Source organism: Pristiophorus japonicus, chromosome 20, assembly GCF_044704955.1.
Source record: "Pristiophorus japonicus isolate sPriJap1 chromosome 20, sPriJap1.hap1, whole genome shotgun sequence".
In the NCBI taxonomy this organism is placed as follows: Eukaryota; Metazoa; Chordata; class Chondrichthyes; family Pristiophoridae; genus Pristiophorus; species Pristiophorus japonicus.
The window spans coordinates 17,170,207-17,292,102 of record NC_091996.1 but is presented as its reverse complement, the minus strand read 5'-3'; the positions used below and the strand labels follow the sequence as shown (position 1 = coordinate 17,292,102).

The following is a 121,896-nucleotide window of genomic DNA, read 5'->3' as shown; positions in this document are numbered from 1 at the left end:
GTGGAATTCTCTGCCCAAGCAGTTGAGGCTAGCTCATTGAATGTATTCAAATCACAGATAGATAGATTTTTAACCAATAAGGGAATTAAGGGTTATGGGGAGCGGGCGGGTAAGTGGAGCTGAGTCCACGGCCAGATCAGCCATGATCTTATTGAATGGCGGAGCAGGCTCGAGGGGCTAGATGGCCTACTCCTGTTCCTAATTCTTATGTTATCAGGTGAGTGGCGCAAATGAGAACTCCACGAGCGAGCCACTTGTCACAGTTGCCAAGAAAGATTATGGAAACTCGCATTGAGCACATTAGGTCACTTGCGTGGTTATGTGGGAGCTTTTGCAATTTTTGAAATGGTGTTAAATGGCACAAGTAGTGAAGATAGCAAGGATCACCTGGGCCATAGCAGGGTATTCTTGTGGTGATAAATGAACAGGAGCTCTTCAACTCATAACTAAAAGCATGTACTGATTTGAATCAAACCAACATGAAAAAGGGCAGTTCTTTAATGCACATTTCACATCAAATAGTGCAGTAAATCACATAATTTACAGCCAAATCACCAAAACATTGAAGTACATTGATTAGAATTACTTTGTCACCATTGACAGTTTGAAATTCAAACTAATTAATTAGAAACATTTCAAGTTATCAATCTGATATTGGACCAAACTTGCTGACTCACATGGATCAACTTTGAGTAGAAACTTGAATTACATAATTCATTTTTGCAATTTTACTTTTAAGATTTTTTTTTAAACACCGCAGAAACGAATTTTTGGAATAAATTCTTGACGTCACTGGTCTAAAAAATGAAAGAAATGCACTTAAGAAATTGAAATAACATGGGCAATTCTGCCTGCGAGATCCTTAGAGGAAAACTATATCGGTCTTGATTGACGTTTAATACTCCTTAAAAAGGAAACAATTGTAGCACTTAAAATAACTCCTTCCTCCCCACCACCATCTTCTATTCTTGCATGTTAATCATTCAAACTGCTCCTCACACTCAGTCAAAATTTTGTATGAACTCTCTTAAATGGCATCATTCAATTGATAGTGAAACAGAATTTCATGAGGGTCACTGAAAACATCTACTCAAAGGGCGTCTATAAAACAAGCAGTTTTAAAGCATTTAAACAACAAAGCAAAAAAAAAACCAGGTGTGTAAACTTAAGGCAGTACAGCTGTTCTAATAATCCGAGATCCCTTTTTAGTCTCCAGTAACAAGTTTTTTATTGATTATTTTCCATGGCAGTTAACAATTACAGTAAGTTTTGTGATGGTCACATTCTAAAATCAAGGCAATAGATCATCAAATCCACACACAAGCTTCATACAAATGACTAAATTGACTGCTATACTTGCATATAAAAATGCAGCTGGGATTCCAAGTCCATTTTCAAATTGTAAATAGTTCATGTTACATGTGAAAAAAAATTCAGGGGCTTTTTTCAATAAAAAAATTACTTCATTGGCTGTAAAACACTTTGGGACATCCAGTAGTTGTGAAAGATGCTATATAAATTCAAAACTTTACATATAATCTATTTTCCATGTAATTGTATGGAAAAATTATAGTAGTGCGCTTGTAATTATTCTATCAGATTTGACACTGGCAGCAAGAACATGGGGCAGCTAAATTACACAATGTGCTTTAACAGCTTAAGACCACTCTTCCCAACATTGAATCCATCAGATCATTCACAGCAGTTCTAGATCTATTTAACTATACAGTGATGTACTTTTTTTTCCCTCTTTACAGTTAAGAGTTTGAAATCTGATCTCAAGTAGTTTCCTGTTCCTTTTAAGCAGTCGTTACTTAGAATTACTAAAGCTGCTTGTCTTTAGAAGGAAGTAGCATCTCAGCAGCCAGTGACAACGATAAGATTTCTTCAGTCTATTAATATGGTTACAGCATTCATAGCAGCCACTTATTCTGGTGACCAGAACATGAACTTTAACTGCATGGATTTTTTTCCTTGTATTTATAGACCATCCTGTTCATTAAAGACTTAATAATTTGTATTTATATAGCGTCTTTAACATAGTAAAACGTCCCAAGGCGCTTCACAAGTGTTACAAACAGATAAATTTGACACCGAGCCACAGAAGAAATTAAGGCAGATGATCAAAAGCTTGTTTAAAGAGGTAGGTTTGAACAAGTGTCTTAAAGGAGGAAAGAGAGGTGGAGAGGTTTAGGGAGGGACTTCCAGAGCTTAGGGCCCAGGCAGCTGAAAGCACGGCCACCGATGGTTGAACAGTTATAATGAGGGATGTTCAAGAGGCCAGAATTTGAGGAGTGCAGACATCTTGTGGGATTGTGAGGCTGAAAAAGATTACACAGATAGGGAGGGGCAAGTCCATGGAATGATTTGTAAACAAGGATGAGAATTTTGAAATCGAGGCATTGTTTAACTGGGAGCCAATGTAGGTCGGAAAGCACAAGGGTGACCTTGACTTGATGCGGGTTAGTATAACTTGCATTTATATAGCGCCTTTCACTGCCACTGGACATCTCAAAGCACTTTACAGCCAATGAAGTACTTTTGGAATGTAGTCACTGTTGTAATGTAGGAAACACGGCAACCAAATTGCGCACAGCAAGCTCCCACAAACAGCAATGTGATAATGACCAGATAATCTGTTTTTGTTATGTTGATTGAGGGATAAAGGCCAGGGCACCTGGGAGAACTCCCCAATCTCCTCTTCGAAATAGTGCCATGGAATCTTTTACATCCACCTGATGGAACAGATGGGGTCTCGGTTTAACGTCTCATCCAAAAGACGGCACCTTCAACAGCGTAGCACTCCCTCAGTACTGCACTGGCGTAATCAACCTGGATTTTTGTTCTCAGTCCCTGGACTTGAACTCTCAACCTTCTGACTCAGAGGTGAAGAGTGCTACCTACTGAGCCACAGCTGACATGATACTATTTTCAATCATTAGGATGTCTTGGCGCCCTATCTCAAGGCTGTTTTATAGCTGGCTACTAAGATATGAATAGAAAACTCTGCCAGAGTCTCCTATTTTTCCCTCTGTGAGAAAGCACATGGGCCTTCTCATAGCAGCACGATGAAGACTATGACCACACTGGACTGTAAGGAATCAGAAATGGGAGTTTGCAACCTGTTACTGATTGGAGAGAACCATTTCTACTGTGTCAGTAACTGGAATACAGTCTGAATCAAAGAATCCTGTTAAAATATAACAAAATCAAAAGCAATGGGCAATGTAATAGCCAAAAAAATAGAGCATGCCATTCTGTCAGCAAAGTCTCGCAGCGCCCAAATCACAATGTAATCTTGCAGCACGCTCTTGTCTTTAAGTACATGCAAACATATGCCCTGCAATATAAAGCACTAAAATATATAATACAGCAATGATTTTCATTTAATTAAATTTTTAAAAAATAGATCATGGTGCTATGCAACACTACCAGTGAAAAATCCAGTAGGTAATTCACTTCAGACCTCCAGCAGTGCTGCTCTGTAACAAGCCACTAGATGATGCACAAGAGCAACCCCATGATGACTCACCGTCTGATTGTCCCTTCCTCCCCATTGCCGAGTTCTCCTCTCCCCCATGGCACTGCTGAAATTGAAAATGCACCATGGAGCAGAACCACGAATACAGGTCAGTGTCCAACCACTGACATAGCATGTTAGGCAAACATGACTGACTACTCTGCTGATAATGTTGACCATGTTATGGTGAGATATTTATTTCCACCCAATTGTCTTGGGCTTTTAATCTATTTTTTCGTCTCACCCAGATCATATGGATCCAGGTGGGTAGGGTGTGCCTTTATCAGGATGCACAAGGCATCATAACTATATGGGACAGGCTGGATGGACCAGTTGGTCTTTACCTGTTCATTTTCATATGACACTGGGCACATGACCACTCTGCAATACATCTGGCAGGGAACCTCTTGGAGTTAGTCCCCTTAGCTCAGGAATGGATAGGTCGGAACTGGAAGAAATGTTTTAAAATTTATAATACTATCCTTTCTACAGGTGTGTCTGATAAAATCTGCATGGATAAAAGAACAGATCTGTTCTCACTTTAGAAATGCATCGACCTAACTGACCCTTGCCCGAGTCCCTATTTGTGGTGACAGGGGAAGATTGTTCAATTCCATGTGGCCTGCCCCCAGGCATTGTCCTAGCTGGCTGCCATCATCCTATCCCTAGTTCCACAGACCCTAATCAGTGAAATCCCAAAGACCACCATCGACGTAGCCTGTGCCCACAGATGACAACCAGACCGTGGGGACGTTGTGGATTCTCCTATTCTCCCCCCTTCCCCCGTACACTAAACTCATCCAGCAGTGAGCCAAGTTCTGCCTTACATCAAAGATGCTATCTGGCTGTCACTTTTAACTATTACTCCCCTGCCTGAGACTTCTGCTTTACAAGTCACAAATATAGTTGGTAGTGTTTATTAATGTTTCTTCACAAATTGTACTGGGTAGGTGTCTCACAGATTTTGAATTTTTTTTTTAAATTGCTGTTAATGCCGTTTTCTTTTGGTTACCTTCAAAATAAAATCGAAGTGAGAGTCCATCAGAAGAGCCACAGTGCACTGAAGCGTCCAACTGTCCCCTGCATTGACATACAATTGCTGTTGCATCACCAGAGCTCATAAGAGTATAAGAATTAGGAGCAGGAGTAGGCCACACAGCCCCTCGAGCTTGCTCCACCATTCAATAAGATCATGGCTGATCTTCTACCTCAACTCCACTTTCCCACATTATTTCCATATCCCTTGATTGCTCTAGAGTCCAAAAATCAGTCGATCTGTCTTAAATATACTCAACGTCTGAGCCTCCACAATTCTCTGGGGTGGAGAATTTCAAAGATTCACAATCCTCTGAGTGAAGAAATTCCTCCTTATCTCAGTCCTAAATGGCCGACCCCTTATCCTGAGAATATGCCCTCCAGCCAGGGGAAACCTACCCTGTCAATCCCCCTCAGAATATTGTATGTTTCAATGAGGTCACCCCTCATTCTTCTAAACTACAGAGAATATCGGCCCAATCTACTCAACCTATGATGCATTTCCCACGAGGAAAGGAAGAAAGAAAAATCAGAGGTGAAGTGATCTTGGATATTCCCGGGCATCTACTCTCAGCCGATCTCAAAGCAGCAGTGGTGAAGGGAGTGTGTCACTCTACCAGCTTACTTTCCAGTTTTTTTTTTTAAGATCCATAAAAATTAAGACTTTTTAAAAAAATAATTCATGTGCAAAAATTTAAATAAGACACTATTAGGCCTGAAAAGCCCGACGTTCACTTCACACGTAAAACATACCAGAAAACTCCATCTTCTGGGATCCATTCCTATGACTCGCATCTACCTTCTGGTGAAATGAACGTCAAGATTCCACTTGACCCAGCCAATGTCGTCACTTCTGCCCTTTGTATTAACTCTTTTACAAAACAGGTACTTGGTGTTTGGACACAGTCTAGTGCAACAGATACTGTCCCAGATCTAGTAAATATCCCCCCCCTCCATCCTTATAGGGGCACAAAGCAAGACCTGATTAAAAAAAGCAACGCTTTTGCACAGCTTTTACTCAGACAAGGACTGGTCAAGCAATTTCAGACACCCGCCCACCAGGTGGAGGCTACCCGTGATCAGGATCTGTATGGTAGAAGCTTCCTTCAGTGTTGTTGCCCCCGCCAGATGTCGATTGAGTGGGTTGGCCAATGAAGACTGGAGGTCAGGGTCACGACCTTGCGTTATCCACTGCAGGCCATTGTTGATGCAAGGGAAGACGAGCGCACGAGTAGCCAGCTGCTCACACTCCAGTTCATGTAACTGTATCATCTCCCCATCCAAATCACCCTTAACTAATGGGGCCGAGCTCTCCAGCGTACCACCTGGAAGGCTCCATAAATTGTCACGCTTCAGCTCCGTCAGCTGGCACCAGGCACGGTGGTTGTCAAGGCAACGTTTCAACATGTTCTCCAATGAGACCGTGTAATTTTTCTGATCTGAAAAAACACAATCTTGCGTGTCAAATCTAGAGCAACACATTTTCTTCCTCTTGCAAATCTTTTGTGTTCATCTATACGAAAGATGCTAGAGTTGGGGAATAAGGCACATCGAATACTGCTAGTGTAACAGGTCAGCTGCAGAGTGCTGTCGGGTTCCACAAGCAGCAATGAGATGAATTGACTAGTTAAATGTTATTTTGGTGGCTTAGATGGGGGGGGGGGGGGGGGGTGGCATTCCCTGCTCTTTAAATGGGGTCATAGGAACTTTACTGTCCACCCGAGGCATTTGAGAAGACAGGATTTCAGTTTAACGTCTCCTCCAACAATGCAACACTGTTTCATAACATGCTCGAATCGAGTAGAATCTAAGCCCACAACCTGCTGACTCGCGAGTTCAGAGTGCGATCCACTGAGCCAAACTGATGGGTTGTACCAGTTACTAGAAATTCACACTAGGATTTAAAAATACGTTACCCAAGCCAATGAGACTTGATCTTGTTCAACTTCTTAGCAGCTCAAAATAAACCCGTGGAATTAAAGCTTTTTTGGCCTTTCCTTGCTAGTCTTTACGATACTGGAGTCAGCAATAAAATGACTTCTGCCAGCATCGCCAACATCAGTGGAGACCAAGAGCATGTTTAGTGGGGCCCAGACAGAACATGTTTGAAAACCACTTCTCTGCATTGTCCCAGTCCCAACAATGTGCCGCAACACTAGCTTCAGAACAGCAGCCCATACCGCACCAGTTAAACAGTTCATCACTTCGCCACACCAGTCATTCTGTGCCTTCTGAGTGAGATTGCAAATTTACACAGTATTACATAGTATTTACAGCACAAATAGGCCATTCCGCCCAACAGGTGTTTATGCTCCACATGAACTTCATTCCAAACCCTCTTCATCTCCAACTCACCCCATCAGCATATCCTTCTATTCCTTTCTCCCTTGTGTTTAGCTAGCTCCCCCTTAACTGCATCTATGCTTTTATATTTCTATTACTAATCCTGAATTTTACAGCCCCTTGCTAGTGACTCACCAGACAGTGAAAATCTTTCACTTTTTAATGGGTGGGTGTGGGGGTGGGGGGGGGGGGTGGAAGAATTGCGGTCGGAGGCTTGCTTCAGAGGAATGCCTCTGACCCGAAAAAAATCTACAAAGGTACGTGGTCCCGGAGGAACGTAGGATTCCGCTCAGAGGCCTAGACTCGCTGGGCAGTGCATGGGAAGATGTCTGCCACGTACGTACAAGCTAGAGTCACGTGGCTCTGGACCAGCAATCACTATGCAGTATTCTCATTGATAAAACCCCCCCTAAAACACCGAAACACAGCATAATAAATAAATAAAACCTCATATTTAAAATTACTTGAAATTAAATGTAATTAAATGTTTTAGAAAAAAATCTACATTGGTGGGAATTTTATTTGTGTGTGTTTTAATAGGATTAAAAGTTAATTTACCTTAATGGACAGGGTTTTTAATATAAAAATATGAGTGTTTAAATTTAATTTTTATATATTTTTTTTTTAAAAGTGTTATGCTGGTAAAAGTAAGCTATACGCCTGCTTTTACCAGGCGTAAAAGTTGGAAGGACATTCGTTGGACAAATAGCCCAATCTCTCCCGTGCGGATGTCCTTCTCCTGGGGATGAGTAGGAATCCGTCCACACTTCGTACAGACCCGGCGAGGCCAGAATTTTCGGCGCATTATTTCACAACCTCACGCCAAGTTTGGACACTTCTTTTAGATCCCCCCTGCGGCATAACCTTTTCTGCTGCAGTGAACACTCCTAATGTTTCAAGTTTCTCCTCATAAACAGCGATTGAAAAAAATTTACCCACCAGCTGAAATTATACCAGGGGTCAGGGGGACAAATGCTATTTATCGATCAGCTATCACTGCAATTGATTTGTTCTTAGAGCCAGATGGATGACGATCTGTTCTACCCTACGTAAACTTGAGGTCATTTAAAACTCGCCTGTCCGTGTCCTAACTCGCACCAAATGCCGCTCGCCCATCACTCCCTGTGCTCGCTGACCTACATTGGCTCCTGGTTAAGCAACGCCTCGATTTCAAAATTCCCATCCTTGTTTACAAATCCCTCCATGGCCTCGCCCCTCCCTATCTTGTAAACCCCTCCAGCCCCACAACCCAAGATATCTGCGCTCCTCCAATTCTGCCCTCTTGAGAATGCCTGATTATAATCGTTCCACCATTGGTAGCCGTGCCTCCTGCTGTTGAGACCCCAAGCTCTGGAACTCCCTGCCTAAACACCTCTCTACGTCTCTTTCCTCCTGAAAACCTAACTCTTTGGCCAAGCTTTTGGTCACCTGCCCCAATTTCTCCTTATGTGGCTTGGTGTCAAATTTTTCATCTTATATACGCCTGTGAAGCGCCCTGGGACGTTTTACTACGTTAAGCGCTATATAAATACAAGTTGTTGTTGTGGTTGTTTAAGAGGCGAGCCAGCTATCTTCAGGTGCCAATGCGCTGGTCTAACACCTTGCACGGATTCTCCACGACAGTTTCCAAATACTGTAAGGGAGTGATGTTTCACCAGGAACTGGGACTTTCTTGGTCTGTATGAGTCAATACGTCCCCACTGAGATGTCAAAGGAGCCCTTAAAAGTTCCACTTATTACAGCCCGCATTTTAAGAAAAATGATTTCCGAGAACTGCACTTACCAGCATTCAGGTTCTGTGCCACCTCCAAGAGATTGGGGCAGAAAACAGCGAAATCAAACTGACAAGGCTGAAAGAAACCACAAATCAGGTTGTTTTATTAGCAGCAGCAAGGCTCCCATTGTTTCTCCTCCCTGTCTCAGCATGCCTGCACCAAGCACCAACCCTGGCCAAAAGGGAGATCTACCTCACGGTGACCTCCTCCAACTTTTCTTTTAATCTATGAGAGTAGCCGCTGACGTCTCTCAGATTTACCATCCGCACTTTGCTCGAGTAGCTGAAATCAGGAATTCAGAATTGTGTCAGCTGTGACTCAGTGGGTAGCACCCTCGCCTCAGAGTCAGAAAGTTGTGGGTTCAAGTCCCATTCCAGGGACTCGAGCACAAAAAAAATAAAATCCAGGCTGACACTCCAGTGCAGTGCTGAGGGAGCTGCACTGTCGGAGGTGCCTTCTTTAACAAAGGAGGGAGAGAGAAAACAGGGAATTATAGACCGGTCAGCCTGACATCAGTAGTGGGTAAAATAATGGAATCAATTATTAAGGATGTCATAGCAGCGCATTTGGAAAGAGGTGACATGATAGGTCCAAGTCAGCATGGATTTGTGAAAGGGAAATCATGCTTGACAAATCTTCTGGAATTTTTTGAGGATAGAGTGGACAAGAGAGAACCAGTTGATGTGGTATATTTGGACTTTCAGAAGGCTTTCGACAAGGTCCCACACAAGAGATTAATGTGCAAAGTTAAAGCACATGGGATTGGGGGTAGTGTGCTGACATGGATTGAGAACTGGTTGGCAGACAAGAAGCAAAGAGTAGGAGTAAATGGGTACTTTTCAGAATGGCAGGCAGTGACTAGTGGGGTACCGCAAGGTTCTGTGCTGGGGGCCCAGTTGTTTACATTGTTACATTAATGATTTGGACAAGGGGATTAAATGTAGTATCTCCAAATTTGCGGATGACACGAAGTTGGGTGGCAGTGTGAGCTGCGAGGAGGATGCTATGAGGCTGCAGAGTGACTTGGATAGGTTAGGTGAGTGGGCAAATGCATGGCAGATGAAGTATAATGTGGATAAATGTGAGGTTATCCACTTTGATGGTAAAAACAGAGAGACAGACTATTATCTGAATGGTGACAGATTAGGAAAAGGAGGTGTGCAATGAGACCTGGGTGTCATGGTAAATCAGTCATTGAAGGTTGGCATGCAGGTACGGCAGGCGGTTAAGAAAGCAAATGGCATGTTGGCCTTCATAGCGAGGGGATTTGAGTACAGGGGCAGGGAGGTGTTGCTACAGTTGTACAGGGCCTTGGTGAGGCCACACCTGGAGTATTGTGTACAGTTTTGGTCTCCTAACTTGAGGAAGGACATTCTTGCTATTGAGGGAGTGCAGCGAAGGTTCACCAGACTGATTCCCGGGATGGCGGGACTGACATATCAAGAAAGACTGGATCAACTGGGCTTGTATTCACTGGAGTTCAGAAGAATGAGAGGGGATCTCATAGAAACGTTTAAAATTCTGACCGGTTTAGACAGGTTAGATGCAGGAAGAATGTTCCCAATGTTGGGGAAGTCCAGAACCAGGGGTCACAGTCTAAGGATAAGGGGTAAGCCATTTAGGACCGAGATGAGGAGAAACTTCTTCACCCAGAGGGTGGTGAACCTGTGGAATTCTCTACCACAGAAAGTTATTGAGGCTAATTCACTAAATATATTCAAAAAGGAGTTAGATGTAGTCCTTACTACTAGGGGGATCAAGGGGTATGGCGAGAAAGCAGGAATGGGGTACTGAAGTTGCATGTTCAGCCATGAACTCATTGAATGGCGGTGCAGGCTCGAAGGGCCGAATGGCCTACTCCAGCACCTATTTTCTATGTTTCTATGTCTTTTGGATGAGACATTAAACCGAGGCCCTGTCTGCTCTCTCAGGTGGATGTAAAAGATCCCATGGCCACTATTTCAAAGAAGAGCAGGGGAGTTATCCCCGGTGTCCTGGCCAGTATTTATCCCTCAATCAACATAACAAAAAAAACATTATCTGCTCATTATCACATTGCTGTTTGTGGGAGCGTGTTTGTTCGCAAGTTGGTTGCGGAATTTCCTACACTTCAAAAAATACTTCATTGGCTGTAAAGCACTTTGAGACGTTCGGTGGTTGTGAAAGGCGCTATATAAATCCAAGTCTTTCTTTACTGCCGGGCGGGGGGGAAAAGAGAAAAAAAGGTTACATTAAAGGCGTAGCCATTTCTTGCACTTTTACTATCCTTTGTAACTAACGCACTCTTGCGCAAAACTCAATCCTTTTTTTCCCCACTCCCTCCTTCTTCGTTTCATGTACCTGTGCTCAAGGGGCATAATTTTACCCAGACTATTGAGAAAAAGCATGTCATGTCAACTCAGACGCCATAAACAGGTGCTGAGCATTCTGTCCTAGCAGCAGTACTTTTGTATTACAAGATGCTGACAGGGTTAGGATACAGCATTTGCCCACACCACAAGCTTCTCTACTAAAAGAAACGGGACAGATTAAATGGAAACACGGAAACTTCACAGAAGGAAAGGACTAATGGAACTCAAAACTCAACATTAATACTGGTCTGGTTTTCACTCACTGTACAATCTCGAACACAAGGGGCATCCCACAGCAGAAACTGCTGATTATTATATACAGAAAGCAATTTATACACTGCACTGTGATTTATAACTTCAATAATCCAGCCGGAGGGTGATCTCGACTTAAAAGAACAAGAGAACGTGGACGCAATGCAATGAAAGGTTAGGAAGCGGGAGGGAAGCAGAAGGATTTGTGTGCGCGTAAAAGACTTGATTTATATAGCCCTTTCACGACCACCGGATGTCTAAAAATGCTTTAGAGCCAATTAAGTACTTTTTGAAGTGTAGTCACTGTTGTAATGTGGGAAACACCTCAGCCAATTTACGCCCAGCAAGCACCCACAAACAGCAAGCTGACAATCCGTTTTTGTTATGTTGATTGAGGGATAAATATTGGCCAGGACACCGAGGATAACTCCCCTGCTCTTCTTCGAAATAGTGCCGTGGGATCTTTTACGTCCACTTGAGAGGGCAGATGGGGCCTCGGTTTAACGTCTCATCCGAAAGAGATGGGAAACAGTAACTTCTTGTTCAGACCCAGCGAGCAGCCACACACACACAGAAATATCAGGAAAGTAAAGGGTTTGGTTTCCCAATCAGCTGCAGCACCGGGAGAGGAAGCCAGAGGCTTCACTGGAAAGTAGGGAACAAAAAGGAAACACAGGAAATCTGAACTGACTGATTGATAGTAAACTGCTTAGGAGGAGCTCAGAGAAAACCATGAGCCCGTCTTGATACGGATAGTGCAGGGCACCATATAAATGTGCGGGGGAGGTGAAGGAGATAGAAACTGGCAGCAGAATCGCGAGGCGCCATGGGATTTGATTTATGCTCCACGAGTGGGCTAACTCGACAAGTTAAGAATGCCGGTTCTAGATGGCACCATGGGACGATTTTTTTTCATATCCTGCGGATTCTTCATCACCTTTCCTGTCGGACAAGTAAATAAAATTACAGGAACTGATATTTAAATGTGATTCGTATTTCCCAGCAGAGGCTGGTCTGCCGACGTCAATGCACTCAGCCGTCGTGTGTCATCAATGATGTTGTGAATGTTTAAAAATGTATAGAGACATTGAAGTTGAGAACGTGGGAATTGTATAGGGACAGTATAAGCTAACAAACAATTCATGGAGGAATAGCCATGACATCTCAGACTCGAGACTGCGAAATGTTACAACACTAACACATATTGAAACAAAACCCACAGCTTGCAGAAAAACCTCAAGGTCTTATTAAATCATGTTATTAACCTGAAACATTGACAGAAGGTCTTTGTTTAAAATCGGACCATGCTTGGGTCGGCTTATGAGTGAACGAAGGGAAGGAGGGATCAAGAGATGGGCTGAGCTGGGATGTCACTCTAGCCCTATCTTGTTATCTTTTGCCGAAAATGTATAACCATCGTGCCTTGACAATGTAACGTCACTTATCCGTAGGGAGTGTGTACGCTCTATCGAGAGAGTATATCTTCTGTCTGATAAGTCTTGCCGGCCAGTAAAATAAAGACTGCTTTGTTTAAAGCACAATAGGTATTCGACTCAGTAATTTTACTGAACCAGATTGAGGAAAAGAATCTACATTTACATTTGGTGTCAGAAGTGGGACCTCAACGGACGACTGCCGAAAACTTGCGAATTAAGAGCCAGACTAGCCTTGGACGAGACGAGGGGAAAGTGGCCACTGGAGTGAGTATGATTTCAATACTGCTCCAGTTTCCCCCGATTTCAAAAGTCTGAGGAAAGTTTAGCCACTCACTGGTTCTCGGGTAGTGTCTGAACGAGATCCAGGACAATCTGGTGAATACCTTTCAAACTTAGAATAGGGATAGAGATAGGGAAATTGCACGATGACGCAAACCAAGCGGCGACTTGGAAAGATAGGTTATAGTTAGAGCTAGATAGGGATAGATGATCAATCATGGATCCAAAAATTAATACGAAAGAAAAGAGACTCTTGTGAACGTCTGTTTAAATGAGAAATGCTTCTGTGATTTTTACTGTAAAAAAAAAAGCCGGGGAGTTGTGGTTTGTTTTATCTCCACCTACTTTTTCAAACAGAATGAACGTTTTTTTTAACCCTTCGTAGTGTTGTCCTGTATATGGGAAGTTTAAGAGTGTGAACCTTATTGAATTACGTATATTCGGATGATAAGTTACGGAGCCAGGAAATGCACAAAGGATAGGTTTGTTGAGTTAAAAAAAAAGAAAAAATTACATGGTCCCGGTGGTTAAAAAAAAAGAAAACATTCAGAGAAGGCACAGCAAAACAACTGAGATGGATTCAAAAGGATTCAAAAAAAAAATATTATATTAAATAACACGACCTTGAGGCTGGAACAATTGAGATAACGAAAAGCAGTCCACAGCCTACGTGCCAGACTTTTCTCTAGTTATGGAGAAAAAAAAAAGTAACGTACTAAATAGGTGCTAAAAAAAAAATGTTCTGAGATTTTAAATTATGAGAAAAATTCCACTGCAGTCTAAAAGAAAAAAATCACTCCTGTCCAGTTGGCAGAAAAACTCCATTAAATTAGGGCTTTCATTGACTGATTGGATTTAAACTGCGCAGTGACGCGAAAGGATAGGGAAATTTGGAGACTAAAAGAAATTAAATTTAGAAAATTAGGCTCACAGGAAATTAAATAAGGCTTATGGGGAATTAAATAGAGGATAGGTGTTCAAGTCAGGTGTGACGTCGACCTCGTATATCACTTGGCCCGTCTAGACACTGATTGAATTTAAATCACGCAGCAACTCGAAAGGTAGGGCCGACGCGGACACGCAGCGGCGCGAACGCGCAGCGACGCAAGACGTGCGGCGGCGCAAGCGTGCGGCCGAGTAAAGGAGGGCTGACGCAGACGCGCAGCAGCGTGGAACGTGAACGCGTAGTGACGTGGGACGTGCGGCGGCGCGAGCGCGAGGCCGAGTGAACGTGGGCCGACGCGAACCGCGAAGTAATATCAAAGTCAGTGCTGATTTTAGTAAGTCTGTTGGTTTCAAGTATTTCGAATCGCGCGGCGACGCGAGCCGCGGGGCGACGCGGCTTTGTGTTAGTTTAGTTAAGTTCGTTTATTTCAAGTGTTTCGAATCGTGCGGCGACGCGAGCCGTGGGGCGACGCGGCTTTGTGTTAGTTTTAGTAAAGTCTGTTTGTTTTAAGTTTGTTCAAATCGCACGACGACGTGAACGCGTAACGACACGGTAATACGAGGGACAGCGTGAAAATGGGTAATCAGTTGGATAAAACAACGGATGCGGATAGTCCGCTACAAAAGTTATGTGAGGAATTCCCTGAAAGAGCTGAAGACTTTAGAAAATTATCAGGAGCCCTGAACAAATTATTAGGAGATGACCAGTGGCCTCTAGGTGGCACATAGAAGCGTAGAGGTAGCAAAAAAGCACAGTGATTGTCAAAAATTAAAAGATGCATCACTTCTGTCAAGTTGGCAAATAAATGCTATTAAATTGGGACTCTCATTGACAGAGGGAACACGTTAAAACTGTAGACGTCTTTAAAAAAAAAGAATGTGCGCACGAGAAACTTACTAAGAGATCCTCTGGGACCTCTGAGAAAGGTATTGACCGACTACGTAGTAAAATGGCTGGCTTTGTGTTAACCGAGGCTGATGATGAAATTGATGAGTGGTCACTGACTCAGCGCCCAACGGCTCCTCCCGCACCCCCTGGCCCCTTGCTCCAGTCCTCTTCCCAACACCCTCCACCTTACACTCCGGCGAAAGGAGTTAAAAATAACCCCATACCACCAAAGCAACAAACCCAAACTGACTCCTCATCCTCTGATAGCGATTCGGATCCCCAGTTCACAAGCAATATAGCCGAAAGGACCAGATCTCACACTCGAAAGGGCAGAACTATATCTCGATATCACAGACAGTCCCGTAAATCTTCTAGTCAATCTACCAGTCCAAGTTGTGAAAGACATAGCAAACACCCCCGCCGATCGAGACGCAGAACTGTCAAGCAGTCAGACAGCTCCGAAACATCCTCCGACCTAGGAATGATTTCCAAGATCCCAAAATCCTGACACCAATTCCCTGTCAGACCAATGCCAAACCCTGATGCACAACAAGCTGCAGACCACCCCACTATAGATGTCTATGTGATCTTCGAACAACTATTTGATTGCTCACGCTATCCGGACAAATGGAAAGGGCAGTTAGATATTATTGGCAGGAAAAGAAAGGGGAGGGGGGAGGTGCGCCCCCAACCCGGGTCAAGAGTGAATACGTGACTAGAAAGGAAGAGCCATCTCGGGAGGAAGGATCAATAGAACCGCAGTGTTGCATACAGGATTGGATGGATAAGCAAGGATACGGTTATACTAAACAACCAAATGGCCCGAGCCCTGCTAATAAACCTCCCTATTGTCCCCGGCATGGTATGGGAAGAGGCCGGGACTGGGTAAGAGGAACTGACTGTTTTAATTGTGGGCAGGAAGGACATTGGAATAAAAATTGCCCCTACCGTCAGCATGGAAAAGGAAGAGGAAGAGGAGGGGGGCAAGGGGGGAAGAGGAGGATCTTACACTAACTCTCCCAGAACAACCCCTTTGGTCAATTGTCCCCCGATTGACTACGCAGCTTGATTGTGCAGGGATCCTACCCGGACGACGAACCAATGATATTGTTAAAAATTCTTGAATGAGTGGCAACCCTTTTTGATAGATATGGGAGCCTTCATGTCTTCTGTACAATCAAAGCTTAAACTCCCTGCCTCTACTGAAACACAGGAACTTTCAGGATTCCTGGGACAAATCTCGACATTCCCAGTGTCAGAACCGGTTAAAATGGGTTACCAGGAAGAATCGGTGGAACATCGAATTGTTATCACAACCAATCTGGACTGTAACTTGATGGCTAGAGACCTCCTCTGCAAATTCCAGTTGCATTTGGAGTGTGGAGATGATGGGATTATTGTAAAACAAGGAACCCTTATGCGGCAGTATTATACCACTAGAACCCCTCAATGGTGGTCTCTGGACCTGCCGCAGGCACCCTATCACGTGACCCTAGCATACGATCCCAGTGGAAAGAATCAGGACCTGCAGAACTTTATCAGGATCACGAAGGGGAAGTGAAGGAAATTCTATTAAGGGCTAGTGACTGAACCGGAAGGGAAGGCAGATTTTGTGGAAATGGACAGCCCCCAACGGTGGCACCACATATTACTCGTGAAGTATTACCTCCCCACCACGCTAAAGATTTGGGAGTTATGGTGCGCCAGGCTATAGACGAGGCTGATCCTACCAGCCGGGATGTGCAAATTCCACGGGGACCCCGAGAAGGTCTCAACGACTCTGCAGCATCATACTGGCTCTGACATACCTGACTATGTGGATCCTCATGTGTGGGCAGAGGACCCCTCCCAAGTGGGTTATCACAGGCAATACCGAGTATCCACCGAGCTTTGGAGGCTAGCCGAGTCAAACCAATTTGCCAGTTTCCAGTCCCTAGCACGGCTAAACAAATGCGACAGTGTTTGGGGATGATCAATTACTGCAGATCCTGGATCCCTAATGTTGCCCTGATGACTAAGCACCTCACCCCGTATACAAATAGAAACCGTAGACGTCCAAGCCTTTAAGGAACTAAAGACAGCCCTGCTGCAAGCTCCGGCTTTGGGCCGGCCCCTCTATGACCGGCCCTTTCAACTGTATTGTACAATTCTGAAAGACTGTGGTACCGGTGTCTTAACACATCTCACTCCGTAGCTGCCCTCCTGGGCCAACTGCAGACTCAACACCTTACCATGGCCAGGCAAAGCAGATAGGAGATCTACTTACTAAACAATCCTAAGCTGACCTTTCGGCACTGTACTGCAATTAATCCGGCCTGTTTTCTTACTGAGCCACCCCAAGATGAGGAAGAACCCAGTCATGATTGTTTATCTTTAATTTAAGAGGCCACATCAGTCAGGGAAGATTTTGTTGATGTACCAATTGAAGATCCAGACTGTATTATGTATGTTGACGGAATTAATCCAGAGGTACACGAATCTCAGGATACGCCATAGTAAACCAGGAGAATCAGGTCTTGGAATCTGCCGCTTTTGAAACTGCCTATTCTGCTCAACAAGCTGAACTATTCGCCCTCACCCGAGTCTGTATCTTGGCCAAAGACCTCAAAGTCAATATCTATACCGACTCTAGGTATGCCTTTGGGGTGGCCCATGATTTCGGACAATTATGGAAAAATAGGGGATTCCTAACCTCACAGGGGAATGAGATATCTCATAAACAGCTAGTATCTGATTTGTTGCAAGCCCTCATGTTCCCCAAACGCATTGCCATTGTCAAATGTACCGCCCACACCACCGGAAATTCTCTGGTTGATATAGGGAATCGTTGTGCTGACCAAGAGGCCAAACAGGCCTCTCGTGACCAACAGATGGTAGTGCCCAAAATTATGAGTCAGACTAAAAATCCTGCAAAGGATAAGTTAGCCTCGGAAAAACCAATGCCAACCATCCAAGATGTTATAAAAGCACAGGAGGATGCTCCTGAAAAAGATAAACTGTTGTGGAAATATTATGCATGTACTTATGACAATGTTTCTAAACTCTGGACCACTCCCGCGGAACAGACTTGCATGTCTGACGAGTTGGCTCTATGGGTTATTGAATGTATGCATTTTGCTACTCATTGTGGAGCAAGGACCACGAGTGACACACTTTTGGCTACTTGGTGGCACCCTAGACTCCAGGCGCTCACCCAGAACATCAGTAGTCGTTGCCTGGTTTGCCAGCAACATAATCCAGGGAAGGGAGTCCCCTGTGATTGGGGTAAAACGCCCCTACCTGAAGGTCCCTTTGAGACATTTCAGTTGGACTACATTGAGTTGCAAAAAGTTCAGTGTTACAAATATGTGTTAGTAATAGTAGATGTGTTTAGCAGATGGATTGAAGCCTACCCTACCCTGGACAATAAGGCTCAAACTGTTGTTAAGGTGTTAATGAGGGAAATTGTTCCTAGATATGGTATCTCAACTCGACTGATGACCACCTATGTTCTTTCTCTGACTCAGGCTCTGCGACTAGTTCACAACCAGGTTCAAGATGCTCACCTCGACCTCCCAGTTTTACCCGAATTGTCCCTCGTGGCACCAGGGAAGTATGGATTCGGAAGGGATTAGAGCCACAATGGGAGGGGCCTTTTCAGGTGTTACTCACTACCCCCACTGCAGCCAAGGTTGAGGGGGAAAGTGCCTGGGTTCACCTGCACCACTGCAAGCTCACCACCCTCTAACGAACCTATTTTACTGGTTATTCTAACTCCTGTTTCTGTTCCAGACTTCCTCTTCTCCATAGCTGAACATCCTAATTGGAACGTGGACCAGTTTGAACTTTTACCCGTAGTGATAGACAGCCAGCTACACCGACGGTGACCTGAGAAGAGAGACGGGAAAACTGAACTCTTTTAATCAGCAAAATAATTGGACTATTTATCTGAATCCTGAGCCATAAGATGAAACTGTCTGTATGCCACAGTCTGTATAATAGTGTTGATATATGACAGTTTCGGCGCATGGAAGGGGAGACAGAGACGAGAGCTACATGTCTTATGTTTATGCGCAAAATGGGAACTTTTCTAGATGTTGGGTGTGTTCACATTCCCTATACATTTTACTCCTAGAATGATCCTAAGTGTTATCATGGAATGATAAAAGGGGGGAGTGTGAATGTATAAAAATGTATAGAGACATTGAAGTTGAGAACGTGGGAATTGTATAGGGACAGTATAAGCTAACAAACAATTCATGGAGGAATAGCCATGACATCTCAGACTCGAGACTGCGAAATGTTACAACACTAACACATATTGAAAAAAAACCTCAAGGTCTTATTAAATCATGTTATTAACCTGAAACATTGACAGAAGGTCTTTGTTTAAAATCAGACCATGCTTGGGTCGGCTTATGAGTGGACGAAGGGAAGGAGGGATCAAAAGAGATGGGCTGAGCTGGGATGTCACTCTAGCCCTATCTTGTTATCTTTTGCCGAAAATGTATAACCATCGTGCCTTGACAATGTAACGTCACTTATCCGTAGGGAGTGTGTACGCTCTATCGAGAGAGTATATCTTCTGTCTGATAAGTCTTGCCGGCCGGTAAAATAAAGACTGCTTTGTTTAAAGCACAATAGGTATTCGACTCAGTAATTTTACTGAACCAGATTGAGGAAAAGAATCTACATTTACAATGTCAGCACCATGAGACACAAAAATGATACCCTAGAGATTGAGAGAGAGAGAGAGAGAGAGAGAGAGTGTGTTTCAGGAGGTGAATAACCCAGCTCTGCCCGAATATACTAGGCAGAGGCAGCAAGAACAAAATGAGTCTTCTCTGGGGTGTTGGGTTTTGTTGCTTTTCCCAGACAATAACAACAACATAATAGGACCAGGAGTAAGCCATATGGCCCTTCGATAAGATCATTCAATAAGATAATGGCTGATCCTCTACCTCAAATCCACCTTCCCGCCCGATCTCCACAAAAAACTATCTCAGCCTTGAATATACTCAACAATTCAGCACCCACAGGCCTCTGGGGTAGAGAATTCCACAGATTCACAGCCCTCAGTGAATGGTGCGGTTGCTGGATGGGTAAATGGTGCATGTGATTGCATCGGAGCTGAGTGGATGGGGACTTTGGTCACTGGACGATCTTGTCGTATCCTTTTTGTATGTACTTGCGCAATTACATCACCAACAATGTGGGCTTCTGTTGGCTGGTTAAACCAAATTAAATTAGAGAACCCCAACCTCAGAACAGCACTACCCACTACATCATCATCATAGGCGGTCCCTCGAACGAGGATGACTTGCTTCCACACCAAAAAGGGATGAGTTCACTGATGTTTCAATGGAGGACCCGATGTTCCAGTCCTGAACTCCAGGGGTGGAAGATGCCTGTGCGTGGATTTTTTTTTAAACGTGTGGTGACCGTTGCACATCAGCCAGCACATGGGCTTGACACAGCTGGGTCTTTATCTAGTGGCAAGGGTAAACCAGGACGACTGGAGACCTGCTCTGCTGCACGGACCTAGTGCGCACACATATCGCAGTGTGGACTAGGCTCGTGCTGCCCCATGGCCCTCAGCTCTTCTGGGCCCCGCACCCTCATTTGCCGCACCTCTGCCACGATCTCTCCCCAGGATCAATCCTCTTACTCTCCTGTGTTCCCTGGCCATTGCATGTACATTCTTTTGGAAGCATGGCATCCAAAGATTTCGAAACCTGAACGAAGGGGTCCTCTCTGAAGGTAATTCGCAGGGAGGAGTAAAGAAAATCCTATTTGTTTTGCCATTGCAAGTTATTTTTCACTCTGCCCACTTCTTCCGTAATCCACACGCCTCACAGCATACATGACCCGTGCTTCTACCGGTGTGACTGAGATTGATTCTTGGGATGAGAGGGTTGCCCTGTGAGAAAGAGATTGAGTAGAATGGGCCTATATTCTCTGGAGTTTAGCAGAATGAGGGGTGATCTTATTGAAACGTATAACATTCCAAGAGGGCTTGACAGGGTAGACTCAGAGACTGTTTCCCCTGGCTGGAGAGTCTAGAACTGGGGGTCATCGTTTCAAGATTAAGGGGACAGCTATTTAAGACTGAGGTGAGGAGAAATTTCTTCACTCAAGAGGTGTGAATCTTTGGAATTCTCTATCCCAGACGACTGTGGATGCTGGGGCATCGAGTATATTCAAGGCTGAGATAGACAGATTATTGGACTCGAGGGGAATCCAGGGATATGGGGATCGGGCAGAAAAGTGGGGTTGAGGTACAATGGCGGAGCAGGCTTGAGGGCCTACTCCTGCTACAATTTCTTATGTTCTTACTTTGTAACTGGCCGGTAGGAGCCGAGGCTGACCTCTAAACTCTTGGGTGCGGACAAGTGGCTTCCTATTTCTAACACTTTAGTCCTCCAACTCAGAGCAACCAGAGCAACCACCGTTCAGTCCATTCTTACCACGAGCAGTTTGAGGAGTGCGGCCACATCGCGCTCTCCGGTCATGTTGAACAGCAGCACTTGTACCACTGGTCCTCTGCCAGAAGAAAAGAACAGCACAATAACCAGAAACCGAGATATCAATTTCACATCCGCAGTTTCAGCTCCCTCACCTGCTGGGGTTGGGGCAGTGCATTCCATTCCTTCCTCACCCCCCCCCCCCGCCCCCTAGCCCCAGCACCACCCCACCTTCCCCATCACCACCCCTCCTCCACACCTTCCCCAGCACCACTGCCCCCCCCACCTTCCGCACCCCCCACCTTCCCCAGTGCCCCCCCCCACCCACCTTCCCCAGTACCCCCCCACCCACCTTCCCCAGTAACCCCCCCCACCCACCTTCTCCAGTAACCCCCCCACCCACCTTCCCCAGTAGCCCCCCCCCCATCTACCTTCCCAACACACACCCCACTTTCCCTAACACCCCCCCCCACCCAACTTCCCCAGCATTTCCCCCCCCCCCCCCCCAACCTTCCCCAGCACACCTCCCCCACCCCCTTCCCGAGTGTCTGTAGAGTTTTCCATTCCTCCCCCTGCCCCTGGTAGTGTGTTCCATTCCTCCATGCCCCAGACTGGAATAAAGTTCTGCAGGTGCCAGCTGCTGGTAGCCCACTCACCAATTGCCTTTCTTGACTGATGAGCGTACATCTTTCAACAACGTCTTAAACAGTGCAAACTCTGCCATCAAAATAACACCGACAGGAAATATCTTGGCTGGAGTGGGTTAGCAGGCCAAACCCAATCCTGTCGGATAATATTCCCGGGAAGTGGTAGAGTCTGTGCAGAGCACTGGCCTGACAACCTGGGGCACTTGGTAAAATTCTGATCACCATACTACTGTGCTCGCTGACCTACATTGGCTCCCGGTTAAGTAACACCTCGATTTCAAAATTCTCATCCTTATTTTCAAATCCCTCCATGGCCTCGCCCCTCCCTATCTCTGTAATCTCCTCCAGCCCCACAATCCTCCCAAGATGTCTGCGCTCCTCTAATTCTGCCCTCTTGAGCATCCCTGATTATAATCACTCAACAATTGGTGGCCGTGCCTTCTGTTGCCTGGGCCCCAAAACCTCTCCGCCTCCCTGCCTAAACCTCCCCGCCTCTCTTTCCTCCTTCAAGACGCTCCTTAAAACCGACCTTTTTGACCAAGCTTTTGGTCACCTGCGCTAATTTCTACTTATGCGGCTCAGTGTTAAATTTTTAAAGCGCCTTGGGATGTTTCACTACATTAAAAGGTGCTATATAAATACAAGTTGTTGTTGTTGTAGTAAGGACATCTTGGCTTTGGAGAGGGTACAACAAAGCACACACACACACACACACACACACACACACAGGGTGGTGATTGTTCATGGGATGTGGGTGCTGCTGGCAAGGCAGCATTTATTGAATTTTTATCACCTCAAAGGCTGCCAGAACTGCGATTTGCTCACTCAGCACGGAGCAGCATCAGTCCTGAGACCTGCCCGTCTGTGTGGCTCAGTAAATGCCAGGCATTGCATTCAGTCACTGAGCTGTCTGTGTGGGGGAACCCTGTTGTGATGTAAATAACTTGCAGATGTAGTATGTCCGGGCACGGTATTATAGTACAGCCCTGAGCGGCTGCTCGTGCCGATCACATTAAACGTGGCACTGTTGCAGGTACTCACTCCACAGCTTTTGCCTCCTTAAACGACTGCTCCCGATACCACTTGACACAGGCCTGGAAACAAAAGCAGAGTTTGGTCATTTATTCATTCATTGACAGGATGTGGGCGTCGCCAGCAAGGCCGGCAATTATTGCCCATCCATAACTGCCCTCGAGAAGATGGTTGTGAGCCATCTTCTAAAATACAACGGAGTGGCTCACAACCAGCTTGAGGGGGCAGTGGGTCTGGAGTCACATATAGACCAGACCGGGTAATGACGGCAGATCTCCTTCCCGAAAGGATATTCGTGAACCCAATGGGTTTTTACGACAATCCGGGAGCTTCATGGACACCATTACTAGATTTTTATTCCAAATTTATTTAATTGCTTTTAAATTCCCCAGCTGCCGTGGTGGGATCTGAACTCGCGCCTCTGGATCATTAGGCCAGGCCTCTGGATTACTGGTCCGGTACTGTAACCGATAATGCTCACACACCAAGAACAGACCTGTACAGGAGCACAACTTCTCCTGCAACTTTATCCCTCTTTGCAAGTGGTCTCCCTCCCTTTCAAAACCGCTGTCATTGCCCCCCTCCTCCCAATGTCCTTGCAAACCACCACCCCCAAATACAACCTCTCTTTCCTCTCCAAACTCCTTGAACATGTTACCGCCTCCAAAATCTCTGTCCATCTTTCCTACAACACCCGATTTGAATCTTTCAATCAGGTTTCTGCCCCTGAGAAAACAGCCCTAACCAAAGACAACAAACATTCCCTGGGACTGTGATGTATTATCCAACCTCATCTTCTCTGCAGCCTTTGACATGGTCGACCACACCATGCTCATCCAACACCTCTCCTCTGTTGTCCAATGTGGGACTATGCTTACTAGCTTCCACCTTTAGCTATCCAATTGTAGCCAGATCATCTCAAGCAATGACTTGTCTTCCTGCTCCAGCACCATTATCTCCAGAGTCCCTGCCCCTCTCCATAGCCCCTTCCCTTTTCTTCATCGAAATGCAGCCTCTTGCAACACCATCCCCAGCTTCCACATGCATGCCTTCGACACCCAGCTCTACCCCTCCACCGCCTTTGTGTTGTTCAAACTCCATACTCTTGGCAGCATTTCCATCCCCCTCTGCAGCCCCTGTCTCGGGCTGAAGCAGACTGTTCACAATCTCAGTATCGCCTTTGACCCCAAGCTGAGCTTCCGACCCCATATCATCTCCACCACAAAGACCAGCTTTGGGCAACCTCACCCTTTAGGAGGTAACCTCAATCCTGATATTCGAGCGCCTTCAGCTGAGATAAGCATGACCCAAGGAAACCAAATGCTACAGTGTTTTTTCCTGTTCCTACAAATCAGCTCCTTGCAAATACGTTGCCTCAGTAGCGCTGGTTAAAGAGACTCCGCGAACTGCCATCACCGAACATCAGCAAGCAAAGCTGGAAGAGAGTGACTTGAGGTTAGCCCGAGCAAACTGTGGTGTCATCTCCTCACATACGGAACGGTTACAGGTTGTAACTCAGATTTTCCATTCTTATACAAGGAGTAAGGACCCCCACCCCACAAACATAAGAAAATAACAAATACGAGCAGGAGCAGGCCATCCGGCCCCTCAATATCATGGCTGATCTTCTACCTCAACTCCACTTTCCTGCACTGCCCCCATATCCCTTGATTCCTTGAATATTCAAAAATCTATCATCTCAGTCTTGAATATACTCAACGACTGAGCCTCCACAGCCCTGTGGGGTAGAGAATTCCAAAGATTCACAACTCTCTGAGTGAAGAAATTTCTCCTCATCTCGGTCCTAAATGGCCGACCCCTTATCCTGAGAATGTGACCCCTGGTTCTAGACTCCTCAGCCACAGGAAATATCCTCCCTGCATCTACCCTGTCAAATCCTGCAAGAATTTTGTATGTTTCAATGAGATCATCTCATTCTTTTAAACTCTAAACATACTGACAACCCTGCTTCTAAATAGACACATCAATGTCTGGAGCCCTCCAGCTCCATCAAATCGCTGTCACAATATGGCCATTTGCATCATTGTGCACCTTGATGCCCTAGCTGTCTCTGGTCTTCCACTCAGACCCTGTTCAGCTCCAGAATGTTGGGGGATGCATTGTGAATTCATCCCCAGGAATGGAAAGCAAGGGTTAGGAGCTACCTTTCCACTACAGAGTGATTGGTGCCAACGAACCAGAAACTGTGCAGAAGCATTCAGCGGGTAACTGTCAGGTCCCAAAATGTAAAAACGTTCAGCACGACAGACGGAGGATCCGAGAAGTGCTCCGGTGTCCCCGCTATCCCACTCCCTTCCCAGCGTCCCCGCTATCCCGCTCCCTTCCCAGCGTCCCCGCTATCCCGCTCCCTTCCCAGCGTCCCCGCTATCCCGCTCCCTTCCCAGCGTCCCCGCTATCCCGCTCCCTTCCCAGCGTCCCCGCTATCCCGCTCCTAACGAACCTGCTCGGTGGCGATCCGGCAGCGTGCATGCGCAGATCACTTCCGGTTCGTTGGCAGCAGTCGCGTCCTCCCCATTAAGCTACACGGCCGTGCAACGGTCTAGAGGTCCCACGCAGGCCGCTTGCCGGCTTTTACACTGGAGAAACCGCGCAATGTGCGAACATTTCAATGGGCCGCGCAGCCTCTTAAAGGGACCGCGCACCCAAAAGAAATAACTGGGAACATTTAGGAAGGAGGACTATTCCAGCTTCCATACAGCAAGAGAAAGGGCCCTGTTCCAACACAACTGTTGGCTCTGTAGTTTATCTCCTGCTCTTGAAGGAGTTTGTGGCTTCCATTTGGCAATTGCCCACAACAACACGATTGAAATCAGGAGCAGTGTGTGCAATCGGATTTGCGTGCTGCAGCGGTTCAGAGAGCACTTGTACAAAGGCATTGGTTAGGATTGCGGCCCTTGACAAAATGTCAACGACACCGTGACAGACTCAAAGTAGCACCCACAGCACCAATGAAGAGGCCGGACCCCCAGGTCATGCCAACACACCTTTATACTACCAATTGTGTGAGCGCCATCGAGGTAATACGTCACAGGTCCTCGCTTCAGAATCTGCGATCGGCCTAGCCATTCTGTATTGCGTAATCCTAGGGAAAGAGGAGCGAAAACACAACAAATTAATTCTTCACTTAAAGTCCCTGACCAGCTTTCACACGAACATGAGAAATAGGAGCAGGAGTCGGCCATTTAGCCCCTCGAGCCTACTCCACCATTTAATAAGATCATGGCTGATCTGATCTTGGGCTCAGCTGCACTTCCCCGCCCGCTCCCCATAATCCTTCACTCCCTTATAGCTCAAAAATCTGTTTACCTATATATTCAATGACCCAGCCTCCACAGCTCTCTGAGGCAGATAATTCCATAGAGAAGAAATTGCTCCTCATCTCAGTTCTAAATGGACAACCCCTTATTCTTAAACTTTCAGGGGAAAACACAGGTGGTACAGCAGAAATGCTCACTAACCCAAACCATGCCAGGGACATCGGAACAGCCAATCACTCAAATCTGCATCGGAAAGTCTCACAGGGCACCCGGGGACAAACTATTCAATGTTGGCTCACCTGTACCTAGCACTGCAGGAACTGTAGTGTGCTGGTATCTGCTGGTTGTGTCCATGAATCTGTAGATTTCTGAATTACTGACAACATAGAAAATAGGTGCAGGAGTAGGCCATCCGGCCCTTCGAGTCTGCACCACCATTCAATATGATCATGGCTGATCATGCAACTTCAGTACCCCATTCCTGCTTTCTCTTCATACCCCTTGATCCCTTTAGCCGTTCTAACTTCCTTTTGGATATATCTAACGAACTGGCCCCAACACAACTTTCTGTGGTAGAGAATTCCACAGGTTCACAATTCTCTGAGTGAAGAAGTTTCTCCTCATCTCGGGTCTTAAATGGCTTACCCTTATCCTTAGACTGTGACCCCTGGTTCTGGACGTCCCCAACATCGGGAACATTCTTCCTGCATCTAACCTGTCCAATCCCATCAGAATTTTATATGTTTCTATGAGGTTCCCTCTCATTCTTCTAAATTCCAGTGAATATAAGCCTAGTCGATCCAATCTTTTTCATATGTCAGTCCTGCCATCCCGGGAATCAGTCTGGTGAATCTTCGCTGCACTCTCTCAATAGCAAGAATGTCCTTCCTCAGATTAGGAGACCAAAACGGTACACAATATTCAAGGTGTGACCTCACCAAGGCCCTGTACAACTGTAATAAGACCTCCCTGCTCCTATACTCAAATCCTCTCGCTATGAAGGCCAACATGCCTTCTTCACCACTTGTTGTACCTGCATGCCAACTTTCATGACTGATGTACCATGACACCCAGGTCTCGTTGCACCTCCCCTTTTCCTAATCTGTCACCATTCAGATAATATTCTGCCTTCCTGTTTTTGCCACCAAAGTGGATAACCTCACATTTATCCACGTTATACTGCATCTTGATCATTCTTTGCCCATAGCTAGACAAAAGACAAGGAGGGGTTCAGCGTGTTGGTCTCTCGCTCTCCCTCATCGGTAGCTCAGTGGAAAATACACCACAGTGTGTACCAGCCCAGACAAGAGGGTCTCAAGTTCGATCCTCGGTCTCAATTGGCTGATCGCGATATGCGGTGGCCACGGGAATGCCAGAACTGGCTTCCATTCCCCGGGGGCTCCAATGTGGTGGGGGAATTTGAGTCACAGAGACAACGAAGTGCCTGGCTTTGATTCTCGTGATGACTGCTGCGGAGGCACTATAAATTGGTCCCTGGGCTGGGTGGGGCGGAGGGAAATCAGTCAGGGCTCCCGTCAAGTCCTGCTGGAAATTACATGTGTGGGAACATTGGATAAGGACTGGGGTCGGTTCTGCTGTGATGCTCACTGTCTTGGACGATATATTTTTGACCAGTTATCTGAATCTAGCCAATGCCCGTGGAACCCGAACTAGAGATAAAGTCGATACCTTCAAAAGAGGAGAAGAAATAATTTTTATAAAGAGGACAACCCTAGACTCACTCCAGTACCTGCAGCTTTGGGCTATGTTCAGTCAGAATAAGGCGGAGTGCAGTCTAAAACCTAATGTAGTGTCCATGGGAGTCAATTCAACCTCCGCGCCCCCCTCCAATAAAACAGCAGCCATGCACAATGCACAATATTCGATTTACATAATTTCAATTTTGAAGCTCTACTCGTTATTTTTTTTTTTATTAGTTTGATACCCAGTAACAACTTAACAAAACAAGACTTTGCACATAGGACACAGCTCTAGTGAGGCCTGGTCATCGGAATGAATTCCGAGCGACCTTCAGCACCGTTTCAGGTAAAGGCTTCCGGTTAGAGCATATTTTTCTTCACATTTCTCCAGTGAAAATACCAAGCAAAGAAAAGCATCATCCTCTCAATGTACCGCTCAGTCTGCCCTGCCCTGCCCTTCCCTCCCCTCAATGAGAAGCTATTTCCAATAGGAACATAGGAACAGGAGTAGGCCATTCAGCCCCTCGAGCCTGTTCCACCATTCAGTGAGATCATTGCTGATCTGCCATCCAACTCCTTTGGCCCATATCCCTTAATAACTTCGCTTAACAAAAAGCTATCAATCTCCAATTTAAAATTAACAATTGATCTAGTATCAATTGCCATTTACAGAAGAGAGTTCCAAATTTCTACCACCCTTTGTGTCAGAAGTGTTTGCTAATTTCACTCCTGAAAAGGTCTGGCTCTAATTTTTAAAACTATGCCCACAGTTCTAGACTCCCCAACCAGCAGAAATAGTTTCTCTATATCTACCCCATCTACTCCCCTTGAAAACTTCGATCAGATCACCCCTTAAGCCTTCTAAATTCTACGGAATACAACCCTAATCTGTATAATATCTCCTCATATCATTACCCTTGAAGTCCGGGTATCATTCTGGTAAACCTATGCTGCACTCCCTCCAAGGCCAATATATCCTTTCTACGGTGTGGGGCCCAGAACTGCTCACAGTGCTCCAGGTGTGGTCTGACCAGGGTTTTGTACAGCTGCAGCATAACTTCAACCCCCTTGTACTGTAGATATAAAGGCCAGCATTCCATTAGCCTTTTTGATTATTTTCCGTACCGATTTGACGACATTTTAAAAGAAAGACTTAGCGCCTTTCACGACTCTGATTTAAATGATCTATGTACCTGAATCCCCAAGTCCACTGTTTTCACCATTTAGAAAGTACCCTTTAGGTCCAAAGTGGATGACCTCACATTTGCTTACATTGAAATCCATTTGCCAGTTTTGCCCAGTTAAAACATCACTCCCTCATCCAAAGAGCTGGCGCAAACTCAATGGGCTGAATGACCTCCTTCTGTGCTGTACTATTCTATGATCAATAAAGGAAAGTGTTTTCTACTTTGCTGCAAAGGCCATGTGTTATGTAGTGAATTTACTATTGAAATCCACCAGAGGGCAGCACCTGCACACATTTCTATTTCTGCAGCCACACGAGATCTGGCCAATTCACAACCCAAGGTCGATATCAAACGGTACAGCAGTGTGGTCAGGATACTGGATTATCAATCTAATCGGTCATGAGTTCACACTCCCATGGTAACTGAAATCAATAGATTTTTTTGTTATTAAGGCAAGGCTATTAAGGGTTGCAGAATCACGGTTGTAGATGGAATTGGGATACAGGCTCGAGGGGCTGAATGGCTTCCTCCTGTTCCTATTCCACCAACACTGTCCACAGAAAACGCATCTTAGTTTCATGAACATTCCACATCTGAATGAACCAGAGCTTGTGATTTTGCTAAAAACACCTCATTCTTTCCCATTACGGATGGGTTGGTTAACAGATTCCCCAAAATTCCACTGTACTAATCTGACCAGGAAGCACGTTTGGTGGTGTGAAAAAGGAATGCCTGAGATTTTAGGGTCAGTTGGCTTCTCTCTGACCCCCTTCGATGTGGATGGGTGGGGGGGGGGGGGTTCTGCTTTACAGAGGCATGCGTGATGTGGATAAGGGGGCAGTGTAACGACAGAGGGAAGACCCTTCCGCTTATACTGAGAAACACCAACAAAATCAATGAATGCTGACAAACTCAAAACTTGTGTCTCTATGCCTGCAAATTCCCATTCCCTATTGCAACCAGGAACAGTGAGGCCCACTCATCATAACCAGCAGCCTGGGCATTCAGCCTGAGTGAAGCCGGGCGCTGAAATTTGTGCCAGTGTCCCCAGGAAAGAAAGACTTGCATTTATATAGCGCCTTTCACGACCACTGGACGTCTCAAAGCACTTTGCAGCCAATGAAGTACTTTTCGAGTGCAGTCCCTGTTGTAATGTGGGAAATGTGCAGCCAACGTGCGCACAGCAAGCTCCCACAAACAGCAATGTGATAATGACCAGATAATCTGTTTTTGTTGTGTTGATTGGGGGATAAATATTGGCCCAGGACAGCGGGGATAAGTTCCCTGCTCTTCTTCAAAATAGTGCCATGGGATCTTTTACGTCCGCCTGAGAGGGTAGACAGGGTCTCGGTTTAACGTCTCATCCGAAAGGAAGCAGATGAAACAGAAAAATCAGCCAGGATTCCAGGGTATCGAGTGAACGCCGCCCCCACCCCCCGGAAAGTGCACACAGAATCAGACTCAGCTAAGAGGCACCCCCACCCCCCCCACCATGCTTACACAGCCAGGCCGACAAGTCTCACAGGAGGAATGAGCAGGGGGCAGCCAGCACCCCCATATTCCACAGCACGAGTCGGCAAAGGAGAGATACTCCTTAAGATGGCCTGTGGAGAGAAAGCACTGGCACAGCCCCGAGGGTCTGAATGTGCTGTAGCATATCATTTGATGAAACTGAGGAAGTTTGTGAGCAATGGATCCCATGGTCACAGAGCGATTGGCCCAAGGCACTTGACGGCGGTTACCTTCGAGCATAGCAGTGGTCGGGCTGAACGCGGGGCTGACAGGCAGCGGCTGCCTTGTGTGCTGCTCAGCAAAGTCCAGCGTTTCCTGCAGCAGAGGAAAATCTGCAAGAGACAAAAAAAAAAAATCGGAGATGCTCCAAATCCATCGCGCTCGATTATAACAGGCAAACAGGAACCTCTGAAACACATCACCTGGAAACCCAACCCCCCTCCAGAAAATAACATGGAAATCTGTGAAGCCATCTCAGGCAAGTAAGAGTCAAATGGCAATTTTCCCGATTCCACATAATTGTCATGCAGCCCAGGTGCTGGTCAGGGCTCCAAAGGTGCAATTCTGAATCCAGCCACTAGAAGGCATCTCTTGCAGAATCTCAACTTACCTCAACAAGCACAGCGGAGATCAGTAACACAGAGTGGGTCACGGGGTGCAAGACAGCATCTTAGAATTTGAGGGTTTCCTACCCTACCTGCACCCCCGCCCCCTCCCCCCCCCGCCCTCTCGTTTTGTTAGTAAGACAGATCTGATGTGGCACTGATTGTACAGCCTTCAACAGCTCAGCAGACACTGGATTATCATTGTAATGTATGTACCTGTGAGTATACTCACAGGTTTATAGAGTTGTTGATGAAAGGTTCTTTCAGCCTGACTGCCTGCCTCTCTTCCGTGGTTACATCCGAGCCAGGGTGTACCTGGAGATGGAGCACGTGGTGTCCACCGGTACGCTCGCGGCTTCCGCGAGAGGTGGGCGCCGGAGGGACTAGCGTGCATCATCACCCCCGGCAACCAAATTTTAAATGTCTAAAGTTTAATTTGTTTATTGTGCCGGTTTTTAGTATCCCCCCCTCCCCCCCCTTTTAAGGGGGGACTTGTATAATGTGTGTTTTTAGTGCCCTCATAAAAAACAAAAATCAAGGGGGCAATTGTTTGAAAGTGTCCCCCCGGTCCCCCCCTTTCATCAGGGGCACTTGATTTAATGTTTTATTTTGTTCACAACAAAACAGTTGTAGAGCTGTTGAGTTGGGAGTGACTTAGCCAGTCACGTGATGTTCACAAGACTCAATAAAACCCCTGCCAGTTGGGTTCAGGGGATCCACAATGAGGCAGGTGGTTGTAAGCCTGGTGGATGAACTGGTAATGTGTAGTGTGATTGTTAAACCTTTTGCTAATAAACCAACTAGTTCTTACTAGCAATGTGTTGCTATGAATTCTTAAGCGAAGAACCCATGAAGCAAATACGTTACAATCATCTCCTAGAACATTAGTGTAACATAGCCAAACTGGAAGCAATACGGTGGAGGAAGATTTCCTGGAATGCATAAGGGATGGTTTTCTAGACCAATATGTCGAGGAACCAACTAGGGGGGAGGCCATCTTAGACTGGGTGTTGTGTAATGAGAGAGGATTAATTAGCAATCTCATTGTGCGAGGCCCCTTGGGGAAGAGTGACCATAATATGGTGGAATTCTGCATTAGGATGGAGAATGAAACAGTTAATTCAGAGACCATGGTCCAGAACTTAAAGAAGGGTAACTTTGAAGGTATGAGGCATGAATTGGCTAAGATAGATTGGCTAATGATACTTAAGGGGTTGACTGTGGATGGGCAATGGCAGACATTTAGAGAACGCATGGATGAATTACAACAATTGTACATTCCTGTCTGGCGTAAAAATAAAAAAGGGAAGGTGGCTCAACCGTGGCTATCTAGGGAAATCAGGGATAGTATTAAAGCCAAGGAAGTGGCATACAAATTGGCCAGAAATAGCAGCGAACCTGGGGACTGGGAGAAATTTAGAACTCAGCAGAGGAGGACAAAGGGTTTGATTAGGGTAGGGAAAATGGAGTACGAGAAGAAGCTTGCAGGGAACATTAAGGCGGATTGCAAAAGTTTCTATAGGTATGTAAAGAGAAAGAGATTAGTAAAGACAAACGTAGGTCCCCTGCAGTCAGAATCAGGGGAAGTCATAACGGGGAACAAAGAAATGGCAGACCAATTGAACAAGTACTTTGGTTCAGTATTCACTAAGGAGGACACAAACAACCTTCCGGATATAAAAGTGGTCAGAGGGTCTATTAAGGAGGAGGAACTGAGGGAAATCTTTATTAGTCGGGAAATTGTGTTGGGGAAATTGATGGGATTGAAGGCCGATAAATCCCCAGGGCCTGATGGACTGCATCCCAGAGTACTTAAGGAGGTGGCCTTGGAAATAGCGGATGCATTGACAGTCATTTTCCAACATTCCATTGACTCTGGATCAGTTCCTATCGAGTGGAGGGTAGCCAATGTAACCCCACTTTTTAAAAAAGGAGGGAGAGAGAAAGCAGGGAATTATAGACCGGTCAGCCTGACCTCAGTAGTGGGTAAAATGATGGAATCAATTATTAAGGATGTCATAGCAGCGCATTTGGAAAATGGTGACATGATAGGTCCAAGTCAGCATGGATTTGTGAAAGGGAGATCATGCTTGACAAATCTTCTGGAATTTTTTGAGGATGTTTCCAATAAAGTGGACAAAGGAGTACCAGTTGATGTGGTATATTTGGACTTTCAGAAGGCTTTCGACAAGGTCCCACACAGGAGATTAATGTGCAAAGTTAAAGCACATGGGATTGGGGGTAGTGTGCTGACGTGGATTGAGAACTGGTTGTCAGACAGGAAGCAAAGAGTAGGAGTAAATGGGTACTTTTCGGAATGGCAGGCAGTGACTAGTGGGGTACCGCAGGGTTCTGTGCTGGGGCCCCAGCTGTTTACATTGTACATTAATGATTTAGACGAGGGGATTAAATGTAGTATCTCCAAATTTGCGGATGACACCAAGTTGGGTGGCAGTGTGAGCTGCGAGGAGGATGCTATGAGGCTACAGAGTGACTTGGATAGGTTAGGTGAGTGGGCAAATGCGTGGCAGATGAAGTATAATGTGGATAAATGTGAGGTTATCCACTTTGGTAGTCAAAACAGAGAGACAGACTATTATCTGAATGGTGACAGATTAGGAAAAGGGAAGGTGCAACGAGACCTGGGTGTCATGGTACATCAGTCATTGAAGGTTGGCATGCAGGTACAGCAGGCGGTTAAGAAAGCAAATGGCATGTTGGCCTTCATAGCGAGGGGATTTGAGTACAGGGGCAGGGAGGTGTTGCTACAGTTGTACAGGGCCTTGGTGAGGCCACACCTGGAGTATTGTGTACAGTTTTGGTCTCCTAACTTGAGGAAGGACATACTTGCTATTGAGGGAGTGCAGCGAAGATTCACCAGACTGATTCCCGGGATGGTGGGACTGACCTATCAAGAAAGACTGGATCAACTGGGCTTGTATTCACTGGAGTTCAGAAGAGTGAGAGGGGACCTCATAGAAACGTTTAAAATTCTGACGGGTTTGGACAGGTTGGATGCAGGAAGAATGTTCCCAATGTTGGGGAAGTCCAGAACCAGGGGTCACAGTCTAAGGATAAGGGGTAAGCCATTTAGGACCGAGATAAGGAGAAACTTCTTCACCCAGAGAGTGGTGAACCTGTGGAATTCTCTACCACAGGAAGTAGTTGAGGCCAATTCACTAAATATATTCAAAAGGGAGTTAGATGAAGTCCTTACTACTCGGGGGATCAAGGGGTATGGCGTGAAAGCAGGAAGTGGGTACTGAAGTTTCATGTTCAGCCATGAACTCGTTGAATGGCGGTGCAGGCTAGAAGGGCTGAATGGCCTGCTCCTGCACCTATTTTCTATGTTTCTATGTTTCTATGGCCACTCAGGCTGAGGGGTCTGACAGAGGTCTTTAAAATTATAAAAAGGGTTTGATAGGGTAGACTTAGAGAAGATAGGGGCTATACTAACACTAGCGACACAGGTTAACAAGGCCATGAAAAAAAAGGGTTTATTTCTTGAGGGATAAAATTTAAAAGTAGTGAAGTTATGCTAACTTGCATCAAACCTTGGTCAGGCCATACTTAGAGTATTGTGTGCAATTCTGGTCACCATATTATAAAAAGGATATAGCGGCACTGGAGAGGGTGCAGAGAAGATTTACAAGGATGATACCAGAAATGCAAGGTATATCCATCAGGAAAGGATGAGCAGGCTGGGTCTCTTTTCGCTTGAACAAAGGCGGCTGAGGGGTGACCTAATTGAGGTCTTTAAAATTATGAAAGGTTTTTATATACAGAGAAAGTGTTTGCACTTGTGGGGAAGAGCAAAACTAGAGGCCATCAATACAAGATAGTTACCAAGAAATCAAATAGGGAATTCAGAAGAAATGTCTTTTCCCAGAGTGGTGAGAATGTAGAACTCACTACCGTATAGTATAGTATATATGCATTTAAGGGGAGGCGAGATAAGCATATAAGAGAGAAGGGAATAGAAGGGTATGTTGATAGATGAAGTAGAGTGGGAGGAGGCTTGTGTGGAGCACAAACCCCAAGGTGTGTGGGTGTGTGGAGCACAAACCCTTGTGTGGAGCATAAACACTGCCTAAGAAACCCCAATATGGACCAGTTGGGGCCGAATGGCCTGTTTCTGTGCTGTACATTCTATGTTCTATGTAACTGTGCATGTTACTCTCAACATGGCTGCCACAGAACTACTTGCAGCCTGCTCACTTCGAGTGATATTTCTGTGCAGCCAAATAACCACGCAGTAGACAGTGTATTCATGTTCACCATAAACATAGTGCTACATGCAATGTCCGACAGGAATGAACCATGCTGGATTGGACAGCCTATAAACTGAAGCCTAAAAACAGTGTTTCGTTATTGATGTCAAACAGGATTGAACCAGGCTAAAAAGGTGCAGTGTAACACTATACCTGTACTGTGCTAACTAGTATTATTTTTCCGACACTACATCCCAAGATACAGTGTGATACAGGTCAGACATTTCCGCTTAAAACAAGCTGCTCTGTCCCCACATTTCAGCTACAACTCTAGTAACACGTCAAATTTATTTTGTATTTCCCCTCCCACCACCCCATTTCCTCTCAGGCACTGACTCACAATGGAGTACCGTCCCACAGGTGCAGACACCCCACCGATAGCACCCACCCCCAATAAAGTGGCAATTCTTCACCCACTGTCTGTATTCACAAGATAAATTGATTGTCGGGCAGGGGCAACACAGCCAAGGCCAGCGATGCCCTCCCCCAACATCCACACACGGCAGCTTCCAGTTGTAGCCCCCCCCCGCCACCACCGAGATGAGCTAACTCAACGCAGACTTCAAATGAAACCTTGAACTTTCTAGGTCGTCCGGTTCAATATCACAAAGGGATGCCTTATTTCCCAACTGCGCTGGGGGGGTGGGGGGAGAAAGAGAGCAGCAGTTTAATTAGTTATACCGCTGCCAGAACCTTCATGGTTAGATTGTGATGCTCGTGACTGCAAAATATGGGAGGAACTGGATAATCATTAACCCGGGGCAGTGACGGGCAGCTTCAGCTCTGACTGGACTGTGTCAGGGTCAGTACCTGCTCCAACCACTCCACCACCCCCGAACCCGGCCTCCACTGTTTAAATAAAGACAAGCATTCTACAAAAACAGACAGAAATAAACACAAGGTGGTTAATCATAACCCCCTGTAACTGAGACTGTCTGGCACAGTCTATTGCAATACTTGTGCCATGCCTCCCCCCTCCACCCCACCCCTCACCCCACTCACCTCTGAGTTCAGACACAGCCCGGAGTGGTGGGATTAAAAGTCTCCCCTCTCCACTGGGTTGCAAGGGCCCTATGTTTGGGGCAGTCTTCATCCAGTCCATCGAGGCACAAAACTGCCCTAATTTTGGATTAAATTGCCAATCAGATTCAGAGAGTACCAGAAGGCTACTGTGGTAACTGGAAATGTCACAGCGAGCAGCAGAGCCACTGGAGCTGTAACGATAATGGGATACTGCACCCAAAGTGTACAATACCTGCTCTAGGCCTTCTGGACTCTGCAGCAACATTCCCCTTTAAGCCGCTTGGCCATCGGCTTTTAAATAGAAGAAGCCGTACATGTGCGGAGTCCCACACCCAAAAATAAAGGGAACATTGCTCGGCACCCAACGAGTACTATACCTGTTGTAAGCCTATGGATGCTGGCTAACAAACGGTTAACAAAAAGTTCCAACCAGCTCGAACGTCCTTCACCTTGAGCTCAAAATTAAGCAAAAAAAAAGTAGAGTATATATTCTTGTAATTGGAAAGCGCGGGGCGTCGAGAGTGCTACAGGGTGGGGCACACGGGCTTGCACCCACAGTGAGATCCGGTATCACTGTGGCCAAGCACTTCGCCAGTGGGAGGCCAAACACAAGCAAGACTCGCGGGCGCCACCTGGTGGCACAAGAGGGCACCAACGGGTGGATCATCCCGACAGTCACAGGCTCGATCACAATGAGACCGAGATTGGGGCTAGAGAAACAAAAGATACTAAACCCAAAAGAAAGATCCCAGGACACTCAATTCCAAAAACCCTCATTCTAGTGTCAGCCGTGGCTCAGTGGTTAGCACTCGTGCCTCTGAGCCAGAAGGCTGTGGGTTCAAGTCCCACTCCAGAGACTTGAGCACAAAAAATTATATAGGCTGACGCTCCAGTGCAGTGCTAAGGGAGTGCTGCACTGTCGGAGGTGCCGTCTTAACTGAGGCCCGTCTGCTCTCTCAAGTGAACGTAAAAGATCCCACGGTCACAATTTCGAAGAGCAGGGGAGTTATCCCCGGTGTCCTGGGGCCAATATTTATCCCTCAGTCAACATAACAAAAAGATTATCTGGTCATTATCACATTGCTGTGTGTGGGAGCTTGCTGTGCGCAAATTGGCTGCCGAGTTTCCTACATTACAACAGTGGCTACACTCCAAAAGTACTTCATTGGCTGTAAAGCGCTTTGAGACGTCCAGTGGTCGTAAAAGGTGCTATATAAATCCAAGTCTTTCTTGTTCTAAAGCCACATGTATTTTCCCAGGTCCATGACTAAGGGAGCACCAAAACCGGATGCGGATTCACACCTGGGTGACGATGATGCTGGAGCCAGGTCTGGCACAGCTGCAGCGCCAGAGAGGCGTTGGATTTCTGATGGTCTCCCGCCAATCCCAAACTCGGCATCCCCCCCTCGGACTGGAAATCTTCCAAATCCGGACAGAGCTTCAGGGAACACTGGGGAAGGAAGCACAAGGAAGGAGCTCATTATTAAGCCTGGCTGCTATAATTCATATCTCTGAAAATCCATTCCCATAATCGGGACCCTCGCCACAACAGCAGATCCCCGTGGGCGGAGGTGAAAGTTGCTGCCCGGAAACATGGGAAGTATCACAGCGTCCGAGAAACGGCTCACTATGGAGGCACCGCTGGTGAGTTCAGGTTGTAATCGAGGCACAGAGACCAGTAGAACCATTATGACTGGCCTCAGCTAGTGAGTCAGAGAGAAGAATGGCATCAGCAACCTTGATTAGGGAAAGGGGAGGGTGAAGGGAGGGAGAGAGAATTCCCATTTTCCCCAGGGGTGGACGGGAGAGAGGATTCCCAATTCTCCTGGGGGAGGAGAGAGAGAGAGGATTCCCAATTCTCCTGGGGGAGGAGAGAGAGAGAGAGGATTCTCAATTCTCCTGGACTCTGTGACTGTTGTGGGGGAATGTGCGCAACAGAGCGCCAGACAAGTGCAGGATCAGACAAGGCAGCGATGCCCCCGCCATGGTTAAGTAGCCGGCCCAGACTCGCTGCCCGTGCCCACCGTATATCAAATGATAAAGCAGAATGGAGCACTGCCAGTCCCCTAGCAAGAGGCGGCGAAGTGGCTCCTTTATTTAAAATCTGCACAGGGATAAATCTTTGATGCATCCTGAGGGATATGTACCCTCCTCACTGCAGGTCGTGACACTCACAGGTCCCGGCGGAGGGAGGTTTCATCCGAAGGGAATGCTCGGGCCCCACTGAAAATGGGCCACTCCCGTAGTACCACTCACCCCGATTTCTTTTGCTCTCTCCACAAGGACGGCCATCGGTCCATTGGGCTGTGAAACTGTGAACGCAGGAACACCTGGCTAGAAAACAGAAGGAAAACTCATCAGTTTACCGGACAATCGGAGGCCGGCGTTACAGAGCGAAGGCAAGGGAGGGTGGGTGGGGGCGTGGAAGGAGAGAGAAGGATGGGAGAGATAGAAAAGAACAAATGTGCATGAATTTAGCACATTATTCTGAGGACATCCCAAAATGCTTCATGTCCAATGAATTGCTTCCTTTTGAAGTGAAGACAGATACAACAACTTGTGTTTATATAGCGTCTTTAATGTAATGAAACGTCCCAAGGTGCTTCACAGGAGTATTATGAGACAAAAAAATTTGACACCGAGCCACATAAGGAGAAATTAGCGCAGGTGACCAAAAGCTTGGTCAAAGAGGTATGTTTCAAGGAGCGTCTTGAAGGAGGGGAGAGAGGTCAAGAGGCGGACAGGTGAGGCAGGAAATTCCAGAGCTTGGGGCCGAAGCAATAGAAGGTACGGCCACCAATGGTTGAGCAATTACAATCAGAGATGCTCGAGAGGGCAGAATTAGAGAAACACAGACATCTCGGGGGGTGGAGGAGATTACAGAGAGAGGGAGAGTGCGAGACCATGCAGGGATTTGAAAATAAGGATGAGAATTTTGAAATCGAGGTGTTGCTTAGCTGGAAGCCAATGTAGGTCAGCGAGCACAGGGGTGGTGGGTGAGCGGGACTTGGTGCAAGTCAAGACACGGGCAGCCTGGTTTATGTAGGGTAGAATGTGGGAGGCCAGCAGGAGTCAAAAAAAGCCAAATTTCCCATAACCCAAATACCCCTAATTTAAAAATGGAGATTTTAAGCTCACATTGCTCAATACGAGGAGATATTTTCAGCTTCTGTCGGGTGCCCACCCTAGAGCTCACAGCTGGGCGGTTGAACAGCAGATTCTCTCTCAGGCAGTACTGGAGGATTAGCGTGTCAGGCAGCTGCAAGACTCACCACCCATGTACTCCGAGCTCAGGCCAGGCAGCAGTCTCCACTTACCTTGAAGATTCCTCCTTTCTGCCACGCAATTTTCTCCATGGTGTCTCCTAGGATACTGACGTGATCGATCCCCAGTGATGAAACACCACACACAACGGGACGCCTAAACAGGTCAAGCAAACAGGTAATCAGAATCTACTGCCTCGGGGTTCATCTAAATAAAGAGCAGGCAGTGCTAAACATAGTGAAATCAAGTATGTAGGTCTGTAATGGAGGGTCAGAGAGAGCAAGGGAGAGAGATGAACAGAGCGAGAGGGAGCGCGAGAGACGGGCAGAGGGAGCGAGAGAGAGAGAGAGAGAGAGAGAGAGAGAGAGAGAGAGGGGCAGAAGGAGAGAGAGAGAGAGAGAGAGAGAGAGAGAGAGGCAGAAGAGAGAGAGAGAGAGAGAGAGAGAGAGAGAGAGAGAGAGAAAGAGAGACGGGCAGAAGGAGAGAGAGAGAGAGAGAGAGAGAGAGAGAGAGACGGGCAGAAGGAGAGAGAGAGAGAGAGAGAGAGAGAGAGAGAGAGAGAGAGAGAGACGGGCAGAGAGGAGAGAGAGAGAGAGAGAGAGAGAGAGAGAGAGAGAGAGAGAGAGAGAGAGAGAGAGAGAGAGACAGAAGGAGAGAGAGAGAGAGAGAGAGAGAGAGAGAGAGAGAGAGAGAGGGGCAGAAGGAGAGAGAGAGAGAGGGGCAGAAGAGAGAGAGAGAGAGGGGCAGAAGGAGAGAGAGAGAGACGGGCAGAAGGAGAGAGAGAGAGACGGGCAGAAGGAGAGAGAGAGAGAGAGAGAGAGAGAGAGAGAGAGAGAGAGAGAGAGAGAGAGAGAGAGAGAGAGAGAGACGGACAGAGGGAGAGGGAGAGGGAGAGAGAGAGAGAGAGAGAGAGAGAGAGACGGACAGGGAGGGAGAGAGTGAGGTAGAGAGACAGACAGGTAAACAGACATCCCCAACCAAATTGAGATCTATTACCTGATTATGTTGGTACAATCGTAAGCTCCACCAATCCCGACCTCTATTATTGCCAGGTCAACCTGAGGGGAACATAAAAGCGTGAAACTCAGATTGATTAATATTTTGTCAATTTATAGAAAACTGTACCCATCAGCATTATCAAATAAAATATTAACAGCTCTGCTGATTTATGGATACTAGCCGCCGCCCTTGCGCCCACCGAAACACTGCTTCTTCACACCAGAGCAGGGCCAACCCACTGCCAGGCCCCAGTCAATGGAGCTCTAATCAGCAGTGCATCGAGGTGTCCGTCCATCTTGCAGGCCATTGACAGACAGTGTCTGACAATCCCGCAGGACTGGGCAACGGGTCACTCACTGGCGAGAGCAGTGTTCGCCCTCCGGACTAAAAACGAAGGTGCAGCGAACCGGGTTACCTTTTCGTGGAGGAAGATGTGGAAGGCGAGGATGGTGAGAAAGCGGAAGTAAGCGGGCATTGTCCCGGAGTTAGCGTCCTGGGTACGGCATCGAGACAAGAGAGAAAAACAAAGACGGATTAGGGGCGATTCTAGAATCATTTCACGCCCGGCCTATCACCTCCCCAAAGCGCTATATTGTAAAAGTCACACACTCCTGGGCACAAGCAGCTTCATCTCAGCACTGCCTCACAACTCTAATTAAATGCTCAAAGAGGGACAGTCTACACAAACTACAGTCTGCAGCTCAAATGGGTAATTCACAGGCCCAACTGCACGTCACACAAGGGACTGTGCGGGGAGTGTAGTGCACATCACACAAGGGACCGTGCGGGGAGTGTAGTGCACAACACACAAAGGGCCGTGCGGGGAGTGTAGTGCACATCACACAAGGGGCCGTGTGGGGAGTGTAGTGCACAACACACAAGGGACCGTGCGGGGAGTGTAGTGCACATCACACAAGGGGCCGTGCGGGGAGTGTAGTGCACAACACACAAAGGACCGTGCGGGGAGTGTAGTGCACATCACACAAGGGGCCGTGTGGGGAGTGTAGTGCACATCACACAAGGGACTGTGCGGGGAGTGTAGTGCACAACACACAAAGGGCCGTGTGGGGAGTGTAGTGCACATCACACAAGGGACTGTGCATAAACTGGAGGGAAGGTCACCACTGCCTTCCACAATTGATTCCCACAACTGGAACTGAAACACAATCAAATGTTGTTTCTGAAATGCCTTGGGATGTTTAACTAATTTAAAGGTGCCGTATAAATGCAAGTTGTACTGGGTCACTGCACCCACGAGGACAAAGCCCTTCTGCGCCACAGGAGGTTTTTGTCCTCCGAGCTCACCTTAGGACACCTGCGGTACAGTGTGACAGGTGTACCGCCCCAGTCGAACTCCCCACCTGCCACTACCCCATCTACCGGCTTAAGCATCCATTCCCTCCACCACCAGCGCACCGTGGCTGCAGAGTGCACCATCTACAGGATGCACTACAGTAAGTCTCCATGGCTTCTTCGGCAGCACCTCCCAAACCCACAATCTCCATCACCTAGAAGGGCGGCAGGCACACAGGAACACCTTCACTTCCAAGTCACACACCATCCTGACTTGGAAATATATCGGCTGTTCCTTCATCGTCACTGGGTCAAAATCCTGGAACTCCCTACCCAACCGCACTGTGGGAGCACCTTCACCACACAGACTGCAGCGGTTCAAGGCAACTCACTACCACCTTCTCGAGGGCAGTTAGAGATGGGTAATAAATGCCGGCCTTGCAGTGGCGCCCATATCCCGCGAATGTATAAAAAAGAGAGAAACCCAGAGTGTCTCTCTTCAGCTGCAACGTATAATCATCACAACACCCTAATACAGGCCAAGAGACATCCTTCAGCAATAGAGAAATTTTATGTAACAGAAATTATGCATTTGTGCAGATACCCTAAAGAATCAAAAAGCAAGTGGAAAAATACACAGACTGAAAACAGTGACAAAGCCCAGAAGGCACACACCCAGCTTACCTTAGTTTCAACCAATCGGTTGTACACCTGCCAAAAATACTTTGTAAAAAGGACTTTGCTGATTGGTTTGCCATTGATCCGGATTCTCTCCCTTACTTGCACCAGGTGTGGGGAGCTGTTTAAAAGAGAAGATGGTTAGGACACAGCAGCTGTAAACAGGCAGACAGAGCCAGCAAGCAAACAACAGATGAAAAGAGCACATGAGAGAGAGAGAGAGAGAGATAGCGAAAGCATGGCAGTGAACATGCATCACGGGAAGGATTGGAGTGAGTAACAGAAATAGGATGGGGGGGGGGCGAGGGAGCGAATGGGGGGGGTGGGTGGAGAGCGCGCGCGTGCGGTGGGGGGGGGGGAGGGGGAGAAGAGAGGGGGGGGAGGTGAGAAGATAGCGCGGGGGGGGAGGGGAGGAGAGAGCGCGGGGGGGGAGGGGAGAAGAGAGCGCGGGGGAGGGGGGAGGGGAGAAGGCGAAAGTTAGAGCGAGAGCAGAGCGAGAACGAGAACGGAGCGAGGAGAACGAGAAAAATTGAATGTGAAATTAAAGAGAGTGAGAGAAATAGAATGAGAGAGAAATAGAAGAGAGAATGAGATAGAAATAATAAGAAAAGGGAGAGAGAGAGAGAAAGAGAGAAAAAGAAAAGGAAAGAATGAAAACAAGAGGGGAATAGTAAGTGAATGAGTTTTTTTTCTAAACATAGATAGAAATCAATTACTGCCTCGTGACTCTCTCTCTAAATAGAACAGTATTAAGTACCAGTGACCCCTGACACAAAGCTTTGACAGTGCAATTCCACCATCCATGACAAAGTGGAAAGAATCCATTTTAGTAACCAACTAGAGCCACGAGTAACACAATCGTCTAGTTGTCCAGAAATAAGCTCTCACAACAAGCTTGGCAAACCAGAACTCTCCCCCCCCCTCCCCCCCCCCCCCCCCCCTTGACTGGGGACAATTTAGGGGAAGCTTCTGCCTTGCTTCATAATCAGTCCACAAGAGGATTAACTTCTCCGGTATTAGCCTCGAGCATCCCAGACACAGCTCAGGCCAGATGCAGAGTAATGCTGCTTCCACACTGACCCCCAGGAATGTGACTTATCAGTCATAGAAACACCATCAACCTTTACCCTTTGCTTCCTGCCTCCGAGCCAATTTTGGATCCAACTTGCCACTTTGCCCTGGATCCCAGGGGCTTTTACTTTCATGACCAGTCTGCCATGTGGGACCTTATCAAAAGCTTTGCTAAAATCCATATACACTACATCAAATGCACTATCCTCATCGCCCCTCGTGGTTACCTCCTCAAAAAATTCAATCAAGTTAGTCAGACACGACCTTCCCTTAACAAATGCACACTGACTGTCTTCCTAAATGAAAATTTATCCTGTCCCTCAGAATTTTCTCAAATAATTTTCCCACCACCGAGATTAGACTGACTGGCCTGTAATTATTCGGTCTATCCTTTTCTCTCTTTTTAAACAAAGGTACCACGTTAGCAGTCCTCCAGCATCACATCTGTAGCCAGAGAGGATTGAAAAATGATGGTCAGAGCCTCTGCTACTTCCTCTTTTACTTCTCATAACAGCCTGGGATACATTTCATCCAGGCCTGGGGATTTATCCACTTTCAAAGCTGCTAAACCCCTTAATACTTCCTCTCCCACTATATTTATTTCCTCTAATATTTCACACTCCTCCTCCCTAATTGCAATGTCTGCACCGTCCCTCTCTTGTGAAAACAGACGCAATGTATTCATTAAGAACCATACCCACGTCTTCCGCTTCCAACACAGATTACCTTTTCTAATAAGTCTGTGTACTTCAACTTTTTTGCTACAAGAGTTTAGTAGTCACTCTAAATGTTAGGTACTCTCAGCTGCTTCCTCCAGGAGAACACACATTATGGGCTGATACACGAAAGGTCCTTTTCAAAGACATTATTCCTAAGTAGCATTTCTCAATGTCCAGCTGCCTGGCTGTCAGTCGATACAATTTGGCCGGCTGAGGGATGTCTTCGAACCCTACTGCAAGCGCAGCTTTACCAGAGTGGGAAAACATCATTCTGAATCTGTGAGCAGCTGACCACCTAACGTAGTTACGAGCAATACATTTTTAACGGGTTTGGTTACGTTATATCGTCAAAGGAGTTTTTGATTGGTATTTAAGACAACAGGAGCAGGAGCAGGCCATTCAGCCCCTTGAGCCTGTCCTGCTATTCAATTAGATCATGACTGATCCATACCTCAACTCCATTTCCCCGCCTTTGTTCCATATCCCTTGTACACCCTTTCCCAACTCTAATGTATTTGATTCATGGGTTCTTTGCTTAAGAATTGATAGCATCACATTGCTATTAAGAACTAGTTGGTTTATTAACAAAGGTTTAACAATCACACTGCACATTACCAGTTCATCCACTTGGCTCACAACTGCATCTCTCATCGTGGATGACCTAGACCCAACTGGCTGGGGTTTTATTGAGTCTTGAGTATCACGTGACTGTCTAAGCCATTCTCCCAATGCAACAGCTCATAGATACATATACTACACCAACAAATATTATCTCTCTCAGTCTGGAAAATTTCAATTAACCCAGCATCTATGTCCAGATCACCTCCTCCCAGTTGGCCTCCAGTCTTTAGCCAACGACAACAGGCAGACCAAAGACTGTGATAGCACAAAAAGAAACACTAGTAGTAGCAGGACATTTGGAAAAGCAAAATTCGGTCAGGCAGAGCGAGCATGGATTTATGAAGGGGAAGTCATGTTTGACAAATTTGCTGGAATTCTTTGAGGATGTAACGAACAGGGTGGATAAAGGGGAACCAGTGGATGTGGTATATTTGGACTTCCAGAAGGCATTTGACAAGGTGCCACATAAAAGGTTATTGCACAAGATAAAAGTTCACGGGGTTGGGGTTAATATATTAGCATGGATAGAGGATTGGCTAACAAACAGAAAAGAGAGTCGGGATAAATGGTTCATTCTCGGGTTGGCAATCAGTAACTAGTGGGGTGCCGCAGGGATCAGTGCTGGGTCCCCAACTATTTACAATCTATATTAATGACTTGGAAGAAGGGACCGAGTGTAACATAGCCAAGTTTGCTGGCGATACAAAGATGGGAGGAAAAGCAATGTGTGAGGTGGACACACAAAATCTGCAAAAGGACATAGACAGGCTAAGTGTGTGAGCAAAAATTTGGCAGATGGAGCATAATGTTGGAAAGTGTGAGGTCATGCACTTTAGCAGAAAAAAAATCAAAGAGCACGTTATTATTTAAATGGAGAAAGATTGCAAAGTGCTGCAGTGCAGCGGGACCTGGGGGTACGTGCATGAAACACAAAAGGTTAGTATGCAGGTACAGCAAGTGATCAGGAAGGCCAATGGAATCTTGGCCTTTATTGCAAAGGGGATGGAGTATAAAAGCAGGGAAGTTTTGCTACACTTATACAGGATATTGGTGAGGCCACATCTGGAATACTGCGTGCAGTTTTGGTTTCCATATTTACGAAAGGATATATTTGCTTTGAAGGCATTTCAGAAAAGGTTCACTCGGTTGATTCCAGAGATGAGAGGGTTGACCTATGAGTAAAGGTTAAGTAGGTTGGACCTCTACTCATTGGAATTCAGAAGATTGACACGTGATCTTATCGAAACGTATAAGATTATGAGGGGGGAGCTTGACAAGGTGGATGCAGAGAGAATGTTTCCACTGATGGGGGAGACTAGAACTAGGGGGCATAATCTTAGGATAAGGGGCTGCCCATTTAAAACTGAGACAAGGAGAAATTTATTTTCTCAGAGGGTTGTAAATCTGTGGAATTCGCTGCCTCAGAGAGCTGTGGAGGCTGGGACATTGAATAAATTTAAGACAGAAATAGACAGTTTCTTAAACGATAAGGGAATAAGGGATTACGGGGAGCGGGCAGGGAAGTGGACTAGAGTCCATGATCGGATCAGCCATGATCGTATAAAATGGCAGAGCAGGCTCGAGGGGCCGTATGGCCTACTCCTGCTCCTATTTCTTATGTTCTTAAGGTTATGGGGACTATGTATTGAGTCAGTTCGACGTAGAGCACGAGAAGCATTTTTGTTGTCTTCAATATTCCAAGCAGGAATAATAACATTTTTAATTTCTACGTGAAAGGGTGCTATATAAATGCATGTTATCATAAATCTACTGTTTACTGTTCAATTACACCTTTACCGTTCAGTAAATCAGACAGTAGTTTGTAGTCTTAAGCCACAACCTGTTTATTCTCCCACTTTGTGCAGAAGTGACATGGTATCGCGAGATATATCCAACAGCGGGCGTACAAAGGGTTCTGTGTTCAACCCTGAGTCATAGGGAGCAGGTGCTTATTTGTAACACTGAAGACAATGAAATGATCTCATGTAAAAGCCCCCCAAAAAATACCTCTCCCCGTCACCCAGAGGTTATTGGTATTTAAACACATGGAGACATACGAGTTCAGAAGGACTCTCATCTTACCTGTAGAACCCGGTCTTTAATCCATAATTGCGTAATATCTTTTCACAAAACGCACACGTGGAACCCTAAAATAAGCAAAAGAAAACTCAGGTTGCCATTCCAAGGATAGACATCAACAACAGAACGAGAGAAACAAAGAAAAAAAAATGCCCGGAACATATTTAGACTTCCGGAGAAGGGCTGGCCTGCAGGAGAATAATATATTAAATCCTGAGCACAAACCCCTACAGTGGAAGAGAACCCAGATTTCTGTCATCATAGTCCTTACGTCAGCTGTGGCTCAGTGGGTAGCACACTAGCCTCTGAGTCAGAAGATTGTGGGTTCAAATCCCACTCCAGGGACTTGAGCAAAAAAAAAATCTAGGCTGACACTCCAGTGCTGTGCTGAGGGAGTGCTGCACTGTTGGAGGTGCCGTCTTTCGGATGAGACATTAAACTGAGGTCCCATCTACTCTCTCAAGTGGACGTAAAAGATCCCATGGTATTATTTCGAACAAAAGCAGGGGAATTATCCCTGGTGTCCTGGCATCCCTCAATCAACATTAAAAAAAAAATCAGATTATCTGGTCATTATCACATTGCTGTTTGTGGGAGCTTGCTGTACGCAAAAAGGCTGCCGCGTTTCCCACATTACAACAGTGACTACACTTCAAAAGTACTTCATTGGCTGTAAAGCGCTTTGAGGTGTCTGGTGGCCGTGAAAGACACTATATAAATGCAAGTCTTTCTTTTATTAAAGATTTAAGCAGCGTTTCAGAACTTTATTAAATGAGCATTTTACCTTACCAGGGATAGATGCAAATAAAGACCTCCTTGCTGTTTGTGGGACTTTGCTGTGCACAAATTGGCTGCTGCGCTTGCCTACAAAACAGTGACAGAACTCCAGAAAGTAATTTGTTGGCTGTGAAGTGCTTTGGGACATCATGAAGCCCTGAAAGATGTGATATAAATGCAAGTTCCCTCTGAGTAATAATCCTCAGAAATTGACAGAACGCAACAATTGTAGAGAGGCTCCTGACACCGAGCGCTTCACACAGCTGATCAACGCTAGTTTCGCTGAAGAATTCATAGAACTATCCCGCCCGTTGCCTCCTGTCCTCACATACATTGTCCCAACATTTCTTTTGTCACATGGGAGTGGGCCATCTATTACAGCAGTAAACAAAAAGGGATTTTCATTCATTTCATTTTTCGATCCCAGCTCCCCCTCAGTTTTTTTTTTCGTTCCTGGGATGTGGGCATTACCGGCAAGGCCAGCATTTATTGCCCAACCCCAATTGCCTTTGAGAAGATGGTGGTGAGCTGCCTTCTTAAACCGCTGCAGTCCGAGTGGTGAAGGTACTCCCACAGTGCTGTTAGGAAGGGAGTTCCAGGATATTGATCCAGCGACGAAGAAGGAAGGACGAAATACTTCCAAGTCAGGATGCTGTGTGACTTGGAGGGGAGCGTGGAGGTGGTGGTGCCCATGCACCTGCTGCCCTTGTCCTTCTAGGTGGTAGAAGTCGCAGGTTTGGGAGGTGTTGCCGAAGCCTTGGCGAGTCGCTGCAGTGCATCTTGTACACACTGCAGCCATGTCACCCATCATTCCTCAGTTGAGACACAGGGAAGCAAACTTCCAAACTTTTGCCAACCCCATTCTTTGCAAGACCATCAGGAGTGAGTGGCCAAGAGCAATCCCCCCACCCACCCAACCTCCAATGAGTCCTGAGGCTCTGCATGCTTCCCCCTTCACCAGGGTACATAGTAGCATAGCGGTTATGTTACAGGACTAGTAATCCAGAGGCCTGGACTAATGATCTGGATCCATGAGTTCAAATCCATGGCAGTGGTGGAATTTAAATTCAGTTAACTAAATAATCTGGAATTAAAAACCTAGTATCACATCGTAAAAACCCATCCAGTTGACTAATGTTCTTCAGGGAAGGAAATCTGCCGTCCTTACCCGTCTGGTCTATACGTGACTCCAGACCCCCAGCAATGTGGTTGACTTTTAACTACCCACTGAAATGGTGTAGCGAGCCACTCAGTTGTATCAAACAGCTAGGAAAAACAATAAGTCATACGGACTGCAGTGGTTCAAGAAGGCAGCTCACCACCACCTTCTCATGGGCAATAAATGCTGGCCTTGCCCACATCCCATGAATTAATAACAAAAATCAGGAAGCTTACATGGGCGAGAAATCGAGGTGACATCCCTCAGCCTGGAGCCCCAGCACATTAAGCCTTGCACTGCAGGTCTAAAACCCTCAGAATTTCCGTGTGTTCCAGGCTGTATCCCGTGTTAAAGAAAACAGACCACAAATCGCAAGGTACACAGAAATATTTCCGGCTGTCCCTGTCCTTTTTAAACCCATTTACTATCAGTTAGGGACTGACCTTGCCCTTTGTCCCGGTCACGTGGATGATGGCGAGCTGGTCCAGCTCCTCGATCTACCAGCAACAAAAGAAAAGACACAGAGTTATTGGTACAACGCAGCTTCTAACAAGAGAGCACCAATCACGTCAATCGTGGAACTATTCTGGTGAGGATCTGTTAGATTGGGATACATGCCATCTTTCATTTCCCCATCCCTCTCTTCCCCATCGCTCTCCCCCGCTCCTCCTCCTCCTCCTTCTCCTTCTCTGAAGGTGCTGACTCCGCAAGGTTCAGTCGTACAGGTCCCATTGCCCTGGGGTACGGCACCTAAATGGCCATTCTTCATGTAGAAGTCTGGAGACTGAATGCCCCACAGGTTATTCAGCCAAACAATGCCGACACCTGCACACTTACCAGTGGGTATAAGAACATAAGTAACAGGAGTCAGCCATTTGGCCCCTCGAGCCTGCTCCGCCATTCAATAAGATCATGGCTGATCTGATCTTGGCCTCAACTCCACTTTCCTGCCCGCTCCCCACAACCCTTGCCTCCCTTATCGTTAAAAAAAATCTGGCTACCTCCATCTTAAATATATTCAATGACCCAGCCGCCACAGATCTCTGGGGTAGAGAATTCAAAGGATTCACGACCCACCGAGAAGAAATTCCTCCTTATTCCGTTTTAAATTGGCGACCCTTATTCTGAAACTATGCCCCCTAGTTCTAGATTCTCCCATGAGGGGAAATATGGGAGAATCTAGAGTAGGAACAGGAGTAGGCCCCTCGAGCCTACTCCTGTCATTTAATAAGATCATGGCTGATCTGATCATGGACTCCGCTCCACTTCCCTGCCCGCTCTCATTAACCCTTTACTTCCTTATCGCTCAAAAATCTGTCTATCTCTGCCTTAAATATATTCAATGACCCAGCCTCCACAGCTCTCTAGGGCAGAGAATTTCATAGATTTACAACCCTCAGAAGAAATTTCTCCTCATCTCAGTTTTAAATGGGCAACCCCTTATTCTGAGACTATGTCCCCTAGTTTTAGTTTCCTCTATGAGTGGAAATATTCTCTCTGCATTCAGCTTGTCGAGCCCCCTCGTTATTTTATATGTATCGATAAGATCACCTCTTTCTTCTGAACTCCAATGTGCATAGGCCCAAGCTACTCAACAGCAGGGAGGTGTTACTACAATGGTACAGGGCCTTGGTGAGGCCACACCTGGAGTATTGTGTACAGTTTTGGTCTCCTAACTTGAGGAAGGACATTCTTGCTATTGAGGGAGTGCAGCGAAGGTTCACCAGACTGATTCCGGATGGCGGGACTGACATATCAAGAAAGACTGGATCAACTGGGCTTGTATTCACTGGAGTTCAGAAGAATGAGAGGGGATCTCATAGAAACGTTTAAAATTCTGACCGGTTTAGACAGGTTAGATGCAGGAAGAATGTTCCCAATGTTGGGGAAGTCCAGAACCAGGGGTCACAGTCGAAGGATAAGGGGTAAGCCATTTAGGACCGAGATGAGGAGAAACTTCTTCACCCAGAGAGTGGTGAACCTGTGGAATTCTCTACCACAGAAAGTAGTTGAGGTCAATTCACTAAATATATTCAAAGAGAAGTTGGATGTAGTCCTTACTACTAGGGGGATCAAGGGGTATGGCGAGAAAGCAGGAATGGGGTACTGAAGTTGCGTGTTCAGCCATGAACTCATTGAATGGTGGTGCAGGCTCGAAGGGCCGAATGGCCTACTCCTGCACCTATTTTCTATGTTTCTCTGGTTTTTTTTTGAACCTATCTTCATAAGTCAACCCCCTCATCTCCGGAATCAATCTCGTGAACCTTCTCTGAACAGCCTCCAATGCAAGTATATCCTTCCTTAAATACGGAGACCAAAACTGTACGCAGTACTCCAGGTTTGGCCTCACCAATGCCCTGTACAGTTGTAGCAGGACTTCTCTGCTTTAATACACTCTCCTCCTTGCAATAAAGGCCAACATTCCATTTGCCTTCCTGATTACATGCTGTACCTGCATACTAACCTTTTGTGTTTCATGCACAAGGACCCCCAGGTCACACTGTATTGCAACACTTTGCAATTTTTCACCATTTCAATTATAATTTGCTTTTCTATTTTTTCTGCCAAAGTGGATAACCTCACATCTTACCACATTATACTCCATCTACCAAATTTTTGCCCATTCACTTAGCCTGTCTATATCCCTTTGCAGATTCTTTGTGTCCTCCTCACAATTTGCTTTCCCACCCATCTTTGTATTATCAGCAAACTTGGCTACATTACTCCTGGTCCCTTCATCCAAGTCATTAATATAGATTGTAAATAGTTGAGGACCCAGTACCGATACCTGCGGCAGCCCACTAGTTCCTGTTTGCCAAATGGAAAATGACCCATTTATCCCTACTCTCTGTTTTGTTAGTTAGCCAATCCGCTAGCCATGTTAATATATTACCCCCAACTCTGTGAACTTTTATCTTGTGCAGTAACCTTTTATGGGGCACCTTATCGAATGCCTTCTGGAAATCCAAATAACACATCCACTGGTCCTCCTTATCCACCCTGCTCGTTACATCCTCAAAGAACTCCAGCAAATTTGTCAAGCATGATTTCCCTTTCATAAAACCATGCTGACTCTGCTTGATTGAATTATGCTTTTCCAAATGTCCCGCTATTGCTTCTTTAATAATGGACTCCAGCATTTTCCCAATGACAGATGTTAGGCTAACCGGTCTATAGTTTCCTGCTTTTTGTCTGCCTCCTTTTTTAAAATAAGGGCGTTACATTTGCGGTTTTCCAATCCACTGGGACCGCCCCCAGAATCCAAGGAATTTTGGTAGATTACAGCCAATGCATCCACTATCTCTGCAGCCACTTCTTTTAGGACCCTACGATGTAAGCCATCAGGTCCAGGGGACTTGTCCACCATTAGTCCCATTATTTTAACGAGTACTACTTCATTAGTGATAGTGATTGTATTAAGTTCCTCCCTCCCTATAGCCCCTTCATTATCCACTATTGGGATGTTTTTAGTGTCTTCAACCGTGAAGACTGATACAAAATATTTGTTCAACATCTCTGCCATTTCCCTGTTCTCCACTATTAATTCCCCAGTTTCATCCTCTGGGGGACCAACATTTACTTTAGCCACTCTTTTCCTTTTTATGTACCTGTAGAAAATCTTACTGTTTTTATATTTCGTGCTAGTTTAGTTTCATAATCTATCTTCCCTCTCTATTATTTTTTTAGTTGTTCTTTGCTGGCTTTTAAAAGTTTCCCAATCCTCTGGCCTCCCACTAGTCTTGGCCACATTGTATGCCCTTGGTTTCAATTTGATGCCATCCCTTATTTCCTTAGTTAGCCACGGATGGTTATCCCTTCTTAGTCTTTCCTTCTCATTGGGATATATTTTTGTTGCGAGTTATGAAATATCTTCTTAAATGTCTGCCACTGCTCATCAATTTTAATCTATTTTCCCAGTCCACTTTAGCCAACTCTGCCCTCATACCTTTGTAGTCTCCTTTATTTAAGCTTAGGACACTGGTTTGAGAACCAACTTTCTCACCCTCCAAATGAATTTGAAATTCAAGCATGTCCTGGTCACTTATTCCTAGAGGATCCTTTACTACGAGATCATTTATTAATCCTGTCTCATTACACAGTACCAGATCCAAGATAAGCCTGGTCCCACAATGTACTGTTAAAGGAAACTATCCCGGATACACTATGAACTCATCCTCAAGGCTAGCCTGGCCAATTTGTTTTGTCCAATCAATATGAAGGTTAAAATCACCCATGATTATTGCCGTTCCTTTATTACAAGCCTCCATTATTTCTTGATTTATACTCCGTCCAACAGTGTAGCAACTGTTAGGGGGCCTATAGACCATGCCCACCAGTGACTTTTTCCCCTTATTATTCCTTATCTCCACCCAAACTGATTCAACATCTTGATCTTCTGAGCCAATATAATTTCCCACTAAAGCACTGATCTCATCCTTTAGTAACAGTGCTACCCCACCTCCTTTTCCTTTCTGTCTGTCTGTCCTTCCAAATTGTCAAATATCCCTGAATAATTAGTTCCCAGCCCTGGTCACCTTGCAACCATGTCTCTGTAATGGCGGTCAGATCATACTCCCTGCATCTACCCAGTCAAGCCCCCTCAGAATCTTATATGTTTCAATAAGATCTCCTCCCATTCTTCTAAACTCCAATGAGCATAGGCCCAACCTGCTCAACCTTTCTTCGTAAGTCAACCCCTTCATCTCAGGAATCAACTTAATGAACCCTCTCTGAACTGCCTCCAATGCAAGTATATCCCTCCATAAATAAGGGGACCAAAACTGCACGCAGTACTCCAGGTGTGATCTCACGAATGCCCTGTACAGTTGTAGCAGGATTTCCTTACTTTTATACTCCATCCCCCTTGCAATAAAGGCCATCATTCCATTTGCCTTTCTAATTACTGCTGTACCTGCATACTAACTTTTTATGTTTCACTTAAAGAGGACACCCAGATCCCTCGGTACCGCAGCATTTTGTAATCTCTCTCCATTTAAATAATAATTAGCTTTTTTATTTTTCCTACCAAAGTGGATAACCTCACATTTTCCCCACATAACTAAACGGCGCTCAGAAGTAGAAAACCCTGGTAGATTTAACCCACTCTAGCCACCCAGACACTGAGGCCGACTGTAGTGTCCCCCTCGCCCCAGCCGAGGTCAGCTGGCCCCTTCCTTCGCCCATCACATCTCTAGCTCCCAGGTCACTGCCTTCAAGAAGCACGCAAGATCGGCTAGGGTGTATCCACCTGGCAAATTCCTCCCCCCCCACCCCGTCCCCACCCACAGGGCGACGGGTTGACCAGACGCCTGGATTGGAAATCAACCATTTGGGTGGGTGTTTGGTGAGGTGTCTCGACCTGAATATATTTTGTGAAGAGCGAGCCCAGTTGTTACGACAGCGAGCAGCTGAGCCACTCGGATCAAAGTGCTCCTGGTTTGACCCCTGTTCTGTGCCGAGTTCACGGATCTCAGTGCAAGCTGCCGGCGAGGATGGCCCCGTCTCTGGGCCAAGGAGAATAAATATCAGCCCCGGGATACCTGCTCCTCGTCATCATCCAATGACCACTGCTGCAGAGGACACTCGTAGATGTGGCAAGAGGTCAGGAACGTGCTGCTAATAGCAGTCACTTAAATTGTAAGGTTATGGAGAAAGAGTGGGTGAGTGGGACTAATTGGATAGCTCTTTCATAGAGCCGACACAGGCACGATGGGCCGGATGGTGGCCTCCTGTGATGTATGATTCTATGAATCTCCCCACTCAATCGGCGAAAGCTTGAAGCCCTTACCATCATGCCAGCTTGATACACAAAGGATTTCATTGCTTCCAGAGTGCCCTCCATCCAACCGCGCTCCCGCTCCCGCCGGATCTGCTCCAGGGTGCTGGCATTAGTCTGCAGAGTGTTGAGAGCCTGGACTGCATCCTGGAATCAAACACAAAGAGCATGGGTCAACTAAACATTAAAAAAAAAATCAAATCGGTCTCACCGCTTCTTAATAGTACAGAAAGGCCAGTCAGCCCATCATCTTCCGTGGCTTGGAAATAAAGCGACTTCGCAAGAGGGTTGCCCAGGCCCCAGCGTGCCCTCTGGAAAGGCAAGATGGAGAGGGCACACACTGCCTGCCTGCCCTCCCACTCTCCATTACTGACATCACTTGACGCCGTTCCACTCAAAAGGAAATGGTCAGCAGCAGTGACACGGACTAAGGGGAGACACCGACAGCCAGAACTGCCACAGTTCTCTCATTCCACACACCCAGCCAACATATATCCGAAGTCTGGAACTTTCATACCAAGTCCCAGCCATACAGTTACAGATTTTGCCGTTGCAGACTTTGGCTGAGCATTACAGCGCTGGCGGTGATCGGTCCGTCACTGGAGCTGCTGTTCGGCGCATTACCGGGAGCAAGCTGAAGTGATCAACAAAGAGCCTCATCAAGCTCAAAAGGTGTAATTAAAACGGCCACTGTTGCAAATACACAGCAGGTTTGTGGGGGGGGGGGGGGGGGGCACCAGTTAAAAGCAAGAGACAGGTTAACACTTTGGATGCGTGCCTTTTTTTCTAAATGTTAAAAATGGCTGACTTGCAATTTGCCCCAAGTATGTTCAGTGATAACACAAGATCACACATTACACATTGCAGAGACTAGGGAGGGGCTTCATAGCTGCAATGTGATACCAAAGGGAGTATATATGCTCATGATGCTATAATTCAAACCCCACGATTAGATTTCAGTCTGTACACTGATATGACCTTACTATACAGTATAAATGCACACGAGGCTCATACTTGAGAAGGTCACTCTGTGGGTGGAGCTTCCCCTTTTATACCTGAAAGTCCAGGTTAGGAGTGCCTCCCACAAGTTCGCCCCTTGTGGTCAATGTTCTCAAGGTGTACAAACTTAGGTCAGATTATACATGGGTTACAATGATAGTTGAATACATGACATCACCTTCCCCGCAAAGTCTTATTGGGATCACAGGTTAAGTCTCTCTGGTGGTTTACGCTCCTCCTTGTAGAGCGCCTGAGTTGGGGTTCCGGTTGTTGGGCGCTGGTCTGAGTGTCTGCTCTTTGCGGTGCCTCAGGCCTGTCCGGACTGCCCACAGTGACTGGGCTCTCCTCCACTTGGTTCCGGTGTTCGGTCACCTGTGGTAGAGTAAACGCTATGTCGTGTTCTTCCTCTGCTTCTTCTATGGGGTTGCTGAACCTCCTTTTAGTTTGATCCACGTGTTTGCGGCAGATTTGTCCATTGGTAAGTTTAACTACCAAAACCCTATTCCCCTCTTTGGCAATCAGTGCCTGCAAGCCATTTGGGCCCTGCAGTGTAATTCAGGACAAAAACAGGGTCATTGACATCAATGCCCTCGCATTCCTGTCACGGTAGTCACATTGTGACTGACGCCTGCTCTCAACAATTTCTTTCATAGTAGGGTGTATAAGGGATAACCTGGTTTTGAGCGTCCTTTTCATTAGCAGCTCTGCGGGTGGAATCCTTGTGAGCGAGTGTGGTCGGGATCTATTGATCAACAGGAGGCATGATAAGCGGCTTTGTAGGGAACCCCCTTGGATTCTGAGCATCCCCTGTTTGATTATCTGCACTGCTCGTTCTGCCTGGCCATTTGAGGCCGGCTTGAACGGTGCCGTTCTGACATGGTTGATTCCATTGCCTGCCATGAAGTCCTGGAATTCAGTGCTTGTGAAGCACGGGCCATTGTCGCTGACCAAGACATCCGGTAGACCATGGGCGGCGAACATTGCCCATAGACTTTCTACCGTGGCAGAGGATGTGCTTGAATTTAAAATGGCACACACAATCCATTTGGAGTAGGCGTCTACTACAACCAAATACATTTTTCCCATGAAAGGACCTGCGTAGTCCACATGGATGCGTGACCATGGCTTGGCGGGCCAGGGGCTAAGGGGGGCTTCGCTGGGTGCGTTGCTCAGCTGAGCACACGTGTTGCACCTGCGAACACAAAGTTCTAGGTCTGCATCTATCCCTGGCCACCAATTGCCTTCATCATGACAATACCCGGGTGCTCATTGTGAAGTTCTCTGATAAACACCTCTCTGCTCATCTGGGGCATGACTACTCGGTTTCCCCACAGTAGGCAATCGGCCTGAATCGAGAGTTCATCCTTGCGCCTATGGAACGGTTTAAATTCCTCAGGGCGTGCCCCGTATGTGGCTGCTCAGTCCCCATTCAGGACACATTTCTTAACTAAAGACAGTAGCAGGTCTTTATTTGCCCAGACTTTGATCTGACGGGCTGTCACAGGTGAGCCTTCGCTTTCGAAAGCTTCTACAGCTATGACCATCTCAGCATCATGCTCAGTTGCCCCCTCAGTGGTGGCTAGTGGGAGCCTGCTGTGTGCGTCGACGCAGTTTTCAGTGCACGGTCTGTGCTGAATTGTATAGTCATAGGCAGCTAACGTTGAGTGCCCACCTCTGTATCCGGGCCGATGCAGTCGCATTTATGGCCTTATTGACGGCCAAAAGGGACATTAGGGGTTTGTGATCTATCTCCAGCTGAAATTTCCTGCCAAACAGGTACTGGTGCATTTTTTTTTTTTAAACTGCATATACACATGCTAGTAGTTCCTTTTCTACCATCCCGTAGCCCCTTTCTGCCTGGGACAGACTTCTGGAGGCATAAGCTACCGGCTGTAACTGACCATTGCCATTCACATGCTGCAACACATACCCGACCCCATAGGACGACACATCGCACGTTAAAACAAGTTTCTTACACGGGTCATATAACATTAAATTTGTTGGAGCATAACAAATTGCGTGCTCTATCAAAAGCCCTTTCCTGGCTGTCCCCCCACCCAGACCCAATCGCGACCTTTGCTTAGGAGCACGTGTAGCGGCTCTAACAGCGTGCTCAATTGGGAAGAAAGTTACCAAAATAGTTCAGGAGCCCCAGGAACGAACGCAGCTCCGGCGTGTTACGGGGTTTGGGTGCTCTCTGGATCGCTTCCGTTTTGGACACAGTAGGTCTGATCCCATCTGCTGCTACCTTCCTCCCCAGGGATTCTACCTCTGGAGCTAAGAAGACGCACTTCGCCTTTTTCAGTCGCAGCCCTACCCGGTCCAGTCTGCGTAGCACCTCCTCCAGGTTGTGGAGGTGTTCTTCAGTATCACGACCCATGAGGAGGATGTCGCCTTGAAAAACCACCGTCCTTGGAATCGACTTGAGGCGACGTTCCATATTTCGCTGAAAGATCGCGACGGCCGAACGAATCCCGAACGGACATCTGTTGTACTCAAACAACTCCTTGTGTGTCGTGATGGTGGTCAGCTTCTTCGACTCACTCGCCAGCTCCTGGGTCATGTAAGCTGAGGTCAGGTCCAATTTTGAAAAAAGTTTGCCACCGGATAGCGTCGCAAAGAGGTCCTCTGCTCTCGGTAGCGGGTACTGGTCTTGGAGTGACACCCGACTGATGGTGGCCTTGTAATCGCCACATATCCTGACCGACCCATCCGCCTTGAGCACCGGCACGATCAGGCTCGCCCAGTTACTGAATTCGACTTGCGAGATGATGCCTTCCCTCAGCAGGCGGTCCAATTCACATTCTATCTTTTCCCACATCACGTACGGAACCACTCTGGCCTTGTGGTGTACTGACCTGGCGTCCGAGTTTATGTGAATCACTACCTTGGCCCCCATGAAAGTGCCAATGTCGGTTTGAAATAATGAATCAAATTTGTCCAGGACCTGTGAGCATGATACCCGCTCCACAGAAGAAATTGCATTGGCATCGCCCCATTTCCAGTTCATGACAGCAAGCCAACTCCTCCCCAGTAGTGCGGGACCGTCCTCCGGGACAATCCAGAGTGGCAACCTGTTCTCCGAATCTTTGTGGGTCACATCTACCATGGCGCTGCCTAGCACCGGAATGATCTCCTTTGTATATGTCCGTAGCTGTGCGTCAATTAGCAATAATTTTGGCCTCCTGGCCTTGGACACCCACAATCTTTCGAACTGTTTGATACTAATCAGGGACTCCCTGGTCGTTTGCCGCATTTGAGCCAAGATTTGTGTCATACATCATTCTGGTCTCTTCCTCCCGAGATAATTGTCTGGGCTATCAGAGCCGTCGCTTCCATGGTCAAGTTTTTGGTCTCAATCAGTTTCCTGAAAACCCCAGCATGCCCGATGCCCTCAATAAAAAAGTCTCGCAGCATCTCCGCTCTGCATGCATCTGTGAACTTACATAGACTCGCCAGTCGCCGAAGATCTGCCACGAAGTCTGGAACGCTTTGCCCTTCTAGCTGCCGGTGCGTGTAAAACCGGTGTCTCGCCATGTGCATGCTGCTCGCCGGTTTAAGGTGTTCCCCGATCATATTACTGAGCTATTTGAACGTCTTGTCCGCCGGCTTCTCTGGCACTAGAAGGTCCTTCATCAGGGAGTACGTTCCGGATCCACAAACCCTCAGCAGATGAGCCCTGCGTTTGTCGGCCGAATCCTGTCCCAATCATTCCTTAGTGACAAAACTTTGCTGTAGTCTCTCAATAAAGTCGTCCCAATCATCATCAACACAGTACCTCTCTTTTGTGCTGCTAGTGGCCATGCTCGCGTGGTTTAAATCCCTGTTTCTCGTCGCCAATGATATGTCCTTACTAATACAGTACAAATGCACACGAGGCCCTTACTTGAGATAAGGGCACTCTGTGACCAGTTACCTTTATTACCAAGGCCTCAAGTGATGAAGGTGGGTGGAGCTTCCCCTTTTATACCTGAAAGTCCAGATTAGGAGTGTCTCCCACAAGTTCGCCCCTTGTGGTCAATGTTCTCAAGGTTTACAACTTAGGTCAGCTTATACATGAGTTACAATGATAGTTGAATACATGACATACACTTCTACTCCCTTTACAGCTTTGATGTTAACACATACAGATCAGGTAGGTGCTAGGTTTGACTGTTGGTCTGTGCTAAATTAACTGATCTTAACCTGGGACGGGAGAAATCACAACTGGTTGGGGAGGGGGGGGGGGGGGGGGGGGGGGTAGTGGCTGGAAGTAGGAGAAATCAGCCAACTATCCCACTCCTGGCTACCATCCAATGATCCGTGCTGTGAACTGTGAACGTCAGATGAGGGGACCACAAGGCAGCCAGCAACTATGTAACAAAGTCCGTCAGCACGTTCTGCAACAATAAACAATTCAGATACACAAATGTAACTGAAGTTTATTACCTCCTGACACCTGGTCCGAGCCAACGTGCTTTATTTATGCAGATTCTTAAGTGATCCTCGCACTCCACTCATTCTATCATTAACTTTGGAATCTGCATCTGGTTTAACCTGACTGGGGACCTTGGATGGTGTTCTGCTGAAGGGGTACTCGCTCTGCTGCTCTTGCATACTAAACTCCAACGAGTGCAGTCACCAAGTATTACATCGAGCTTATAGTACAGGAACGGGTCATTCCGTCCAACAGGTCCATGCCGGTGTTTATGCTCCACACGAGCCTTCTCCCGCCCTTCTTCATCGAACCCATCAACATATCCTGCTGTTCCTTTCTCCCTCGTGCTTATCTAGCTTCCCGTTAAATTCATCTATACTATTCGCCCCAACTACTCCTTGTGGTAACGAGCTCCACATTCTCACCACCCTCTGGGTAAATTCCTTGTACACGACTCACTGAACGTTAACATGCAGGTACAGCAAGCAATTAAGAAAGCAAATAGTATATTTGCGTTTATTACAAGAGTTGAGTACAAGAGTAATGACGTCTTACTACAACTATATAGGGTCCTGGTGAGTCCGCACCTGGAGTATTGTGTACAGTTTTGGTCTCCTTACCCAAGGAAGGATATACTTGCCATAGAGGGAGTGCAACAAAGGTTCACCAGGCTGATTCCTGGGATGGGAGGATTGTCCTTTGAGGAGAGATTGAGTAGATTCTCTAGAGTTTAGAAGACTGAGAGGGATCTCATTGAAACATACAAAATTCTTACAGGGCTTGACAGGGTAGATGCAGGGAGGATGTTTCCCCTGGCTGGGAAGTCTAGAACCAGGGGTCACAGTTTCAGAATAAGGGGTCGGCCATTTAGGACTGAGATGTGGAGAAACTTCTTCACTCAGAGGATGGTGAATCTTTAGAATTCTCTACCCCAGAGGGCTGTGGATGCTCAGTCTACTTCAAGTCAGAGATAGATAGGTTTTTATATATTAAGGGAATCAAGGGATAGTGCAGGAAAGTGGAATTGAGGTAGAAGATCAGCCATGGCCTGCTCCTAATTGTTATGTTAGAGAAGTTTCTCCTGAATTCCCTATTAGATTTATTAGTGGCTATCTTATATTTACGGTCCAGAGTTCTGGTCTCCTCCACAAGTGGAAACAATGACCAATTTGCGGTCAACTGCAAAGCAAAGGCACTCGCTGCTGGCTGCGAAGAAAGCTGCCCAGAGATCACGTGAGCTCTGCGGGAAAAGTTTGCCTTTTTCGACGTGCAATTGATTTCAGCGTTCTGTAGTGGGGATTCCTAACGCGATCTGCAGTGATGCCAACAGTCTAAGCAGCCAATCACGTTGCAGAATTCTCAGACGGGAAACCAGGAAATGAGAAGCGGCTTTTATCTGGACTTTAAAAAAAAAAATGAGAGTGCGAAATAATTTTTTTAAATCATAATGGAGAAAATTGACACTCCATAAATATATTTTCAGGGCCAGAACATTTGTTTACTAGTCAATTGTTAAAACCCCAATTACATCAATTCCAACAAGGCTTAACATTTTACGGGATATTTAACAGCAATATTAGTGTGCAAAAGCCTAAGTTTTCGTCAGTTTCACTGACTGTCAGCTATGGGGGGGGGGGGGGGGTTCCACAACGCAGCCAGCCAGTGTCAGAGCAGCAAATGACTTATCACTTCAGGAATTTTGCATTTAGATGTGCATGCATTAAATCCTGAAGTCGTGGTCAGTTTAGAATCATAGAAATTTACAGCGCAGGAGGACATCTCGGCCCATCGTGTCCGCGCCGGCCGACAAAGAGCCGCACAGCCCTTGATCAGCAGCCCTAAAGGTTACATATAAACCTATGAACAATGACGGAAGGGCAAAGATAAAAACCCAGGCCAATTTAGGGAGAAAAAAATCTGGGAAAATTCCGCTCCGACCCATCCAGGCGATCGAAACTAGTCTGGGAGATCACCTTGGCCGTATTCTATTCCCTAGTTTCAGAGGGGTAATAACTGCGCACGCTGACAGTTCGCCATCATTACCCACTGCAAAATCCAGGCCATCTTCGCCACTTCTACCCTTTCACAATCTTAAACACCTCTATCAGGTCATCCCCTAGTCTTCCTTTTTCCAGAGGAAGGAGCCCCAGCCTGTTCAATCATTCCTGATGGTTATAACTCCTCCGTTCGGGTATCATTCTAGTCAATCTTTTTTGTACCTTCGCCAGTGCCTTTATATCATTTTTGTAATTATGGGGACCAGAACTGTTCACAGTACTCCGTGTGGTCTAACCGAGTTCCTATACATGTTTAGCATAACTTCTCTGCTTTTCAATTCTATCCTTCTAGAAATAAACCCTAGTGCTTGTTTGCTGCAGTGCAGTGCTGAGGGAGTGCTGCACTGTCAGAGGTGCCGTCTATCAGATGAGACGTTAAACCGAGGCCCCGTCTGCTCTCACAGGTGCACGTAAAAGATCCCATGGCACTATTTCGAAGAAGAGATGGGGAATTATCCCCGGTGTCCTGGCCAATATTTATCCCTCAATCATCACTAAAAACAGATTATCTGGTCATTATCACATTGCTGTTTGTGGGAGCTTGCTGTGCGCAAATTGGCTGCCGCGTTTCCCACATTACAACAGTGACTACACTCCAAAAGTACTTCATTAGCTGTAAAGCGCTTTGAGACGTCCGGTGGTCGTGAAAGGCGCTATAGAAATGTTTTCTCTTTTGTCATTTTTGGAATATGAAGACCAGAACAGTACTCCTAGTGTGGTCTAACCGAGGTCCTATACATGTTTAACATAACTTCTCTTCTTTTCAATCCTATCCTTCTAGATATGAACCCCAGTGCTTTGTTTGCTTCATGCAATTCATCAGCCCCCTGCCCCTGATTTTTCCATACTCACAAGTTTGTGTACTCCAGCCAATAGCCAATGCAGCTCTTGGCCAGCCACCGGGAGACCTCCATCAGCAGTTTGGTAACCACTCCCCTTCACTCGCCCAACCAACACAACCCAGTTCAAGGACTCAGATATGGGAATTTAATCTACATCATCCCCTGCCTACTGTCTTTCCTTAAGAACTCAATAAATTGAAAGCAAGGAACCCCTCCCAATCAAGCAGTGACTTACTGGGTAACTGCAATACCCAGAGTGGTAAGGAGCGATAGAGACCAGGTCCCAGGATCAACACACTGCCTGCATGGGGTTCGCTGATCTCAGTTAGAGTGCCACAATTTGCCTCAATATCCGCAGGCCAGGAAGGGGGCTCAAACATGTTATCCACCAGGCACCCTGCTCCAGAAAAGCACCGGTTCAAAGTCCAAATATATTGGCATTGCAGGATGGTAGACTTGCTGCCCCCAAATATAAATCACGCAGTCTAGTCACACACATGACAGATAGCCTCAGGATGTGGGTGTCGTGGGCAAGGCCAGCATTTATTGGCCATTCCCGATTGCCCTCGGGGAGATGGTGGCGAGCCATCTTCTTGAAACAACTGAGTGGCTTGCTGGGCCATTTCAGAGGGCAGGTAAAAGTCAACCACAAGTACCAGGTGCTACTGTCTCAAGAAATTTACAGCACGGAAGGAGGCTATATCGGCCGATTGTCGGCTGGCGCAGACACAAAGAGCTATTCAGCCTAATCCCACTTTCTAGCTCTTGGTCCGTAACCCTGTAGGTTATGGCATTTCAAATGCACATCCAAGTACTTTTAAAATGTGGTGTTTCTGCCTCTACCACCCTTTCAGGCACTGAATTCCAGACCCCCATCATCCTCTGGGTGAAGAAATTCCCCCACAAATCCCCTCCAAACCTCCCATCAATTACTTTAAATCTATGCTCTCTGGTTGTTGACCCCTCTGCGACGGGAAATAGATCCTTCCTATCCACTCTATCTAGGCCCCTCAATTTTATACACCTCAATAAGGTCTCCCATCAGCCTCCTCCATCTCCTATTGAACTGTACCTCAGCAACTTCAGAACAGGAGGTGGGAAGAGAAAAACACCGACAGATGCTGGGTTGAGAGTGCCTTGAAACATTGAAGTAGGTTTCCATACCAGGTAGAAAGCAGATTCCATCCCATCGGTCCAACCCGGATTCAAATCCAGGTCACAGAGGGAAAAATGAAAATGCACTGAACCATCCGGTTCCCTGTCTCAGATTTTAATGGGAGCAATGATCATGGAGGTCTATTACTCTCATCTATGAATCTGGGGACTGGGGCCCTGGCACAAGATTTCCCAGGGCCTCTGGTCATTTGAAAAATGAAATACAAATCCGGAGCAGGAATCTCCGTTTCTCCATTTTAAATATATTTGTTCAGAGGATCTGGACAACACAGGCAAGGCAGCATTTTATCACCCTGTATTTCCCCTATCCTTTCACCCACCACTCGGGGGTATACCTTTATCCGCTTGGGTCTGGAATTCTCTCCCTAAATCCCTATGCCTCTCCACCTCAAAACATATGCACCTGTAAGTAAGAGGTTTCTGTAGTGTAGCGGTTATCACATTCACCTCACATGCGAAATGTCCCCGGTTCGATCCAGGGTGGAAACTTTATAGTGCCCCCCCCACCCTTTAGCCAGGGGGCACTTGTATAATTTGTGTTTTAGTGCCCTCAAAAAAAAGAAAAAAAAAACAAAGGGGCACTTGAAAAGTTTTTGGAGTGTGCCCCCCCCCTTTAAATCAGGGGGGCACTTGATTACTGATGCAACTAAAATAGTTGTAGAGCTGTTGAGTTGGGAGTGATTTAGCCAGTCACGTGATGTTCACAAGACTCAATAAAACCCCAGCCAATTGGGTTCGGGGGGTCCACGATGAGGCAGGTGGTTGAGAGACTGGTGGATGAACTGGTAATGTGCAGTGCGATTGTTATTAAACCAACTAGTTCTTAATAGCAATGTGTTGCTATGAGCCCATGAAGCAAATACATTACACCAACCTCTTTGATCAAGCTTTTCATTACCCCTCCTAATCTTTCCTTCTTTGGTTTGGCATCCATTTTGCCTTGCACCATGGGACATTTCTCTACAAATGCGAATTGTCGCTTTTGTTATGAGTACGGTGTACCTATGCTATTACTGTGAATAGAAATCACAAAGGCCACATAGAACAGTCCAATAAAATACTATTCCCCAGCCTCAGAAAGGAAGTCAGGAAATCTTGGCATTCGTTTCCCCCTCCCTCTCTCGCGTGTAGCAGCTTTTAGAAATCTGATATGTTTGCTATCCACTCCTGGCGCCCTACCAATAGTTGGGCAACATGGTGCAAAGGTCCACCTGCTCCAGGGAAGGAAATGAGGCAAAATAATTAAAGCAACACTGAAGGAGGGGCATGTCTGTCACTGCCTCAGCCATGGTGGGTGATCAAAACAAAGAAGACTTGCGTTTATATAGCCCCGTTCACGACCTCAGGACATCCCATATTGCATTACAACAACAACGTATTTATATAGTGCCTTTAACGTAGTAAAATGTCCCAAAGCTTTTCACGTAATAAGACAAAAATTGTGACCAAATCACATAAGGAGAATTTAGGGCAGATGACCAAAAGCTTGCTCAAAGAGGTAGATTTTAAGGAGTGTTTTAAAGGAGGAAAGAGCAGTAGAGAGGGACAGAGGTTTGGGTAGGGAGTTCCGGAGCTTGGGGCCTAGATAGGCCTTGGGGCTATCAAGGGAAATCAGGGATAGTATTAAAGCCAAGGAAGTGGCATACAAATTGGCCAGAAATAGCAGCGAACCCGGGGACTGGGAGAAATTTAGAACTCAGCAGAGGAGGACAAAGGGTTTGATTAGGGCAGGGAAAATGGAGTACGAGAAGAAGCTTGCAGGGAACATTAAGACGGATTGCAAAAGTTTCTATAGATATGTAAAGAGAAAGGTTAATAAAGACAAACGTAGGTTCCCTGCAGTCAGAATCAGGGGAAGTCATAACGGGGAACAAAGAAATGGCGGACCAATTGAACAAGTACTTTGGTTCGGTATTCACTAAGGAGGACACAAACAACATTCCGGATATAAAAGGGGTCAGATGGTCTAGTAAGGAGGAGGAACTGAGGGAAATCCTTATTAGTCGGGAAATTGTGTTGGGGAAATTGATGGGATTGAAGACTGATAAATCCCCAGGGCCTGATGGACTACATCCCAGAGTACTTAAGGAGGTGGCCTTGGAAATAGCGGATGCATTGACAGTCATTTTCCAACATTCCATTGACTCTGGATCAGTTCCTATGGAGTGGAGGGTAGCCAATGTAACCCCACTTTTTAAAAAAGGAGGGAGAGAGAAAACAGGGAATTATAGACCGGTCAGCCTAACATCGGTAGTGGGTAAAATGATGGAATCAATTATTAAGGATGTCATAGCAGTGCATTTGGAAAGAGGTGACATGATAGGTCCAAGTCAGCATGGATTTGTGAAAGGGAAATCATGCTTGACAAATCTTCTGGAATTTTTTGAGGATGTTTCCAGTAGAGTGGACAAGGGAGAACCAGTTGATGTGGTATATTTGGACTTTCAGAAGGCTTTCGACAAGGTCCCACACAAGAGATTAATGTGCAAAGTTAAAGCACATTGGATTGGGGGTAGTGTGCTGACATGGATTGAGAACTGGTTGTCAGACAGGAAGCAAAGAGTAGGAGTAAATGGGGACTTTTCAGAATGGCAGGCAGTGACTAGTGGGGTACCGCAAAGTTCTGTGCTGGGGCCCCAGCTGTTTACACTGTACATTAATGATTTAGACGAGGGGATTAAATGTAGTATCTCCAAATTTGCGGATGACACGAAGTTGGGTGGCAGTGTGAGCTGCGAGGAGGATGCTATGAGGCTGCAGAGCGACTTGGATAGGTTAGGTGAGTGGGCAAATGCATGGCAGATGAAGTATAATGTGGATAAATGTGAGGTTATCCACTTTGGTGGTAAAAACAGAGAGACAGACTATTATCTGAATGGTGACAGATTAGGAAAAGAGGAGGTGCAACGAGACCTGGGTGTCATGGTACATCAGTCATTGAAGGTTGGCATGCAAGTACAGCAGGCGGTTAAGAAAGCAAATGGCATGTTGGCCTTCACAGCGAGGGGATTTGAGTACAGGGGCAGGGAGGTGTTGCTACAGTTGTACAGGGCCTTGGTGAGGCCACACCTGGAGTATTGTGTACAGTTTTGGTCTCCTAACCTGAGGAAGGACATTCTTGCTATTGAAGGAGTGCAGCGAAGGTTCACCAGACTGATTCCCGGGATGGCGGGACTGACCTATCAAGAAAGACTGGATCAACTGGGCTTGTATTCACTGGAGTTCAGAAGAATGAGAGGGGACCTCATAGAAACGTTTAAAATTCTGATGGGTTTAGACAGGTTAGATGCAGGAAGAATGTTCCCAATGTTGGGGAAGTCCAGAACAAGGGGACACGGTCTAAGGATAAGGGGTAAGCCATTTAGGACCGAGATGAGGAGAAACTTCTTCACCCAGAGAGTGGTGAACCTGTGGAATTCTCTACCACAGAAGGTTGTTGAGGCCAATTCACTAAATATATTCAAAAAGGAGTTAGATGAAGTCCTTACTACTAGGGGGATCAAGGGGTATGGCGAGAAAGCAGGAATGGGGTACTGAAGTTGCATGTTCAGCCATGAACTCATTGAATGGCGGTGCAGGCTCGAAGTTGTAATGTTAGGTTACAACTACTAATTGGAACTTTTATTTATACAGCGCCGAGTAAAACGTCCCAAGGCGCTTCACAACACGTTAGGTATTGGCCACTGAGGGAAGGAGAGAAAAAGCGTGAGAAGTGTAAAAAGAAGTTAAAACAGCTGGGGTCTGTGTTAATACTACGCTAAAGGCGCTGTATAAATACAAGTTGTTAATGTACTGCACTGAGAGAGAGGTGGAGGCAGACTCAACGCTTCCAAAAAAAAGGGGGAATTGGAGAAGTACCTGAAGGGAGAGAGGGAGACATTAGCAGGGGGAAAGCGCGGGAGAGTGGGACTCTTGCAGAAAGCCCGTTCTCTGACTTCCCTACCGCCACCCCGGGTCTCTCCCCCCTACCGCCACCAACGCCCGGCGCCTCACCTGATAGTCCATCCTGGGGAGATACAGGGCCGCTTTGGTCGGAGCCGTGCTGTAGCTCAGCCTCCAAGCACCTGGCAGCCGCCGCCTTGGGCCCGCCCCTTCGCCTCGCTGACCTGCGAGCCCGCGCCACCCGACCATCAGCCGTTGCCCGGTGAGCGCGCGGCACAGCCGAGCCATCATTGCACCACAGCCGCCCTCGCAACCAACTCTCACCTCTGCCCTCCTGGCACGCAAGCTCTCGCTCCCCTTGCGGGCGCCGCCATCTTTGATACTGGCACACACACACACGCCAAAAAAAAAGCTTCACGCTCCCCCCTTGGATTCACACCGCCTGTTTTAAATGTACCCATATTTCACAACCACGCTGCAACTTACGCGCGAAAGCTTGTTGCTGCCCGCATCTTGTAGAGCAATGTAAACTTGTGTGCATAAGAATCGACTGTGTATTGACCAGAGACTCTTCGGCGCTCCCTCGGAGTCGAGGATGACTTGCTTCCACATTAAAAATGAGTTCTCAGGTGACTGATGAGTCCGAGTGCGGGACCCCACAGTCACTGTCGCAGGTGGGGCAGACGGTGGTTGAGGGGAAGTTGGTTGAAGTGCCGGTTTGTTGAAGTGCTTGGGTTGTCATGGGCTCCTTCCGCCGTTTGTGCTTGGTCTCCGTTTGCTCCCGGCGAAGAGACTCAAAGTGTTCAGGGCCTTCCCCGGATTATTCTCTTCCACTTTGAGCGATTTTACGCCAGGGATTCCCACATGTCGGTGGGGATATTGACTTCTTCAAGGAGGCCTTGGAGGGTATCCTTGAAGCGTTTCCTCTGCCCACTTGCGGCTTGTTTGCCGTGTTGGAGCTCCGAGAAGAGCGCTTGTTTTGGGAGTCTCATATCGGGCGTGCAGACGATGTGGCCCGTCCAACGGAGCTGATCAAGCGTTGGCAATGTTTCGATGCTGAGGATGTTGGCCTGAGCCTATCCTGCTAATGGATTTGCAGGATCTTGCGGAGACAGCGATCGTGGTACTTCTACAGTGCTTTGATGTGCCTGCTGTATATAGTCCATGTCTCACAAGCATTTGGAGGGCAGGTATCACCACTGCTCTGTAGACTTATGTATGGAGAAAGAATCAGGCTGAACACTGTGACCTTAGTCTGTTATGCAGGTCTCCAGAGTGCCTCTCCAACCTGTGAAGCCTCCTTAAATATCTGTGCTCCCAAGGGATTATGGGATTCCTTGGGACTCCAGGGGATGAGCTGTACAGAGTAAATACAAGTTTACATATATAACAACACTACCCTCCACCCACCCCCCCCCCAACCAAAGTCAAAAGTGTAACTACAATGTGAGTCGATCTGGGGCCCTTCTTGCCCTGGTTGATCGTCTCGGTGTGAAAGCTGGTAATGTTGAATCATTTGTTGGGCCCTCGCTGGGCTGCTGTGCAGCTGGCCTTGCTGGGCTGCCTGGTGTGTTGGGCCCTGCTGGGCTGCTGTGGATGATGGGTTCTGCTTCGTGGTCAACTGTGGTGCCGGTTGCCACTGGTGTGTATGTTGGAGGAATCAAAAAAGTTAGGGTCCAAGGTGGGTTGCTCAGGATAGTCCGTGAATCTGAGTTTGATTTGGTCCAAGTGTTTCTGGTGAATGAGTCCATTTGAAAGTTTGACCCGAAACACCCTGCTCCCCTCTTTGGCCACGACAGTGCCGGGAAACCACCTGGGACTTTGTCCATAGTTCAACACAAATACAGGATCATTAATCTCAATTTCGCGTGACACATTTGCGCTATCATGATATGTATTCTGTTGAAGCTGCCTGCTCTCTACCTGTTCATGTAGATCAGGGTGAACTAACGAGAGCCTTGTCTTAAGTGCTCTTTTCATGAGCAGTTCAGCAGGTGGGATCCCAGTGAGCGAGTGGGGTCTCGTGCGGTAGCTAAGCAGGACTCGGGATAGGCGAGTCTGCAGTGAGCCCTCAGTTACCCTCTTCAAGCCTTGCTTGATGGTTTGCACTGCTCTCTCTGCTTGACCATTGGACGCTGGTTTAAACGGGGCAGATGTGACATGTTTGATCCCGTTACGGGTCATGAATTCTTTGAACTCAGCACTGGTAAAACATGGCCCGTTGTCACTCACCAGGACATCGGATAAGCCGTGAGTGGCAAACATGGCCCGCAGGCTTTCTGTAGTGGCAGTGGACGTGCTAGCCGACATTATCTCACATTCAATCCACTTGGAATACGCGTCTACAACCACAAGGAACATTTTACCCAAGAACGGGCCTGCATAGTCGACGTGTATCCTAGACCACGGTTTGGAGGGCCAAGACCATAAACTTAGCGGCGCCTCCCAGGGTACATTGCTTAACTGCAAGCATGTATTACAACTGTGAACGCAGGACTCTAAGTCCGCATCGATACCGGGCCACCACACGTGGGATCTGGCTATCGCTTTCATCATTACGATGCCTGGGTGGGTACTGTGGAGGTCATTGATGAAGGTGTCTCTGCCCTTCTTGGGGACCACTACTTGATTGCCCCACAGAAGGCAGTCTGCTTGTATAGACATTTCATCTTTGCACCGCTGCAATGACTTTATCTCTTCTGACATTTCCACTGGGACACTGGACCAGCTCCCGTGAAGCACACAGCTTTTGCCTAGAGATAGTCTGCAGGTTCTGCAGATGTTCGACTGTGTTCCGACCTGTGACCAAGTTGTCATCCTGGAAGACCACGGTGTGGGGGACCGACTTCAGTAAGCTTTCCATGTTTCTCTGGAATATCGCCGCCGCTGATCGGATTCCAAACGGGCATCTGTTATAAACAAAAAGACCTTTGTGCGTGTTGATGCAGGTGAGGGCCTTCGATGATTCCTCCAGTTCCTGCGTCATGTAGGCTGAAGTCAGATCCAGCTTTGTGAAAATCTTTCCTCCCACCAGCGTTGCAAAGAGGTCGTCGGCCTTTGGTAGTGGGTATTGGTCCTTCAGGGAGAAACGATTGATAGTTACTTTGTAATCGCCACAGATTCTGACGGTGCCATTTCCCTTGAGGACTGGGATAATAGGACTGGCCCACTCATTGAACTCGATCGTTGAAATGACGCCCTTTCTTTGCAGCCAGTCTAGCTCGATCTCTACCCTTTCATCATGTACGGTACTGCTCTCGCCTTGTGATGGATGGGTCGCGCCCCCGGAATTAGGTGGATCTGCACTTTTGCTCCTTGGAATTTCCCGATGCTTGGTTCGAACAGTGAAGGAAATTTGTTTAAGACCTGGGCGCACAAAGTGTCGTCAGCGGGCGATAGCGCTCGGACGTCGTCCCAGTTCCAGCGTATCTTTCCCAGCCAGCTCCTGCCGAGCAGCGTGGGTCCATCGCCCGGTACCACCCAGAGTGGTAGCTTGTGCACTGCTCCATCGTAGGAGACCTTTACGGTAGCACTGCTGATTACATGAATCAATTCTTTTGTGTAAGTTCTTACACAAGACTGGCCTTGAGGCATTGTTGCACCACAATCTTTCGAAAGTCTTTTTGCCCATGATGAACTGGCTCGCGCCTATGTCCAGCTCCATTGACACCGGGAGTCCATTTAGTTCAACATTCAGCATTATCGGTGGACAATTCGTGGTGAATGTGTGCATCCCATGTACCTCTGCCTCCTCGGTCTGAGGCTCTGGTTCATTGTGATCCTTCGTGGATCTGTGCTCCTCTGCAACATGGTGGCTTGCAGGTTTTACAGGATTTGCAACTCGCCTGCACAGTCGTTGGAGGTGTCCCATTGTTTCACAACCCTTGTAAACGTACCCTTTGAATCGGCATGAATGGAAACGATGATCATCCCCGCAGCGCCAACAAGGTGTTAATGGCCTTGCATTCATCAGCCTTGATGGTGGTCTCTGAGACATCTGCGGACGTGCAGTTGCAGGTATGTGTGACCTGCCCTGTACGTTACGATTCGAAAACAACATCACTTTGTTCACAGTACTTGTAGCAGCACTTGTATGCTGAGAGATTTGCTTCATATTGTCACTGGTGGCAATGAACGCCTGGGCTATCGCTATGGCCTTACTCAAGGTTGGGGTCACTACAGTCAAAAGTTTGTGAAATATGGTTTCGTCGCCAATGCCAAGTATGAAAAAGTCTCTGAGCATGTGCTCCAAATGTCCTTCAAATTCGCAATGTACTGCAAGGTGTCTTAGCTCGGCGACATAACTCACCACTTCCTGACCTTCAGACCTTTTGTAGGTGTAGAACCGGTACCTCGCCATCAGAACGCTTTCCTTCAGTTTCAAATGTTCTCGGACCAGTGTGCATAAATCATCGTACGATTTCTCCGTGGGTTTCGCTGGAGTCAGCAGATTCTTCAAGAGGCCATACGTTGGTGCCCCACAGATAGTGAAGAGGATCGCCCTTCGTTTAGCAGCGCTCTCTTCCCCATCTAGCTCGTTGGCCACGAAGTATTGGTCGAGTCGCTCCACAAAACTTTCCCAATCATCTCCCTCCGAGAATTTCTCCAGGATGCCCACTGTTCTCTGCATCTTTGGGTTCGTTATCTATATCTCGTCGCCAGTTATTATGTATGGAGAAAGAGTCAGGCCGAACACTGTGAATTCAAAGTAAAGTGTGACCTTAGTCTTTTATTGCAGGTCTCCAGAGTGCCTCTCCAACCTATGAGGCCTCTTTAAATACCTGTGCTCCCAAGGGATTATGGGATCCCTTGGGACTCCAGGGGATGAGCCCTCTGGTGGCTGTACAGAGTATATACAAGTTTACATATATAACATAGACCATGAGCTTTATGTCGGTTTTAAGGTTCCAGTTTTCAAGTACTCTCTTCCTTAGGTGACCAAAGGCTGTGCTGACACACTGAAGGCGGTGTTGGTCCTTGTCATCGACATCTGCCCTTGTTGACAGTAGGCTCCTAAGGTATGGAAAATGGTCCGCGTTGTCCAAGGCCTCATTGTGAATTTTGACCAAAGACTACCATTTAAGGTACTGCCAGTTCCAGTTTAATAAGGAGCAAACAGTATATATAAAAAAGCTTTTCTGTTAAAATAAGACTTGCATTTATATAGCGCCTTTCTCGACCACTGGACGTCTCAAAGTGCTTTACAGCCAATGAAATACTTTTGGCGTGTAGTCACTGTTGTAACATGGGAAACGCGGCAACCAACTTGCGCACAACAAAATCCTACAAACAGCAATGTGATAGTGACCAGATAATCTGTTTTTTGTTATGTTGATTGAGGGATAAATATTGGCTAGGGCACCGGGGATAACTCGCCTCGTTTTCTTTGAAATAGTGCCATGGGATCTTTTATGTCCACCTGAGAGGGCATCCATCCACCTGAACATCTCATCTGAAAGACAGCACATCCAGCAGTGCTGCACTCGCACGCTTATGGCGGCGGGGCGGTAAATTTAGTGCTGGGAAATGGTTTATGTCTCGGGCCACAACATTCACCAGCTGTGCCCTGAGTGTGGGGCAGAGCGCTGAGGGACGCGTTCCACACCTCTCTTAGGGTGCTAGGCCGGCTGAGCAGGTGAAGATCCCGAGCTAAACAGCTGGCCTCAGAGCGCCCTGAGAGAGGCTTCCCTGGAAAAAAAATAAATCGCCGCAAAAAACGTTCCTAATATAAAGATAAGTCATCATCAGGACCCAGGTCGTCGTTTGGAGCGTGGGCAGGAGCATCGGCGGGGCCCTGGTACAGCAGAGGAGCGGGAAAGTCGTGGCGGACTTGCAACGAGTGATCGGGGCGGAAGAGTGATGAGGGATCGTGGCTGAGATTTGATGGGTGATCGTGACGGAGGTTCGGTGAATGTTTGGTGTGGAGGTGCGGCGGGAGATCGTGGAGGAGGTGCGGCGTGTGTTTTTGTGGCGGAGCAGCGGTGAGGGATCGTGGCGGAGGTGCGGTCAATGTTTGTGGTGGAGGAGCAGGGAGAGATCGTGACAGAGGTGCGGCGAATGCGGGTACGGGGCCCAGAAGAGCTGAGGGCCCAGGGGCAGCACGGGCCAGCCCACACTGCGATATGTGTGCGCACTAGGTCCATACAGCAGAGCAGGTCTCCAGTCACCTTGGGTAAGCCTTGCCAATGGATAAAGGCCGAGCTCTGTCGAGCCCATGTGGTGGCTGATGTGCAACGGTCACCACACGTTAAAAAAATCCACGTACAGGCATCTTCCACCCCCTCAATTGGAGTTCAGGACTGGAACTTGGGGTCCTTCATTGAAACATCTGTGAACTTGTGGAAGCAAGTCATCCTCGTTCGAGGGACCGCCTCTGATGACTCCCTCAACACTGCACTGCACTGGAGTGTCAGCCTTCCAGGGACTTGAACCCACAACCTTTGAACTCAGAGGCGAGAGTGCGACCCACTGAGCCAGAGATTAGTTGGAGAAGAGAGAAATGTACAAGGATGAGCGCATGCCCTTGTTCAAAGCTGCTGAAAAAACTCTGCTTGTAAATTGGTTACGCTCTGAAGAATTTATACTCCGCTTTTCGATTTTATTTGAATATTAAAGTAGAAAAATAAAGAGATTATAACCATCACTCTGAATTCATTACAATGGAAGTTTGTATAAAACAACAATGATGGGCCTTCTTCTTGAACCCCCACAGTGTAACAGTTTGTTACGACTGAGTGGCTTACTGGGCCACTTCAGAGGGCAGCAAAGAGTTCACCATGTTGGTGTGGGACTGGAGTCACATACTGGACAGCTTGGGTAATGATGGCAGGTTTCTTTCTCGAAAGGTCATTGGTGAACCAGTTCAGTTGGGTAACATAGTACCAGTTGCAGGCAAGAGAAGACCTTCGCCCATCGAGCCCACCTATCCAATGTATTCCCCTGGTGCATTTCTCATAACCCTGAATCCCATTTGTTGATAAGAACCTGTCTAGTTCCTTCTTGAAACCCATTCAGGTTTCTTGTTCCATTATCTGTGCTTTTAAAATCGTCTAGCCATTTGATTGAGGTGCCTGCCATGGCTCAGTGGTAGCAAGTAATCTAGGCTGACCCTCCAGTGCAGTACTGAGGGAGTGCTGCACTGTCGCAGGTGCCATCTTTCAGATGAGATGCCCTCTCAGATGGACGTAAACGATCCCTTGGCAACATTTCAAAAAAGAGTAGGGGCGTTAATCCTAGTGTCCTGGACCAATATTTATCCCTTAACCAAAATCACTAAAACAGCTAATCTAGTCATTATCACGTTGCTGTTTGTGGGAGCTTGTTGTGTGCAAATTAACTGCTGCGTTTCCTGAATTACACCAGCGATTACACGTTGAGAAATTGCTCCATTGGCTGTAATGTGCTTTGGGATGTCCTGATGTTATGAAGGGTCTATCAATGCAAGTTCTTCATGCACCACTGAGAAATTGGAGGGCATAAATCACAATTACGTTGTGCTGTGAGTTATCTTGTATCGACATTGGAAAGTTGATCTTTGGTAAATTGAGCACCTACCTTGCAGTTAATCCTTTATCCCTCAACATTGTCCTTGTAATGACCAAACCCTAAACTATTCACCCTTTGTGATGGCATTAGGAACATAGGAACAGGAGTAGGCCATTCAGCCCCTCGAGTCTGCTCTGCCATTCAATGAGATCATGGGTGATCTGTGATCTAACTCCATAGACCTGCCTTTGGCCCATATCTCTTAATGCCTTTGGTTAGCAGACAGCTATCAATCCCTGATTTAAAATGAACAATTAATCGAGCATCAATTGCCGTTTGTGGAAGAGAGTACCAAACTTCTACCACCCTTTGTGTGTAGAAGTGTTTCCTAATTTCACTCCTGAAAGGCCTGGCTCTAATTTTTAGACTATACACCCTAGTCATAGAATTCCCAACCAATGGAAATCGTTTCTATCCACCCTAACTGTTCCCCTTAATATCCTGAAAACTTCGATCAGATCACCCCTTAACCTTCTAAATTCTAGGAAATACAACCCTAATTTGTGTACTCTCTCCTCATAACTTAACCCTTGAAGTCCAGCTATCATTCTGGTAAACCTATGCTACACTCCCTCCAAAGCCAATATATCCTTCCTAAGGTGTGCAGCCCAGAACTGCTCACAGTACTCCAGGTGTGGTCTAACCAAGATTTTGTACAGCTGCAGCATAACTTCTACCTATTGGATCTCACAGTGCAATATCCTCACTTTAAAAAAAATGTCAATTTGTTTGTGTGTATATAGGTGACATGTGTGAGTATGTTTGCCTGTTGAGCACCATAGCTCACATTTCCACAGCCTTGCCCTTACAGGGAAAAAAGCGGAGCAGGCTCGAGGGGCTGTATGGCCTGCTCCTGCTCCTAATTCTTATGAAAGACGATGGGGAAATAAAACCAAGTAATTTAATCTTGGGAGCAGGAAAATAAACAACAAAAGAGAATAAACCTCCGGATTATCATCCAGGGTCAATTGTCACCTTGAAGAAGGAGCTGGCTTGACATCTGTTGAGAAGATGGATTGAAGGTTATAGTTAGCAGCTGTCTAGTGGAGGTGGGATGTTATTTGTGCCCATTGCTTCTTAGTATTACTATTTGGCATCTCATTCTACTCCCTGAAGTGCCTTGGGGCATTAACGATGTGAAGTGTGTTATAAATGCACGTTATCTTGCAAGAATCCTGTAGCTAAACCGGGAAGCTGGATCTCCATTCTGATTGAAAATTAGTTAATTAAACATCTGGGTAGCGAAGGGTTAACACTGTGCTGATTGGTTGTGACCTCTGACACTTGCCATTGAAAGAAGATCCAATTGTTTCTTGGCAAACCATGTGGTACTGAGGGTTTGGGAGCTAAGTATTTCCAAAATAAACCTATTATATGCCAAGTTAAATTACTGTGCTATTAATGTGCAGCCTTTCTGTTTGTTAAACTGTTATTTAGCCCCACTTGTGCCTCAGTAGTTAGTGATTATTCAGCAGGGGTCACATTCTGCACGTGTGTGTTTTGGTGCCACCCATAATTATCAATGCGTACTATTCTTATTTTATTCTGTCACACAACTCAGATTACCATCTCTGGTTGGATGTATTCCTGGAGATTTCATCACGTGACCTCCTGCCTCCAACCACCTTCTTCCCCGTCTTCAATATTTTTATGTATAATCGAAATTGTTTAAAGAAAATGGAAAAAAACCCCACAATTTTCTTTAATGGTTTTTCTCCCGATTTTCTTATAACAGCATCCAGGGGATTAAATTCCTGGAGACACTAGGACATCCTGGAGAGTTGGAAACCCAACACACGACTCTGGCTCTCAGTACATGGTTGGGTAAAGATGCCAGTCTTGTCTTGTCTTGTTTCCCCCACTCAATTCTTCACCCCAATCCCTCCCCACTAGTATTTTTTTTGTACCAATTCACAACTTTGTTATTCAGTCGGACATTGGAGGGGTTCTGTGATGTGGCCTGGGACATTGCAAGAGCCACTGGTGCATTAATGACTGAATAAGCCAAATCCAGTTTTTACTGATGGAGAATTTGAGGATTTAGGAACTTTGGGGATCACATGACAGAATTCCTTTCACTTATAATTCCATGCACTGTAACTTTCAGAAGGGAATTGGGTAACTTGAAAAGGAAAAATTTGTAGGGCTATGAGGAAAGAGGAGAGTGGGACTGACTGACTAATTGGATAGCTCATTCAAAGAGCCGGCACAGGCACGATGGGCGGAATGGCCTCTTTCTGTGCTATGTGATTCTATGACTTGTCACTCTGGAACAAACGTGTGCAACATGTGAGGGTGGGGTCACTACAGTTCTTTAAAGGGGAACATGATAAGTTCCTGAGAGGACATTGCCAGTTACAGGGAGTTAGTGGTTAGTTTAGATTGTGATGTGATGAGAACAACAGTGATTTCCTGGAGCCTCAGGGAGTCGGAGAGCAATTGGCCAGAGGCTTTCCTGAGCTGGGATGGCAGCATGCGAGGTCATACTGTCCGGAGGTCGGGACGGGCGAGTTCCTGAGGTCTGTCCCAACCTCCGGACCTCGCTCGTCTTGCCCTCCGCTCCTCGCCGGTCCCAACCTCCGGCCCTCGCCGGTCCCTCCCTCTGCTCCTCGTCCATCCTGCCCTCCGCTCCTTGCAAAAAATAAATTAAAAAAAGCCCGACTTCATGGGACAGTCAGGGGAGCAGTTTGGAGCGCGAGGCTGTGGGAAGGAGGAAGGAAGGACAGTATGTTTGAGTTTGTGTGTGTGTATTGGCACATGCAGCGGAACCTGGTCTCCAGTCGTCTTGGATCCCCTCGCCACTGGACCCAGACCTTGCTCCGTCAAGCCCGTGTGGTGGCTAGTGTGCAACGGCCACCCTACGTTAAAATAATTCACGCACTGGCATCTTCCACCATTTAAAATGAGTTCATCAGTCACCTGAGTACTCATTTTTAGTGTGGAAGCAAGTCATCCTCGACCTCGAGGGACTGCCTATGATGATAATGATTATATACTGTCTACTGGATGGAGTGAGCTTGATGGACCCGATAGCCTTTATCTACTGATATTTGTGTGTGCAGACTGGGGATTGACTCTGGGTCCTGCTTGGTGTGTGTCGTAGAGTGTTCACCCAGTCAGTAGCTGAGCCCAGCCCGGGGCAATCCCCATTCTGCAATCCCCCATCGGAGAGATCATCTCTTCCCCTTTCTGTTCCTTGCCAAGATCCGTGCACAAATCAGGAAACACAAAGTAAAAGTTTGTTCATTTTAAGTCCACCTTTATTTCCAGATTTTATAACGATATGAAATTTCATAACATTTGCTAACAATATATAGACTCCCCAACCCACCCAAGACCATGTGATCTCCTGGGAGAGGAGAAAAACCAGACATAAAAACCCAGGCCAATTTGGGAAAAAAATATCTAGGAAATTCCTTTCCGACCCCCCCCTTCGGCGATCGAAACTAGTCCAGGAGATCATCCTGGCCCTGATAAGTCCGTGCGTTCTAAGACAACTGCTTTTCTACTTCCACTCCGCTGACGTCAACTGAACACAGTCCTCGGAGCCTGGTCTCCAGCCATCTCCAGTCTAGCTCTGTACAAGCAGCCATGACCCAAACATTCAGTGATGACTTGTAACTGGTCAGTGGGTTGTCTGTCTTCAGTGTTAGGGGGTGGAGAGAGAGAAATTCGGGCATGGTGTGGGGGGTTGGGGGTGGGGGGGGGAAAGAGAGAGAGATTTGGGGGAGGATGGAGAGAGAGGCTGGAGTGGGGGGCAGGAGAGAGAGACTTGGGGGGGAGGGGTGAAAAGAGAGACACTCCGGGGGGGGGGGGGGTGGGAGGGAGGGTGGAGAGAGACACTCAAGTGGGGGGGGGCTAAAAAGAGAGGCGGGGGGGTGGGGAGAACAGCCGGGGGGGGCAGGGGTGTAAGAGAAGGGCTACATTTGTGAGAACCCCCCCCCCCAGTGTTTGGACTCATTGGAAAGGAAATTTAATTTGGAACTATCTACCAGAAAGTTTGAAATCCTAAAGTGCTTATGGAAGAAACTATGAACTTTAATCGAATTTGTATTTTACAAAGCAGATTGAACCTGTGTGGGCAGGGTTAAGGAACTATCTCTCAAAGAAACCAGTTTGATTATTGAAACTGCCTGGGGCATTGAGACTAAAGTAAATTGTCTGGAAAATGGATACTTGAAAACTCTTCTCCACAAGAGACATTAACATTGCAACAATTAACTCAGAAATGCAAGCTATCAACCTGAACCTGGAAAGCCATTTTCAGCCTATGCGTAAAAACAAAAGGCCCACTCTAGCCTGCATGCAAAAACCAAGCACAAAAGAACATTGCAATTACCAAGCTAATATTTTCATCATTATCGGTGGCGTCTTGGTATATGTGTATATGTGCTCCACATGAACTCGCTGAACTTCAGCTTCCAGCGATTTCCCCCAGTATTCATTTGGCCTTGTAGGGCTTACATCGGGCCCGTCCTCCTCGTACATCAACCTGGCTGCAGGCTTCCTGCACATACGCACCAAGTGACCGCTGACGTTGCAGTTTCTGCAGATATATTGCTGATACCTGCAAGCTCTGGCTGGGTGTTTGCCTCCACACCTCCAGCATGAACTGGAGGCCCCGTTGTTGGAAACAAAAGGTCCATTACCAGTCGATCGTCTCTGTCTCTGTAACTGTCCTTAAGCACACCATTAACAGGTGTTGATGGCCCCATTACTGGCCGCATTGTCCATTGCGATGGCATGAATCGCCGTTCAGCTAGCCATCGTCTCTGTTGAATTTCCCCTCGGGCATGTCCGATTGCCCTTGTCTGCTGAGAGAACTGTGTGCCGCATTAACAATGTTGATTCCCTGGTCGTTTGCCGCGTTTGAGCCAAGATTTTTGTCATACATCATTCTGGTCTCTTCCTCCCCTGAGATAAATGTCTGGGCTATCAGAGCCGCCGCTTCCAAGGTCAAGTCTTTGGTCTCAATCAGTTTCCTGAAAACCCTAGCGTGCCCGATGCCCTCAATAAAAAAGTCTCGCAGCATCTCCGCTCTGCATGCATCTGGGAACGTACATCGCCTCGCAAGTCACCGGAGATCCGCTTTGCCCTTCTCGCCGTCGGTGTGCATAAAACCGGTGTCTCGCCATATGCATGCTGCTCGCCGGTTTAAGGTGTTCCCCGATCAACTTACTGAGCTCTTCGAACGTCTTGTCCGCCGGCTTCTCTGGTCCATCATCAGGGAGTACGTTCTGGATCCACAAATCGTCAGGAGACGAGCCCTGCGTTTGTCGGCCGAATCCTGTCCCCACCATTCCTTAGTGACAAAACTTTGCTGTCGTCTCTCAATAAAGTCGTCCCAATCATCACCAACACAGTACCTCTCTTCTGTGCTGCTAGTGGCCATGCTCGCATGGTTTAAATGCACACGAGGCCCATACTTGAGAGAAGGTCACTCTGTGACCAGTTACCTTTATTTCCAAGACCTCAAGTGATGAAGGTGGGTGGAGCTTCCCCTTTTATAACTGAAAGTCCAGGTTAGGAGTGTCTCCCACAAGTTCACCCCCTTGTGGTCAATGTTGTCAGGATGGGGTGTTGGGGGGGGGGGGGGGGGAGAGACACAATGCGGGAGGGTGGGGCATGGGGGTGCGAGAGAGACAGACCCAGGGGGAGGGGGTGGAGGGGATGGAGAGAGAGATGCCGGGTTTGGGGGGGGGGGTGAAGATAGCCCGGGGGGGGCAGAGAGAGAAACTCGGGCCGTGGTGGTGGTGGTGGTGGTGGTGGGGGGGGGGGGGGGTGGGAGCGGGGGGAAGCTGTGGAGAGGGAGGCCGGGGAAGGGGGGAGAGAGAGGCCGGGGGAGGTGGGGGAGAGAGAGAGATTAAAAAGCAGGACCTCAAAGGTAGTAATCTCCGGATTACTCCCAGTGCCACGAGCTCGAGAGTACAGAAATAGGAGGATAGAGCAGATGAATACATGGCGGGAGAGATGGTGCAAGTGGGAGGGCTTTAGTTTCCTGAGGCATTGGGACCGCTTCTGGGGGAGGTGGGACCTGTACAAGCCGGACGGGTTGCACCTCAACAGAGCCGGGAACAATATCCTCGCGGGGGCTGGGGGGTTGCTAGTGCTGTTGGGGAGGGTTTAAACTAGCCTGGCAGGGGGGGATGGGATCCTGAAAATAGATTCAGTAGGGAGGGGGGTAAAGCTGGAATTAGAAAGCAAAAATATAGAAAGTGAGTTTGAAGGAAAGAGGAAACAAGCAGGGAAAAAAAGGGTTAAAAAAACAAACTTAAAGACACTTTGTCTAAATGCACGTAGCATTTGTAACAAAATAGATGAGTTGACGGCACAAATTGAGACAAACAGGTATGATCTGATAGCCATTACAGAGACATGGTTGCAAAGTGACCAGGACTGGGAATGAAATATTCAGGGGTATTTGACAATCCGGAAGGACAGACAGAACGGAAAAGGAGGTGGGGTAGCTCTATTGATAAAGGATGCAATCACTGTAATAGTAAGAAATGATATTGGCTCAAATGATAAGGGTGTTGAAACAGTTTGGGTGGAGATAAGGAACAATAAGGGGAAAAAGTCACTGGTGGGCGTAGTCTATAGGCCCCCTAACAGTAGCAACTCTGTTGGTCGGAGCATAAACCAGGAAATAGTGGGGGCGTGTAAAAAGAGAACAGCAATAATCATGGGTGATTTTAACCTCCATATTGATTGGACAAATCAAATTGGTCAGGGTAGCCTTGAGGAGGAGTTCCTTGAGCAGAATGTAACGGAACCAACCAGGGGGCAGGCTATCTTAGATCTGATCCTGTGTAATGAGACAGGATTAATAAACAATCTCCTAGTAAAGGATCCCCTCGGAATGAGTGACCATAGCATGGTTGAATTTCAAATTCAAATTCAGATGGAGGGTGAGCAAGTTGGATCTCTAACCAGCGTACTAAGCTTAAATAAAGGAGACTATGAAGGTATGAGGGCAGAGTTGGCTAAAGTGGACTGGGAAAATAGATTAAAGTGTAGGACGGTTGATGAACATTTAAGGAGGTATTTCACAATTCTCAAGAAAAATATATTCCAGTGAGGAGGAAAGGGTGTAAGATAGCCATCCGTGGCTGACTAAAGAAATAAAGGACAGTATCCAATTAAAAACAAGGACATACAAAGTGGACAAAACTAGTGGGAGGATAGAAGATTGGGAAGCTTTTAAAAGCCAGCAAAGAATGACTAAAAAAATGATTAAGAAAGGGAAGATAGACTATGAAAGTAAGCTAACACGAAATATAAAAACAGATAGTGAGAGTTTCTATAGGTATATAAAAAGGAAAAGCGTGGCTAAAGTAAATGTTGGTCCCTTAGAGGACGAGACCGGAGAATTAGTAATGGGGAACATGGAGATGGCAGAATCTCTGAACAAATATTTTGTATCAGTCTTTATGGTAGAGGACACTAACAATATTCCAACAGTGGATAGTCAAGGGGCTATAGGGGGGGAGGAACTTAACACAATCACAATTACCAAGGAGGTGGTACTCAGTAAGATAATGAGACTGAAGGTGGATAAATCCCCTGGTAGACTTTCTGCTTGGTGGCTAAGGCCGACAAAAATGGGCCTTGTTCCAGCGATGCAAGATGTATCACCGATTTTCCACTCGGCCTTACCCCAGCGATGTCAAATGGGCGATGTGATTTCTCGACAATCTCACGATTGCCCAAAGAAAACGGAAGTGAATGAAAAAAAAAGCTTCCCTAGCAACGTATTACTGCGCATGTGCAGGTTGATTTTTTTTCTTCAGGTTGATGCTCTTTCCCGCGTTTTAAGAGGTCAAGGGTCTTCACATATGCTCAGAAGCTCTGTGTGGGTCTGGGAGAGAAAGAGAGAGAGAGAGAGAGAGGAGAAAGGAAGCAGGTATTTTGACAAAGCCTTAATTCATATCAATTTAAAGAATGGAGGGATCTGTAGAAAGGTGAAGGGTCAAGCCCTTCAGCGAGGAAGCCAATGAGGCCCTAGTTAACAGTGTTAGCGTGAGGTGGGAGGATCTGACACAGGGTGGGCATGGGAAACCTCCACCCCGTGTATATCGGAGAATTTGGACAGAGATTGCCGACGTGGTCACATCGGCATCTAATGAAGCGCGGACCCCGGACCAGTGCCGCAAAAGATGGAACAGTCTACTGGAGGCTGCAAGAGTAAGTTGAAATTTATATTTGAAATCATCCATATTTATTATTTAATGACGTATGGAAATTCTAATTAGAATCTGCAATGTTATCTCGTAATCTTGAAGCATAACTAAATAACTAAATTAGGATTAAAGTATGATTACATTTATGCACCGCAACATAAATTTGAATGTTACAGTATGAAATATCTATGCAATATAGTGCAAACTTGTAATTGAACTTATAAATCTGTCAATTAAATGTTTATTGCCAAATCCATTTGTTTATGCCGTGCAATGTTACCTTATCTATTACAGAAGAAGATATCCATCAACGGGAGCAACGCAGGACGGGTGGGGGCTGTGCCATGCTGCAGTCACTCACTGCCTATGAAGAGCTTGCAGTGGCCTTGGTGGTGCCAGAAAGCCATTCGGTCACAACCCGTGGTGTGGCCGAACCCACCCTAGAGTCACGTGAGTAACGAGAACTGTGCATTGTGCAATGTGTGAATCAATAGTAAATATTTGTTACGCGGGTAATCCTATGCAATGATACTTTAATTTGATATATAATTGAGTTATACTATTGAGATGTACTATTGATCTTCAAATGAGGTCATGTTAGGCCTGGTGAGCGATTGTTTTGAGTTCTTGAATAATTGAGATGAATTGATTTGAATTGTTAAACGTTGTTTATAACGTGCATTCGTCTTTCAAAGGTCAACAAGTATTACTGGAGTCAGCGGACACGTCCACTGAACATTCAGGAACCTCCCAGGAGGAAGAGCCAGAGGAGGAGCCAGTGCAGACTCCTGCTGCTGCTGTGCGTGAGCAGGAGGAGGAGGAGGAGGAGGAGAAAGAACAGGAGATTTTTTTTGTGGGAGATGGGTGGGGGAACAACCTGCGGCCATCTCTTTTGAGACAGATGAGGCACCGGGACCAAGCGGTGTGCAGGTGGTGACGGCAAGGCGCGTGACATTGCAGACGCTGACCCCACGGCGGTCCGGTCAGCGTGATATGCACTCGCCTGCCACGGAGGACCAGACAGAGAGCTTACTATCCCTGTGCAGAGAGACGGTCGTGATCGGTCGCGACCTTATCCAGGGGTTCGCGGGTTTCTCAGCCAATTGGAGCCAGTTCTCCACAACCTGGAGCGAGTTCTGCTCGCGCTGCTCCAGCTGGTCTTCTGAGCAGTCACAGACAGCTCGGGAGACGTTGGAGGCGATCAGGGAGCAGACAGCCGCAACAAATGCCCTACGGCATGCGTTGCTGGCTGGACACAGTGCTGCACCCCAAGGTGTCGTGTCCACTCGCAGCGAGATGTAGAATTTACCAATATTTCGTAAAGATTCCTTGTACCTTTCCCCTGCAGAGGAGAAGAATCCCTTCTTGGACTTTTAAAATGAGTTTAAAGGGCAGACGAGGCCTGCAGGGGATAAAAGGGGATGCATTCATGGAGACCCCCCCCACCCCCGAGTGTTTGGACTCATAGGAAAATGAATTTAATTTGGAACTCGATGAACATTTTGGTATCCTATGAAAAACTCTGAGATACCTAAGAGCTTTACAAGTTTAAGATCTCTAAAGGAGCATGTTGGACGAGACTGCCAGAACAGAGGGTGGGATTTCACTCAGGAATTGGGTATTGGAGCTAATTCAATTTGTCTGGGAGAATGGGTCAATCGATAACTAACAAGAACTGTGAGGCATAAAAATTCGCTCCCTAGGACATAAACGCATCAAGAGCTATCAGGCTAATCACCGGAGACCATTACTGGTATGCATGTGCAAATAGACCTATAGAAATCAACGGCCCAAGAGTTTAAACACTGTTTCAACAATGCCAACTGGTGATTTTCCACATTAACACATCATAATCAAATTACTGTTGAACGAGCCTGACAAATTCTGACAAAGAAGAGAGCTCAAAACTAATGAGCATCTCCCTTGAAACAAAGAGCTGGGCCAGATTTGGCAGGAGATAAGGAAGCCTTTTTGGGGTATATCTATTCCCAGTTTTACAAGGGAAAAAGAAACAAGCAGCTGGAGGTGGGGAGTGAAGAAATGGAGTAGTGGAGAAAACAAGAAATCATCAAGGACCGACCGAGCACGCCGACAGCAAGAGGCCCACGAAACGGAAGGTTGTCAGCAACCAAATTGACAACCCGGGCCAACACAACCAGTGAAACGACCAACCGAAACCAACTCAGCAAAAACTGAAGAATCGACATTTATTTGCACTCTACAATCGACTTCTGAACGACCAACGGGTGAGAAATTACCAAAAAGGACTAACTAAAACTATTCCTAACCAAAGAAAGTGGGTACTTACCCCATACATTCAAAACGCGACTTACCGCATCAGCGGACTCACCCCAACTGAAGACTACGCAGTCCGAAGTCCTCTCCTCTGTCCGGGGTATGGCTCGCCTAGAAGGCCAAGTGCAGTGAACCCTGAAACCGTGATTCACCGGCAACTGTCAAAAGGGATTGGTGAGCATAGCCCCTGAACCCCCAGAGCTATAACTTAGTTAGTATGGGGAATTGGGAGGGGGAGGCTGGGATAACTTGTGTAAATGTATCTGCATTCTCCTCTTTACCCCATTTAGAGTTTAAGCTGTATTCTTTTCCCCACAGGCTGTATGATGACAATTTATTCAATGTGTTGTACCCCTCAGCATGTATTGGTATCACTATTCTGTGTGTGTTATTAAAGGTGTGCCTTTTACTTTCTTTTAAACACAATAAAGCCATACCTGCTTCCTACCTTGAAACCGATTGTTTGTCCAAGTCTGTCACAGTCCCTTCATAATTCCATCCAGAGTCTAGAACCAAGGGTATGGGAGCAATTCGAAACCGCTCATATAAGGTCAGAAGGGAAAGCTGACCCTCCCCGAAAACCACCCCTTACATAATGGCGACCACGAAGGGACTCTGGGGCAAGGGACGTGATAAGAGAGAGACTGGTTTCAGGAAACGAAGCAAAATGGAAGAGGGGATTTCCTCGTATGTGTTTAAGAGGGTAAATGTGGCTAAGGAGTGAGTACTCGATATTATATGCTGAGCGTCCAGAAGATGCTGCAGCTCAATGGACCGAGAGCAAGGACCATAAAAGGTCGATAGAGAAGGCCATTTGGCTAGTTTGCTTTCAGCGACAGATCCGGCTTCTAGATGAGGAGAATGAGAAATTAAAGGAAGTATTGAGGCAGGCAGAAGAGAGGTCCAGCGCAAGGGCCACAGTCGGGGAAAGGCTGTGGACAGAGGTGGGACAGTTAAAGGAAAGTAGAGAGCTCACTAAAGAATGGCACAAAACCCAACTGGACCTTTTACAATGTCAGATTATCGAAGCCAAGAATAGCAAACGGGCGTTGCGGGAAGAGAATTCCTGCCTCGCCAAGCAAGTTAAAGAGTACGGGGAGAGGGTGAGAGACATTCAGGTAGCCTATAAGGTAGCCAGTACCAGGGAATTTGAGGCAGGAGACCACGGCCCCTGCCAGCAGCAGATCCAAAGCTTGAACCTTGCTCTATCCTGGGTTAAAGGCATGGTGTGCCTGACAAACCCGAGTTTAGCCCAGGAACACCTGGTAGAACAAGGAGAAACCCCTCAGTCACCGCCTGCAGCTCCCAGGAACGGCCCGGAGCAGCAGGGGTGTCAGCCAGAGTGCGGGGCAGGCAAGGATTGCGAACTACCAACACCGGCGGCCCCGAGTTTTAACTCGGCTTGGCAGCAGGGGGAAGCGGGTGAGCCAATACAAGGAGGGCCGGAACCAGGGCCAATGCACCCGGTCCGGCAGCAGAAGTTTGGCCCGCCTGGCACCAATGGGGCAGCAGGACCCCTAGAAAGCAACTTCGTAATCCCCCACGACACCCAAAAACTGAGGGCTATGATAGGCCACCTAAGTAAGCTCACCCAACAGGGAGATCCCTCGGTACACTTCCTGGAAGTGGAACACGCAGGGGATATTAACGGGTTTGATGATTCGGAGCAGGCTAAGCTGCTGCTCTTCTCGCTAGACACCAAGCTGTGCCATTCCCTCTCTGCAGACAGCAGAAAGGAACGAAACACGTACGCTGCGGTTAAGGAGGAGGTTCTAGAGGCCATGGCTATGAACGACGGGAGTCCTTTCCCCTGAGTGGAGAAGACAGTGCAGCTCTATGGGGAGACTCCACAGGCTTTCGCCAACAGGTTGTGGCTGGTATACAAAAAGGCCTGTAGTGGGGTTCTTGACCGGGCCCACCTGGCCCCTAACAAGCTGTCTCACTGGCTCCGCAGCCTGGTGGCAAACAGTTTACCTGCAGTAAAGGCAAAAGCCGAGGCCTGGTTCGATCCAGGAAATCCCAGAACCACCGAGGAGACAGTGGTCAGACAGTTGACCCTGGCTTACCGGAACGGTAGAGGAACAGAGGAGCCCTCCTCTAAAGGGAAGGTCCATGAGATTAAACCCAGCCAAGGCAAGAGAGAGTGGCATCAGGAAAGTGGGAACCCTCCCCACAAAGGGGGCGTGTTTTGGGTGTGGAAAAAGTGGGCACTGTAGGAACCCCTGGAAAGAGACTAAGGGAAAGGCCCCTCCAGCCCCAGCCCGTAAGGCCGGGGCAGGAACACCCGACTCATATGAGACACTCGTAGCCGCCCTACAGACACTTATAAACGGACAGGGAGCAGTAGCTACTGCAACCGGTACAGTAGCCGGTACGGTAAAACCCTCTGCTCCAACCCACCCAGATGCATGACTAGAGCCAGCGCAGCCTGTGTACCTGTGTTCCCTAGATGCCTGGAAGAGACCGTGCGTTACGATGGAGGTGGAGAAAGTGAAAGGGACGGACCTGCTAGATACTGGTGCTTCCAGCACCCTTGTATATGCAGATAACCCAGCTACCTCATCTCTATCGAACGGGGTCCCGTACAGTCTAGTGGGGTTCACAGGCAATGAGCAAACTGGTTCGTTTTCTATCCCACTCACCATTCAGTTAGGGACACTCAAAACCAAATGGAAGTGTGTCCTGATGAAATGGGAGCAGAAGGGAAAAGGGATCCTGGGGGCTGATTTTATCATTAGCCACCAGATCCCAGTGGATCTCAGGAACCACTGTCTAGGGGGAGCCATAGGGACAGACAGGGAAGGTGAGCTGGCAGTGATCCCAGAAAAAGGGGCCAAGGGAACGTTGTGTACCGCGAAGCCAAAGGAGGGTTACGACTTGGAATTACTGGTCAGTAACACCTAAGTGGAGTACCAGGCATATGTACGGGCACACCTTGCAGCCTTCGCCACCACAAACATGACTGTGGTAAGGTAGAAGGGGACCCCGTGACCCGACCACAAAAGCAATATAACTTCCCCAGGGAGGCAGAGGCAGACCTGACAACGGCGCTGGGATCACTGGCAGAGCAAGGGGTGTTAAGACCGATAGCTACCCATGTGAACTCTCCACTGTGGCTGGTTAAGAATCCGGACAATTCATGGAGGGCCACCGTGGACTATCGAGTACTAAATAAGAATATCCCTGCCTGTGCACCCACTGTAGCAGCCGTAGCGGACCTCATAGGGAGTATTCCAGCATCCGCGACCACTTTCACGGTGCTGGACATTTCAAATGGGTTCTGGTCCATTCCTTTAAAACGGGAGGACCATTACAAGTTCGCCTTTACCTTTAAGGGCCAACAATACATGTGGAACTGTCTTCCCCAAGGCTTCCACAACAGCCCCAGCATTTTCCACCAACGCATGGTGAACTGTTTAAAGGGCTTTAGCAGACCCCAGCAGTTGGTGCAGTATGTGGATTGTTATGTATGTAACCTTCATGTAACAACACTGCAATACTGTATAAACTTGAGAAATGCACACATTGACCACAGGGTCTGAACTTGTGGGAGACACTCCTCACCTGGTCATCCAGGTATATAAAGGCAGGTCCCACGCAGGGTCATCACTTCTTGGTCCTGTGAATAAAGGTGCAGGTCACAGAGTGACCTTGTCCATAGAATGTGCCTCGTTGGATTTGTGGTATTGTGTAAGGACTTTACAGTGGCGACGAAAAACGGGAATCAACGACCCACGAGAATGGCCACCAGTAGCACAGAGGAACGGTACTGTGTTGGTGAGGACTGGACGATTTCATTGAGAGGCTTCAGCAGAGCTTTGTCACGAAGGACTGGCTGGGAGATGCAGTGGCCAACAAGCGAAGGGCCCATCTGCTGACCAGCTGTGGATCTAAGACTTACGCGCTCATGAAAGACCTGCTAGCACCCGAGAAGCCGGCGGACAAAACCCTTGAAGAGCTCAGCAAACTAATCAGTGAGCACCTCAAACCGGCGAGCAGCATACACATGGTCCGACACAGATTTTATACCCACCGACGTCGGGAAGGACAGAGCATACCGGACTTTGTTGCGGACCTCCGGTGCTTGGCCAGCCTCTAAGTTCACAGACACCTGCAGGGGGGAGATGCTAAGGGATTTCTTTATTAAGGGCATCGGTCATGCTGGGATTTTCAGAAAGTTAATCGAGACCAAGGATTTGACCTTGGAAGCGGCGGCGTTGCTGGCTCAGACTTTTATGGTGGGGGAGGAGGAAACCAAGATAATATACGCGCGCAACCCTGACTCCAACGTGGCGATGGATCAGGGGGTCAATATCATAAACGCGACTCAGAGCCCAGCAGGCAGGCAAGGGCAGTTCGACACACCCCAGGCAGCAATAGACCCCAGAACAGGTTTTCAACAGAGACAATGGCAGGCTGAACAGACATTTACGCCATCCCAGTGGACAATGCGTTCTGGGATGGGGCCATTGACACCCACTAACAGGGTGCTCAAAAGCAGCCAAAGGGACAATCAGCGAGGAATGCCTGGTAACAGCTCTTTTGTTCACAACAGTGGGAATCTCAGTTCATGCTGCAGGTGTGGGGGCAGACATGCTGCCAGGACTTGCAGGCTTCAACAGTTCGCCTGCAGAAATTGTAACCTCACTGGCCAGTTAGCCAGAATGTGCAGGAAACCTGCGACCAGGCTAATTTACGAGGCGGATGGACCAGATGAGGGGTCTGCGAGGCAGGATAACGTGTGGGACAAATCAATGGACGATGAAGTTCAGCGGGTTCATGTGGCAAACATTCACAGCTCATATACCAAAAAGCCACCTATGATGATGAAGGTCCTGGCATCCCGGTACGAATGGAGCTGGACACAGGGGCCAGCCAGTCACTCATGAGCGTTCAACAATTTGAAAAGCTATGGCCACTCAAAGCCAGCAGACCCAAACTAGAACGCATTGAGACTCAATTACGGACGTACACCAAAGAAATCATTCCAGTGCTAGGCATTGCAACGTTAGCTGTCACACACAATGGATCGGTGAACCGGCTGCCGCTCTGGATTGTCCCGGGCAATAGTCCCGCACTGTTGGGGAGCAGCTGGTTAGTTGTGATGAACTGGAAATGGGGGGGATGTACATGCAGTGTCCTCTGTGGAGCGAAGTTCATGCTCACAGGTCCTACAGCAATTTGAATCGCTATTCCAACCTGGCGTCGGGACGATCACATGTACCAAAGTAGTGATTTGCATCACCCCAGATGCCAGACCAGTGCACCACAAAGCCAGAGCTGTGCCGTATATGATGCGGGAGAAAATTGAAAGCAAATTGGACCATTTGCTGAGAGAGGGCATCATCTCGCCCGTTGAATTCAGCGACTGGGCGAGCCCCATTGTTCCTGTCCTAAAAGCGGATGGCTCCGGTCAGGATTTGTGGCGACTACAAGGCTACTATCAACAGGCTGTCCCTACAAGACCAATACCCGCTTCCGAGAGCGGAGGATCTTTTCGTCACGCTGGCAGGTGGCAAGCTGTTCACCAAGTTGGACCTCACTTCAGCATACATGACCCAAGAACTGGCCGACGAATCCAAACTACTGACTGTTATGTAATGATGTGTGTATCGTCCCAGTACCTTAAATGTAATGTAAGTACTATGCCACACCACAGAGGGCGCTGCGGTGGGAAACCCTGGTAGCACCTGTAACAAGGACTATATAAGGCTGACCACCACACCTGGGAGGCACTCTGGAGCTGAACAATAAAGGACGAAGGTCACAGCAGTTAGATTTACACCAGACCGTGTGGAGTCAGTGATTTGTGTGCTACATACACCACATTGGCAACGAGGAAGCGGACGAACTCCACGCAACCATGGCTACTCTGGGCTCGCTAAAGGATTTTACCGTGGGCAATGATTGGGAGGCCTTTACGGAAAGGCTCGAGTACTACTTCAAAGCAAACGACCTGACGGAGGACACGGACGCAATGAGAGAAGCGTAAGGCGATATTGCTCTCCAGTTGTGGAGATGAGGTTTACTGTCTCATCAGGGATTTGCTGGCACCTGGGAGTGCCAGGGACAAGTCATACGAGGAGCTGACTGAACTCATTCGTGACCAGTTGAAACCGAAGGAGAGCATCCTCACGGCCAGATACAAATTTTACCATCACTGCAGTCCACAGGATAGTGCCCACCACGGACAAAACTGCAGAACGTGGCTCTGCCCGGGGCAGAGAGCATGGACCTCGGGATCCTGGAACTCAGAGTCCGCCGAGGGGGGCCAATCAAGCAGCACCATGCTGGCGCTGTGGAGGAAGCCATGGGGCTCACCAGTGCAGGTTTGCGGAGTATACGTGCAATACCTGCCACGTTAAAGGCCACCTTCAGCGTATGTGTAAAATAAATCTGACTCACCATGTGGCTGAGGAGATGGGGGATGATCCACTGTTCAGCGAGGAGCAGGTAGATGAGGTGCTTGGACTGTATATGTGTACCGACGATTCGCCCCCAGTGATAAGTGAAGTAAAAATCAACGGAGTCCCTGTGAGTATGGAAGTGGACACGGGCTCGGGTCCGTCGTTGATGAGTCGGAGAACTTTTGATAAACTGTGGATTAACCCAGCTGCACGACCCAAGCTGGTCCCGGTCACGGCGAAGCTGCGTACCTACACCAGGGAACTAATACCTGTTCTTGGCAGAGCGATGGTGCAGGTATCCCACGGGGACGAGACGCACGGTTTACCTTTGTGGGTCGTTGCAGGCGATGGGCCGACACTCCTCGGCCGGAGGTGGATGGGGACGGTCCGTGGGAGCTGGGAAGACTTCATTCCTCCACAGGATGCTGCTCCCCGGGGTGCTGCCGTGCCCCGGGTCCCCAGAGAGCAGCGCCGATCGAGCTGGAGCTGCAGCCTTAATCCCCACAGGCAAGTCCCAGGCCCGGACCTCACACAGAGACCCTGCAGCCTTAATCCCCGCAGGCAAGTCCCAGGCCCGGACCTCACACAGAGACCCTGCAGCCCCAGCCCCCACAGGCAAGCAGCCCTGCACAGAGGGGCCTAGTGGGGAGTGGGGGTTGAGTCAGCGGGGCGCTGCGGGCGGGGTGCTGAGGGATCCAGGGGCCGGCGGTTCGGAAGAGCCCCGCAGAGGAAGAGGCTGTTGGGCGGGCCCCGCCGAGGAGCTGGTAGCGTCGGTTGGCGGCCATGGCAGCCGCAGGGGAGGCCGCTACGGAGGCCGCGGAGGATGCGGCAAGTGCAGCCGCTGGAGAGGCCACGACGGCCGCAGGAGAGGCGGCAAGTCAGGTGGCAGCGGAGGGGAGCGGAGGCTGCGACGGCGGAGGGCATGCGGAGCGGCGGAGAAGATGACAGCGGCATCGTGTCGGAGCTGCAGAGCATCAAAGATGGCAGCACCCAAGGAGAAGCCTTGTGGAATCCTCCTGCATCAAAGATGGCGCCTTAAAGAGGAAATGCACCTGGGAGTCTTAAAAGGGCCTTACAAAGAGGTGGTCCCCACAAAGGACTTCTGTTTGGCAGAGCGAGTCTAAAATGAGCTATGTTAATGTGAGATAGTGAATTTATAATAAGAATGACCTTTTTTATGCTGAATGGCCACTGTATTTGTGTAAAATAATGGATGAAGTACAATTAATGATAACGGCTAACAAGGAAATCAAGGTTCCGCTACCAGTCAATAACCATTTAATGTACCAGATAATATGTACCATACTAACGCACTGTCTATGCCCACCTGCCTTCCGTTGGACAAGTGTGATGTTATGTAATGATGTGTGTATCGTTGTCCTGCGTCCAGGTGGGGGGGGGGGGGGGGAGGTGATGTTATGTAATGATGTGTGTATCGTCCCAGTACCTTAAATGTAATGTAAGTACTATGCCACACCACAGAGGGCGCTGCGGTGGGAAACCCTGGTAGCACCTGTAACAAGGACTATATAAGGCTGACCACTACACCTGGGAGGCACTCTGGAGCTGAACAATAAAGGACGAAGGTCACAGCAGTTAAACTTACACCAGACCGTGTGGAGTCAGTGATTTGTGTGCTACATACACCACACTGACCACAATCACCACGCACAAGGGACTGTTTGTTTACAACAGGTGCCCGTTTGGCATTCGATCAGCGGCTGCGATCTTTCAAAGAAACATGGAAAGCCTGCTCAAATCCACCGCCAGTGAACAAGCAACAAGAACATTCAGCAGCATGCACAGTCCCTGCGGTCAGCCCAGACAGGCCGGAATCACCACAGGGGACAGGCACGCAAGCCAAGGCTCAACAGCCGGAGCCAGAGCCCCAACTGCGGTGCTCCACGAGGGAGCGCAGACCACCCGAAAGACTTAACCTGTGATCCCAATAAGATGTTGGGGGGGGGGGGAGGTGATGTCATGTATGTAACCTTCATGTAACAACACTGCAATACTGTATATACTTGAGAAATGCACACATTGACCACAGGGGCTGAACTTGTGGGAGACACTCCTCACCTGGTCATCCAGGTATATAAAGGGAGGTCCCACGCAGGGTCATCACTTCTTGGTCCTGTGAATCAAGGTGCAGGTCACAGAGTGACCTTGTCCATAGAATGTGCCTCGTGTGGATTTGTAGTATTGTGTAAGGACTTTACATGGATGACCTGCTCCTGTTTATCGATCAGGGGGAGGAGCATGGTCCACTGCTGGCCGAGCTGCTGGAGCTGCTAAAAGGAGGGTTTGAAGTAAACCCCAAGAAGGCATAGATCGGCCAGAGGGAAGTCAAATTCCTGGGGCTGACTGTGCGCGCTGGGGAAAGGGCCATAGACAAGGCTAGAAGGGAGGCAGTACAGGAGTTACCAGCCCCCAACACAGTGACAGGGGTAAGATCCTTTCTAGGACTCACCGGGTACTGCAGAGACTTCATTGAGGATTATGCAGCCACCGCAGCCCCTCTGCTCAGGCTCCTACACAAGGGTATAGAGTAGGACTGGGATAAGGGTTGCGAGGCAGCATTTAATCAGCTTAAGAAGGACTTGCAGACCACGCCAGCCTTAGGAGCAATAGATGTAGGAAAGGAGTTTTTCCTGGAGGTGGCAGCCAGCGGGGTCAGTTTAAGCTCAGTGCTGCTTCAAGAGTGGCACGGCCAGCTGAGACCGGTGGTTTACTCCTCCAGGATCGTCACAGATGTGGAGAAGAGGTACTCCAACTGTGAGAGACACCTCCTAACCACACATTGGGCAGTGAAAAGGGACAGCTAAGATTCTAGTGAGGGAAGTGTTCTGCCGGTGGGGACTCCCACAGTATGTGGAGTCAGACTAGGGGAGCCATTTCACCGGGCAGGTAATGCAAGCAACCCTTAAGGTGCTCAGCATTGAGGGGAAATGGCACGTTGCCCACAACCCACAATCATCGGGTTTTGTGGAGCGTTTAAACCGCACCATTAAAGAAAGGCTGTGGAAGGAGATGGGAGACTCACCCCAAAAATGGGTGGAGGTCTAACCGTTGGTCCTAATGGGGATCCAAGCCAGCCAAAGAGCACGGGGTATTCCCCATACGAGCTCATGACTGGCCGTATCATGCGGACCCCCCCCATGTCCTAGCCCCGGTGCTCACAGAAGGTCAGCTCAGAGAGGTGAACCGGGACCGGTTTGTCAGGAACCTGTTTGAACACCTCAAACAGATTCACTGGCAGGCTGCTAGTAACATGGGCAGACAGCATCAGAGTAACCGATTGCTGCTAGAACCCAGCAAACACTACGAATTGGAGATAGGGGACCAGGTCATGGTGAGGAACTATGTTCGGGTAGGGGTTTTTGAAGCATTATATATGGGGCCATACAGCATTGTCGACAAGGCAAGCCCGATGGTCTATGCCATAAAGCTGCCCCGCCGTACTAAGTGGTTCCACATCAACCAGTGCAAGCTATACAACCCAGGGTCAGCCAAGCACAGAGGGCAGCCGGGAGGGGTGAACTGTCCTCAGGACGGGGACTCTCCGTTGGCCACCCCCGACAGTGGAGGGCCCACAGGGAATGTGGCAGGCTCAGAAACCGTGCCTATAGGGGCGGTGAACTGCACTACTGGAGGGGCTATCCCACCCATCGTTTGAGATTCGGATGCACCCCCAGTAACCAAAGCCCTGAGAAGGACCCTCCGTACACCACGGCCAAAGATACCGTGCTCACTGGCATCTGAGCCTCAGCAATTCTACCCGAGGAGAAGGGCAGCCCGACAGGAAAGGCCGAAGGTCAGAAGTACAAAGGTCGCTCAAGAGTAGGGACCCCCAGCCAGCCGCCTCCAGCGGTGAGGGTCTTACAGGAGCAGTAGCAACAAGCTGTCCCAGAGACAAGGGTCTCCAGCTCACCGGCTGCGGGGAAACCCTAGCATCCAGGCAGCTATCAGGCCGCACAAGGCATGGGCCTGACAGGGATTAACCAGGCCACCCGGAGATGGGTGGCGGTTGTACATAGCTCTAATTTTTAGTTTAAGGCAGCTGACTGCACCGTTTTACATTTTAAATTTAGTTTAGAATTAAGGTTAATGTTGCAGTAATGTTTAGGTGATTGTTTTGAGTTTGTCTTGTGTGTCAGCCAGCGTGAGAACAGTTCTCAAGGGCAGGATCCAGACATTACCAGGTGATGGACAAACCTCAGGAGACCAATTGATGTTGTTTAATTTTAATCTATGTTCTTCCTTCTGTAATGTGGTTGCACGTTACCTACATGCTAGTGAATATAATGTAATTGAAATGATATGTAACTGTGCTGAAATGCAATTGTAGTGATTGAACCCCCTCCAAGCTGGGAGGGTGTAAATGTAAAAAGTTTGTACCTGTAAAGGGAAAAGTGTGTATCTATGGTGATGTTGCATAAGTGTAATGCATATTTTGGGTATTAGTTTAGTTAATTTACGGGGAAGGTTATCTCTTGGGAGTCAGGAATTTTGCTCACCTGGAAATGAAATCATAAGTGGTATAGTATCACAGGGGGGACTGTAGAATTTACCAATATTTCGCAAAGATTCCTTGTACCTTTCCCCTGCAGAGGAGAAAAATCCCTTCTTGGACTTTTAAAATGAGTTTAAAGGGCAGAAGAGGCCAGCAAAGGAAAAAAGGGGATGCATTCATGGACCCCGCCCCCCCCCCCAGTGTTTGGACTCATAGGAAAGGGAATTTAATTTGGAACTCGATGAACATTTTGGTATCCTAGGAAAAACTCTGAGATACCTAAGAGCTTTACAAGTTTAAGATCTCTAAAGGAGCATATTGGACGAGACTGCCAGAACAGAGGGTGGGATTTCACTCAGGAATTGGGTATTGGAGCTAATTCAATTTGTCTGGGAGAATGGGTCAATCGATAACTAACAAGAACTGTGAGGCATAAAAATTCGCTCCCTAGGACATAAACGCATCAAGAGCTATCAGGCTAATCACCGGAGACCATTACAGGTATGCATGTGCAAATAGACCTATAGAAATCACGGGCCCAGCCCAACGGCCCAAGAGTTTAAACACTGCTTCAACAATGCCAACCAGTGATTTTCCACATTAACACATCATAATCAAATTACTGTTGAACGAGCCTGACACATTCTGACAAAGAAGAGAGCTCAAAACTAATGAGAATCTCCTTTGAAACAAAGAGCTGGGCCAGATTTGGCAGGGGATAAGGAAGCCTTTTTAGGGTATATATATTCCCAGTTTTACAAGGGAAAAAGAAACAAACAGCTGGAGGTGGGGAATGAAGAAATGGAGTTGTGGAGAAAACAAGAAATCATCAAGGACCGACCGAGCACACTGACAGCAAGAGGCCCACGAAAAGGAAGGGTGTCAGCAACCAAATTGATAACCCGGGCCACCACAACCAGTGAAACGACCAACCGAAACCAACTCAGCAAAAACCGAAGAATCGACATTTATTTACACTCTACAATCTACTTCTGAATGACCAATGGGTGAGAAATTACCAAAAAGGACTAACTAAAACTATTCCTAACCAAAGAAAGTGGGTACTTACCCCATACATCCAAACGCGACTTCCCGCATCAGCGGACTCACCCCAACTGAAGACTACTCTCCTCCGTCCGGTGTATGGCTCGCCTAGAAGGCCAAGTGCAGTGAACCCCGAAACCATGATTCACCGGCAACTGTCAAAAGGGATTGGTGAGCATAGCCCCTGAACCCCGAGAGTTATAACTTAGTTAATTAGGGGAATTGGGAGGGGGAGGCTGGGATAACTTGTGTAAATGTATCTGCATTCTCCTCTTTACCCCATTTAGAGTTTAAGCTGTATTCTTTTCCCCACAGGCTGTACGATGACAATTTATTCAATGTGTTGTACCCCTCAGCGTGTATTGGTATCAATATTCTGTGTGTTTTATTAAAGGTGTGCCTTTTACTTTCTTTTAAACACAATAAAGCCATACCTGCTTCCTACCTTGAAACCGATTGTCTGTCCAAGTCTGTCACAGTCCCTTCATAATTCCATCCAGTCTAGAACCAAGGGTGTGGGAGCGATTCAAAACCGCTCATATAAGGTCAGAAAGGAAAACCACCCCTTACAGAGACCCCAAAGCACACAAGCGAGTACGGAGGACACAGTTCCTCCTGACTCAGAAGTAGAGCCTGAGGCTTCTGCTTCCGCTCCGTTACCTCCACCACGGCAGGAAGTCTTGCGGTCCCACTCTGCACGACGTCTTGGTGTCGGTCTGCGTAGACCAAAACAGGCGGGTGGGGTGCGAACACGGGGTGGAACACGATCTGGAGGGAAACGTGGCCACAGGTAGGGAGGAGGGAGTGCTTTTCAATAGTTCCGTTGTTCCGTGAATGTTCACTTGTTATTATCATTTCATTATTCTCTTGTTATTGTTACTAAATTGGGCACTTGATAGCAATACTTAAATGTTCACTTGTTATCATTACTTAACTGTTCACTTGTCATTCTTACTGAAATGGTCACTTGTTATCGTTACTGAAATGGCCACTTGTTATTAATACTTAAATGTCCAATTTCTTCTTCTTACGTTTTGGGGATTTTGAGGGAAGGGTGGGTTGGTGCGGGGGTTGGGGGGTTGGAGGGAGGGTGTTGTTCATTAGTTCTTAAAAAAAAATTTGTTTCTTAATTTAAAAAAAAGTTTCTCTACAACTTTTGTACCTTCTCTCTTAGTTACATAAGTTTTACAATGTACAGTTTTTCATGCATATTTGTTTGTTTATTCTGTTTCCCCCACGGAAATGAAACTTTTGATTAACCGTAACTGTAATTGAACGTTTGTATATCAACAATAATAGTTCATGCGAAGCGTTCATTAATGAGCTGCTGACGCAAAAGCTTAGCGGCCGTGTAACTGCCACTGGCTACTGGTCTTTGGGAGAGGTGTGGTGGTACTGGTGCTAGATCGCCATGCTGATTAAGCTCCCCTATGTCCTCGCCCGCATCCTCTCTCGCCTGTTCCTCCTCTTCATCCTCGCCGGTTGCCTCTTCTGTCTCATCTCCTTCTGGAGGTGAACCTGCAGCATGATCTGGCATTATTTGTCCTCTCTTTATAGCTAGGTTATGCAGCATGCAACACACCACAATAAACTCTGCTACCCGATCAGGGTGGTACTGGAGGCTGCCTCCGGAATGATCCAGGCATCTGAAGCGCTGCTTTAGGACTCCAATTGTCTTTTCAACGATGTTGCGAGTCGCTATGTGACTTTCATTATACTGTTTCTGTGCTTCAGTGACAGGATTACGCAGAGGGGTCATGAGCCAACTGGCAAGGCCATATCCTTTAGCCCTCAGCATCTAACTGTGACCTTCTGGCTGATTGGCAAACAGGTCAGGGGTAGCACTTTCACGTAAGATGTGCGCATCATGAATGCTGCCAGGAAATGTGGCATTTACTGTCATAATTGTTTGATTGTGGTCGACAACAAGCTGCACATTTAGGGAGTGGAATCCCTTTCTGTTATGAAACACCTCCGCGTTCTTTAAGGGTGCTATCAGGGCAATGTGCGTGCAGTCTATTGCTCCCTGCACGTTGAGGAAGTCTGCTATTCTCGAGAAACCCAAAGCCCTCTCGGTCGTGCCTCCCTGGTCATTGGGAAGCAGTGTGTAGTGTGCTGAGAGATATGGCAAATGTCGCCAGCTGAAGCCTGAAAAGATCCCGATGCATAGAAGGCTAGGGCAGCAGTAATCTTCACCTCAACGGACAGTGCGGTTCTGATAGTGCTGGAAGGCTGCAGATCACCCTTGACGAGTTGACATATCTCATCGATGACCTCCTTCCGGAATCGCAGCCTCCTAAGACAAGCATTTTCAAACAAGTTCAGGTAGGATCGCTTTTCCAAGTACCTTCGTTGGCTGTAAGGTCTCCTCCTCTGTCTTTGTCTCTGTCTACGCATTTCTCTGCTACCTCTTCGATTGATCCTTTCAGAAACCAGTGTGTGAGCGGTTGCAGTTAAAGGCAGGGAAACATGGGCTCCATCACTATCGATAACTACTTTCACTAATTTTAATAATCTCTCTACTCTATACTCTCTAATCACTGTAGTCTGCCCTCTCTAAGCTGTATACCAGTCAATTTGATAGGCCCCAACAATATCATTACATCTTCACTATTTAAAAGCTATTTCACAAAATAATCCCAATACATGAGATCTGTTTAGCATAAATAAGTTGATAATACCTATATATTCTCTGTCCCAAATTTCTGAGTACAATTTTACTCTCTAAATGACTCACAACTAATTCTCCACCCTTCCTCCAAAATTCAAAATGGCGTCTGATATGTCCTTACTATACAGTATAAATGCACACGAGGCCCATACTTGAAAGAACGTCACTCTGTGACCAGTTACCTTTATTACCAAGACCTCAAGTGATGAACGTGGGTGGAGCTTCCTCTTTTATACCTGAAAGTCCAGGTTAGGAGTGTCTCCCACAAGTTCACCCCATTGTGGTCAATGTTCTCAAGGTGTACAACTTAGGTCAGCTTATACATGGGTTACAATGATAGCTGAATACATGACATCACCTCCCCCCCTAAAGTCTTATTGGGATCACAGGTTAAGTCTCTCTGGTGGTTTACGCTCCCTTGTAGAGCGCTTGAGTTGGGGCTCCGATTGTTGGGCGCTGGCCTGAGTGTCTGCTGTTTGCGGTGCCTCAGGCCTGTCCGGACTGCCCACAGTGACTGGGCTCTCCTCCACTTGGTTCCAGTGTTCAGTCACCTGTGGTGGAGTAAACTCTACGTCGTGTTCTTCCTCTGCTTCTTCTATGGGGTTGCTGAACCTCCTTTTTGTTTGATCCACGTGTTTGCGGCAGATTTGTCCATTGGTAAGTTTAACTACCAAAGCCCTATTCCCCTCTTTGGCAATCACAGTGCCTGCAAGCCATTTGGGCCCTGCAGCGTAATTAAGGACAAAAACAGGGTCATTGACATCAATACATCGCGCCCCCGCATTCCTGTCATGGTAGTCACATTGTGACTGACGCCTGCTCTCAACAATTTCTTTCATAGTAGGGTGTATAAGGAATAACCTGGTTTTGAGCGTCCTTTTCATTAGCGGCTCTGCGGGTGGAACCTTGTGAGCGAGTGTGGTCGGGATCTATTGGCCAACAGGAGGCATGATAAGCGGCTTTGTAGGGAACCCCCTTGGATTCTGAGCATCCCCTGTTTGATTATCTGCACTGCTCGTTCCGCCTGGCCGTTTGAGGCCGGCTTGAACGGTGCCGTTCTGACATGGTTGATTCCATTGCCTCCATGAAGTCCTGGAATTCAGTGCTTGTGAAGCATGGGCCATTGTCGCTGACCAAGACATCCGGTAGACCATGTGCGGCGAACATTGCCCGTAGACTTTCTACCATGGCAGAGGATGTGCTTGAATTTAAAATGGCACACTCAATCCATTTGGAGTAGGCATCTACTACAACCAAAAACATTTTTCCCATGAAAGGACCTGCGTAGTCCACATGGATGCGTGACCATGGCTTGGCGGGCCAGGACCAGGGGCTAAGGGGGGCTTCCCTGAGTGCATTGCCCAGCTGAGCACGTGTTGCACCTGCGAACACAAAGTTCCAGGTCTGCATCTATCCCTGACCACCAAACGTGAGACCTGGCAATTGCCTTCATCATGACAATGCCCAGGTGCTCATTGTGAAGTTCTCTGATAAACACCTCTCTGCCCATCTGGGGCATGACTACTCGGTTTCCTCACAGTAGGCAATCGGCCTGAATCGAGAGTTCATCCTTGCGCCTATGAAACAGTTTAAATTCCTCAGGGCATGCCCCTTACATGGCTGCCCAGTCCCCATTCAGGACACATTTCTTAACTAAAGACAGTAGTAGGTCTTTATTTGTCCAGACTTTAATCTGATGGGCTGTCACAGGTGAGTCTTCGATTTCGAAAGCTTCAACAGCCATGACCATCTCAGCATCATGCTCAGTTGCCCCTTCAGTGGTGGCTAGAGGGAGCCTGCTGAGTGCATCGGCGCAGTTTTCAGTGCTCGGTCTGTGCCAAATTGTGTAGTCATAGGCGGCCAACGTGAGTGCCCACCTCTGTATTCGGGCCGATGCATTCGCATTTGTGGCCTTGGTTGTCGACCAAAAGGGCGTTAGGGGTTTGTGATCTGTCTCCAGCTGAAATTTCCTGCCAAACAGATACTGGTGCATTTTTTTTTAAACTGCATATACACATGCTAGTAGTTCCTTTTCCACCATCCCGTAGCCCCTTTCTGCTTGGGACAGACTTCTGGAGGCATAAGCTACCGGCTGTAGCTGACCATTGGCATTCACATGCTGCTACACACACCCAACCCCATAGGATGACGCATCGCACGTTAAAACAAGTTTCTTACACGGGTCATATAACATTAAGTTTGTTGGAGCATAACAAATTGCGTGCTCTATCAAAAGCCCTTTCCTGGCTGTCCCCCGCAGACCCAATCGCGACCTTTGCATAGTAGCATGTGTAGCGTCTCTAACAGCGTGCTCAGTTTAGGAAGAAAGTTACCAAAATAGTTCAGGAGCCCCAGGAACGAACGCAGCTCCGTCGTGTTACGGGGTCTGGGTACTCTCTGGATCGCTTCCATTTGGGATGTAGTAGGTCTGATCCCGTCTGCTACTACCCTCTTCCCCAAGAATTCTACCTCTGGAGCCAAGAAGACGCACTTCACCTTTTTCAGTCACAGCCCTACCCGGTCCAGTCTGCGTAGCACCTCCTCCAGGTTGTGGAGGTGTTCTTCAGTATCGCGACCCATGATGAGGATGTTGTCTTGAAAAACCACCGTCCTTGGAATCGACTTGAGGAGGCTTTCCATATTTCGCTGAAAGATCGTGGCAGCCGAACGAATCCCAAACAGATATCTGTTTTACTCAAACAACCCCTTGTGTGGCGTGATGGTGGTCAGCTTCTTCGACTCACTCGCCAGCTCCTGGGTCATGTAAGCTGAGGTCAGGTCCAATTTTGAAAAAAGTTTGCCACCGGATAGCGTCGCAAAGAGGTCCTCTGCTCTCGGTAGCGGGTACTGGTCTTGGAGTGACACCCGATTGATGGTGGCCTTGTAATCGACACATATCCTGACTGACCCATCTGCCTTGAGCACCGGCATGATCGGGCTTGCCCAGTCACTGAATTCGACTGGCGAGATGATGCCTTCCCGCAGCAGGCGGTCCAATTCGCATTCTATCTTTTCCCGCATCACGTACGGCACCGCTCTGGTCTTGTGGTGTACTGGCCTGGCGTCCGGGTTTATGTGAATCACTACCTTGGCCCCTATGAAAGTGCCGATGCCGGCTTGAAATAATGAGTCAAATTTGTCCAGGACCTGTGAGCATGATACTCTCTCCACAGAAGAAATTGCATTGACATCCCCCCATTTCCAGTTCATAACAGCAAGCCAACTCCTCCCCAGTAGTGCGGGACCATCCCCCGGGACAATCCAGAGTGGCAACCTGTTCTCTGAATCTTTGTGGGTCACGACTACCGTGGCTGCCTAGCACCGGAATGATCTCCTTTGTATATGTCCGTAGCTGTGCGTCAATCGGCAATAATTTTGGCCTCCTGGCCTTGGACACCCACAACCTTTTGAACTCTTTGATACTCATCAGGGACTGGCTGGCCCCCGTGTCTAGCTCCATTAATACTGGGATGCCATTGAGGAGCACTTTCATCATTATCAGTGGCGTCCTGGTATATGAACTGTATACGTGCTCCACATGAACTCGCTGAACTTCAGCTTCCAGCAATTTCCCCCAGTATTCATTTGGCTTCGTAGGGCTTACATCGGGCCCGTCCTCCTCATACATCAACCTGGCTGCAGGCTTCCTGCACATACGCACCAAGTGACCGCTAACGTTGCAGTTTCTGCAGGTATATTGCTGATACCTGCAAGCTCTGGCTGGGTGTTTGCCTCCACACCTCCAGCATGAGCTGGAGACCCCGTTGTTGGAAACAAAAGGTCCATTACCAGTCGATCGTCTCCGACTCTGTAACTGTCCTTAAGCGCAACATTAACAGGTGTTGATGGCCCCATTACTGGCCGCATTGTCCATTGCGATGGCATGAATCGTCGTTCAGCTAGCCATTGTCTCTGTTGAATTCCCCCTTTGGGATCGACTATATGCTGGGGCATGTCCGATTGCCCTTGTCTGCCTAGAGAACTGTGTGCCGCGTTAACAATGTTGACTCCCTGGTTGTTTGCCGCATTTGAGCCAAGATTTTTGTCATACATCATTCTGGTCTCTTCCTCCCCTGAGATAAATGTCTGGGCTATCAGAGTCGCCGCTTCCAAGGTCAAGTCTTTGGTCTCAATCAGTTTCCTGAAAACCCCAGCATGCCCGATGCCCTCAATAAAAAAGTCTTGCAGCATCTCTACTCTGCATGCATCTGGGAACGTACATAGGCTCGCCAGTCACTGGAGATCTGCCACAAAGTCTGGAACGCTTTGCCCTTCTCGCCGCCGGTGCGTGTAAAACCGGTGTCTCGCCATGTGCATGCTGCTCGCCGGTTTAAGGTGTTCCCCGATCATATTACTGAGCTCTTCGAACGTCTTGTCCGCCGGCTTCTCTGGCGCTAGAAGGTCCTTCATCAGGGAGTACGTTCTGGATCCACAAATCGTCAGGAGATGAGCCCTGCGTTTGTCGGCCGAATCCTGTCCCAACCATTCCTTAGTGACAAAACTTTGCTGTCGTCTCTCAATAAAGTCGTCCCAATCATCACCAACACAGTACCTCACTTCTGTGCTGCTAGTGGCCATACTTGAGTGGTTTAAATCCCAGTTTCTCGTCGCCAATGTTATGTCCTTACTATACAATATAAATGCACACGAGGCCCATACTTGAGAGAAAGTCACTCTGTGACCAGTTACCTTTATTACCAAGGCCTCAAGTGATGAAGGTGGGTGGAGCTTCCCCTTTTATATCCGAAAGTCCAGGTTAGGAATGTCTCCCACAAGTTTGCCCCTTGTGGTCAATGTTCTCAAGGTGTACAACTTAGGTCAGCTTATACATGGGTTACAATGATAGTTGAATACATGACAGCGTCCATAGTGCCTATTTCCTTGTCTTAGGCCCTGAAAAAGCAACTATTTCTCAGCACTCTTTTGGGCCTTGCATTGGCCCAGCGAAGTGTACGCTAGGTGCCGAAACTTGGGATGGGCCTTGTGTGGGCGATCATCTCGGCGATCAAAGTGGAAACTTAGGCACCTGTTTTTCCGGCGATGTTTTGGGCCTAGTTTCCATCTTTTGCTCAAAATGGGCGATAGAGGTCCGTTTTGGGCGATAGATGGGCCATAGGCCATAGCCTAGCCCCCTGCACCTGATGGCTTACATCCTAGGGTCTTAAGAGAAGTAGCAACAGGGATTATGGATGCATTGGTTGTAATTTAGTAAAATTCCCTGGATTCTGGGGAGGTCCCAGCAGATTGATAAATTGCAAATGTAACATCCCTATTTAAAAAAGGAGGCAGACAAAAAGCAGGAAACTATAGACCAGTTAGCCTAACATTTGTGGTTGGTAAAATGCTGGAGTCCATTATTAAAGAAGCAGTGGCAGGACATTTGGAAAAGCAAAATTCGGTCAGGCAGAGTCTGCATGGATTTATGAAAGGGAAGTCATGTTTGACAAATTTTCTGGAATTCTTTGAGGATGTAACGAACAGGGTGTATGAAGGAGAACCAGTGGGTCTGGTGTATTTGGACTTCCAGAAGGCATTTGACAAGGTGCCACATAAAGGGTTACTGCACAAGATAAAAGTTCATGGGGTTGGGGGTAATATATTAGCATGGATAGAGGATTGGCTAACTAACAGAAAACAGAGAGTCAGGATAAATGGTTCATTCTTGGGTTGGTAATCGGTAACTAGTCGGGTGCTGCAGGGATCAGTGCTGGGTCCCCAACTATTTACAATCTATATTAATGACTTGGATGAAGGGACAGAGTGTAACGTAGCCAAGTTTGCTGATGATACAAAGATGGGAGGAAAAGCAATGTGTGAGGATGCAAAAAAACTGCAAAAGGACATAGACAGGCTAAGTTTGTGGTCAAAAATTTGGCAGATGGAGTATAATGTTGGAAAGTGTGAGGTTATGCACTTTGGCAGAAAAAAAAATTCAAAGAGCAAGTTATTATTTAAATGGAGAAAGATTGCAAAGTGCTGCAGTACAGCGGGACCTGGGGATACTTGTGCATGAAACACAAAAGGATAGTGTTGTATATGTATACTATAGCTATACTCCCTGTGTAGTCACTGTATAGTTGCATAAGATGGTGACTTGTTTACTGGATGTACTATTAACAAGGTTCACATTGTATACACTATGCTAACACCACCAGAGGGTGCAACTGGTGGAGGCCCAGGGGTCACGTGTACACCACAGGTACTCAGGTATACACAGGTACCATGTGGTATCCTCACTCAGGAGTTATATTAAATGGACTAAGGTCACTACAGTAGGTCACTACAGTACAAATACAATACCTTGCTTTGTGGAGTTATTATCAGAGCATCTAAAGATATAACAATTGGCGACGAGATTATGGACTTTCACACGAAAATGGCCAACCTTGGTATGTTGCAGCAATTCGCCGATAGGGATGATTAGGACGCTTTGTGAAGAGGTTCAACCATTTCTTCACAGCAAATGACCTGGCAGGCGATGATCCGGCCACGCTGGTTGATAAGTGCACAGATATCCTACTAACCAGTTGTGGGCCCACCGTCTATGGCCTCGTCAGGGACTTGCTGGCACCAGCGAAGACAACGACCAAGACGTACGAGGCACTTGTAACGCTGATCCAAGAACTCAAGCCCAAAGAGAGCGTCCTCACAGCCAGACACAGGTCTTACACCCACCAACGGCCTGAAGGCCAGGAAATCATGAAATATGTTGCAGACCTCAGGAGGCTGGCGGCACCATGTGATTTCGGTGAACACCTCACCGAAGCGCTGCAGGATACCTTTGTCAGTGGAATCGGCCACGAGGGCCTTCTTCACAGGCTACTATCTGCGGATACCACAGTCACACTGCAGAAGAAAATCGGATCCAAAGGCGACTTCCCAGCTTCGGTGGCAGAACCCGGGGAGAAGAGGATCACAGCAGCCAACATCGTTGGTTATAATCTACCAAAATTCTCTGGACTGGGGAGGTACCATCGGATTGGAAAGCAGCTAATGTAACGCCTCTGTTTAAAAAAGGGGGCAGACAAAAGGCAGGTAACTATAGGCCAGTTAGTTTAACATCTGTAGTGGGGAAAATGCTTGAAGCTATCATTAAGGAAGAAATAGCGGGACATCTAGATAGGAATAGTGCAATCAAGCAGACGCAACATGGATTCATGAAGGGGAAATCATGTTTAACTAATTTACTGGAATTCTTTGAGGATATAACGAGCATGGTGGACAGAGGGGTACCAATGGATGTGGTGTATTTGGATTTCCAAAAGGCATTTGATAAGGTGCCACACAAAAGGTTACTGCAGAAGATAAAGGTACGCGGAGTCAGAGGAAATGTATTAGCATGGATAGAGAATTGACTAACTAACTGAAAGCAGAGAGTCGGGATAAATGGGTCCTTTTCGGGTTGTAAATCGGTGGTTAGTGGTGTGCCACAGGGATCGGTGCTGGGACCACAATTGTTTACAATATACACAGATGACCTGGAAGAGGGGACAGAGTGTAGTGTAACAAAATTTGCAGATGACACAAAGATTAGTGGGAAAGCGGGTTGTATGTAGAGGACACAGAGAGGCTGCAAAGAGATTTAGATAGGTTAAGCAAATGGACTAAGGTTTGGCAGATGGAATACAATGCCGGAAAATGTGAGGTCATCCACCTTGTAAAAAAAACAGTAAAAGGGAATATTATTTGAATGGGGAGAAATTACAACATGCTGCGGTGCAGAGGGACCTGGAGGTCGTTGTGCATGAATCCCAAAAAGTTAGTTTGCAGGTGCAGCAGGTAATCAGGAAGGTGACCGGAATGTTGGCCTCCATTGCGAGAGGGATGGAGTACAAAAGCAGGGAGGTCCTGCTGCAACTGTATAGGGTATTGGTGAGGCCGCACCTGGAGTACTGCGTGCAGTTTTGGTCACCTTACTTAAGGAAGGATATACTAGCTTTGGAGGGGGTACAGAGACGATTCACTAGGCTGATTCCGGAGATGAGGGGGTTACCTTATGATGATAGATTGAGTAGACTGGGTCTTTACTCGTTGGAGTTCAGAAGGATGAGGGGTGATCTTATAGAAACATTTAAAATAATGAAAGGGATAGACAAGATAGAGGCAGAGAGATTATTTTCACTGGTCGGGGAGACTAGAACTAGGGGGTACAGCCTCAAAATACGGGGGAGCCAATTTAAAACTGAGTTGAGAAGGAATTTCTTCTCCCAGAGGGTTGTGAATCTGTGGAATTCTCTGCCCAAGGTAGCAGTTGAGGCTAGCTCATTGAATGTATTCAAATCACAGATAGATCGATGTTTAACCAATAAGAGCATTAAGGGTTATGGGGAGCGGGCGGGTAAGTGGAGCTGAGTCCACGGCCAGATCAGCCATGATCTTGTTGAATGGCGGAGTAGGCTCGAGGGGCTAGATGGCTTACTCCTGTTCCTAATTCTTATGTTCTTATAAGAAAGATGGCGCCCGAACCACGAGGTGAAGTGCTGAAGGAAAACATGGCGGTGGCCAGACCACGAGGTGCAGCGCTGATGGAGCAACACGTGGTACCAAGCGAAGATGATTGGGGTAAAGATAGCAAGGCTCTCTTAAAGGAGGCCAGCAACCCACCACACTTAAAGGAACAGTCTCACATTCTCATTCAATGTAATAACAACTATGAGCCAAAGGTAAAGCTTGTAATTGATGATCAGAGTGTTATACATGTAATAAGCAAAGAAAAGTTGGGCGATTGCGATCGGAGCTACAGTTTATCCACAATAAGCAATGAAACGTTGTGCGATGTTAGATTTCCACTATATTCTGATTATGTAGCGGGCAAACACCCATCGGGAGCACACAGGTCCAGCGGGTTACCCGATGCTGTAGCCTGCGTTCCTGGGACCAGAGTGATGCATCATGGAGTGTGGCCACATGCAGCTAATATAGACAAGCTGCAGAGCAAGCGAACTCAGGAAGGCAACGGCACCAGTATCGATACCCTGCCCCTGATCGGCTCCACCTCTCGGGTACCCGATGGCACCAACCGCCACGAGCCCGAAAGCGCAAACTGCACTAAGGCGCAGCCCCCAGACCCTATCGCCACCAAGGCTACACCCAGGAACGAAGGGTCACCAGCAACGGTTCTCCCAAATGGGACCAGGACCAGCCAGGATCCCAAACCAAATAACGCCCAGGCAAGCGAGCCAGCAGTCCCCTGCGCACTACTAGACAACTGCTCCTCGGGTAGCAGCAGCGACCCGGGGCGTAAGGACAGGACAGGGAAGTCACAGACATCTGTCCAGTTGCCCACCACACGGGTGGAGATGGCGCGGCCCCCAGACCTAGCTACCACGGCCAGGTCCGGGAGCGAAAGGTCAGAATCAACAAGTTCCCCAAACTGGACCTGGAACAGCCAGGCTCCCACAACCGTTAAAGAGCAGGCAGAAGACTCTGCAGTCCTCAAAAGCCCCGAGTCCTGGCAAGGTGAGCGAACTAAGCCCACCCCGCTAGCAGGGGGCGCAGTGCCGCCATCAGACGACTTGGACCCCTTCGGGTTGCTCTGGAACTAGCATCCTCGCATACCTGCACCTATCCAATCCAGGCACATGACGATAAAATGCAACTAATATATCTCACCAATCAAATGTACTTACCTCACAACTGCACCAGAAATGCAATGATGTAAATGCAAATTTTCTTTTCTGGACTTGAATGCATATGGATGTATATGTATGTGATGAGCCACCGGCATGATCTACATGTGGGGAGGGGGGGGGATGGAGGGGGGTGGCGGGAAATAGATGTATGTAGCCATGGACACACATGGACCACACCCAGAACCCACTGAAGCCCCACTGCATCGAACCATCCCAACTGATAACCACTACCCAACATTGTGGCAATAAGGACTTGGGGGGTTAACAGGGAGAGAACCAAGCCAAAGCACAGCCAAGGTGCAAGGGCAAGCTAAGCCAGAGCACATAGTGCAATGGTAATTGGCACAAAAGACTTGGAGGGGAGAATGATGTTGTGTATGTATAGTTGCATTAGATGGAGATTTGTTTACTGGATGTACCATCAACAAGGTTCACACTATATACACTATGCTGGCACCACCAGAGGGTGCAACTGGTGGAGGCCCAGGGGTCACCACAGGTACCCAGGTATAAAAGGGAGTCCATCATGAGGTGTCCTCACTCAGGAGTTATATTAAATGGACTAAGGTCATTACAGTACAAGTACATTACCTTGCCTCGTGGAGTCATTATCAGAGCATCTAAAGACATAACAGATAGTATGCAGGTACAGCAAGTGATCAGGAAGGCCAATGGAATCTTGGCCTTTATTGCAAAGGGGATGGAATATAAAAGCAGGGAAGTCTTGCTACAGCTATATAAGGTATTGGTGAGGCCACACCAGGAATACTGCGTGCAGTTTTGGTTTCCATATTTACGAAAGGATATACTTGCTTTGAAGGCAGTTCAGAGAAGGTTCACTAGGTTCATTCTGGAGATGAGGGGATTGACTTATGAGGAAAGGTTGAGTAGGTTGGGCCTCTACTCACTGGAGTTCAGAAGAATGAGAGGTGATCTTATCGAAACATATAAGATTATGAGGGGGCTTGACAAGGTGGATGCAGAGAGGTTGTTTCCACTGATGGGGGAGACTAGAACTAGAGGTCATGATCTTAGAATAAGGGGCCGCCCATTTAAAACTGAGATGAGGAGAAATTTCTTCTCTGAGAGGGTTGTGAATCTGCGGAATTCGCTGCCTCAGAGAGCTGTGGAAGCTGGGACATTGAATAAATTTAAGACAGAAATAGACAATTTCTTAAACGATAAGGGAATGAGGGGTTATGGGGAGCGGGCAGGGAAGTGGACCCGAGTCCATGATTGGATCAGCCATGATCTTATTAAATGGTGGAGCAGGCTCGAGGCGCCATATGGCCTACTCCTGTTCCTATTTCTTATGTTCGAAGACAGACTCGGGGGGTGGGTGGGAGGGGGAGAGAGTGGCAGGGGTGGTGAAGATGGCTGGGGGGGGGTGAAAGAGAGAGAGACTTGGGGTGGAACGGGTGGAGAGGGGGGAGGGGGGAGAGAGAGACTCAGGGGAGGGCGGGTGGTAGAGAGACACATGGGGGGGAAGGGAGAGAGAGCATCAGGGGGTGGGAGGGAGGAAGTGGGTGTGGTTGGGGGGGGGGGAGGAAGATGGCTGGGGGGTAGGTGGGGGGAGAGAGGCCCGGGGGGGGTGGTGAGAGAGAGGCTGAGGTGGGGGGAGAGATTGAGATTCAGCGGTTGTGCGGAGCGGGGGTGGTGGTGAAGAGAGACCGGTCGGTGGGAGGGGAAGAGAGAGCAACTCGGAGGAGGGGGAAGATAGAGGCCGGGGGTGGGGTGGTGGTGGTGTGGGGAGAGACCAGGCGGTGGGAGGGGAATTGAGACAGTTGTGGGGGTGGGGGGGAGGAGAAAGGGAGTCGGGGGTGGGAGGGGGCAGAGGAATGGGAGGAGGGAGGTGAGATAACCAGATGGCGGGGGGGGGGGGGAAGACCGGTGGGAGGGAAAGAGAGACACAACGGCGGGGGCGGGGGGAGTGGGGGAGACAACAGCTGGGGGGGGGGGAGGGGGTAGGGGGGGAGAGAGACATCCAGGGTGGAGAGAGAGAGAGAAATACCCTGTTTGTTGACTTACTGTCAAATTACCTGTCAGGAGACACATTGACTTACCCTGCACCGTCTGAAACTGATAAATGTCCTGTTTTACCCTTCATACCCCGACCCTGCTGAACCTGCCCGTCTCTGCCCCTGCCTCACCTCATCTGCTGCTGAAACCCTCATCCATGCCTTTGTTACCTCTAAACTTGACTATTCCAACGCTCTCCTAGCTGGCCTCCCACATTCTACCCTACATAAACTAGAGGTGATCCAAAACCCGGCTGCCCGTGTCCTAACTCGCACCAAGTCACGCTCACCGATTACCCCTGTGCTCGCTGACCAGCAACGCCTCGATTTCAAAATTCTCATCCTTCCATGGCCTCGCCCCTCCCTATCTCTGTAATCTCCTCCAGCTCCACAACACCCCCCCCCCCCCCCCCCAAGATGCCTGCGCTCCTCTAATTCTGCCCTCCTGAACATCCCTGATTATAATCGCTCCACCATTGGTGGCCGTGCCTTCTGTTGCCTAGGCCCTAAGCTCTGAAACTCCCACCTTAATCCAGACATTTTTTTAAACCGAATTAACTGCTGAAAAAACATTTTAAAATAAAAACTTTAGCTTACCTTTTTTGTAGGTCGTCAGCGTAGCTTTTTCCCGGCCGCCGACCCCTGACCTGGAACTGCTGACCCCTGACCCGGAATCGCTGACCTCCCCCCGCTCCGCCGCCACTGGGCGGCCCTGTACCTATCTCGGCCAATGACGATGAAGATAGGATAATCAGGAAAAAAAACTGCAATTTTTGTTGGTGCATGATTCAGCCTACCGAGAGAGAGACTTTGAGAGCTTCTCTGTTTTGATTAACAGCTACAAATCCAAGATAAATTACAAGCTAGAGTGCAGATGGCCGCGCCTAAGGCTATATAATAGGGTGTTTGGGGGAGTTTCAATGCGACCATGAAAGTTTCGGAGCATATGTGGAGTGGCTAGAAATGTTTTTCACTGCAAATATCATCGAAGTCCCCAATTATGAAAACCATAACCGGATGTTGTTGGAAAGACAAAGGGCTATTTTCTTAACTGAAGCAGGGCTCGAGGTGTATGAAACTCTGAAAAATTTGCTTGTGCCTGCCAAGCCAAAGGACACATCTTTTAAGCAGATTGTACTACAGTCCTGAGCCCGTGGAAATTGCTGAAAGTTATCGTTTCAGAATAAGAGATCAGTTAACCAAAGAAAATATCACTGAGTACATTGTAACATTAAAAAAAAGCTATCTATTCACTGTGATTTCAGAAACTTTCAGGACCGAGCATTGTGTGATCGCTTTGTGGGATGAAAAATGATACGATCAGAAGAAAGTTATTGACAACTCCTAACTTGACTTTTGATTTAGCTTGTCAGACAGCTATGTCAATGAACATGGTCGACCAATATTCCCGAGAATTTCATACTATTTCCAGTCGTCAGATAACCGAGGTGAATCGCCTGCAGGTTAAAAGTAAAAGGCAGTTGGGCCCCAAGGTCTCAGAAACTGGCAATGGTAGCAGAGCATTGAAGTCCTGCTATCAGTGCCCGGGAAAACACATTGCCCAAAGTTGTCCATATGTGAAGGCAGAGTGTTTCATCTGCAGGAAAACTGGGCATCTTAAAGCTATAAGTAGAAATCCCCAGAGACTACATAGCATAGAAGAAAAATAACAGGGCGAGGAGGTTTTAGAGCTACACATCATCAGGAGCACGAGGTTAACTAACAGCGATTCGAAAAGTATCAACATCCATATAGATGTTGCAGGAACGAAGATACCCATGGAAATTGACACTGGTGCATCCATGAGTGTAATACCGGAGTCGCTATACCTCGACAAAACTGCATGATTTCCCATTGGAGAAATCCAAGATAGAGCTGTGAGAGTACTCGGGAGAGAACATTCCTGTGGTAGGTTCTATCACCGTACCGGTGAAATACAAGGATCAATTTCAGAGCTTGCCTCTATTAGTAGTGGCAGGAGACTTACTAGGAAGAAATTGGTTGGGATCACTGAAGCCGGATTGGAGTGAGATTTTTCGTGCTGAAATGAGATTTGCCATCAAGAATTATCCGAAGGTGTTCTGCGAAACAGGCTCCGATCCAAGGCTTCAAGGCGTGTGTCAGGGTACAGAAAGACACTGGATCGGTTTACTGCAAGCCATGTCCTGTACCATATGCACTCAAGGAGAAAGTTCAGCAAGAACTCAAAAGACTAGAGACAGAACATTATTTCCAAGATAGATCTATGTAATTGGGCTACATCCATTGTTGTTGTACCCAAGTCCGATGATAAGGTAAGATTGTGTAGTGATTATAAAGTAACCATAAACCAGGTTCTAGAAGGTAATCTCCCCAATACATTGCCAAATGTACAGTGCCACAGTAGTCCACAGGTGGAACTATATATATATATATATATTACAGTGGCCGTGCCTTCTGTAGTTCTGGATCTACTGCCTTAATCCGGACATTTTTTTTAAACCAAATTAACAGCTGAAAAAGAATTTTAAAATAAAAACTTTAGCTTACCTTTTTTGTAGATTGTCAATGCAGGTTTTTCCCGGCCGCCGACCCCTGACCTGGAATCGCCGACCTCCTCCCACTCCGCCGGGCGCCCCCCCGTACCTACCTCAGTTCCCGCTCTGCCGCTGCCCCCCCCCCGCCATACCCACCTCGGCCCCCGCTCTGCCACCGGACCCCCCCGTACCCATCTCCGCCCCCGCTCTGTCGCCAGGTGCCTCCCGTACCCACTTCGGCCCCGCTCTGCCACTGGGCCCCCCCATACCTACCTCGGCCCCCGCTCCACCACCGGATCCCCTGTACCTACCTCGGCCCCCGCTCTGCCACTGGGCCCCCCCATACCTACCTCGGCCCCCGCTCCACCACCGGATCCCCTGTACCTACCTCGGCCCCCGCTCTGCCACTGGGCCCCCCCATACCTACCTCGGCCCCCGCTCCACCACCGGATCCCCTGTACCTACCTCGGCCCCCGCTCCACCACCGGATCCCCTGTACCTACCTCGGCCCCCGCTCTGTCGCCAGGTGCCTCCCGTACCCACTTCGGCCCCGCTCCGCCACTGGGCCCCCCCATACCTACCTTGGCCCCCGCTCCACCACCGGATCCCCCATACCTACCTTGGCCCCCGCTCCACCACCGGATCCCCTGTACCTACCTCGGCCCCCGCTCTGTCGCCAGGTGCCTCCCGTACCCACTTCGGCCCCGCTCTGCCACTGGGCCCCCCCATACCTACCTCGGCCCCCGCTCCACCACCGGATCCCCTGTACCTACCTTGGCCCCCGCTCCACCACCGGATCCCCTGTACCTACCTCGGCCCCCGCTCCACCACCGGATCCCCTGTACCTACCTTGGCCCCCGCTCCACCACTGGACCCCCTGTACCTACCTCGGCCCCCGCTCCACCACTGGATCCCCTGTACCTACCTTGGCCCCCGCTCCACCACTGGGCCCCCCCATACCTACCTTGGCCCCCGCTCCACCACTGGACCCCCTGTACCTACCTTGGCCCCCGCTCCGTCGCCGGGCCCCCGTACCCACCTCAGCCCCCGCTCCACCGCCGGCCCTCTCCCCTCACCTACTTTGGTCCCGAGGTTTCCGGATTTCGGACGCTCTACCTATAAAAACGCTGATTTCCTCTCACTCGTCCTGATACCCACCGTGTACCTGTGGCAGAAGAAAAAAATTACACAAAAGTCACTGGAAAGCAACAAGGACAACTACAGGCTCCCCTCGCATATAACCTGTAAAAGCATTTATCCAATTCCCTTTAAAGAATGAAGACCTGGGCCAGTGTCGAGCTGTGCGGGCAGGTACCAAGCTCGCTCAACACAGGTCAACACTTTGGGCAGCTGATTATTAGTAAATATCTGCTTGGGACATCAGAGTGGGGCCCAGAAAACATTTATAACTACTGCTCACTCCGAACAAAGCTGTGGGAGATCTACTTATGATAAGTAGTTGTCTACATTTACAAAGCAGGGAGTGTGCACCAAACACAAGGACTGGGAGGAGCCGGTCAGTGAGGAGCTGAGAGTAGGGCTCAGTAACCATCGGTAACCAGGCTCCAGACTACCTATGTGCAACGCCATGGAAGATCTACCAATGACAAAATGAACTATTTCACCCAACTGTGCATCAATATTACTGTATCTGATAAACTGTTCATATTGCTCGATGTAACTTTCACTGATGATAATACAAGATAAACAGGTTGAGACAAACCTTTCAAAGTTTGCGGCCTTCTGTCTCTTACCTTCACTTAGACTGCTTCTGCCTCAAATTGACCCAGGTTACAAAGCCATTGTTATGTATGCAGAAGGAGTCAGATTGAACATTGTAAGCTGAAAGTAAAGTGTGACCGTAGTCTTTTATTGCAGGTCTCCAGAGTGCCTCTCAAACCTGTGAGGCCTCCTTAAATACCTGTGCTCTCCAGGGGATGAGCCCTCTGGTGGCTGTACAGAGTAAATACAAATTTACATATATAACAGTTGTCATGACTGATCTCATTGTGATGCGCAACGTGATGCTCAGGCTTGCCCTGTGATGTCACACTTATATCTGCCCAGTTAAAATGACCTCACTTTGAAACCATATTTGGTAGAAACCATATTTGGTAAAAAAACCTTTGGGCATCATTTAGGTTAGAATGACTTGTTTCGTTAGACCATGACTGACATGTATGTTAACTCCATTTACCCATCTTGGTTCCACATTTCTTAAAACTCTTGCCTAACAAAAATCTACCAATATCATTTATGAAGTTTTCAATTGACCTTCAGCCTTAATAGATTTAGGGGAAGAGAGTTCCACATTTCCACTAGCCTTTGGGTGAAGAAGTGCTTCCTGACATCACCCCTGACCGGGCTAGCTCTAATTTTAAGGTCATGCCCCCTTGTTCTGGACTTCCCTGCCAGAGGAAATAGTTTTTATCGATCTACCCTACCAACTCTTTGATCATCTTAAACGTCTCAATAATATCACCGTTTAATATTCTATACTCGAGGGAATGCACACCTGGTCTATGCAACCTGTCCTCATAATTTAACCCTCTGGAAGTCCACATCGATAACATCCATAGACACTCCCTTGTACATGATGTTACCGCCTCCAAAAAGGTTGTTAGATTAATCAGGCATGACCCACCCTTCACAAATCCATGCTGACTCTCAATGACTACTTATGAGCAATGGCATGCGAGGGCCACCAATGATAAGTAGTTGTTTACATTTACAGAACGGGGAGTGAGCACCAAACTCAAGGGCTGGAAGGAGCTGGTCAGTGAGGGTCAATAGTGAGGGACCTGAGAGTGGGGCTCAGTATCCATCAGTAATACCTGTGAGCAACGCCGTGGGTGATCTGCCAATAACAATGAACTATTCCACCCGACCGTGCACCAATGTTACTGTATCTGTTAAACTGGTCATGTTGCTCGTTGCGACTTTCACTAATAATACAAGATCAACAGGTTAAGGCAAACTTTCAAATTTCACGACCTTCTGTCCAACCTGCTGGTTGATGATTGTTTCCTTGTTTGTGATCCCTTCACAAAGCAAAGGTTCAGAGGTTCTAGCCGACCACATTCACTCCTAAACAGATCAGCCAGTTAGTCCCAGACAGAGCAGCTCCCTGTCCTTCGCTTAAACTGCTTGTTTAAGCAGCATAATAATTCTCCTCAAATTACCCCAGGTTACAAAGCTTTTGTGATGTCTAATCTCAGTGTGATGGGCAGTGATGGTCAGACTTACACTGTGATATCATCGTTTCACCTATTCAGTTAAAGGGGCCTCACCTTAATAAAACACCCTTTTAGACAGAGCATGGGGACCATAATAACTCGCAGCATAATAATTCTCCTCATTTCCCCCCACCCATCCCCGATTCTTTTGCCAATTATCTTAAATCTGTGTCCTCTAGTTACCAACCCCTCCTGCTAATGAAAACAGTTTCTCTTCATCTCTATCAAATCCCTTCATAATCTTGAGCACCTCTATTAAATCCCCCCTTCACCTTCTGCGCTCTAAGGAGAATAATCACAACTTCTCTAGATTTTCCACATAACTTAAGTCCTTCTGATATCATTCTGTTGTATTCCTGCCCCATCTCCAAATATTAAATGTTTCTCTAGGTAGTTGAAGGAGATGAGGATTCCAAGTTATTGCAGTATTTTGCTAAGGGAATGATTGTTGAAGACTAATCACAGACCTTATGGCTGCCATTGGGTCTGACTAGCTGAAACGTGTGTAGCAAGAAAATAAAAATTAGGAGTAGGAATAGACCATACGGCCCTTCGATCAATAAGATCATGGCTGATTTTCTACCTCAACTCTACGTTCCCACACCATCCCTGTATCCCTTCATGCCCTTAGTGTCCAAAAGTCTATTGATCTCAGTCTTGAATATACTCAACGTTTCAGCATCCACAGCCCTCTGGGGCAGAGAATTCCACAGATTCACAACGCTCTGAGTGAAGAAATTTCTCCTCATCTCAGTCCTAAATGGCCGACCCATTATCCTGAGATTGTGACCCCTAGTTGTAGGCACCCCAGCCAGTGGGAACAACCTTTCAGCATCTACACTGTCAATTCCTCTTAAGAATGTTATATATTTCAATGAGGTGAAGATTGCTGGCGCCGTTGATGGTCATGGATCAATGGTGTTGGGGAGGGCGAGCAAATGGCACAAAATGGGAGAGGATTAATCACTCATTTCTATTAGGACTGCTGATTGTCTCAAAGTAGCCTTTACAAGGTGGACCTTTAGCCTGACATTTGTCTTGCCGATATCAGCAGTTCATGGTGTGTGTACGAGACATTGCTGGATCTGATTTTTTGATCAAGGTCAGCTGCTCAACATCTCTGTTAAAATAGCAGGCACAGGAAATGTAACGTGGAGGCACGGACTCAGAGTCTAATGTTCCCAACGGTCATTTCTCGGCTCTCGTTGCAACTACTACTTATGTAACATTTTGTCTTTTGGATCTGATGTTAAACTATGGCTCCGTCCACCCCCATGGCCATTAGAAGAGCAGGGAGTTCTCCACGGTGTACTGGGGCCAATATTTATCCCTCAACAATCATCACTAAAAAAAATAGATGATCTGGTCATTATGTTGTAGTGTCAGCTGTGGCTCAGTGACCAGCACACTCGCCTCTGGGTCAGAATGTTGTGGATTCAAATCCCACTCCAGGAACTTGAACACATAAATCTAGGCTGACACTCCAGTGCAGTACTGAGGGAGTGCTGCACTGTCAGAGGTGCCATCTATCGGATGAGACATTAAACCGAGGCCCCGTCTGCCCTCTCAGGTGGACGTATAAAATCCTATGGCACTATTTTGAAGAAGAGCAGAGGAGTTATCCCTGGTATCCTGGGCAATATTTATCCCTAATTCAACATAACAAAAAAAAAGATTTTCTGGTCATTATCACATTGTTGTTTGTGGGGGTTTGCTGTGCGCAAGTTGGCTGCTGCCTTTCCTACATTACAACAGTGACTACACTTCAAAAGTACTTCATTGGCTGTAATGCGCTTTAGGAAGTTCTGAGGTTGTTAAAGACACTATAGAATCGCAATCTCGTTCCTTTTTATCTCCTCCAAAACAAACACTGTGCCGTGACAGTTTGTCAGAAAATGCTGTAAGGTTGAGTGTTTTATTTTATTTTTAAATCCCTCCTTAATGCTGTTTTCATGTGGAGAAAATAATTCGTCCTTCAGTAAGCTAAAGAAAGAGTAGGGCCTATTGGAGACCATAAAGGTAATCTGTAAGTGGAGGTGTCTGTTTTCACAAGAGAGGGGCGATGCAGACATTGCAATCAGGGAGGAGTGGTAAATATTTGATGAAATAAACATAATGAGAGAGGAGGTATTAAGGGGTTTAGCAGTTTTGAAAGTGGATAAATCCCCAGGCCCAGATGAAATATATCCCAGGTTGTTACAAGAAATAGCAGAGGCTCGGACCATCATTTAGCAATCCTCTCTGGCTACAGGTGTGATCCCAGAGGACTGCTAACGTTGCACCTTTGTTTAAAAAGGGAGAGATAGACTGAGTAATTACAGGCCAGTCAGCCTAACCTCAGTGGTGGAAAAATTATTGGAAAAATTTCTGAGGGACAGGATAAATCTTCATCTAGAAAGACACGGATTAATCAAGGACAGTCAGCATGGATTTGTTAAGGGAAGGTCGTGTCTAATGTTTAAATTTTTTGAGGAGGTAACAAGGAGGGTCGATGAGGGCAGTGCATTTGATGTAGTGTATATAGATTTTAGCAAGGCTTTTAATAAGATCGCACATGGCAGAATAGTCACGAAAGTAAAAGCCCATGGGATCCAAGGCAATGTGGCATGTTGGATCTAAAATTAGCTTGGATTTTAGATCCAACATGCCACATTGCCTTGGATCCCATGGGCTTTTACTGGAAGCAAAGGGTGATGTTTGATGGGTGATTCTGTGCCTAGAAGGCTGTTTCCAGTGGGGTTCCGCAGGGCTCAGTACTAGGTCCCTTGCTTTTTGTGGTATATATCAATGATTTAGACTTGAATTTGGGGGTATGATTAAGAAGTTTGCAGATGATACAAAAAATAGCTGTGTGGTTCATAATGAAGAAGCTGTAGACAGCAGGAAGATATCAATGAACTGGTCAGGTGGACAGAACAGTGGCAAATGAAATTCAATCCAGAGAAGTGTGAGATAATCATTTGGGGAGGGCTAACAAGGCAAGGGAATACACATTAAATGGTAGGACACCAAGAAGTGCAGAGGAACAAAGACACCTCGGAGTGCATGTCCACAGCTCCCTGAAGGTAGCAGGCTAGGTAGGTAAGGTGGTTAAGACATATGGAATACTTGCCTTTATTAACCGAGACTACAAGAGCAGGGAGATTATGCTTGAACTATATAAAACACTAGTTAGGCCACAGCTCGAGTACTGCGTGCAGTTCAGGTCATCACATTACAGGAAAATGCACTAGAGAGGGTAGAGGAGATTTTTGAGGATGTTGCCTGGACTGGAGAATATTAGCTACGAGGACAGATTGGATAGGCTGGGGTTGTTCACTTTGGAACAGAGGCGGCTGAGGGGAGACCTTATTGAGTTGTATAAAATGATGAGGGGCCTGGATAGAGTGGATAGGAAGGACCTATTTCCCTTAGCAGAGGGGTCAACAACCAGGGGGCATAGATTTGAAGTAATTGGTAGGAGGTTTAGAGGGGATTTGAGGGGAAATGTCTTCACCCAGAGGGTGG

At 47.5% G+C, this 121,896-nt stretch overlaps 1 protein-coding gene across 2 annotated transcripts; it reads right to left on the bottom strand.

Annotated features, from left to right (window-relative positions):
• Nucleotides 1-494: 494 nt before the first annotated feature.
• On the bottom strand, nt 495-93,193 carry fpgs (folylpolyglutamate synthase). Of its 2 annotated transcripts, none has more exons than XM_070863811.1 (16): nt 92,758-93,193; nt 54,972-55,106; nt 49,627-49,680; nt 47,251-47,315; nt 42,764-42,878; nt 41,202-41,279; nt 40,784-40,845; nt 39,841-39,943; nt 38,780-38,857; nt 37,826-37,973; nt 30,855-30,956; nt 25,953-26,050; nt 22,957-23,009; nt 21,272-21,347; nt 8,682-8,748; nt 495-5,994 (listed from the first exon to the last, which is right to left on the bottom strand). In XM_070863811.1, exons 1-16 carry the CDS (start codon nt 92,758-92,760, stop codon nt 5,570-5,572), a joined length of 1,662 nt encoding a protein of 553 aa, XP_070719912.1. In that variant the 5' UTR covers nt 92,761-93,193; the 3' UTR covers nt 495-5,569. The 2 variants fall into 2 exon arrangements, with proteins under 2 accessions (XP_070719912.1, XP_070719911.1); XM_070863810.1 differs by lacking the exon at nt 92,758-93,193 and adding an exon at nt 68,444-68,628.
• Nucleotides 93,194-121,896: the final 28,703 nt, after the last annotated feature.

Excerpts from the sequence above, each read along its gene's own strand:
- fpgs (XM_070863810.1), bottom strand. The coding sequence starts at position 68,623 with ATGATGGCTCGGCTGTGCCGCGCGCTCACCGGGCAACGGCTGATGGTC. Across the intron at positions 26,051-30,854 it reads GACCACTGCTATGCTCGAAG|GATTACGCAATACAGAATGG; the intron begins GTAACCGCCGTC and ends CTCTTTCCCTAG. Across the intron at positions 21,348-22,956 it reads AAGGAGGCAAAAGCTGTGGA|AGGACCAGTGGTACAAGTGC; the intron begins GTGAGTACCTGC and ends TTCTTCTGGCAG.